At 42.1% G+C, this 144,179-nt stretch overlaps 1 long non-coding RNA gene across 2 annotated transcripts; it reads left to right on the forward strand.

Moving 5' to 3' along the window:
• The first annotated feature begins 16,326 nt into the window (after positions 1 to 16,326).
• On the forward strand, positions 16,327 to 111,290 carry LOC148001695 (uncharacterized). 2 transcript variants are annotated; one of them, XR_015636035.1, is made up of 4 exons: positions 33,809 to 33,915; positions 47,659 to 47,780; positions 59,542 to 59,632; positions 110,727 to 111,290. It is a non-coding gene; the product is annotated as an uncharacterized LOC148001695 (long non-coding RNA). The 2 variants fall into 2 exon arrangements; XR_015636036.1 differs by lacking the exons at positions 33,809 to 33,915; positions 59,542 to 59,632; positions 110,727 to 111,290 and adding exons at positions 16,327 to 16,524; positions 32,606 to 32,680.
• The last annotated feature ends 32,889 nt before the right edge of the window (positions 111,291 to 144,179 follow it).

Here is a 144,179-nt window from a genome sequence, read left to right on the forward strand (position 1 = left end):
ATTCCTTCAACTGTTTGATTGTGTTTTCCTGGAATTCTTTCAGGGATTTTTGCGATTCCTCTCTGTAGGCTTTTACTTGTTTATTAATGTTTTCCTGTGCTTCCCTAAGTGTGTTCAGGTCTTTCCTGAAGTCCTCCAGCATCATGATCAAATATGATTTTGAAACTAGATCTTGCTTTTCTGGTGTGTTTGGATATTCCATGTTTGTTTTGGTGGGAGAATTGGGCTCCGATGATGGCATGTAGTCTTGGTTTCTGTTGCTTGGGTTCCTGCGCTTGCCTCTCGCCATCAGATTATCTCTAGTGTTACTTTGTTCTGCTATTTCTGACAGTGGCTAGACTGTCCTATAAGCCTGTGTGTCAGGAGTGCTGTAGACCTGTTTTCCTCTCTTTCAGTCAGTTATGGGGACAGAGTGTTCTGCTTTCGGGCGTGTAGTTTTTCCTCTCTACAGGTCTTCAGCTGTTCCTGTGGGCCTGTGTCTTGAGTTCACCAGGCAGGTTTCTTGCAGCAGAAAATTTGGTCTTACCTGTGATCCCGAGGCTCAAGTTCGCTCGTGGGGTGCTGCCCAGGGGCTCTCTGCAGCGGCAGCAACCAGGAAGACCTGTGCCGCCCCTTCCGGGAGCTTCAGTGCACCAGGGTTCCAGATGGTCTTTGGCTTTTTCCTCTGGCGTCCGAGATGTGTGTGCAGGGAGCAGTCTCTTCTGGTTTCCCAGGCCTGTCTGCCTCTCTGAAGATTTAGCTCTCCCTCCCACGGGATTTGGGTGCAGAGAACTGTTTATCCGGTCTGTTTCCTTCAGGGTCCGGCGGTGTCTGTGGCAGGGGTCCTGCCGCTCCTGGGCCCTCCCCCACGGGAGCCCAGAGGCCTTATACAGTTTCCTCTTGGGCCAGGGATGTGGGCAGGGGTGAGCAGTGTTGGTGGTCTCTTCCGCTCTGCAGCCTCAGGAGTGCCCACCTGACCAGGCGGTTGGGTCTCTCTCTCACCGGGTCTGGGAGCAGAGAGCTGCTGCGGGCCGGGATCCGCGGGTGTGGGACTTCCGGTAAACACAGAACGTGCCCGGTTCTAGAGAAATTCTGCTTCCGTGTGTCCCAAGCTCACCAGGCAGCTTTCTTGCAGCAGAAAATTTGGTCTTACCTGTGATCCCGAGGCTCAAGTTCGCTCGTGGGGTGCTGCCCAGGGGCTCTCTGCAGCGGCAGCAACCAGGAAGACCTGTGCCGCCCCTTCCGGGAGCTTCAGTGCACCAGGGTTCCAGATGGTCTTTGGCTTTTTCCTCTGGCGTCCGAGATGTGTGTGCAGGGAGCAGTCTCTTCTGGTTTCCCAGGCCTGTCTGCCTCTCTGAAGGTTTAGCTCTCCCTCCCACGGGATTTGGGTGCAGAGACTGTTTATCCGGTCTGTTTCCTTCAGGGTCCGGCGGTGTCTGTGGCAGGGGTCCTGCCGCTCCTGGGCCCTCCCCCACGGGAGCCCAGAGGCCTTATACAGTTTCCTCTTGGGCCAGGGATGTGGGCAGGGGTGAGCAGTGTTGGTGGTCTCTTCCGCTCTGCAGCCTCAGGAGTGCCCACCTGACCAGGCGGTTGGGTCTCTCTCTCACCGGGTCTGGGAGCAGAGAGCTGCTGCGGGCCGGGATCCGCGGGTGTGGGACTTCCGGTAAACACAGAATGTGCCCGGTTCTAGAGAAATTCTGCTTCCGTGTGTCCCAAGCTCACCAGGCAGCTTTCTTGCAGCAGAAAATTTGGTCTTACCTGTGATCCCGAGGCTCAAGTTCGCTCGTGGGGTGCTGCCCAGGGGCTCTCTCGGCATTTTCTTTTAATCGAGGTTCCCTGTTCTCAGATGACTTTAACTTAAGTCAAGCTGACATAAAACTGGCCATTACAACTGACCCCTTGTCAATTCAACACACAAACACATTGCTTTTCAGTTAGAACCTTTCCTTTCTCACTTGTCCCCAAGGTGGCACACTGATATTAATATCACAATATAAAATGTAAGTAGCTAGAAGTCCCACAGTATTTACAAATTAAAAATCCCATGACTTTAAGATATCCAATATTTTTTAAAAATTATGAGATCAGTCTTTCAGTTGGGTACTCCTGTAAAAAAAATTACATTAAATACTTTCTTCAAGAGGCAAGAACAAAGGTATGTCACAATCCGAACAGAGCAAATCCAAACTCCAACAGTGTAAATAACTCAATGACCAATGGTCTGGGACTCACTCATGATCTTCTGGACTCCTTTAAGGGACTTGTAACCCTTCTCTACCTCTGCCCTCTGCAGCACACATAGCTTGTCTTTCCAGGCTCTGACTGGCTCCACTCTTCTGCTGCTGCCGTTAATGGTCATCCACTGGGGTATTGGCATCTCCCAAACTGTCGGGGTTTCTGACTGCAACTGGGCTGCACTTTCACCCATAACCTCTCCTGGGCTCTCCTCAGAGACAGTTCAAAACCATCACCACCTTGGTGACTCAGACTATCAAATTCAGCTACCAAGACAGGGTATAATCTTAGCCTGGAACACAGCTCCAGTGTATTGCCTCTCATGAAACCCTTTCCAGAAGATTTCACCTCAACACTGTCAGATTTGACATTTTTTTTTAGATTTATTTATTTTATGTATGTGAGTACACTGTAGCTGTGTTCAGACACACCAGAAGAGGGCATTGGATCCCATTACCCATGGTTGTTAGCCACCATGTGGTTGCTGGGAATTGAACTCAGGACCTCTGGAAGGGCAGTCAGTGCTCTTAACCACTGAGACATCTCTCCAGCCCCATCATATTCTTCTTAGTCATGGCTAATTCTCAGTTCCAGCTAAACTGCATTGAATATCACAACAAAGATTTTACTTTAGTAGTTCTGGTATCTTGTTGTTAAAACTGATTAAGACCCAGATAACCAGAACCACAGATTCCACTCACCGTCCCCCCATCCCGCCCCCCCCCCACCAAAAAAAACCCAAACTGGGTGTCATTGTTTCCTTCTGAAACCTCTGTTGTTTGCACTGCCCTCAACACTCTTATCTTCCAAGCTCCTTCCAAGAACACCGAGCCTCAACGCTTATGGCTTTTCCAGCCCAAGGTTCCAAAGTCCTTCCCAATCCTCCCCAAAGCAACAGGGTCAGGTCAATATCCCATTAACCAGTTTGTCTCGGTTAAGGTTTCTCTTGCTATCATGAAACACCATGACCAAAGCAACTCAGGGAGGAAAGGGTTTATTTCACCCCAGTTCACACACAGCAATTCATTATCCAAAGCAGTGAGGGCAGGAATTCAACTAACCAGGGGCAGAAGCTGATGTAGAGGCCATGGAGGGGGTGCTGTTTACTGGCTTGTTCCCCACAGCCTGCTCAGTCTGCTGCCTTAAAGAACCCAGGGCCACCAGCCCAGGGATGGCACCACCTATAATGAGCTAGCCTTCCTCCGCATCAATCACTAAGTAAGAAAATGCCCTGTAGATTTGCCTACAGCCCAATCTTAGGGAGGCAATTTCTAAATTGAGGTTCCCCATTCTCCGATGACTTAGCTTATGTCAAGTGACCAGTACAATCATACTTATTTTTATATTATTTTAATGTGAATTCATATATAATGACACAGTAAATGTAAAAATGAAATAGAGATAAATTTATAAATATAAATGAAATATATACGTACATATATCCTTGTGTTTTGTTCTCTCTCCCTTGGCTCTCCTTCCCCTTCGTCTAGTTATTCCTTACTCCCCATCTCTTGTTATGCGTGTTCCATTTTCTTATCTATTTACAGCCTCCTTTAATACCTCTTCCTCCCATCTCAGCATCACCTTTCTAGTTTCATGACCTACAAACACACGCACACACATAAACCTGCATATATACATGTTTACAATTTTAAATCTGGGCTCCGAATGTAAGAGACAATACGGGGGTATTTGTCTTTCTGGATTTGGCTTACTTTAATTAGCATAATAACGTCAAGTTGCACATCTATTTTTTTCTACAAATGGCTGTGGATTCCATTGCACGCATGCGCACATGGTCTTTATCCTTCCGTCTACTGGGGACACATAGGCTGTTTTTGCTTCCTGACTACTGTAAGAAGTGCAGAAATAATCATGGATGTGCAAGCACAGTGTGTTAATTTAGTCTTTAGAGTTCGTACCCAAGAGTGATATGGTCAGACTGTATGGTAACGCTGGTTTCCGCTTTGAGGAATCTCCATACTGACTGCACTGGTTCGCACTTCCGCCGCCGTCACAGTACGAAGCCTTCTCTCTCAAAACTCTCTTAGTAGCATTTGTTGTTGTTTGCTTTCTTGGTGGTAGCCATTCTGACAAGGGCGAGACAGACTCTCAAAGAACTTTAATTTTGCATTTGTCTGGGAGCTGGGGTTGTTGTATACGTCTCAAGTACTGATTGACAATGTGCGTTCTTCTGAGAACTGTCAGGTCAGTTTTCCCACCGGAACGCATCGACTGGATGATTTTTGGATGTTTAACTTGAAATTACGTATATGTCCTGATATTGGCCTCCTATCTGGTTTGTGGTTGGCAGACTTTTCCTCATTCTGCTATTTCTTTCCTTTGCTGTAAGAACGTGTTATTTTCAGTTGTCAGTTCTTGGGACTATTTCTTATTCTATTAAGAGTCCTAGTCAGAAAAGACTCATCTAGGTCTTTAAGTGGCTTTTCCTATGTTTCCCTCTAGCAGGTTTGCAGTTTCTTATACATTAAGGCCTTATTAAAGAGATAGTCTTTTCTCCAACGTATGTTCTTGATAGCTTTGTCCAAAATTAGGTGGCTGTGACTGTGTGGTTTACTTTTGGGGCCTCTATGCTAATCCACCGGTCTCCATGTCTGTTTTATACCAGTGTCATACAGTTCTGTCACAGTGAATCTGTGGTTTAGTTTGAGGTTGGTGGTTGCTGTGACACAGCCAGTATGGCCTTTCCCTTTCCAGGCCATGTCTTTTCTTTTTCAAATTAACTTCTTTGAATTTACAAGGTCTTTTTAGTTTTTCTAGTTTTTCTCTGGACTCATTTTCCAGAGAGAGAGAGAGAGAGAGAGAGAGAGAGAGAGAGAGAGAGAGAGAGAGAGAGAGAGAGAGAACTTTCCTTCTACTCATGCATGTATCAATTGTAATCCTTACAAGCAGAAAGTTGTTAGCCTGAGGATTTCTCCATAAGGTGCTTTCCTGTGCAGTAAAGTGCAACAGAACAGTATATGGGCAAATTTAGCTCATTTTTTTTCAAAATATAGTGATTGTGAACATACTGGTGTAACTAAGCCCTATAGAGAGAAAGAAAATGTCACCACCATCCAGCAAATTCCCTTTCTGTCTCTTCCTGGTTATCATTTTACTACAAAGAGTAAACCTATCCTCGCTTCTTTTGAAAAACATTTTAATTAAGTTTTGGGAATTTCATACATGTCTATAATGCATTTTCATCATATACACCCCCAACTCTTCCAGGATCTGCTCCCTGTCCCCCGCTCTAGCTCCTCCCAACTTTCTGTCTCTGTCTCTGTCACTCTCTCTTTCTCTCTCATCTTAGAAATAGCTCACTGATTCCAATTTGTGCTGTCCATGTGCTTGTGGACGTAGGCACGTCACTGGAACATGGAACCTCCCAGGGGTCATAATCTTAGGACATATTTTAAGAACAAATAGCTGGGCTTTGGCAGTCACTAAAAGTCAGTCTTGGATCATAAGCACTTAAGTGATCAGAACACACCAAAACAATCCAAGGTCCTCAGTGTGCCCAATCAGAAGGTTTCTCTATTTTGCTTCCATGTCCAGCCTGCAAACGGTCTCTGCTCCAACACTAGATGAAGTGCTCTGAGGTATCTTCTGGTACCATTGCCTGATTAATCAGTGTTTGCTCAAATAAACTCTGCTAATTTTAATTTGTCTAAGGTTTTCTTTTTAATGGAACTATTATTAAAATGAGGCTTTTTTATTATTAAATTGCTGCTTTTGGGGACCATAATCACAGAAATAGTTAACAATAGATTTTCAATAACTTCCTAGAGCAGTGGCTCTCAACATTTCTAATGCTGTGAGACTGTAGTACAGTTCCTCATGTTGTGGTGACTCCTGTCTTACTTAGGGTTTCATTGCTGTGAAGAGACACCATGACCAAGGCAACTCTTATAAGGAAGACATTTCATTGGGTCTGGCTTACAATTTCAGAGGTTTAGTCCATTATCATTATGGTGGGAAGCGTGACAGCTGAGAAAGACTTGAGAGTTCTACATCTTGATTTTCAGGCACTAGAAGGAGACAGTATGGTACACTGGATATAACTTGAGCAGATATGAGACCTCAAAGCCCACTTCTACAGTGACCCACTTCCTCCAACAAGGCTACAAACCTACTCCAAAAAGTCACACCTAGAAAACCTTCCTGCTCCAAGCGACCTGCCTGGTGAACTCAGGACACACAGAGGCAAAATTCCTCTAGGACCGGGCACTTCCTGTGTTTACCGGGAGCCCCAAACCTGCAGATCCCTGCCCACAGCAGCTCTCTGCTCCCAGACCCCATGGGAGAGAGACCACCAACACTGCCCACCCCTGCCCACATCCCTGGCCCAAGAGGAAACTATATATGGCCTCTGGGTTCCCGTAGAGGAGGGCCCAGGAGCAGCAGGTCCACTGCGTCTGAGACACCTCCGGAATCTGAAGGGACCGAATGGATAAACAGTTCTCTGCACCCAAATCTTGTGGGAGGGAGAGCTAAACCTTCAGAGAGGCAGACACGCCTGGGAAACCAGAAGAGACTGCACTCTGCACACATTACTGATTCCAGAGGAAAACACCAAACGCCATCTGGAACCCTGGTGCACGGAAGCTCCCAGAAAGGGCGGCGCTGATCTTCCTGGTTGCTGCCCCCACGGAGAGCTCGTAAGCAACACCCCACGAGCAAACTGATCAAAATGTGAATGCTTCACTCCTTCTTTAAAAGGGGAACAAGAATACCCTTGGCAGGGAATAGAGAGGCAAAGATTAAAACAGAGACTGAAGGAACACCCATTCAGAGCCTGCCCCACATGTGGCCCATACATATACAGCCACCCAATTAGACAAGATGGATAAAGCAAAGAAGTGCAGGCCGACAGGAGCCGGATGTAGATCGCTCCTGAGAGACACAGCCAGAATACAGCAAATACAGAGGCGAATGCCAGCAGCAAACCACTGAACTGAGAACAGGACCCCCGTTGAAGGAATCAGAGAAAGAACTGGAAAGCTTGAAGGGGCTCAAGACCCCATATGAACAACAATGCCAAGCAACCAGAGCTTCCAGGGACTAAGCCACTACCTAAAGACTATACATGGACTGACCCTGGACTCTGACCTCATAGGTAGCAATGAATAGCCTAGTAAGATCACCAGTGTAAGGGGAAGCCCTGGGTCCTGCTAAGACTGAACCCCCAGTGAACTAGATTGTTGGGGGGAGGGCGGCAATGGGGGGAGGATGGGGAGGGGAACACCCATAAAGAAGGGGACGGGGAGGGATTAGGGCGATGTTGGCCCGTAAACCGGGAAGGGGAATAACACTCGAAATGTAAATAAGAAATACTCAAGTTAATAAAAAAAATAAAATAAAATAAAAAAAAATATGTAGCTTGGTTTTAGAAGCGGTAAAAGCTAGGTGGCATTAGAACACTTTCCATAATAACATAAAAGAATAAATTTCAAAAATTCAAGACAAGGAAAAAAAAAGTCACACCTATTAATAGTGCTACTCCCTATGATCCAAGCATTCAAACACACGAGTCCAAGGGCAAACCACCACATTCCACTCCTGGCTCTCACAGGCTTGTAGCCATAACGTAATGCAAAATGCATTTAGTCCAACTTCAAAAGTCCCCATAGTCTATCACAGTCTCAACAATGTTCAAAAGCCCAAAGTTCACAGTTTCTTCTGAGATCCATGCAAACTCTTAACTGTAATCCCCTAAAATATCAAAAATCAAAAACATATCACATACTTCCAACATACAATGGCACAGGATATACATTACCACTCCAAAACAGGGACAGGAACATAGTGAGGAAATACTGGACCAAGCAAGAACCCAAACCAGTTGGGCACACTCTCCCTCCTATCTCCATGTCTGATGTCAAAGCGTTCTTTGAATCTCCAACTCCTTTTAGCTTTGTTGACTGCACCATACTTCTCTCTCTTGGATTGGTTCCATCCCCTGTTAGCAGCTTTCCTTGGCAGGTACCTGAGGTCACCACTCCCTTTATTCCATTCAATATCTTAATCTGTTTATCTCCTTGAAGATCACGCACTCTCTTAACTGTAATCTCCAAATAAAAAAGCGGATCACATACAATGTACAATGGCACAGGATATACATTACATTTGGCTCTATTCTACTTCCCAGTGCCCCATTTCTCCTTGAACCATAATTTTGTGTTTTTCCTTGCTTAGCTTGCTCCTTTCCATCAAAACACTCTTCCTAAGAATCAGCAGTGGTTACCACACAACAGTCTACACCAGGTTGTCTTGGGATTTCCTGTGTTCATGCATTACCTAAAGCTTTTCACTTCAGCTTCAGGGAGACTCTTTGGGCAGGGACAAAATGCAGCCATATTCTTTATCAAAATACCACAAGAACAATCTGTAAGCAATATCCCCACACTTTGACTCACTATCAATCTATTAGTTTTCTATGCTTCTACTAGGACGGCCCATTAAGCAGTGCTTAAAGTATTCCTCTGCTTCCCTAAGCTAAAGTCTCAAAATCCACATACCTCCAAACAAAGAAATGGTCAGGCCCATCACAGCAATCCCCCAGTCCCTGATGCTATCTTCTGTCTTGGTTAGGGTTTCATTGCTGTGAAAAGATACCATGTCCAAGGCAACTCTTATAAGGAAAACATTTAATTGAGGCTAACTTTACAGTTTCAGAGTTTCAGTCCATAACCACCATGGCAGCATCCAGGCAGGCATGGTGCTGGAGAAGGATTTGAGAACTCTATATCTTGATCTGCAGGCAGCAGAAGGGATAGACCACACTGGATAGACATTGAGCATATATAAGACCTCAAAGCCCACGCCCATAGCGACACACTTCCTTCAACAAGGCCACACCTCCCAATAATGACATTCTCTATGAGCCAAGCATTCAAGCACATGAGTCTATGGCAGGGCATACATATTCAAACCAGGACAACACCCAATTGAATAATTATTGTGTTGCTACTTTATAATTGTAATTTTGTTACTATTATGAAATTGTACTGTAGCTTTCTGAGAAGCACCGTTCTAAAGCCTCACCTTGAGGGATAAACAGATACCTGGTTGGGTAAAAAGTACTTGATTCCATATGACAATCATAAGGACTTGAGTTTGGATCCCAGCACTTATATAATAAGCCATTCATAGTCTCATCTATACTTATAATACCAACTCTATAGGATGAGGCAGAGACAGGAGGATTGCTGGGGTTTACTGGCCACCAACTTAGCTAAATCATTACAGCTTCCAGTTTGGGAGAGACCTTACCTCAAAGAAGATATGACGAGTATATATAAAAAGTATATATATTATATATAGTTTATCATAACTATTAACTTAACCTAAAATACTATTTTCTCTAGAGATTAAGAAATAAAGACTAGCAAGAGAGGAATGCTAGCATTTTATACCTTAATTTTAAATAATACTAAACTAATATCATTGTCAATTTGAAAAGCAGCATTTATTAACTTTAGCATGGATTTTGTCAATATTTTCCCAACAGAAAAGTTTCAGTAATACATACTCAGATATCTCCATCCATTTCCACCAGACGCCCTTAGCTCGTGCCAAGACCATATGTGTTTCCCAAGACTCTTAAAGGTGCTCTACAGAGTAACCTTATTTCATTTACTTACTTTCCCAATTTAATGATTTGTCTTTTTCACTTAAAAATAAATTTACATATATGAGCATTTTGCCTGCATGTATGGTTGTGCACCACCTAGTTCCTAGTGCCTGTGGAGGTCAGAGGAAGGTGTTATATCTGTGGGAACTGGAGTTACAGACAAATTGTCAGCCACCAAGTCAGTGCTGGGAATTGAAGTCAAGTTCTCTGGCTGACACTGAGCCTTCTCTCCAGTCTTGTGATGGTTGTTTTTCTCCACTTAACAGGATTTGGAATCAGCCAGGAGATAGATTAGTGAGTGTTCATCTGAGTGTGTTTAAGGAAAGATCTACCTTGAATGTGGGCAGCAGTATCTTTATGACCTGGAGGCTAGGACAGAATTAAAAGGGGAAACTGAGGATTCCAGCTGAGTACCACCATCCTTTCCTCTCTGTCTCCTGATTGCAGATGTAATGTGTTTGGCCACTTCACAGCCCCACCACCATGCCTCCCTGTCATGGGGGACTGTATCCCCTCAACCCAATAGCAAAAGAGACCCTCCTTAAGTTGCTTTTGTACAGAAGTGTATCCTCACACAAGCAACCTAATATACCAACTATTCATATGGTCATTGCTCCCCTCCACCTGTTGTGTAAGTATTCCCTCCTGTCCCCTTTCCATCTGTATGTGTATCTGTCCATCAAGCCAACACTTACAGAATGCTCATGGCAACTGAGATAAGACATTGCTTTATTCATTTGATGTAGAAATGAGTAAACTCACTGTATAGAAAGTTCCAGCGAAGCATCACAGAGTCTGCCCTCAGAGAAGGTATTGGACTTTTCTAGGGTAATGATCTAATGTTGGAATTTTGGAGGACAACAAGTACCACCAGGGAGATGAAGGCATAAAATATAGAAAAGCACAGAGCTGTGATATATCAAGATGTGAGGAGACAGTAGCTTGGCGAGCATAGCAATCAGCTCACTGAAGAGGTAGACAAAGAGGAGCTGGCAAATGGCTTTTTCTTTAGCTCTGGTTTCTCCTCACCTACTTGTTTAATTATTTTAATCAATTTTTTTCCTCAAAGGAATACTTTATTTCTTCTTCTTTCTCTAACTTTCAGTGGAGCATGTGGAAGCCCTTCACCACAGATTTATTCTATAAGCCTTTGAAACAGAAACCTAAGTAAGTAATTAGTTATCCAGGGCAAGAAGAGGTAGGCATAGTTGGTTACTTCAAGGAAATAAGATACTAAGTAACTCTTCAGACACTTGACTCCAGGTCTTCCTTTCAACCCATTTACTCCTATACACCATGGGTTGGTTATTAGCAGTAGCGGTGCCTCTGGAACGGAAACACTTAAAGTCTCTACTTAGAACTATTTACGAGGAAGTGACAAGTTTCCGTGGGTAATATGGCATCCAAGATGCTGTTGTTTCTGTCCTCGAAGTCATTCAAGATGGCTAACCTTACAGCTCAGGCGGGATGAGGGAAAAGAGTAAGATTTCTAGGTAAATAAGAAGTCTTGGCTGTTGAAAGGATTTGTTCTCTGTGTGTCCCAGCCAATGCTCTCCAGTGAATTGCTCGTCTGGGCACCTGCCACCAGGTCTGGTAGGGAACCTAATGAAACTTAAAGATTATGTAGGAAAAACAGCAATTGTGTGCTTTTGCCCTTGTTTCATCCCCTGCTCCTGCTTGTTCCTCTCAAACAGGTGTCCGGAGGTGACCTCACTGAGGGCTGTGCCTTCGGTGTGGAAGGATAGAGGCGGAGCATAGCCCACCAGTGGAGGGTGCTGCCTGCTAAGGCTTAGCGTCACCAGTCATTAGGCTCAGCGTTGCCGGGCAACAGGCTTATTCAATGTGCTCATCCCCAAGGTCTCTCCAGCCCTTGCTGCGTGGATCTGGCTCCTAGACACCCAGGCTAGGAATCCTTCTCTACACCCTACTCTACCCCAGCACTGGTGTTCTTTGGGGAGTATGAGGATCTGTCCCCGCCCCTCTTCAGAGGAAAGGGTGTTCCAGGCGAGTAATCCGTCCATTCACCCGCTCACAGATGCACATATGGATGCAAGACACTAAGTCACACGTCTTAACAGAGTGACAAGCTGGTGCCTGCTCACCCCAACTTCAGCACATAAGAAGGGACAAATAAACAAGAGAGTATGCTATGTTAGGCAAATATAGGAGACGGAGTTTATTACTACTTAGTAATAAACCAGATCCCAGGGAAAGGTACCTAGGAGAAATTGTCTTTTAGCTTGTGTCTTGAAGAATGTGGGTGTTAACTATAGAAAATGAGGTGGGAGTTGGTGAGGGGGGCAGCACCTCAGAGCTCCAGGAGAGAATACAACCCTGGGAAAGGTCTTTGGGCGACTGATGGACACCGTTGCGGGAGGTTAAGGAACCTTTGGGAGGTGGAGCTTAATTGAAAGAGGTAGTCACTAGGGGTGCGCCTTTGATGGCTAGCCCACCCCCTGAATCCAGCAATCTGCTTCCTGGACTAACTCCACTATGTGCTCCTGCTGCCCAGGGCTGAGGGGCCCCAGTGTACCTTCCCTGGTGTGATAGGCTGAAACCGAGAGCGGAAATAAGCCTTCTCTCCTGAAAGTTGTTTCTAACAGAATTTTATCACAGAGTCACAAGGGTAACACATCCCACAAACCAGTCCAAAAGTAAGAAGCTCAAGGTCAGGATAGTCATAGCCACAACCACACTTGTCTGTTATCTGTGGACTTTGTTAATTAATTTTGTGTATCTGTGACTAAAATTCCTGAGAGAACAACTTCAAAGAGCTTAAAGAACAATGTAAAGAAAAACAATTTTACTTTGGTTCACTGTTTCTGAGTATTTTTGGCCCCATACATTGGGGTAGGACCTTGTAGTAGCAAGAACATATGGGGGTGGGAGGTGGGAGGGATTTTCTTTACCTCGTAATGTATAGAAAGCAAGGGGAAAAGAAATGCATGGTGTAAAAATTTGCCATGTGTTTAATTAACTATATTAATTAATTATATTCAAAGGATGATATTAATCAAATGAGAAATGGATGAAATTTAAAAAGCAGTGCCATACCATGACCTTGATATTAATTTCTTAAATACTTTGTGCTACATTGGTTTTTGTGGTTGCTATAAACTTAAAAGGAACAAACATGGTTGTATGACAGTATAGTATGATGTGACTGATTTCTGGAAAACCGATGTGCAATCAAAGGTTGAAAGTCCTCTTCACAATATTTGTTCTTATGCTAAAAGAAATTACTATTTATGCTCTTCCATTTAATACTTTAGATATATATGACCACTTATATATTATCATAGCCTTATGAATAGGTATAAGCTTGTGAGGTGGACAAAATTTGGAAAACATAATACACGCATATACCCTTTGACCTAAAAGTTTAATTCTTAGAAAATTCAACTATTTTAAAGAAGTAATATAAGCAATGGGAAAGCATGTATCTATCTATCTATCTATATCTATCTATACATCTTCAGATAGCTTACATTTACATCATATTTATAGTTTTTAAAGGAAAAGAAACCACTCCAGTGCCCATGGAAGTAAATTATAGTTCAATTGTATGTGGCTGCTAAATTTATAGTTGGGAAAATTATCGTGAGACATATTGAGTGCATTTGATAGAATGTTCAATCATACAGCGCAGGGGGAATCTAGATAGACTATCATTGCAATTATGTAGGAGAAAATAGCTAAAGTAAATTTGGCAACCTAATAACAATAGTTGTATTTAGATGGGGGAAACTGTGGATTATTATTTTTCTTCTAATTATCTGTGTATCATAGATTGATAATTTTTATCTTCCCAGCAACCTCCCCTTTTTCTAGTAAAAACATCCCCTCAACCTTCCAAGAGAGTACTCATGTCTTCTGAGTTCATATGGTTTCAGTGAGATTCATTTTACTCCTTATATCCCACAAATCAAATGGTCACAGGTGAACAGATCCAGTCCTATAACATTTGTGGAACTTTGGAAAAGATACACTTTCTGCTGTGGATGGGGAGGAGGGTAGAACACTAATCTTGGATGGGGAGGAGGTAGAACATTAGCCCTGTGTGGGGAGGTACCCACAGCACTAGCCTTGGATGGGGAGGAGGGTAGAACATTAGCCATGTTTTGGGAGGAGGGTAGAACATTAGCCATGTTTTGGGAGGAGGGTAGAACATTAGCCATGTGTGGGGAGGAGGGTAGAACATTAGCCATGTGTGGGGAGGAGGGTAGAACATTAGCCATGTGTGGGGAGGAGGGTAGAACATTAGCCATGTGTGGGGAGGGGGTTAGAACATTAGCCATGTGTGGGGAGGAGAGTAGAACATTAGCCATGTGTGGGGAGGAGAGTAGAACATTAGCCATGTGTGGGGAGGAGAGTAGAACATTAGCCATGTGTGGGGAGGAGGGTAGAACATTAGCCATGTGTGGGGAGGAGGGTAGAACATTAGCCATGTGTGGGGAGGAGGGTAGAACATTAGCCATGTGTGGGGAGGAGGGTAGAACATTAGCCATGTGTGGGGAGGAGGGTAGAACATTAGCCACAGGCAGTATTAGTCCAAGGAGGGCAGAGAGAAAGGATGGGGAATGTATCAGGGGAACATGACTTAACTGTGGTGTCTTCTGTCTGCTTGGACTATCCCTAGAGTGTTTTTTCCTAGATTCATTTTTTAGTTACATGGGCCTGTTTTTAACCCAAGATAGTCTAGTTTTGTTTGTTTGTTTGTTTGTTTGTTGGCTCTTAATTTACAACATAAAGACCCTTTGATTAATTGAATAATCAGACGGTGTTACTTTTCTGTAGAGAAACAAATGCGCACCTGTAAGTGTTCTGAAGCCACCTGAGCATCCTACCTTTTGCGTTCATTTCTTGAATATAATTCTCCTGTGCTAGAAGGATAAAGGAAATATTAACGTTAACTTCAGAGTTCAAAAATTCAGAAATCTTGACTCAGCCAAGACATTGTGTTCTTGTCTTGATCTTTGGGTGGAGGGGACAAGGGAACACAAAGGGTTTGTGACTCGATGCTTCGTCTTCCTAGCTCCCCTCCCTTCTGCTAACTGCAGCCTCTGCTTTTGTTTAGGGCCAGGTCCCTTTCCTAACTCTGACACAGGTGAGCAAATTAAATATTCGTTCATTCAGTACCCTTCGGAGACATTGCAAAAGACATTAAGTAAAGAAACTCTTATGTGAGACTGAAAGGTGCTGGTGCCTGTAAAGCCAGCCTTATGGAGGATGCTGGTTTGAGAGAGGGACTGGGTTTTTTCACCTGCACCTGCTAGTCCCAATTGAGTGACATGTCTAGCATCTCTAGTGTGGCACCCGAGGGAGCCTTGTGTGCAGGAGTGTGCAGCCTAATCTAAAAGTCTTGCTGTTCCTGTTCTTTCTTGAACTTCCACTGGGGTCTCGCCCCCTTTCAGTCACGAGGGCCAGGCCAGTGTGCTTTATTCAGTGCATGGTGGAAGAAGACAGAAGTCGTGGAGAGATGGAGGAGGGAGAGGAAACGTTTAAGACACTCCTTTCGGGGCTGGGGATTTAGCGCAGTGGTAGAGTGCTTACCTAGGAAGCGCAAGGCCCTGGGTTCGGTCCCCAGCTCCGAAAAAAAGAACCAAAAAAAAAAAAAAAAAAAAAAAAGACACTCCTTTCTTCTCTGACAGTTTTAACACCCATGTCAGTGGGTTTTAGCAGGTTTTCACCCTACTAACCTTCCATCGCCCCTCTCTCCCAACGAAACCCTTATTCTCCCACCACGTTCTCCCTTTGCTTTCATGCCTTTTACTTTCTTTGTTTGTTTTTATGACACACTGTTTGCAGGAACATGGATGGATGGTGTGTGTTTGTGTGTGTGGGGTTGTGTACTGGTTGTATATGAATAGAGGCAGTTTACCAGAGGCCACAGCACTAACAAAACCGATATATCCTCCCCAGGCAAACTTAAACTGCCATTAGTCTCTTAGAGAGTGGTGAGCCCCTCCCCTTTCCAAAGTGAATGCTGATTGGCCCAACCCTGTGCCCATGCTTGGAGTCATCACTGTTGCAGCAAGCTCATGAGTAGAACTGCTGGGCCAAGTCCAGAGAGCATCTTGCTGTAGCCTCCGTAGTCTCTGTACTCCAGCCCTTATATTCTTCCCACCCTCACTTCCAAATGTTCCTTGAGCCTAATTCAGGATGATAGAGATGTCCCATTTAAGGCTGAGCACTCAACAGTTACTTGTTTCCAGTTTTTGAGCAGCTAAGAATCTGCACAATGCAAAATGAAACCTCTCTGGTAAAAGCTGGGAACAGCACTGCCTGTGGGCATAAGTGTGAATATTTAGAAACCAGTTCTACACCGCATTTACTTAGCAAAACAGTGGATTGTCCCTCCGCCTCCTGACGACCTATGACCTGCCGAGACAGGTAAACTCAACCAGGTTTAAAGTACTAGGCCAGTTTCCTTTTCTGGACAGGCTTTAAGCCAGTCGAAACAGTTGGTTTTCCCCACTGTTGTTATGCCACCATCTTACCAGTAGGCACATTTCACCTAGCTGGTCACTATTAGAGCTCCCAAGTTCAAAGCCATGCAAGACTGTTGAAGACTTTTCTCCCTTAGCGGCCAGCATAGCATCTTCCAGCCCTGGGGAAGGTTCTATCTCCTCTCAGTTCCAGCTTGCTTTCTCTCTGTATGGAAACTAATGAAGGTAATGTATGTGGGGTTGAAGAGAGAAATTGTAAATCAATATACTCATTTAGATAGGAATGGGGGGGCAGAGAGAGAAGTAGACAGAAACAGACACATACACACAGAGAGAGACAGAGACACAGTCACACACAGAGACAGAGACAGACAGACACACACAGAGACAGAGGCACAAAGAGAGAGACAGAGACAGACACAGAGAGAGAGACAGACAGACACACACAGAGAAAGACACACACACATATGGGGGAGGGGGAGAATGAACTAGCTTAACTATCACTGGAAAAAAAAGAAACAGAAGAGAATAGAAGAGAAGAAAGGAAGAAAGAAAGAAAAGAGAAAGAAAGAAAAAGGAAAGAAAAGAGAGAGAAAGAAAAAAGAAAGAAAGGAAAAAGAAAGAAAGAAAGGAGAAAGAAAGAAAAAGAGAAAGGAAGAAAGAAAAAGACAGACAGACAGACAGATAGATAACTGATCTAGGGCTGCAGACAGCTAATTCCCTCTCCATCTGTAGGACACCGAGAAGAACAGCCACCATGGTCTATGTTCCAGTCAGTGACTCGGAACCTAGCTGGGTAAACAATTCCTTCTCCTTTGGCAAAAGAAGTGAGCAAACAGGGCAAGGCTCGCTTGCCTGCAACCCTAGCTCTTGGGAGACCTGGGCAGGAAGATTTCTTCTCCAAGGCCAGGGTAGGCTAGAGATTCAACCATCCTCTCTTGAGCTCTCTCGGTTATTTGGTTTCTATGGGCTGTAATTATAGCGTGGTTATCCTATACTTTATGGCTAATATCACTTATAAGTGAATACATACCATGCATGTCCTTTTGGGTCTGGGTTACCTCACTCAGGATGATGTTCTCCAGTTCCATCCATTTGCCTGCAAAAGTCATGATGTCTTTGTTTTTTTAAAGGCTCTGTAGCAGCCATTGTGTAAATGAACATTTTCTTTATCCATTCTTCAGTTGAGGGACATCGAGTTTGTTTCCAGCTTTTGGCTCTTAGAAATAAAAAAAAAGTAGGAGAGGAGATTGGGAAAAGAGAGGATGCGGCAAAGATTACCTTCTTTCTAGTCTAACATGGTAGATAAGCGCTTGCAGTGCAGATAGTATGATTGAAAAACTATACTTTTATTTGATTACTTTCAACTTCAAAGCTGTAGCAGTGTTTCCTCTGCTAGCCACAGCTTCATTGACTTGGTAGGATCATATTTCATTTAGCCACCACATCCTCTCAATGACTGTGCATTATAGCTAGTATCCAGAATGTACATGGCTTTAGCATCACACATTGCTGGAGCATTTGGTGATGACTTACTAATTGAAGGAACTCCGGCCAGCTTGGATGTAGCAAGCTCCCTAAAGCTAGCCTCCAAGGTCTGTTCCCTTATTTGCCCAATCCCTCATTTGATGACTACCAAGGTCCAGCTATCAAAGTATTGAGGTCCAGGAATCAAAAGCCCCCTTTGTCTCACCTAATTAATATACCCAATTAAAATAGAAAATCTCCTCGTAACACGGGGTCTCCCGTTTTCCTATGTGCCACATCTATTTCCTCTCTATCCAGAGGCTGACCTTTGTCCCACTCTGGGGCAAATATACCTTCCCTAGCTTGCTTGACCTTCTTCCTCCCCTCTCCCTTGTTCCTGTCCCCTTTTCTCTCTTCTTATATTTCCTGTCTTTGTCTTAACCTTGCCCTCTGTCCCTCTGGGGTAAATACATTTCCTTTGCGCTGAGAACTTGGTCTTGGGGGGTCCTGATCTGATCATTTCTCCCTTCATTAATTCAGTTAGATGGCCGTTTTACTAAAACACTGACTGAATTTATTGGAATACGCTAGCAGTGTGAGGCGATGTTTATGTAAACTATAATCAGCAACTAAGCTGGAAGGCATATGATAACGCAATTAAATTATTTCTAGAAAACAGTAAGTATAAATAGATTTTAAAATCTGAAACGAAGGCATAATATTTATGCACAGTAAAATAAAGATGCAGGAGAAGTGCTGTGATCAGAAGAGGAAAGACAGAAGTACAGACCATCAGTAAAGACAATGAATTGGAACTTGCTGAAAAAAAAAGAGAAAGAAACAGCCCTGTTTGTTATGTAATAGTTATTTGAGATACTAATATAGGGGCTGGGGAGATAATTCAAACAGCAAAGCATTGCCTCACAGACCTGAATCCAGATCCCCAAACCCATGTAAAAGCCACACATGGTGGCATGTCCTTGTAAACTCAATGATCATGAGATGCAGGCAAAGGCAGGCTGATCCCTGGACACTCGAAGTCAGCTGGTCTAGCCTACTTGGTGAAGTTCTAGATCGAAAAAAAAAAAGACTCCATCTCAGAGGACGGAAGGCTTCTGAGGCATGGCACCCATGGCTATCCTCTGACTTTCATACACATGGGCACCCGCATGCACAGGCAAGCCTGCACATACGTGTGCACCCCACTCCACACCCAAGCACCGCGCATACTCATCCCTAAGAAGCAAATAGTAAATCTGCCTCGTCATTAAAAAAAGAAAGCAATTGAATTAACTGTTTTAAATCAGAATTAAGGACGCAAAACTGTCTTCTAAATGATTTATAGCAACAGGCTGAGCCTGTTACATTAGCCAGTTATAAAATAGCTTGGAATTTGGTCCAGTTAAAACTTTGAAGTGTACTTGGGACACTTTTAGTATGCAAATGTGTTTTTGCCACTATAGCCTTTTTTTTTTTAAGTGAAAACAGGGTCTCATTCTGTACACTGGCCATACACACACACACACACACACACACACACACACACACACACACACACACACAGAGAGAGAGACAGAGACAGAGACAGAGACAGAGACAGAGACAGAGAGATAAAGTATGTTATTTGTTATGGAAATTTTGCTAAGATATTTTGAGGAAAAGACTATAATGAATTTTACAAAATGTGAAACATCATTTTGGTTTGGCCACAAAACATTTTCTCACTGTTTTATATCCATTCCCCCCTCTGTAATAGCATCAAAGATCCAGAGACTGAAAAATGTGAAAAATCGCTAAATTCAAACATTTACTTGCTTTGTTCCTCTGTCTTATATGTATTTAAAATTTATTCCCAGTTTTCAAAAGCAGACTCTTTGAAAAGTGTTACAGATACAGTTAGAGATTTTATAGCCTATATGTACGAATGGGTGTGAGTCACTGCTGGTTTACCAAGCTTGCTGCGAAGTGAGGAGACAATAAACTCGATGGTCTTATGTGCTTTGCCAGTGCGTGCCTGTTGAGTAATGGGAGAGTTGTCCAACGATCGACTATACCATCGCTCCAATATTTAAAAACAAAAGGAATGCTTGCCAAATACCCAATCATCAAAGAAAATGCCAGTATGTTATTTACAAGTTTCATGATACGACACTTCTCATCTGAGCAATGCAATTTGAAACTGAGGGAAAAAGAAAATCTTGTGGAAGACTTAGTCAGTTTTGGTTTTTGTTGTTGTTTATTTTCCGTGTTTTTGTTTTTGCTGAAGTCGAATATGTCAGGATAAAAATGTCGACAGCTTTTCCACTTTCTGTAGTGTGGACCAAGATGTGCAAGGTTTTCGGTTCTTGGATTTCAGCAGGAATGGCGGAAGGGTACACAGGCCTCTCTAACTGAGGAGTTGATGGCTGCTGGGAGGAGAGTCATTATTCTTCAGGGTTATGACTCCTGGTAGGTTGCCTGTGCTCCAGTGGATGGACCCAAACTCATGAACAGGTGGCCAGAATGAGGTTTAATAACCTCATTAATAGTTTAATAAAAGGGACATGAAGTTGGGAGGAGGACACGTTTGGCCACTTCCAGGATGGTTTGGGATAGTAGATATAAGCAAAATTCATTGTATACATTTATAAAATTCTCAAAGAATAAATAAAGATATAACTTTTTGGATTACCCAAAGTATGTTACAATTAGTTGTAATGCTATATAAATTAGTCGCAAAACTAAAGAAAAATTGAAAGTGGATCGCTAATGTTTTATATACACTTGGAGTTTCTTCTTTCTACTGCTTATTTCTGATGTAGTAAAATCACAAGTACACACACTTTTAAAGAGACAAGGGAGGTCAGAGGAAACTGTTTCTGTTTCTTCAGCCGTGAATAACTCTGGTAGAGAACCACTTTTCGGGTCAAGTCCTTTAGTTTCTGTTTGGAGGCAGGGCTGGTAGAGTGGTGGGTGGCGCACCAGACTGTATCATGTCACGTGACCTTCTAGCACCCTCCTTAAGGAAGCACAGTGAGCAAACAATTACCAAAGAGATTCCTTTCCTACTTCCTTGACAGAAAGTAGCGATCTAGGATGCCCCTTGGGAATTCTGAGCAGAGTGTGACGCATGCTTAGCTGCAGGGCGAGCAGTGGGTGCCCATGCACAGGAAGTTAGAGCAGTTGACCCAAAAGCATTTTGCCAATAGTTTAATTGTACTCATTTAAAACTGTCGACTGGAACGAATGCCTCACTGAGTTTATAACCTTTTAATTCCAGGTTTCTCGTTTTCCTTACTGTTTGAGAAACCCTGGTTCCCACAGTTACCACAGTCAGATCAGGGAAAGCACAAAAGCAAATGGCGCGAGAACTGTCTGTGTATGGAGAAGGCCCTGATGCCCGTGGAACGTCTCTGGCTGGGTTACTACTTCCTTAGTCATTTTTTTCCATTTTACCATACTGCCATCTTTCCTTCATGAGGATGTAGGAAGAGTGGGAAGAATGGCACGGTCCAGGCGACTTACTGATTATCCTACGTCACTATACTGAATCCTCACAAGGAGGCATGGCCACCTTCACTTCAAGAGGAAGGGTCAGAAAGCAAGGAAATCCCTGTATATTGCAGAGCGGTGAGTCTGGTCCCATGCTTTTGTCCAGGATGCACTCCCTACACTGTCCTAGCTCAGCACGAGAGCTAAGAAGCAAGGTTTGGGAGGAGTGACTTCCTGAGATGCTATTTTAGCCTTTTTCTATTACCTACCGCTGCGTTTATGAAACACCTTTGGAATTAGCAGTCCCACATTGGAAAACAAATGACGGATATGGCAAGTGTCCATGTAGGATGCTGAGACGGCTCTGTGGGTAAGGTGCTCGTTGTACAAGCACGAGGGCCTGAGTTTGCATCCCTAGCACACATGTGAAAGCTGAGTGTGGTGAGATGTAATCTCAGTGGTGAGAGAGGGAGACAGGAGAATCGCCAGGGCTCACTAGACACTCGGTCTATCCAAGCAGTAAGATATCAGCTTCAGGTTCAGTCATGCGCGCGCGCATGCGCGCGCACACACACACACATACCACAAGGGAATGAGAGTATATGAATGAAGTAAACCATTTTTTTTTTTAAAGAAAAGGGGGCCGGGTTGCTCAGTGACTGAGCAAGCATTAAGACCTAAACTTAGATACTAGCAGCCACATAAAAAGTTAAATACAGCGACACTGTCTCTTGACACCAGAGACAAACTGCACTTTTAGCATGCTTCAGTTTGTAAGGTGAGCCCAGGTTCCAGCCTGAGCTCGGGGGAACTCACCGTCCTTCGTTTTTTCTGACCTTTCCACATGTGAATTTGTGCCCAACTCCCAACTTAATAACCACAATCTTAATTTTAGTTCTTAAATCCCGGAGGCATACATGCTAATTGGCCATTAGGTCCTTTGGTTGTGTTTAAGCCTCCAATCCAATCTTTTGGCTTCCAATTTTGCCTTTTGCCTCCCAGGAAAACGTCCCACTCTGGGTTCAGTCTTCAGATTCTAATTTAGCCATTTGGTTACATGGCCAGAAGGAGCTGGAGTAGGAAGGCTGATGTGTCTAAAGTCTGGCAGTGAGGGACCCTAACAAAATCTGTGGCATGTGAATTCAGCAACTGGTGTGTTCCGCTTGGAGTTTATGAGAAATGGGAGCTGAGAGTTTTGTGCTAACAGCTCTTATGGCGACTTGAAATAAACTAGCGTCATGTAAGAGAAGGAAATCTCAACTGAGAAAATAGCTCCATAAGATGGGGCTGTAGGCAAATCTGCCGCGCGTTTTCTTAATTAGTAATTGATGTGGGAGGGCCCAGTCCACTGCCATGGTGCCACTCCTGGGTTGGAGGTCCTGGGTACTATAAGAAAAGCAGGCTGAGCAAGTCATGTTGAGGAAGCCAGTACACAGTTCCTCCATGGCCTCTGCATCGGCTCCTGCTTCCAGGTTCTTGCCTTGCTTGAATTTCTGCCTTGGATATCCTCATAGGACTTCAGCTCAGGGTATGTAAGCCAAACATCTCTTTCCTCCCCAAGTTGCTTTTGGTGATGGTGTTTATTGCAGCCATAGTAACTATGTAACTATGACAGACAGGATACTCCAGAGATGCTGTACCAATGAGAGAGAGGCCTAGAAAACTCTAGTGCCTACCCACTTAATTCCTTATAACTAAGAGCCCCCTATAAGTAATTAACCTGTTAGGTCTAGGGAGCTGTGAGGCTTCCTATCTGCAGTTGGTTAGCTGTGTCTCAGGAGAGCTGGTGGTGCAGGCTGAGACATACAGACAGCAGCTAGCTTCAGAACTCAAAATCGAAATTCTTACACTCCGCTGCCAGGAGTGTAAACAGGTAGCACCCCATGGGAAAGCCAGAGCATGCTCTGTAATTATGCCAGGTGTACCATATCTAGCAATTCTGCCGCTATGTATAACCGAAAATAATGTGCACATCTGTGGGTGGAAATGTTCCTATCACATTGTTCATCATAGCCTCAAATTAGAAGCTGTAAATGTCATCGGTAGACTGCACAAACAAATGAGCTCAAAATGCACACGAAAAAGGTGTGCTCGCATGGTGGAGAGCTGTCACACAGTGGCCACCGGTGAATGGCACTGAAAAGAAAACTTCATATTGACTCGGATCTTTGCAGTCTACGACCTCATATAAACGAGACATGAAAAAGCGAGGCTAAACAAGTCAGTTGGACTTAAACTAAATTCAGAGTTAGCTCATGAACACGCTTCCCGTGAGACAGCTTTTAGGCTGTGACTAGACCTGTAAGGACCATGCTCCCACCCCATCTTTAAAACCTAGTCCTCCAGAGGATGGCTGCGGCGAACCGGAAGAACTTCAGATGGCAGCAGTGGAGGCAAAGTCATCCCGCCCAAAGCAGCTCACCGGATAGAGGCTGCGTGAGGAATCCTGCAGCACAGGGAGGATGGAGTCCGCAGCCACGTCACCTGGTCCAGTTTCCGCTCCGCAGCGTGCTTGCTGTGAGGTCTGAGGAGTGATACTCGCCAGCCGCTGTGGGCTGAATGTATGTGGGAACCCAATCACAAACGTGACAGAATTAAATATGGGTGCTAGGGCTTCCAGGAGCTGCTCAAAGGACAGAGACCTCACGAAACGGAGAGTGGCTATGAAATCTAAGGGAGCTAATTTGTCTCTTCCCATCATGCACAGCTAGCAGTGCATCTTTGAAGCAGAAAATTAGCCACTGTCAAGTGCTGAATCCGATCACGCCTTGATTTTGGACTCTCTAGCTTCTAAATCATGACAATGAATTTTTGGTATTTATAAGCTAAAAGAAAACCACAACGGCCAAGAACAAAGCACACACAGTATGAATGAATCTCGCAAGCATGATGGCGAGCAAGAGAACCATTCACAAAGGGCTACATAATGCATGACTCAAGTTACCCAAAACTAAAACGGCCAGAGCTGATCTCTGTTGTATAGAGCATAAGGGGTGGCTTTGGGACGGGAATAAACATTGGGCGGAGTGTCAAAGATAGCTTCTAAGCAGAGAATAATAGTTTTGTTTAGAGAGTTAAGTGCTGTTTGTTTATTCGATTTTAAACAAAGTTTCAATTTAGTTACACAGTAGATTAATTGTTTTTCGAACCGCGGGCTGATTTGATAACATTAGGAAACATTCTTTTTTTTTTTTAAGATTTATTTATTTATTTCATGTATGTGAGTACACTGTCACTGACTTCAGACATGCCCTTTACAGATGGTTGTGAGCCACCATGTGGTTGCTGGGATTTGAACTCAGGACCTTTGGAAGAGCAGTCAGTGCTCTTAACCACTGAGCCATCTCTCCAGCCCAGGAAACATTCTTAAATTGGTATTCTATCCACAAAGGTGCATTGAAGAATGGATTTCTTTTTTATTATTGGTTATTTTACTTATTTACATTTCAAATCTTATCCTCCTTTCCAGTTTTCCCTCCAAATGTCCCCTATCCCCTCTCCCCTTCCTCCTTCTTCTATGAGCGTACTCCCTCCCCCCATTCACCCACTACTGCCTCAGCACCCTAGCATTCCCCTATCCTGGGTCATCCAGCCTCCACAAGACCAAGGGCTCCTCCCATTGATGCCTGATAATGCCATCCATCCTCTGCTACATATGTGGCTGGAGCCAGGGGTCGCTCCATGTGCATTCTTTGGTTGGTGGTTTAGTCCCTGGCAGCTCTGAGGGGTCTGGTTGGTTGATATTGCTGTTCTTCCAGTGGGGTTGCAAACTGGTTTAGCTCCTTCAGTCCTTCCCCTAACTCCTGCATTGGGGTCTCCGTGCTCAGTCCGATGGTTGGTTGCAAGCTTAAGTACCTATAATTTTCCTCCAAATTTTATTTGCATAAGATTTACATACTTTTGAGAGTGTGTAAAACTATAGAGATAAAAAATTGTGCAAATGTTAGAGAGGCTTCTGTAAGCATAAAAGTTCCATACAGAAAGCATAAAGGTGAGGCTGTGCAGGTCAAGTTCAGGAGGGGTCTGCAGTCACATCACCTGCTCCAGGATGGAGGGAAAGGTGGCTGTAGAGAGAAACTGGGGCACCCGTGGAAGGTTTGGAGGGTTAGGGACTGTTCTTCATCTCAGAGACTGCAGAAAGTCGGGAAGGGTTTTGGGCAGTGACATTCCTTTCCCCAGTTCTTTGTATTTCCAAAACTATGAATTGTAAAAATGATTTTTCCCTGTCACAAAATCCAAAGTGGTGGGTTAGGAAGTTGATACCTAAAATGGCTAAGTAGTTTATCCCAAGTCAGTAAAAGTGAGCTTTTACCAACTACTTATTTACAAGTGTGTGTTCTTGCTTGAGTTTTTGTTATCGTTTGCATGCAGGAACCCACAGCGGCCAGGAGAGGGCGCCAGATCTCTAGAATTGGAATTCTACACAGTTGTGTACCTTGACATGGGTTTTGAAAACCAAACCTGGGTCCTCTGCAAGATCAGCAAGTACTCTTAACTCCTGAGCCATCTAGTCAGTCCTCAGTTCTGCCTTCTTTTTTTTATTCTTTTTTTTTTTTCGGAGCTGGGGACCGAACCCAGGGCCTTGTGCTTCCTAGGCAAGCACTCTACCACTGAGCTAAATCCCCAACCCGTTGCCTTCTTTTAAAGAACGGTTCCCCCTCCCCCCCAAACCAGAGCATTGGAAGGATTCTAAAAATAGTTTTATTTCTTGGTGACGGGAAGCACTGGGTTGGTAGAGAATGCAAGGAAAAACCCAGTGGCATTATGAGCGGCCATCATCCAGGATGAAGGGCTAGCATGGTTCCCATAGCAATAAAAATCTTAGCTACAGAACTTTGTCTTTCCTAGGCCAGAGAGTATGATCTGATGATCTTGTCCAAGCTATGAAGTCAGAGGCACTCAGGTCTGTGTGAGCTCAGGGCTGTGCCTCTAGAAAAATATCTTTTTAAAATTTTAGAAAGCTGTAATTAATGGTTCTTCCTTCTTGTCTCAGGAATATTCTGCTGCTCGGTGATGCACGTTATGAATTATCTTTTTGAAATTTTCCATTTCTTCCACAGCCTTTGGATTTGGCGGAGAGAATTAGGAAGGTTGAGATTTCTCTTTACCCATACTGAAATCTGTATCAGTGCTGGAGATCTGAACGACTAATGCTGTGAAATATGCATTCCCGCCTTCCTGCCCAGCCACACCCTTGATTTTACGTGGGAGTCTGGGTTCAGCTTCCAGGTCCAACCCTTCTCAGTCTGTGACTTAAAGCAGCTTACCAGGGCTCCTGGCCTCTTGGCCTCTCTAACTACTTTATGGGATACAAACCTAGTACTTGCTTCACTAATGTGTGCAAAGTGCTAAACACATAGCCAGAAAGTTTATTATTGTTCTATTAAGACAGGTTTTCTGGACTTTCTGCAATTTAATGGATATGTTCTTAGCAATTTTCAGCACTGATTATCTAAGGAGCCAGGCAACGTAGTGCTTAAATAGAATATTTTCAACAATTCAACCGATTCGCTCCCCGCATTTCCCCTCTCTACAAAATATGAAATAAAAACGAGAAGGATTAAGACTCACATTAAGTGCATTTGAGAGGTATTACTATTATAAAGCACTTAAAATCCAAGATGGACTCTGATTGGCTAATTTCAAGTCCTTGTCGTTAGCCTCCAAGGGTATGAATAGAAATAGATTCTCCGTGCTACTTTACAAAAGTGTAAATACAGCTGTTCGTGTTTTTACAGATATATTGGCTCACTATACCTGAAAAACCTGGGCCCTCACTCTGCAACTGTGAAGAACTCAAACTATTAGCTTCCCTGGCCCTTTAAAGGGAGGTGAGCATTGCACTCCTCTCACTGAGTTGTTGTGAGTTTTAAAGCAGTCAATATAAAGGAGCTTAGCAAGTAATCCAAACTCATTAAATGAGGGCATAAAAAGGCATCACCTGGGCCACCTGGCGCTTCATTACAAGTTAGCATGGCCTGGCTTCTGCCTGCTGTTTGTGCTGCCTGACAGCACCCACAGCTGCCTCTCCACCAGAACCCAGCACTCAGCCCAAAGAAGCTACTGGCTCAAGAGGGAACGGCCTTATCTTCAAGGGCAAACCCCAGCCGGCAGCAGAACAAAAGACTGCCTCTCTGCTCAAGGTGGCTTATTTTGTGGTGTATCTTCTGATTCCTTGTGGAACGAAGCAAAACTAGTTTTCAGCTATGCACACCCTCCGGTTTGAGGTTTTAACTTGTGTAAGACTCTTACTACTGTGAGAATACTGTTTTAAGTTATTTATAAGCACCTTCATTTCCATCCTGGCTCATGAGGAATCCAATTAAAGATCACTGCCATTGGAAGCGATCCCAGGAAGATGACTGACCTATGACAGGATCCTCTGGATCTCAAGATATTACTGGCCGACACTGCCACTACTGTGCCCTATAAAATACATTCATTTGTGAATACTAAAACCAACAGCAGGCGATAAAAACGAGGCCAAGTCATTGTAGCAAACCAGTCTAACACTGTAAAGATAGAGAAAGGGTGTAGACAGCTGGTTGGTTTATAAAAGACAGCCATGACAAGGGTAACGCCCATGCCTTTATTTATTCTGCTTATTAGTTGGTTTTATGGCCTTTTAGTCTTTCATCATCGATCTTGTTATATACAGCACAATCAAGACAGTGGTAAGAACCTAAAACAGCCAAGGTTTTACTAATGCAACATCCAAGTACATACCACAAACTTCACCAATGTAAATGCAGAACGCCACCAAATTCCACATTGAGATATCCATGTTAGGACCTCCACTTGGCATGAAGTCAGTCCCAACAACACTTCAGTATCTTAAAAAGGACTTGGAAAAGCTGATTTTATTAAGAAGTATGGGGACACTAGCCATGAGAACCAGGGAGAAATATCTATTCACAAATATTAAAACATAAGCTATGACAACTAGAACAGTATGGCATTGCTATGAAAGAAATGGTAGACATAGTTCAGGATGAAGTGTATCGTCACCAACAGGTTTGTGAAGTATGAGGGATCAATGGTAAAAACACCATTCTGCTCAGTGTGAGTGTATCAGAGGTGGGGTAAGGGTCTGTTGGGAGCCCCTGGTCCAGATGGTACTGTTAGAGGCTGCCTGTGAGATCTCTGGTTCATCTTGTTCCTCCATTTCCTGAGACAGAGAAGGCATTCTTTAAACCTGGACTGATTTTTTTCTGACACTTTGTATATGAAAATTTTAATCATAGTTTAAAAAAACTGGAAATGTATGCTTAGAATTAATCATGAAAGAAATAAGTGATTTAATTACAGGACTTTGAAGAGACAGGGTTATATTAAAAAGCAAGGTAAGAGTCAAGTAAGTGACAGACAAAAGATTAATGTGGAGAAATCCCTGAAAGTAATAAGAAAATCATAAAGTATACTGTATTAGGGGCGTTTCATATAAAAGACTGTTCATTAAAGTGAGATTGTTACAAGTAAATATATACAGGAAAGTATATTACTGTTAGGTTAGCAGAATAATTCCCCCAGTAACAACCCGATTGACTGGGAGCTACTCAACCCCAGTGAGAGCATGGTTGAGCATGAATGTGCAGGTGTGCCTTGCTGTCTCAGGAGATGGCCGAATGGCTGTACAAGTCAAGCCCTGTAAAACCTCCAGAGGGTTATATATGGAAAGGTTTCTTCCTTCTCTATATTCTAAAGATACTCACCCTCCTCAGGAAATGACCTAAAATTTCAAATTAAAATTAAGTCACAATTTAAGATAAAGTAAAAAAAAGTTAAATTTAAGTCAAAAATTAAGATATTCACAATAGTATGCTTAGAACATATACGATATGACACATACATATACATGTATAAAACACATATATAGAAGATACTGTGTGTATGCATGTCATACTATTGTGTCTCGCTATAATAGTAGAAGGGTGACGTCAAATGTCTGTCTGTTTCCACGGACTATTTGTAGCTAGGAAGCATAATAGCTGTAAAGGCTGTCCAGTCCACATCTGATCACTGCATGTTAATTGGTGACATGTGACATCACTGGACAATAAGCAGTAGCGACAATGGTTCTGCCAATCACATGGCCTCTTTCCACTAGGTCTGTGGCAGGCCAATCCTGGCACTGGTTTTTAAGTATAGATTGTTAGGCATTATTATGTGACCTGATTCTTAGCCAGTGTTTTATTCCATAATAAAATGACTGCTTGACTCAGTGGGCGCCTTAACTTGGAAACTTGTTTCGATTCCATTTGTGGATGGTTTCTACTATAACGTTATAGGAAATTCTCCCATGCTCTTTTTGTTTGTTTTTGACAGGATTCCTGATTGCTGGATGGATAATAAGCCTTTCTCCATCTTTAAGAAAGCAGATCTCCTTACAGATTTGATTTTCCATATGAACTTTGTCATTTCTGAGAACAGTCTCTGCCTCTCTGATAGCCCTGTGGTGGACATAACAGCTTCAACGGAGACTAACACCTCACATTTCTCTACCTTTCTCGGCCCCAGCAGTCAGTGAGGAGAAGTAACCTTTAACCTTCCTGATGCCGAGACCCTTTAATACAGTTCCTTATTCAAGTCACGGTGATCCCCCAACCACAAATTTGTTGCCACTTCATAACTGTGAATTTGCTACTGTTATGAATCATAACGTAAATATCTTTTTTCTGATGGTCTTTGGTGACCCCTGGGTCATTTGACCCCTGTATGGGATTGTGACTCACAGGTTGAGAATTATTGTTCTACAGGTGTCACTAAAAACTGTGCCCAAGCCCATCGCTCTTACTGCCTGTGTCCTTTTGAGCCATGTTCAAAGATGCTGCTGCTGTAAACTGAAGGGACCCTACGTCTAAGTCATTAGCCCAGAGTTCATTATATTTTAAATAACGCTCCTTCTGCTTTTCTCATGCTTCTCTATCTTGGTTCCTGAGTGGTGTATTTTTCTCCTCTTCAAATACAGAATGGTTCTTCCCTTGGCAATCTTTGATTTTAATTCATTCCCCCTCCCCAACAAATTGCTTTTCCTTTTAATATTAGCTTCTCCTTTGAACTGTTTTGTGATTTCCTGACTACTTAATTTTGAAATACAGCACTGAGATTTCAGCACAGGGCTAAGTCTGTAGCCCAGTTCTACGGTAGAGTGCTTTCTAGCATCAAAAGCTCTGGGTTTGATCCCAGTACTGCATAAGCCACATACAGTGGTACATGCCTATGGTTTCAGTTCTCAAAAAGTAGAGGCAGGGGCATTGGAAGGGGCTCGAGAGCAGCTTCGGCTATGTAGGAAGTTTGAAGACAGCCTAAACTTAGTGACAGATCCTGTTCCCAAATAAAACAGAACAAAATTTTTAAGTAAGGGAATGAATGGCTCTTATAGATTGTCATTGATCTTACTGTATTATGTGTGGAGCCCAACTGTTCTTTGAGCAAACCACATACTTTAGTATATAAAAATCCTTTACTTAACTTTCCAGACAGAACAATGCTACTGTAGTAACTCCCCTGAAGAAGATACGACACACCTATCTGACTGTTCTGGGAGCAAGGTGTAGAATGAGCTCATTGTTGAAACTCACAGTTTTCACTGGATTCTGTCTGTAGCACCCACGGTGCCAACATCTGGAATCCTTCTTAGTCATTTGCACCGAAGGATCAACTTTGGTTCTTTTGCAGGGGTTGGTCATTTGCCTGGGTCATTTTGGACAGGTGTCTGAAGGGACCTAAGTAGTTCTTACAGGGGTTTTGGCCCAGGCTCCCATTATCAGTACATGGCAGCCCCCTTGGAATGCTAAGCCTTTCCAGGAAGTCACCAGCTAATTAACACATCTTCTGAAGATGTTTGGACTTTGCCTTCCCCCCTTTCCCCAAAGCAGCTACTATGCCTCCATGTTGTGCAGGACTTGGTATAAATGAGAATTTTCAAAATCACTAAATTTTATTCTTATCAATGACTTCCATCTACATGTATCTTGTATATATATACATATATATATATATATATACTTTTATTTATTCATTGGAAATTTGCTACATTTGAGGACAGGGAAGAAATGTTTTAAAAACAATAAATGGTGGATCATGTTATTTAACAGTATAGGTTGCTTTCATAATGGAAACATCAAAATAAAATCATCACAGGACAGGCACTACCACATCTAACAGACGTCTGGGCAAACACATTAACAAAGGGGCCAGCGCACACGGTTCACTTGACCTTCCACCCAGTCCCCTTCTCCCAAGAGGTTATCAAGGGTTTCATGGAACTATGTGCTTGTTTGTGCAATTCTTGGAATAGTAAAGAAGTCCAGTTCCTCAATCTCACAAAGACTTGTTCAGAAGACTCACGTTGTTAAAATCCCCCTTGAGAATTATTTTCTGTGAATTTGTACAAATAGCATGAACAGAAATGAATATTTCACCCTTTACTGCTCGGCTCTTGGGTTCCTTCTCTGAGCACACCTATAAGCACGAGAACTTGCTTACAAGGGATGGGCAGGGAAGTATCGTTTGGAATCATTGAGCGCTAGTACTCGAGTTCATTCCTGAACCTTGTCCATTTTCTTACTGAACCTCAGTTCGATTAAAGTTCCAAAGGCTGTTCATTCTCTTCTCCCTTTACTCCACAATCATGGAAAGAAACTTTTCTATATCATCATATTCTTGGAGAATCTCTCCTGAGGAAACAATCCAAGATTAAAAATATTCAGATTAACACTTTAATCCCGGCATTTGGGAGGTCAAGACAGGCAGATCTCTGTATTTACGGCTATCCTGGTTTATATAGGGAGTTCCAGGACAGCCAGCACTGTATAGTGAGAGTCTGTCTCAAAAACGAAACAAAACAAAACAACAAATGAACAAAAATTCCCCAAAAATTGGATTATAAAATTTACACAGCATTCACATTAGAATAGCTGGAGGTTTGTTTATCTGCTTGCTTGCTTATTTATTATTTATTTATTTATTTATTTATTTATTTATTTATTTATTATTTAGCATGGGTGTTTTGCCTGCATACATGTCTACACACCACATGAGCACCTGCTGCCTGTGGAAGTCAGAAAAAGGCATTGGATCCCTTGGGACTACAGTACAGACGACTGTGAGCCACCATGTGGGCTCTGGGAGTTGAGCTCAGGTCCTCTGGAAGATCATCCAGTGTTCTTAGCTGCTGGGTCATCTCTCCAGTCCTTCTGTGTGGTGGTTTATGCACTCTTATATTCGAATGCTTAGGGCGTGGCACTATTCGAAAGGATAAGGAGGTGTGGCCTTCTTGGAGTCATTGTCACTGGGGGGGAGGTGGACTTCAAGGTTTCAAAAGTCCAAGCTAGGCTCACTGTCTCTCCCTTTCTGCTACCTGCAGATGCAGATGTGGATCTCAGCTATCCTGTGCTGCCATGCTCTCCACCATAAGGATAATGGGCTAAACCTCTGAAATGTAAGCCAGCCCCAATTAAATGCTTTCCTTTATAAAAGTTGCCTTGGTCAGGGTGTCTCTTCACAGCAACAGAACACCGACTAAGACATAGACACACTTTCTCTTATACACACATATGCAAACAGTTATATGTGTGTGTGTGTGGACACATACACCCCCCTCAACTTATCCCTGCTAGGTATTCTTAATTGCACAAGGGAGGGAAAGGATCCGCTATAGAGAGGAGCATACCGTTCATCTTTAGTAACCGGAGGAAGGCAGAGTATATGGATACAGATGGTTGGAGGTGGGTAGATGAGGTTGTGGGAGTTTGTGGAAGTTCTCTTCTGATTGCTCCAATTTTGCCAAAGAAAGTAAGAAGCGAGGTCGTCTGCTGAGAGTGAGAATGGGGGCAGAGGTGCTGGATGTGTGAAGAGAAAGGGAAAGGTGTGACATACTCTAGTAGTGGGGGTGGGGATGAGCTACAAGGAAATGCAGCATGGATGCTGGCAGCCTTCTGGGTCCTCCTGAGGATGGGAAGGTTAATATAAAGTGAAGCAAGACAAGACGGTATGGGTTTGTGAGAGTTCTTGGCCACTTTCAATTATCATACGTTTGTAGGCCAGAGCAGCAAACAATGGGAGGTTAGATAAATAAATGGGATGAAACAAAATGTGTATGTGCAGTGGGAATTTCTGCTTGGGAACTGTCTGTCCTACTGGAGGTGGAGGAGAAGGGGTTAGGCTTGAGGTTACATAAAGCCATCTGGGCATGAGAAGGTGAGAGAATGGAGTTAGTCCTGCAATCTTGTATGACACAAGGTTTGGGACCCTAGTAAAGGTGATTCCAGAACTCAAGGCAGACGTGAATGAGAGAAAGTCTTACAGTGTTGCTCTGTGAGCATTTGGGATGTGGAGGCTGATCCCAGGACCTGCTTTGAGAGAACCTGCTCATACCACCTGTGCAGCACTCACTCTGGACCCCTTCTAGGGAGGAACTGTACAGTTACCAGTTGCTACCATGTACCTCAAGCTGGTTAAACCTAAATACCTTTGTAGAATCTTACTTATTCTGTTTCTCAGAGAAGAGAGTTGGCCATGCCTCGGGGAAGTTGCACAACTTGCTTCAAGCCACAGGGTTAGTGAGGTCAGAGTTAAGATTCCGATTACAAAGCTGTCTCTGTATGAGATCCTACTCTGTCTTTTTTATTGCTAAACTGGACTACCTTCTCTTCAGATGAGACTGAAATGAGACAGGTATGTGGAGTGAGGGCAACGAAATTTGTATTTGAAGTTCTCTCTCTCTGTTCTCTCTCTCTCTCTCTTTCTCTCTCTCTCTCTCTCTCTCTCTGTGTGTGTGTGAAATATTCATTTGCTGGTGTTCTTTAATTTCTTCAAAATGAGACAATAGTGCCTCCCTTAATTTCAACACTTTACAAGCCATGATGATTTCCCCATATTTCTAGGTTTCCAAGGTTTATACTTTGTTATTTTAAGGATTTATTTTTTAATTAAGTGTATGAGTCTGTGCAATTGGGCACAGATGCCTGTAGAACCCAGAGGTGTTGAATCTTGTGGGGCTGCAGTTACAGGTGGTTGTGAGCCACCTGATGTGGGTTCTACAAACCAGGCTTGGTGTCTCAGTGTTTCTACTGCCGAGATAAAACACCATGATCAAAAGCAGCTTGGGGAGAAAACAGTTGATCTCATCTTATAGCTAATAATCCAGGAAGTCAGGACAGGAATTCAAGGCTGGAACCTGGAAGTCGGAACTGAAACAAAGGCCATGGAATGATGTTTACAAGCTTGCTCTTTGTGGTTTGCTCAACTGTATAGTGCCTAGTACAGGAGTGGCACTGCACTCAATGAGCTGGGCTCTCCCACATCAATCACCAATCAAGAAAATGTACTACAGGCTTGTCCACAGGTCAGTTTGATGGGGGAATTTTCTGAGTTTCCCTCTTCCAAAATGACTGTAGCTTGTGACAAGAGGACATAGAACTAGCCACACAATGGTTAAGAGCAGAAAGGGCTCGTAACCACTGAGCCAAACTCCCAGCTCACGGTTTTCATTGTCACAGATTTCTGTAGGTCTCGATCATGATTGCTATGGATTGTGTCATTTAAGAGGGCCTCTCTGATCTTGTGGGAATTTTGATATCTCTATTTAATTGAGCCAGATAGATAGAGAATTGCTCTTCCTTCAAATTCTACAAAATGGGATGCTCACAAAGTTTTCGTTGTGGATTTTATAAATGCATTTGATAAGGAGTGAAAAGGGACATTACCCTAGCCACACAGTGGTATCCCATTGAATACAATTCACTCTTTTTCTTAATAACTATTTAGGTTTTCCCTATGCCTGTCTACTCTGGTCAGTTTTCTGAGTCCTCCATTTTTCTCTTCTTACATTTTTTCCCTTTGTTTACTCCTTCTTCTTATTTGTTATTCTTGAAAATGCCCCCCCCCTTTTAAATTGTGACTTGTCAAGCAACTTGTCCTTACTCTCTTATGCAAGGTTCAACCTTTCTTTGGAGATAAAAGTTCTTTTAAGTTCTGTGGTGATTAAAAGTGCTGTTCATGCAACGAGACCCAGCTGTTTGGTTTAGTTTTATATTGCCTGTGTGTAGAAAAGAAAAGCCATCTATTAAGGTAGGAGTTGTAGAAGGAAGGGCAAGAGTAAGAAAGGGCTGAAGAAAGGTGGGGAAACGCCAAGTCTTCTGTAGGGAAGTGGAAACAGTACCAAAGGGAACCAGGATCCGGAATGTGGGAGAACTCAGAACTCAGCCATGCAAATGAACAGAAAGGAAGGAAGGAAAAAAGGAAGGAAGGAAGGAAGGAAGGAAAGAAGGAAGGAAGGAAGGAAACTTAAAATTGGTGTGTCTGAGGTCAGAAGCCTTCATGGTTGATTACCGAGCAAGACAAAAAGGTAAAGTACTCTCAAAAGACAACAACTGCTCACGCCCTGGACTACAGTCCCATTGTGACAATGAGAAAGTGACCACAGGGGAAGGACAAAGAAGATGGGGGCGGTGTTGATTGCCCAACTAAACAAGAAAGGGCCATGTGAGAGAGAAATATAGAGGAGATGCGGTTCAAAAGGAATTAAGACCCAATATCTTCAGGGCTTCCTGGCACCCTGGGGCCCAAATCCCTAGGAGACCCCAATATCCAGTGGTCCCCAAGGAAAGAAACTGGTCCTACCTCATGGCTCTCCTCCTATTTTATCCCCAGATTCCAGACTGCCAAAGGTTCAGTGGTTGAGGCAGCCCACCTTACTTACGCTTTCCAAAAGTCAGATGAAAACAGCCATTGGGAATTCAGAAGTCCCTCCCAGGAGGGTGCGGCCTGGCTGCCTGCAGTGCCCGCTTTCAAGTGGTCAGCTCCTGTAGGAAAATGTAGTCATGTAATAGCTTGTCTCTCCTCCACTTCTCTTCCTAACATCCCACTCTCTTTTTAGGGAACAATGTTCTCTCTTGCCTGCTGCTATACATATGGGGGCTGGGAGAGTGGGCATTTCATTTCCCTAGACTTGAAACTGAGTGCCTTTCTACTTTGAAATTGTCTCAGTCTACATGTGCTCCACTTCAGCATCCTTTGGTCCTGTTGCTCGTCTATTGCCTTCTCCCTGCTCCGGTCCCACATCTCCCTTTTAATGTTTTGGATCTTCATTTGCTGTTCTTCCAGTCAAATGTCTGGGGAGAAGAGCAGGGAAGCAGAGTCTTCCTCAATAGAGTGGGTCGTTTCTTCAAAGGCCTTCAGCATGTCGTGGGTGATCTACTTGTCACCTCCTGAAACCTCGTCATTTCTGCCAGTTCTTCCCCTCTGCTGCTCCTGCCTCCAGATCAGGTCTCTGGTAGCTTGAGATGATGTGCCCATGGCACAATTAGGGGTCATTTGAAAACTGTAACAAATGTCCCTAGTCATAGGTCCAAAAGGAGTCTTGGTGGGTGGTACCATTAGCTGTAAAGCTTGAAGCAGATTGCAACTGTCTTGCTCAGAAGAGAGAATCCCAAATCAGAGAAGCTTTTTTTTTTTTTTTGATAAAATATTCCGGACCAGATTTCAAGCTGCTCTGGCATCAAACAAGAGTCTTCCTGTTCTCGATGCAATGCTTCCCTCCCGCCCTCCGAAACGACTTCAGACTTGCCAGTCACAGGCAGAAGCTCCTGACACTTATTTGCAGGATCCTTGACAACCATTGTCTTATCCCATAATAGCCCTCTTCATTATAGTCCTCCCCAGAACCAGAATAGAGCTCCCTCGGTTCAGTATGTAGGGGATTTGTTGCAAAAACAAATGACAGTTTCCTTTCAATATTTCATCATCTAGTCGCACATTTTCGATACGTGGTATTTCTAAGTCAACAACCGAGGACAGCAGATGATCTCTTGGTGGGGCGGTGAACCAGAAGCAATCACCAATCTTTGGAGCTTCCCCTCTGCATTTATGGGCTCACAGGACCACCTGGTTCCTCATCACAGAGATCAAATGGACCATGATTGGGAAGAGCTGGAAGGCAGGGTTCTTATTCTTCTTCACAGCACCTGCAAGATGTAAGCTCTCTTGTGGCGGAGCTGAGCCGAATCTGCAGTTTGCTAGCAGCTCACACGGCTGTTCACACAGACATCTAGTTCAGGGGCTCGTTCTCAAACATGAGTTCAGAAAGCCTCAGGATCCAGGGGCATACAGGTTCAAAGGTTATCAGGACAGGGAGACAGACGCAAGCCTGCCTCAGGAGCAATACAGTTGGGAGAACAATGCAATCACCAACACCCTGTGGTTATTATTGTTTTTAATTACAAAAAACATAGTCCTTTAGAATTTTATTTTTTATTTAAAATGCAAAACATTAGCCTTCCTTGTGGCATTTTCCAAAGAAAGCAATGTTAGATATTTATCCTTCTTCCTCCTTCTAGCCATTATCCCTGCTGTACTCTTCCCACCCGTAGGACCCCCTTTCTGTTCTCATATCACTGGTCCCTTTGTCTTACCACCTTCCTCAGTGCCTCTTGTTCCCCCTCCCATGGCCTAGGTTTATACGCTGTGCCTACTCATACCCCCTTGTTTACATAATCCATACAGACACTGAAGGTTAGGATTTACGTATGAAAGATTATGCCTCCCTGACTCAGGATCACCTCACTTACCATCATTTGGAGATGTACCCATTTTTCTGGAACTTCCATAATCTCACTTTCCTTCACATCTGGGTTTAAAAATGCCTCTGAGCCTTCGAGCGAACAGAGGAGACCAGGTTGTGTTGGGTTACCTCAATAGACCTCTGCACATAACTCTGGGATGGACTGATTCACTCCAGACCTCTCAAGTCTTTACATACTTGAAATGAAAGTGTTGAGAAGAAATGGCGTGCTCATTGACATTTGACCTACTGGCTCTTCTAGATTGGGGTCTACCAACTTTGCTGGGCACTCCTGCCTGCAGCTGCCACACAGCCCCCTGCATCCACCCAGCCCCCTGCATCCACACGGCCCCCTGCATCCACATGGCACTGAAACAAACAAACGAATAAGCCAATAGCAGGACTCTGATGTCAAGCGCTTGTTTTCGGTGTGACATTTGGAAGATTGATAACCTGTGACTGCTAAGAATTATGCAGAGACTCCGAAGGCCCTCAGAGAAAACATTTTCCCCTCATGAGCAATGCAGTTCCCAAATTCCAGAGCCACGTGAGGAGTTGTTATGCCCTGCTTTATATTTTATTCATTTTAGTTTAAGCCATCATTTCATTTTTTTTTTAAAAAAGGGCAAATGATTCCTACAGCAAGAACCTTTACAGGCAGATGCAAAACCCTGTGCTGAAACTGGAAAAAAAATTTTTTTAAATGCCAAGAAAAACAGTTAAACGTGTGTGGAGCATTAGCTAGGGAGGTGTGCATGTGTTGGAGTGGGGGTGTCTTCTGAGTCACTTCCCTAAATTTAGCAATGCAGTTTTTTTTTTTAAAAATAAGCCTTTAAGAGCTGTTTCCCAGAGATCCTGTTATTTCTCTGCATGTGCCTTACGTAAGTCTTTGTCACAGGCCTAAAGAACAGGCAGATAGGAAGGGTGTGGCCCCTTCCACAAAGAACCATGAAGTTCAGAAATACTCAAAGACTAAGGAACTCAAGCCTTCCTTTGGAGACTGTCTGCTGGAGATGCTGTAAGCTAAGTGCTTCCCACTTTCATACTGTGGGACGGTTTGATATTTATTCACTTCTCCATGTGGAGTAGGACTGTCACTATTGTTAATCATTCCCAAGAGCATTGGCATAACTCTTACTGGATTCTTCAAGGCATTCATTTTCTTTGCCATCTACCCTCGTTCCTTTGTTCTCTCTCCCTCTCCCTTCCCCCCTCCTCCCTTCCCCCCTTCCCATTTTCTTTTCTGTAGATTCACCTCATGAATAATTTCTAAAAGATGTGGAAATCCATTTCGTCAGAGTTTGTTTCCAGCTTATGACTAGTAATTGCTCACATGGCTCCTCTGAGCTTCCTTTTAGCAATTGGTACATAACGACTGGGATTCAGAAGGTCTGCTAGGCACTTGTGTACTATGTAAGTGATGCTATTGAAAAAAAAATGCCACTTTTAAGTTGGACAAATGACCTTCCCTTCTGTTGTTAGCTCCTCTTTGCTGTCTCTGCCAAGGCTTTTGTGTAGGATCAGTTATCCTGAAGGCAAATGCCCGCTTTTTTCTAGAAGCCCCTTCTGATTTCTGCATCCCCACTCTGGCAGTGTCCCCACCCTACCTATCCATAAACAAACCTCTTGCCAGTCTGCAGTCCTACTCGATCTTTTTCTGTCCTATTATGTTGCTGAAGAGTGACTGCCATGAATCCTAGCCAGATGGACACCTGGACAAAACTGACAACCAATGTCAGCAATTAATAACCAATAATGCATGTATATATTAGCCATCTAAGATAGTAAAAATTGTAACAGAGATTTATTTAGTTCTCACTATTATGGACATATTGCTTCTATTTTGGGCCTTGCCCTAGGCATGAGTTCACACTAGGTCCTCGCTTATATCCTTGAGGTAGAGAGAGAGATCCACAAGAGCACATTTTAAGAAGAGGAGACATATAGGTTGGTAGAGTAGTTTGGTGAGACAAGGTTGCAAAGAAGACTTCATTAAGATGCTGGAGACATCATCTGAGTGGGCAGAAGCAGCAAGATTGATGGAAGAGCATTCCATGCAGGGGAAGAGCAAGCGCCCCTGAGGTGGGGACAACTCAGATATCCACAGATAGAGGGGCGTGTTCCGGCAGTGTGCTGAGGGGAGAGGGAAATGGAGCTGGTAACCCCTGAATTGGCTACCATCAAGCTATGGCACTCTTGGTAACCCATGCTATGAAATGTTGATTTTAGGTAATTACAGCCTGAAGTCGTTTGAAGGTTTTGGAATCATCCAACTTAAGTATCAAGGCACCAAGCATTCCCTTAATATTATGACCTTGAACTTCAAAAACTAAGAACTAACTCAAGCCACACCCAGAAAGGGCTCCAGTCTGTCCTAGATCACAGTCCTAACCTCCCAAAACATCTGACCAACCCACTCTTCAGCTTCTCACATGCAGCAGAACGGCTTGGGTGCTGCCTCCCTCCTTTCTCATACCTCAAAGAGAAAACAATGTTTGTGTAGCCCATCTAAAATCCCAAGGTGTCTCAAGAGACACTCAACACACAAAGGGACTTTCTAGACTAGCTGACACTGTAAGATCCCTCTTGGTTCCCTTATTTGGCTCCCCTAGAGTTTATGACATTTCCTCATGATGCCACAGAAGCAGTGAAATAGACATTTAAATTGAAGCAAGACTAAAAACAGAAAAGTCAGCAATGATTAACAAGGCCTAGTTCACCTTTTAAAGCACTAGACAGCTTAGACAATTAAAGCATCGCTTTTGTGTGCTTTCTCCTGACAACCATAGAGTTTTTTTTTAGACACATTCGGTCTTAGTTACTTGTCTGTTGTTGTGATAAGACACCATAATCAAGGAAACTTATTGAAGGAAGATTGTATTTGGGATTTAAAGTTGCAGAGGGTTAGAATCCATGACAACCATGGCACAGAGCATGGCAATAGGTTGGCAGTCATGTTGCTGGAACAGTAGTTAAGAGTTCAGAGCTTGAGGCAGAGAGAGCTAACTGGGAATGGCACAGGTCTTTTTAAAAACTCAAAGCCCTGGAATAGAATTGAAGACCCAGAAATGAACCCACACACCTATGGTCACTTGATCTTTGACAAAGGAGCCAAAACCATCCAATGAGGGTAAAAAACAGCATTTTCAACAAATGGTGCTGGTTCAACTGGAGGTCAGCATGTGGAAGAATCCAAATCGGCCCATTCTTATCACCCTGTACAAAGCTCAAGTCCAAGTGGATCAAAGATCTCCACATAAAACCAGTTACACTCAAACTAATAGAAGAGAAAATGGGGGAAAGCCTCAAACACATAGGCTCAGGGGAAATTTTCCTGAATAGAACACCAATGCCTTAAGCTCTAAGATCAAAAATCGACAAATGGGATTTCATAAAATTGCAGAGCTTCTGTAAGGCAAAGGACACTGTCATTAGGTCAAAATGGCAACCAATAGATTAGGAAAAGATCTTTACCAATCCTACATCCGATAAAGGGCTACTATCCAATATATACAAAGAACTCAAGAAGTTCGACTCCAGAGAATCAAATAACCCTATTAAAAATGGGGTACAGAGCTAAACAAAGAATTCACAGCTGAGGAATATGGAATGGCTGAGAAGTACCTAAAGAAATGTTCAATATCTTTAGTCATCATGGAAATGTAAATCAAAACAACCCTGAGATTCCACCTCACACCAGTCAGAATGGCTAAGATCAAAAACTAGGTGACAACAGATGCTGGCGAGGATGTGGAGGGAGGAACACTCCTCCATTGTTGGGATTGCAAACTGGTACAACCACTCTGGAAATCAGTCTGGAGGTTCCTCAGAAAATTGGACATTGTACTCCCTGAGGACCCAGCTATACCTCTCCTGGGCATATACCTAAAAGATGCTCCAACATAAAACAAAGACACATGCTCCACTATGTTCATAGCAGCCTTATTTATAATAGCCAGAAGCTGGAAAGAACCCAGATGCCCTTCAACAGAGGAATGGATTAAAAAAATGTGGTACATCTACACAATGGAATACTACTCAGCTATCAAAAACAATGACTTCATGAAATTCATAGGCAAATGGATTGAACTAGAAAATATCCTGAGTGAGGTAACCCAATCACAGAAGAACACACATGATATGCACTCAGTGATAAGTGGATATTAGCCCAAAAGCTAGAATTACCCAACATACAATCCATAGATCACATGAAACTGAAGAAGAAGGATGACCAAAGCACAGGTGCTTCACTCCTTCTTAAAATTATTCATAGTAGGGGATAGGGAGGCAAAGTTTGGAGCAGAGACTGAAGGAATGGCCATTCAGGGCCTGCCCCACATGGGTATACAGTCTCTCTCTCTCTCTCTCTCTCTCTCTCTCTATATATATATATATATATATATATATACACACACACACACACACACACATATATATATATGTATGTATATATATATATATATACAGTCACTGAAACTAAGAAGTGCATGCTGACAGGAACTGGATATAGATGTCTCCTGAGAGGCTCAGCCATAGCATGTCAAATACAGAGGTGAATGCTAGCAGGAAAACATTGAACTGAGAATGGGACCCCCGTTGGAGGAATTAGAGAAAGGATTGAAAGAACTGAAGGGGCTCGCAACCCCATAAGAACAACAATGCCAACCAACCAGAATTCCCAGGGACTAAACCATTATCCAAAGAGTACACATGGAGAGACCCTTGGCTCCAGCTGCACATGTAGCAGAGGATGGCCTTGTTGGGCACCAGTGGAAGGAGAAGGCCTTGGTCCTGCCAAGGCTGGACACCCCCAGTGTAGGGGAATATCAAGGCGGAAGGGAGGAGGACACCCTTATAGAAGAAGGGGAAGAGGATGGAATAGGGGGCTTATGTCCAGGAAACCAGGAAAAGGAATAACATTTGAAGTGTAAATAAAAAAAAATCCAATATAAGAAAAAAGGATGAGGAAAATAATAATAATAATAATAATAATAATAATAATAATAATAATAATAATAAAACTTCAAAACCCATACCTAGTGACACACCTAGTCCAACAAGGCCACATTGCCTAATTCTTCAAAAATATGAGCCCACGCGGGGCATTCTCATTCAAACTACAACACTCCCTTTCTCGGCCACCCTCATCACTTGCCCTCCTGAAGTGGCCTGCCTGGCTCACAGATGGTGGAGCTTTAATCTTCTGTCTTTCTAGTTGGCAAATTTCAATTCAAGCTATGGGCAGAGAGGATGCCACCATAGCTTATAGAGTTGGAGTTTTTTGTTGTTGTTTTTGTTTCTCAGTCCCTTTGCTGATTGCCATGGTACAAAATAAATTTCTTAGGAAAAGTTAGAATCGTGGTGTGAAGGAATACACCATGGAACAATGAGCCGTGTGCCTCAGAGGGTCAAAGGTCACACTGCTACAACAGAAAGCTCCCACTGATCCCATTACTCCCTACTTTACCCGCTCTCAATGACAGCCGTTCACCCAATTCCCCAGCATTGCCACAACTCAAGCAACTGGGCCCTGATGGCCGAAGGGTTAGCCTTATTGTCTTTTCTGGTTAGCTTTAGGCTCGACTTGCCTGTTCTCTTTACTTCCCGTTGTGCTGGGAGACTTTTCAATATTGGGTGGCAATGATTTCCTTCCCTGTAGGGAGGGCTGTTTCTTCAGTCCTCATCTCAAGAATTTGGTAGGACTCCTGAAGGCAAACCTCTTCCCCAGTGTGGAGACCTAGTGTGGACGTGGTCTGAAATGTAAAGCCTCAGGCTAGTCCACACCCAGTCTCCAGTAATCAGTCGGTTATCCTAAGTGTTTCTACCTGACACCTGCAGCAGTAAATGACAATTGCCTGTGCACACCTGTCTCCATTGATCTCCGTTTGCCTTCTCAGACAGATCAAACTTACCATTCAGGGTTTCTTTCTCCCAGGTAGTTTTTTTGTTTGGAGGGCAAGATCTACAACTTCCAAAGTCTTCCATGTGATAGACTGGCTAGCAACTGGGGATTCTTGTCGTTAAAGCTCTTGTGGACAGTGTCTCCATAGCAAACATTCAGGAAATGTTTTCTGAGTCAAAGTCTCAACCAGTGAAAGGGAAGCATTAAATTAGAGGCTCGTCCACAAAGACGCTTCAAGTCTCACTCCATGTCACTTCTGGTTTTGTTTTCTTAGTTTGCTTTTGAGATAGGATATCCCTGTGTAGCCCAGGCTGGCCTCAGACTCACAGCAGTTTCCTTGACTCAGAAAATGTTTACTAAGTACTTGTTCTCTAGACAGTCTATCTACAAAAGGTCTTCAAAGTCTAGAATCCCACAGTCACCAGTCGATTGTGTAGGGAACTTTGGATGCTATAGAGTTTGCGCTCTGAAACAACAAACTGGGAAAAAGAAAATCCCAGTTAGCACTGTAGGCATGAGTTCTGTTTGATGCCCTTTTCAAGGCTTTATAATTTTCCATCACTGAGCTGCAGTGATGCATTTATTAAAATAAATGATAGAAAATGAAGATGGATAGCACACACACAAACACACACACACACACACACACACAAATATGAACAAAAAGAATCACTCCTTAGAGGGGTGAAGAAGCCTCAGAATTTCCCATCTATCCTTTTTTTTTTTTTGGCAATTTTTTTTAATTAACTTGAGTATTTCTTATTTATTTCGAGTGTTATTCCCTTTTGCGGTTTACGGGCCAACATCCCCCTAACCCCTCCCCCTCCCCTTCTTTAGGGGTGTTCCCCTCCCCATCCTACCCCCATTGCCGCCCTCCCCTCAACAGTCTAGTTCACTGGGGGTTCAGTCTTAGAAGGACCCAGGGCTTCCCCTTCCACTGGTGCTCTTACTAGGATATTCATTGCTACCTATGAGGTCAAGTCCAGGGTCAGTCCATGTATAGTCTTTAAGTAGTGGCTTAGTCCCTGGAAGCTCTGGTTGCTTGGCCTTGTTGTTCATATGGGGTCTCGAGCCCCTTCAAGCTTTCCAGTTCTTTCTCTGATTCCTTCAACGGGGGTCCTGTTCTCAGTTCAGTGGTTTGCTGCTGGCATTCGCCTCTGTATTTGCTGTATTCTGGCTGTGTCTCTCAGGAGCGATCTACATCCGGCTCCTGTCGGTCTGCACTTCTTTGCTTCATCCATCTTGTCTAATTGGGTGGCTGTATATGTATGGGCCACATGTGGGGCAGGCTCTGAATGGGTGTTCCTTCTGTCTCTGTTTTAATCTTTGCCTCTCTCTTCCCTGCCAAGGGTATTCTTGTTCCCCTTTTAAAGAAGGAGTGAAACATTCACATTTTGATCATCTGTCTTGAGTTTCATGTGTTCTAGGCATCTAGGGTAATTCAAGCATTTGGGCTAATAGCCACTTATCAATGAGTGCATACCATGTGTGTTTTTCTGTGATTGGGTTACCTCACTCAGGATGATATTTTCCAGTTCCAACCATTTGCCTACGAATTTCATAAAGTCGTTGTTTTTGATAGCTGAGTAATATTCCATTGTGTAGATGTACCACATTTTCTGTATCCATTCCTCTGTTGAAGGGCATCTGGGTTCTTTCCAGCTTCTGGCTATTATAAATAAGGCTGCGATGAACATAGTGGAGCACGTGTCTCTTTTATATGTTGAGGCATCTTTTGGGTATATGCCCAAGAGAGGTATAGCTGGATCCTCAGGCAGTTCAATGTCCAGTTTTCTGAGGAACCTCCAGACTGATTTCCAGAATGGTTGTACCAGTCTGCAATCCCACCAACAATGGAGGAGTGTTCCTCTTTCTCCACATCCTCGCCAGCATCTGTTGTCCCCTGAGTTTTTGATCCTAGCCATTCTCACGGTGTGAGGTGAAATCTCAGGGTTGTTTTGATTTGCATTTCCCTTATGACTAAAGACGTTGAACATTTCTTTAGGTGTTTCTCAGCCATTCGGCATTCCTCAGCTGTGAATTCTTTGTTTAGCTCTGAACCCCATTTTTTAATAGGGTTATTTGTCTCCCTGCGGTCTAACTTCTTGAGTTCTTTGTATATGTTGGATATAAGGCCTCTATCTGTTGTAGGATTGGTAAAGATCTTTTCCCAATCTGTTGGTTGCCGTTTTGTCCTAACCACCGTGTCCTTTGCCTTACAGAAGCTCCCATCTATCTTTAAGAGGAGGCTGTGTTTAGACAGCACTCAGGGACTTCCAGGCCCTTTAATCTGTAGCTTGCTCAGTAAGTTCAACAACAACCAGCGGCAGACACTCCGAACAATTAATGTCTCCCCCCAGAGGAGTGGCCAACACCCAGGGACAGCTGCACCACTCCTGATCCATCTTGCTAGTGCATTACAGCACCGCGGACAAGTTTAACGCTGCCAGTGACATTGGAAGAGCACTTACCTCTGACACCAGGGAGCAGGCATTCTCACGTTCATTTTCTAAGCTCCCCTTCCCCTTCGAGACAGGGTTTCTCCGTCATTTTCTCTCTGCGGATTCCCAGATCTCTGCAGTGTATTCCTTCTTGATTTGCCTCGTTCTCTGAAGAATTGGGGCAGAGAGACCTTCCATGGTGCAAGTGAGCTCTGTAGAATTGGACTTATTACTTAGCATCTCTAAAATCCTACTTCGTTACTGAAAACTGGGGACAACAGTAGCTGCTCCGGAACAACTGTGTCTTTGCAAGGTTAAGTTGAATGACGTAGGTGAGATACGAGACCTCACATCCAACACAAGAGAGTAAGAGAATTGTGGCAATTTTTGGCTGTGTTTATCCATCATTACCACTGTTACTTTCAATTTTCAATAATCCATATTCCTGTTTCTCCCAGGTCCCTTTTCTTTTGCCTACATTAAATCATTAGTTCTGATTTTCCTGTTAGCTTACAACATTCTTTACATAGAGTTTAGAAGTTTATGTTTTTATATGCCAAATATGTTTTCAGTCCATAAGTGAGGGTTTTATGATGCCCTAAGCACTGTGATGCTGAAGCTGACTTGGGCTAGGAGGACCTGGGATGCTCTCCAACTTCTAGTACAATATGTACACAGTGGCTTCCTGTGAAAACTATTACCTGAAGACTGACAGAGGTAACTTAGCTCTACTCCAGTCTCCACAGAGACTTCACTCCAGCTCTCCCACTGTTTAGCTGAGGAAACAACCTCAGAGAAAGCTGTGGGGGTGTGTGTCTCAGTTTCTTTCCAACCTCCACCTTCTTAGCCTCTAGGGGGGTATCATCTGGCTTCTGAGGCTGAGTGCTGAAAGGAGGGATTGAAAACATTCCCCCTAGGCAAGGTTCTCTTCTGGTCCCAGAGGGTGCCTTCTGAAATATGCATGACCTAGTCATTTAGAAACATATCCCATTAAATGAGGCATTTTTTAAAGAATGGGAAATAATTTATAAAGATAAAAATATTTCATCCGTTTCACAAAAGTGCAAAAATAAAATCTGTACCGTCACTGCTGGCTTCCAAGAGGGAGGCCAGGGAGGGAGGAGAGACAGAAAGTCTTGTGGTTGAAGCTAAGGGAGACCAGAAGCTTGATTGACAGGTAAGTGGAGGGAGGATCTTGGACAAAGTAGTGGACAAGAACTGTTCTTCAGTTCTGACCTTATTAAGTCATCCTCAGCCTGACACTTTGTTCCTAGAAGGTGATCCACCACAGGGGTCCGAACTCCACCCAGTCTCCATTCCTCCGCCTCTTCCTCCTCCTTAGCTCCCTTTAATTGGATAGTCTGAAAACAGAAACCAACTTGACCCATTTTGAAGCATGTTAAACTCTGGTGGCTATGTGACTTCTTCTTCTAGCCTTTGCCTCCAAACCTAGCCTTGTTACTTCTTAAAACAGCAGCCACATCTAAACTCTGGCAGTTCTCTCTGTCCCACAGGAAGTTCTGCAGGCCCATGTACTTCAAGCCTCTACTGAAATGCCACCTTCTGGAAGAACCTACTAGGTAGCGCTCGGATCCCAGCCATTCCTTCCTGTCTGCATTCCCTGAGTTTCCCCATCGTAAGTATCACCTTCAAACACACTGTACAACTCATTTTATTCATCCATTGAGAGCAAGAGTTTCCATGTCTCATTCATGAACGAGTCCCCCGTTCCTACTCTTCACATTGCTCGTTACATGATCTGATGCACAGGGTTTATGAAATCCTCAGTCACACCTCCTAATGGTGTAGAATGGTGGTCATCCAAAAAGATTTAAGTGAAAGGGTCTCATCCCGTGCATGGTTTAGCTTGTCATTTTAGTGAGAGCTGACAGGGATCACAGGGTGGCCTCAAGTGAAGTCACCAAGAGCTCCCCAGGCAATCTTTGATGGTACCTGGTGAACACTCCTAAGATTTGTTCATCTCATATTATGGAAACAACAGTTCCCATATTTGTGCTTTTAGGAATCACAAAGAGATCTTCCAGTGGCCTTTCCTCTGCCTGGAGCACAGCTGCATTCTAAGGTATAGGAAGTGGAGACACCTTTTGAATGCTGTGTGCAAAATCTTTTTGTTTTTAATCTTTGTGTTCCTAGCTCGTAATAAACAAGTTGGCGACTATGAGAAATTATACCAATCACAGTTTTATGCAATTGGTGGATAGCTGTAAATACATCTTTACTTTGTACCCTATTGTGAAGAATCCTGTCTAACGTCCAAGACAGGATGTGCTTGCTCTGACTGTTTTCCCTACATCAGTCGAAGAGTTAAGCAGCCTCTGTACCTTTCAGGGAAGGTAGAAAGTATGTACTGACAGCAGGGAACAAGACAAAGAACTCAGGACCCTTTTCAAAGGGAGTAACAAACGAGGCATGGCAGGCAGCACGCTGCTCTGGAACCCAGGTCAGAACATGAGCTCCTTCCTCGTCAGTGCTGTGAGCTTGGGCAAGCAATGAAACATGGTGGAGCTTCATTTTCATCCTCACAAGGACACAGTAGTTTCTCTGGCTATTTCCTAGGATTTAAAGATAGTAACAAAAATGACTGGTGTCGAGTGTTTCTGTGTAACAGATGCTATTAAAAATGTGTGTGTGTGCATATCTACACATACATATTTATATATTTATGTGTGTATGCATGTCTGTATATGTAGTATATAACAAACTGCATAAGTCAAGAGCAGAGCTCAGTGAAATTGTATATATACGTGTATAAGGTTGCTGCCGATATAAAAATGTAAAATAGTGCCAGCATCCTATAAGAAACTTCCTATCACTTCCTGATCTGTAACTCCCAAAGGTAATTGCTGTTTGATCTATATTCCAACAGATTATACTTACTTCTGACCTTTAAGGGCATCCTACAACTTAAAGCCATCATGCATTTTATGGCTCTTTTCATGAAGCCTCCCACCATGAGATCCAACCATACTGCATGTATAAATATGTCCTCATACTCTTATGGCCTATATTTTACCATATGAACTTAATTTCTATTTTTAACTATTTATTTGAAAACCCTTTTATTATTTTTTTTGAGACAGAGTCTTATCCAATAACTGAGGCTAGTTAAAATTTGTTATATAACTCAGGTTGGCCTGAACTTGTAATTATTCTGTTTCAGCCTCCTAAGGGTTGGGATTCTAGGCATGGCTATGAGTATATTTTTCATACAATATGTTATTAATAAAATTCAGATTGACTTTATCCTTTGCTGTTATTTTATATTACATTATAGTGCAAGACTACTCATGGGTATGTTTTATTTCATTTTGCTATAGAACTGTGATGGTTGGAAGACATTAGATCTACAAACTGTGGCTTTACCATTAGTATCAACAACACTGGCTTTCTAGCATGTCCCTACCAACTTATCTTCCCACTAGCAAAAATACAGGAAAGTTCCAGGTATCTACTCTTACCAGTGCCCAGCATTGCTAAGTTTTAGAAACATCAGTCACCCCAATAGAGGTATTTGCTTGATAACTTGCACTGCTGATTAGATTTCCATGTGTCAATCACCCATTGCATCATACCTTTTGGAAGTCCAGACCTCTGTTGCTTGGCTTTGAGGCAAGTTATACTTTTATTGACTCTTTTAGAATTTATTATATTCTGGATGTGAATATATTGTCGGGCTTCTATTTTACAGATATCTCTTCTTTTACTTCTGCACTGTTTGCTCTATCAATACACATCCATAAAGACTGCTTCTGGTGTGAGGACTATATTTTATTCATTTCTGTAGTGTCCCCACTGTCTTGGTTAGGGTTTTATTGCTGTGAATAGATACCATGACCAAGGCAACTCTTATAAGAACAACATTTAATTGGGGCTGGCTTACATGTTCAGAGGTTCATTTCATTATCAAGGTGGGAGAATGGTAGCATCCAGGCAGGCATGGTGCAGGAGGAGCGTAGAATTCTACATCTTGTTCCAAAAACAAACAGAAGACTGGCTTCCAGGGAGCTAGGATGAGTGTTCAAAGCTCACACCCACAATGACTCATTTCCTCCAACAAGGCCATACCTACTCCAATAAGGCCAACTCTCCTAATAGTGTCACTCCCTGGGCCAAGCACATACAAACCACCACACCTGCCCTCATTTGATGTCTTATTTATACAATTAGCAGTGGACTTTTGCTAAAACACTACTACCATTTCTTGTCCTTCAGTCTTTCTTAAAATAGTTTCCTTGACTGGGCACAAGGATGCATATTTTTTTTCACGCTTCCATACTTTATTTTTTTATTCTAACACATGCACAGAAAAGAGGTAGTATTTATGTTGCGATTCACTAATTGTGACATAACTCTCTACTGTTAGAGCTAAGAAATTGTGTTAATCACTTCAGTGGTATTTCCTCCACATTGAAATGTTGTCCTTGAGTTTACCTTGTTTTATACTTTGGAATTTTATTTTCATTTTTTTTATTAACTTGAGTATTTCATATATACATTTCGAGTGTTATTCCCTTTCCCAGTATCCGGGCAAACATCCCCCTCCCCCCTCCCCTTCCTTATGGGTGTTCCCCTCCCAACCCTCCCCCCATTGCCGCCCTCCCCCCAACAGTCTAGTTCACTGGGGGTTCAGTCTTAGCAGGACCCAGGGCTTCCCCTTCCACTGGTGCTCTTACTAGGAAATGCATTGCTACCTATGAGGTCAGAGTCCAGGGTCAGTCCATGTATAGTCTTTGGGTAGGGGCTTAGTCCCTGGAAGCTCTGGTTGCTTGGCATTGTTGTACATATGGAGTCTCGAGCCCCTTCAAGCTCTTCCAGTTCTTTCTCTGATTCCTTCAACGGGGGTCCTATTCTCAGTTCAGTGGTTTGCTGCTGGCATTCGCCTCTGTATTTGCTGTATTCTGGCTGTGTCTCTCAGGAGCGATCTACATCCGGCTCCTGTCGGTCTGCACTTCTTTGCTTCATCCATCTTGTCTAATTGGGTGGCTATATATGTATGGGCCACATGTGGGGCAGACTCTGAATGGGTGTTCCTTCAGTCTCTGTTTTAATCTTTGCCTCTCTCTTCCCTGCCAAGGGTATTCTTGTTCCCCTTTTAAAGAAGGAGTGAAGCATTCACATTTTGATCATCCGTCTTGAGTTTCATTTGCTCTAGGCATCTAGGGTAATTCAAGCATTTGGGCTAATAGCCACTTATCAATGAGTGCATACCATGTATGTCTTTCTGTGATTGGGTTAGCTCACTCAGGATGATGTTTTCCAGTTCCAACCATTTGCCTACGAATTTCATAAAGTCGTTGTTTTTGATAGCTGAGTAATATTCCATTGTGTAGATGTACCACATTTTCTGTATCCATTCCTCTGTTGAAGGGCATCTGGGTTCTTTCCAGCTTCTGGCTATTATAAATAAGGCTGCAATGAACATAGTGGAGCACGTGTCTTTTTTATATGTTGGGGCATCTTTTGGGTATATGCCCAAGAGAGGTATAGCTGGATCCTCAGGCAGTTCAATGTCCAATTTTCTGAGGAACCTCCAGACTGATTTCCAGAATGGTTGTACCAGTTTGCAATCCCACCAACAATGGAGGAGTGTTCCTCTTCCTCCACATCCTCGCCAGCATCTGTTGTCCCCTGAGTTTTTGATCTTAGCCATTCTCACTGGTGTGAGGTGAAATCTCAGGGTTGTTTTGATTTGCATTTCCCTTATGACTAAAGATGTTGAACATTTCTTTAGGTGTTTCTCAGCCATTCGGCATTCCTCAGCTGTGAATTCTTTGTTTAGCTCTGAACCCCATTTTTTAATAGGGTTATTTGTTTCCCTGCGGTCTAACTTCTTGAGTTCTTTGTATATTTTGGATATAAGGCCTCTATCTGTTGTAGGATTGGTAAAGATCTTTTCCCAATCTGTTGGTTGCCGTTTTGTCCTAACCACAGTGTCCTTTGCCTTACAGAAGCTTTGCAGTTTTATGAGATCCCATTTGTCGATTCTTGATCTTAGAGCGTAAGCCATTGGTGTTTTGTTTAGGAAATTTTTTCCAGTGCCCATGTGTTCCAGATGCTTCCCTAGTTTTTCTTCTATTAGTTTGAGTGTGTCTGGTTTGATGTGGAGGTCCTTGATCTACTTGGACTTAAGCTTTGTACAGGGTGATAAGCATGGATCGATCTGCATTCTTCTACATGTTGACCTCCAGTTGAACCAGCACCATTTGCTGAAAATGCTATCTTTTTTCCATTTGATGGTTTTGGCTCCTTTGTCAAAAATCAAGTGACCATAGGTGTGTGGGTTCATTTCTGGGTCTTCAATTCTATTCCATTGGTCTATCTGTCTGTCTCTGTACCAATACCATGCAGTTTTTATCACTATTGCTCTGTAATACTGCTTGAGTTCAGGGATAGTGATTCCCCCTGAAGTCCTTTTATTGTTGAGGATAGCTTTAGCTATCCTGGGTTTTTTGTTATTCCAGATGAATTTGCAAATTGTTCTGTCTAACTCTTTGAAGAATTGGATTGGTATTTTGATGGGGATTGCATTGAATCTGTAGATTGCTTTTGGTAAAATGGCCATTTTTACTATATTAATCCTGCCAATCCATGAGCATGGGAGATCTTTCCATCTTCTGATGTCTTCTTCAATTTCCTTCTTCAGTGTCTTGTAGTTCTTATTGTACAGATCTTTTACTTGCTTGGTTAAAGTCACACCGAGGTACTTTATATTATTTGGGTCTATTATGAAGGGTGTCGTTTCCCTAATTTCTTTCTCGGCTTGTTTCTCTTTGTGTAGAGGAAGGCTACTGATTTATTTGAGTTAATTTTATACCCAGCCACTTTGCTGAAGTTGTTTATCAGCTTTAGTAGTTCTCTGGTGGAACTTTTGGGATCACTTAAATACACTATCATATCATCTGCAAACAGTGATATTTTGACTTCTTCTTTCCCGATCTGTATCCCCTTGACCTCCTTTTGTTGTCTGATTGCTCTGGCTAGAACTTCAAGAACTATATTGAATAAGTAGGGAGAGAGTGGGCAGCCTTGTCTAGTCCCTGATTTTAGTGGGATTGCTTCGAGTTTCTCTCCATTTAGTTTAATGTTAGCAACTGGTTTGCTGTATATGGCTTTTACTATGTTCAGGTATGGGCCTTGAATTCCTATTCTTTCCAGGACTTTTATCATGAAGGGGTGTTGAATTTTGTCAAATGCTTTCTCAGCGTCTAATGAAATGATCATGTGGTTTTGTTCTTTCAGTTTGTTTATATAATGGATCACGTTGATGGTTTTCCGTATATTAAACCATCCCTGCATGCCTGGGATGAAGCCTACTTGGTCATGGTGGATGATTGTTTTGATGTGCTCTTGGATTCGGTTTGCCAGAATTTTGTTGAGTATTTTTGCATCGATATTCATAAGGGAAATTGGTCTGAAGTTCTCTTTCTTTGTTGTGTCTTTGTGTGGTTTAGGTATAAGAGTAATTGTGGCTTCGTAGAAGGTATTCGGTAGTGATCCATCTGTTTCAATTTTGTGGAATAGTTTGGATAATATTGGTATGAGGTCTTCTCTGAAGGTTTGGTAGAATTCTGCACTAAACCCGTCTGGACCTGGGCTCTTTTTGGTTGGGAGACCTTTAATGACTGCTTCTATTTCCTTAGGAGTTATGGGGTTGTTTAACTGGTTTATCTGTTCCTGATTTAACTTCGGTACCTGGTATCTGTCTAGGAAATTATCCATTTCCTGAAGATTTTCAAGTTTTGTTGAATATAGGTTTTTATAGTAAGATCTGATGATTTTTTGAATTTCCTCTGAATCTGTTGTTATGTCTCCCTTTTCATTTCTGATTTTGTTAATTTGGACGCACTCTCTGTGTCCTCTCATTAGTCTGGCTAAGGGTTTATCTATCTTGTTGATTTTCTCAAAGAACCAACTTTTGGTTCTGTTGATTCTTTCTATGGTCCTTTTTGTTTCTACTTGGTTGATTTCCGCTCTGAGTTTGATTATTTCCTGCCTTCTACTCCTCCTGGGTGTATGTGCTTCTTTTTGTTCTAGAGCTTTTAGGTGTGCTGTCAAGCTGCTGACATATGCTCTTTCCTGTTTCTTTCTGCAGGCACTCAGCGATATGAGTTTTCCTCTTAGCACAGCTTTCATTGTGTCCCATAAGTTTGGGTATGTTGTACCTTCATTTTCATTAAATTCTAAAAAGTTTTTAATTTCTTTCTTTATTTCTTCCTTGACCAGGTTATCATTGAGTAGAGCATTGTTCAATTTCCATGTATATGTGGGCATTCTTCCTTGATTTTTATTGAAGACCAGTTTTAGGCCGTGGTGGTCCGATAGCACGCATGGGATTATATCTATCTTTCTGTACCTGTTGAGGCCCATTTTTTGACCAATTATATGGTCAATTTTGGAGAAAGTGCCATGAGGAGCTGAGAAGAAGGTATATCCTTTTGCTTTAGGATAGAATGTTCTATAAATATCCGTTAAGTCCATTTGGCTCATGACTTCTCTTAGTCTGTCTACATCTCTGTTCAATTTCTGTTTCCATGATCTGTCCATTGATGAGAGTGGGGTGTTGAAATCTCCCACTATTATTGTGTGAGGTGCAATGTGTGTTTTGAGCTTTAGTAAGGTTTCTTTTACGTATGTAGGTGCCCTTGTATTTGGGGCATAGATATTTAGGATTGAGAGTTCATCTTGGTGGATTTTTCCTTTGATGAATATGAAGTGTCCTTCCTTATCTTTTTTGATGACTTTTAATTGAAAATTGATTTTATTTGATATTAGAATGGCTACTCCAGCTTGCTTCTTCTGACCATTTGCTTGGAAAATTGTTTTCCAGCCTTTCACTCTGAGGTAATAGACATCTTTGTCTCTGAGGTGTGTTTCCTGTAGGCAGCAGAATGCAGGGTCCTCGTTGCGTATCCAGTTTGTTAATCTATGTCTTTTTATTGGGGAGTTGAGGCCATTGATGTTGAGAGATATTAAGGAATAGTGATTATTGTTTCCCGTTATATTCATATTTGGATGTGAGGTTATGTTTGTGTGCTTTCATTCTCTTTGTTTTGTTGCCAAGACGATTAGTTTCTTGCTTCTTCTAGGTTATAGCTTGCCTCCTTATGTTGGGCTTTACCATTTATTATCCTTTGTAGTGCTGGATTTGTAGAAAGATATTGTGTAAATTTGGTTTTGTCATGGAATATCTTGGTTTCTCCATCTATGTTAATTGAGAGTTTGCAGGATACAGTAACCTGGGCTGGCATTTGTGTTCTCTTAGGGTCTGTATGACATCAGTCCAGGATCTTCTGGCCTTCATAGTTTCTGGCGAGAAGTCTGGTGTGATTCTGATAGGTCTGCCTTTATATGTTACTTGACCTTTTTCCCTTACTGCTTTTAATATTCTTTCTTTATTTTGTGCGCTTGGTGTTTTGACTATTATGTGACGGGAGGTGTTTCTTATCTGGTCCAATCTATTTGAAGTTCTGTAGGCTTCTTGTATGCCTATGGGTATCTCTTTTTTTAGGTAAGGGAAGTTTTCTTCTATGATTTTGTTGAAGATATTTACTGGTCCTTTGAGCTGGGAGTCTTCACTCTCTTCTATACCTATTATCCTTAGGTTTGATCTTCTCATTGAGTCCTGGATTTCCTGTATGTTTTGGACCAGTAGCTTTTTCCGCTTTACATTATCTTTGACAGTTGAGTCAATGATTTCTATGGAATCTTCTGCTCCTGATATTCTCTCTTCCATTTCTTGTATTCTGTTGGCGAAGCTTGTATCTACAGCTCCTTGTCTCTTCTTTTGGTTTTCTATATCCAGGATTGTTTCCATGTGTTCTTTTTTGATTGCTTCTATTTCCATTTTTAATTCCTTCAACTGTTTGATTGTGTTTTCCTGGAATTCTTTCAGGGATTTTTGCGATTCCTCTCTGTAGGCTTCTACTTGTTTATTAATGTTTTCCTGTGTTTCCCTATGGGAGTTCTTCACATCTTTCTTGAAGTCCTCCAGCATCATGATCAAATATGATTTTGAAACTAGATCTTGCTTTTCTGGTGTGTTTGGATATTCCATGTTTGTTTTTGTGGGAGAATTGGGCTCCGATGATGCCAAGTAGTCTTGGTTTCTGTTGCTTGGGTTCCTGCGCTTGCCTCTCGCCATCAGATTATCTCTAGTGTTACTTTGTTCTGCTACTTCTGACAGTGGCTAGACTGTCCTATAAGCCTGTGTGTCAGGAGTGCTGTAGACCTGTTTTCCTCTCTTTCAGTCAGTTATGGGGACAGAGTGTTCTGCTTTCGGGAGTGTAGTTTTTCCTCTCTACAGGTCTTCAGCTGTTCCTGTGGGCCTGTGTCTTGAGTTCACCAGGCAGGTCACTTGCAGCAGAAAAGTTGGTCTTACCTGTGGTCCCGAGGCTCAAGTTCGCTCGTGGGGTGCTGCCCACGGGCTCTCTGCAGCGGCAGCAACCAGGAATACCTGTGCCGCTTCTTCCGGGAGCTCCAGTGCACCAGGGTTCCAGATGGCCTTTGGTGTTTTCCTCTGGCATCCGAGATGTATGTACAGAGATCAGTCTCTTCTGGTTTCCCAGGCTTGTCTGCCTCTCTGAAGGTTTAGCTCTCCCTCCCATGGGATTTGGGTGCAGAGAACTGTTTATCTGGTCTGTTTCCTTCAGGGTCCGGTGGTGTCTCTGGCAGGGGTCCTGCAGCTCCTGGGCCCTCCCCCACGGGAGCCCAGAGGCCTTATACAGTTTCCTCTTGGGCCAGGGATGTGCGCAGGGGTGAGCAGTGTTGTTGGTCTCTTCAGCTCTGCAGCCTCAGGAGTGCCCACCTGACCAGGCGGTTGGGTCTCTCTCTCACAGGGTCTGGGAGCAGAGAGCTGCTGCGGGCCGGGATCCGAGGGTGTGGGACTTCCGGTAAACACAGAACGTGCCCGGTCCTAGAGAAATTCTGCTTCCGTGTGTCCCAAGCTCACCAGGCAGCTTTCTTGCAGCAGAAAAGTTGGTCTTACCTGTGGTCCCGAGGCTCAAGTTCGCTCGTGGGGTGCTGCCCACGGGCTCTCTGCGGCGGCAGCAACCAGGAAGCAAGGATGCATATTTTTAATCCTGTCACTCAGAAGGCAAAGACAGGTTAAGTACATCTCTCTGAGTTCAAGACCAGCCTGGTTCACATAGTGAGTTTCACACTGACTGGAGCTACACAGTGAAGCCCTGTCTCCAAAAAGAAAATTCATTTTTATTTGTGAAACTGGCCCAGTGGAAACTTGGAGACCAATCACAGATGCTCTCCTAAATAAGGTAAGTTTTCTACCTGTATTTAGAGAGAAATACAGTCAAAGGCTCCTGAAGGAAGAATTCCTGCATCCGTGAAGATGCTTATTCTCTGGTTTTGAGTTCCTATGACTCTGTTCCTGTATTGTGATTACTCTCTAATGAGTAAGCCTGCAGTGTAGTCAACATCAGATAATATAGTGCAGAGAAAATTGTTTCAGGTCTTTGAACTAAAGACTGTTTTTTATGTTAAAATGTCCAAAACATACAATTATGGAAGATAATTTGCTTCAGAAAAAAAGGAAAGAAAAGAAAAGAAAGAATGCTAAAATCCAGTGCCAGTGGCTCGTGGGAAGTGTTCTTTGTGTGTTGTTTCAAGAGGGTAGATAGGTTAGGCTTTTAAAATTAAAATGAAAAATTTCCATTACTAAAGAAGCGAATGTGCAGAGTCCAAGGCACAGGGTCGCCTCCTGTCTGGTCGAATTTATATCACATAAGCAGGGGGGATGTGCATGAGTGGATCTGCCCGGTTGTTATGATCTCTGTTGCACATTATCCGTTATAAAGCTTAGAGGAACTGTCTAAATAGCAAGGGAATGGCTCGTCTATTCCGTGTGTGTGTGTGTGTGTGTGTGTGTGTGTGTGTGTGTGTGTATGTGTGTGTGTCTGTGTGTGTGTGTCTGTGTGTGTGTGTCTGTGTGTGTGTCTGTGTGTGTGTCTGTGTGTGTGTCTGTGTGTGTGTGTCTGTGTGTGTGTGTCTGTGTGTGTATGTGTGTGTGTATGTGTGTGTGTTTGTGTGTGTGTCTGTGTGTGTGTATGTGTGTGTGTATGTGTGTGTGTCTGTGTGTGTGTGTCTGTGTGTGTGTATGTGTGTGTGTATGTGTGTGTGTGTGTCTGTGTTTCTGACTCTAGCCTCTTGCCAAGAGAATCCCCAAAAACTCGAGCTGTAATTACTACATGTATTCTCAAGTCACAATCATGGGATTTGATGCTTACTAAATCAGACACAATAACATCTAACGAGGAGGGTAGCTTAGAAACCAAAGGAAAGTAGAAAAAAAAACATTTATATAATTAAAAAGACAGCAAGATCACATATATACATAAGAACAGAAGTTCCATTAATTTGATAATTTTGTGCCTGTGCAAACTGTCCTGAGTATCATATATCAGCTTTGAGTATAAGCTATGTGCAGATGACGTATCAATCCTAATAGGTTCCTTGCTGGACTTTTCACAGGCCCTCTGAAGTTAATAGACTATTGACCCAGAGAAGCACAGAAGAAAAAAAAAACCCAATTACTGTGACTGTAACAATATTGATAATTCACCTAGAATTTATACAAGAGTTTTTTCTTATATTCAGTGCATATTTCCTCTTGTTTTACATTACTGCACTCATAAAATGGACGCAATTTGGAGGCTGGAACAATTAGTGTTTCTACAGATGGCACTAAATTCAATTGAATCATTGGGCTTGAAATTGAATGTTGAGTTTGTGGATGAAATAGGAGAGAGAAGTCCTGACTCTCTCCTCATGCCTCTTTCAAAGAGGTTCTCCCTGCCTCCATGGTAGACGAGGTCATTTTCCCTGCCAACGCACCTTCCTTCTCTGAAATGGGTGAGAACAATTAGCCCAATGTCCTCTCATTATTTCTTTTTGGTGATTATGTTGATAGTAATTGAAGCTAAACTGTGTTCCGATACTTAAGCTAGTTTTTTTTTAATGCTCCAGTTTTTAAAATGTGTTTTAAATACTTTCTGTCACTATACAGAGCTACAGGGGCCTTTTTCCATGCAAGTGTATCATGTACTTTGAGCCCATAGCCCCATGCTCTACGATCCATTCCCTCTGAGCCCGGTCCCTTCCCACTAGTCCTCTGTGTTTCCTAGATAGCCTCACATCTGCACTCACATCGCCAACACATCTGTGATTCTATTTTGGAATCCACACGTGAGAGGAATGATAGAGTCCAACATTTGTCTTTTGGGGACTGACAATTTCTTTAATATGACCATCTCCAGTTGCATTCATTTTTCCTGCAAACAGCCTAACTTTAATTACTCCTCATGGCTGAAAAAAGTGATTATGCGTATAAAACACATTTTCTCCTTTGGTTCTTTTGTTGACAGATACCTAAGTATCTACATTGGTGCCATAGATTCGCTACCATGGATGGTGATGGGCAAGCATCTCTGCGAAGTGTTAACTTCAGTCTTCTGGGTAAATACTGAGAAGTGGTATAATTGGGTCATAGAGAAGCTTTCAGGGAGCCTCCACTCGGACTTCTACAGTGGTTGGATTGGTTTACATTTCCACCAGCAGTTTATAAGGATTCCACTGTTCACCATTGTTAATGGTTGATGATAGTCTTTCGGAATGATGTTAGATGGAATCTCATTGCAGGGGTGTGTGTGTGTGTGTGTGTGTGTGTGTGTGTGTGTGTGTGTGTGTTTATTTCTCTTTATCTTAGTTCTCCCTGTCTTCTGTTAGATGTATAGCTGCCCAAGATTTTCCCCCATCGCGAAGGCTATCTCTTAGCTCAATTAATTGTGTCCTAGGCTATATAGAAGACTTTTTATTTCAGGAGGTCCTGTTTTTCAATTTTTGGCCTTATTTCTTGAGTTACCCAGGTTCATGTAAGAAACTCCTTGCCTATACTAGTGTATTGGAGCATTTCCTCCTACTTTTTCCTTATAAGTTTTGGAGCTTCAAGTCTAATATTAGGGCCTTTGGTCCATTTGGAATTGACTTTCATGCGAAGTTATGAGGTGGGGATTAGTTACACTCTGCTACATGTGGATATCTGATTTCCCCTGCAGCATTGTTGAAGAGGCTGTCTGTCCTTTCTCTTATGTGTTGTTTTGTCAGCTTTGTCAAAAATTGTGTGACTGTACCCATGCGTCATTTTTACGTGGACTCTCTGATCTGTTGCACTGTTCTGCACTTCTTACCTGTGCCATTGACACATTCCTTTGTATACCGTGTCTAGCTTTGTACTATAACTGAAAATGAGGTATTATGGTACCGCTGGCTTCCCCAGCCCCTCCCCAGCCCCAGCCCCAACCCCAGCCCCACCTCATCCATGTTCTCTCAGGATTGCTTTGGTATACTAAGCTCTTCTGCGTTTCCCAGTGAATTTTAAGAGTTCTGTCCCCCTCCCCCATTTCTATGAGGAAAATCATTGGAATATTTATAGGAATCGCATTGAAGTTTGTAGACTGATTTTGGCCGTGTGGTCATTTTCATGGAAGTAATTTTCCATCCCCAGAGTCATGGATCATTCCATCATATAGCAAAGTTTTCGTTTCTTTAGTTATGTTTATTACAAGGAAATGTTCTGAACATGAAGGAGGTTGTTTTTCTGATTTCTTTCACAGCATATTTGTGGTTGGAACATAGGGAGGATTTTGGTTTTGCTATGTTAATTTTTGTTCTGCTACTTTTTGCTGAAAGTTTTTATTAGAGTTTTCTAATGGAGTCTTTAGGGTCTCTGCCCTTCTTTTGAAGGAAAAGAAGTTTCTTGGTTTCGGCCATGCATTCTACAAATAAGGATACTTTTCTTTTCTTTTTTTTTTTTTTTCCGGAGCTGGGGACCGAACCCAGGGCCTTGTGCTTCCTAGGCAAGCGCTCTACCACTGAGCTAAATCCCCAACCCCATACTTTTATTTTCTTAATGGTTTCAATTATTACATCCATTTAAGAAAATTAAAATGCAGCTTTGCAGGTGAGTTCCAAGTTTCCCTTTAGAGACATCGACTCTAAATTATGATGGTGATCTGAGAGATAGTTATAAGTTGAAGACCTAAGCATATTCATTTGTGGTGCATATACATTTCAAAGTAGTTGCCCCAACTGAAAGATACCCATAGACAAATGACAAGTGGATACAAAGGACAGATGCCTACAGCATCCAGAGCCAGTAACTCAATGTACCTGTTAGGATGATCTGTGCTGGGACGGGGAATATTCAAGATGCCCGTCAAAAGCCTTAAGCAGTTGAAAGCTATGAGGCTCACATATTAAGAGGAAACAGGTAAAAAGAAAGTCTAAATTGACATGAAATATGTTTTAAAAGATTTAAATAAAATGTGAAAAAGTAAGTAAATTGCAACAGAAATATTACACATTAAAATTTACCCTGACTGATAGTAAAAGCAGAATCAAAACCAAAAGGAATCGGTAGACAAAATTGGTCAAGTCTCAGAAGTCAGATTAAAGAAAAGTACCGACTGGGAAGGTCTGTGTGTGTGGATGATATTCTGGATGAATATCCAGGGGAAATGGAGCCAATACAATTGTCCAAGAAATAAGGAAAGAACAATTATCTGGGTGGGGGGCAGAGACATTTGCATTTACATGGAAGCTTTAGTTAAAATTAGTAACTTTGAGTCCACCAGGAGGTAGTTTGATAAGTGTTTTTTTTTTTTTTAAATCTCAAGTCTTATATACATCAAAACATACTAAAAGGCTGGGATTTCATCTAAGTAATGCTAGATTAAGAGCTTTTCTCAGTGAGAACAGGAAAATCCAGAATGCTCTGTTTGGAAACATTGAAAAGCTCTCAAATCCTCAAGAACTTCTAAGACTAATGTCTGGGAGAAAGCACAAAGGGAGGAGTGAAGTATTTCATGTATCTTTCTCCCCTTCAGCTTCCTCAATCCTCACCTCTCTTCCACAAGACTTCCACAAAGCTCTGACTATTGTTTGGCTGTGGATCTCTACATCTGTTTCCATCAGTAGCTAGACGAAGTTTCTCAGAAGACAGTTATGCTAGGCTTCTGTCTGCAAGCACAGCAGAATATCATTGATAGGATCAGGGTTCTCTCCCATGGGATGGGTCTCAAGTTGGGCCAGTCATTGGTTGGCCATTCCCTCAATCTCCACTTCCTCTTTATCCCTGCACATTTCATAGGAAGGACAACTGTGGGATCAATGGTTTTGTGGGTTGGTTGGTGTCACCCTCCCTCCACTGAAAGTCTTGTCTGGCTACAGGAAGTGACTACTTTGGGCTCCATATACCCCACTGCTACAAGCCCTATAGGTTGCTGGGAGTCTCTCCCATCCCAGGTCTCTGGCTCATTCCAGAGATGCCTCCCCCAATTTCTGTTCTCTCTCTCAGAACCCTCACTCTCCCTACCCTAGTTCCCCCTACCCCTGTCCCCTCTCCCACCCAGTTCCCTCCCTCTATCCACTGCCAATGTCTGTTTTATTTCCTCTTCTACATGAGATTCAAGCCTCCTCTCTTAGACCTCCTGTTATTTAGTGTAGTTATCCCGAACTTTATGGAAGACCTACAGAGTAAACTAACCTGGTCCCATGGGTGCTCAGAGACACTGGTCCACCAACTAAAGAGCATGCATGAGTGGACCTAGGCTCTCTTCATATATGTAGCAGATGGCAGTTTGTTCTCCATGTGGGTCTCCTAACAATTGAAACTGGGACTGTCTCAGACTCTGCTGCCTGCCATTGACCCTCTTTCCCTAGCTGGGCTGCCTTGTCTGGCCTCAGTGAAAGAGTATATGCTTAGTCCTGCTGTGACTTGCCAAGGCAGGTTAGTACACAGGTGTGTGTGTGTGTGTGTGTGTGTGTGTGTGTGTGTGTGTGTGTGGTTCCCCTTCTCTGAAGAGAAAGGGAGGAGGAATGGGAGGGGTTCAAGAGTGGAATTTTGAGAAGGGGAATGTAAAGTGAATAAATATATTAATTAATTAATTAGAAAAACAAAAATAATTCCATATACTTTGTTTCTCAGGAAGTTCTCAACCACAGAAGGCCTTGTCTGAGAAAAAAACTGTACTTCAGACCTTTGGACTTTGAGTAGGGACTCAAACATTAGAGCTAAAGCTTAACCACATGGAAGGAAATCTGCTTGTAGGTGGCGCTTTGGAGGTTTCTTCTTTGTGTCAGTTAGTACTGGCTCCCATAGAGATGTAATGCAAGCTTTGATCCCTTCGAGAACCTGATCACAGCAAGAGATCTGGGGATGCCAGTGTTCCTATCCTAGAAGCTCATGAGAAGTAAGCTAACTGCTTCTGAAGGAAGATAATATCATATAGTGCCTCAATGTTCAATGTCTAGCACTTAGCCAGCTATAACTGGACACACCTAAAACAAGAGAAAATAAAAGCAGACAGGAAAAAGGCCCATGATGAATTCAGATAAAGGAATTCAGCACATGCATAATAGACTTTAAAGTAGCTATGATTATTCTGTTGAGGGAATTAAAAAGCAAGGGACAGTGGGAAAGAACTAAGATAATACAACATAGCAGTATTTTATGCTTAAATGAGATTAAGTGAATTGAACACTAGAGAAGACAACTATCAAAGGTAGAGTCAAGTGATAATGATGAAACCATAGAAAACGAGGAGTCACATAGTCCTGGTGGAGGTCTAAGAAGGATGTAACTGCAGTCCAGAAAGGAAATGGGATTGGTTGCAGAAGAGGTAGTTGATATTTGACTGATCCTTTCTCCAAAGCCACAGAAAGACCTTGAGCCACACATTGAGGGATTAATATGAACTTAAGGTACCCGAAAAGCTGCAGACAGGAACCTCCAGATAATTTTGCCAAAAGAAAATAATAAGAATCTTGAAAGAAAGTAGTGTGGACAAACTATCAAGGAAGGAAAGGATTGCAGGGGAACATTAACTTTCGTGACAAAAGCATGAGCAAGATCTAAAGCGAAATGGGGTGTTTGAAATAGGTGTTAACACGTGAGAGATGGGCATCCTTCACAGATAAACACCCACACCAGATTACCTTCTTGATGGAATGCAGGGGACTCACAACATCATTCAAACTCACTAGACTACAAAATGCAATTTAGCACCACTCTATCTCATTTCATCTATTAGACTCATGACACAAAAATGTTAAATAATTTCGGTAAGGACAGGAGAATAGGATTTCTTATTTCTGGCCAACAGTGAAAACTCAGACAAATCTAGATGGTGCTTGGGCAATATGCCTCGAAATCTCTAAGTATTTCTTTAACTTTCCTTGATCATCTTTTCATGTGTCTAGTCAAAGGAAATGCTAAGATACATCTAAAAAGATAAACACAAAAATCTTATTTTTTTATTTTATTAACTTGAGTATTTCTTATTTACAATTTGAGTGTTATTCCCTTTCCCAGTTTACGGGCAAACATCCCCCTAATCCCTCCCCATCCCCTTCTTTATGGGTGTTCCCCTCCCCATCCTCCCCCCATTGCCGCCTTCTCCCCAACAATCATGTTCACTGGGGGTTCAGTCTTAGCAGGACCCAGGGCTTCCCCTTACACTGATGCTCTTACTAGGATATTCAATGCTACCTATGAGGTCAGAGTCCAGGGTCAGTCCATGTATAGTCTTTAGGTAGTGGCTTAGTCCCTGGCAGCTCTGGTTGCTTGGCATTGTTGTTCATAAGGGGTCTCGAGCCCCTTCGAGCTCTTCCAGTTCTTTCTCTGATTCCTTCAACGGGGGTCCTATTCTCAGTTCAGTGGTTTGCTGCTGGCATTCACCTCTGTATTTGCTGTATTCTGGCTGTGTCTCTCAGGAGCGATCTACATCCGGCTCCTGTCGGCCTGCACTTCTTTGCTTCATCCATCTTGTCTAAATGGATGGCTGTATATGTATGGGCCACATGTGGGGCAGGCTCTGAATGGGTGTTCCTTCTGTGTCTGTTTTAATCTTTGCCTCTCTATTCCCTGCCAAGGGTATTCTTGTTCCCCTTTTAAAGAAGGAGTGAAGCATTCACATTTTGATCATCCGTCTTGAGTTTCATGTGTTCTAGGCATCTAGGGTAATTCAAGCATTTGGGCTAATAGCCACTTATCAATAAGTGTATACCATGTGTGTTTTTCTGTGATTGGGTTACCTCACTCAGGATGATATTTTCCAGTTCCAACCATTTGCCTACGAATTTCATAAAGTCATTGTTTTTGATAGCTGAGTAATATTCCATTGAAACACAAAAATCTTAAATGACACATCAGAGAAATGATAGCCAAAGTTATAAACAGTATCAACATCTAGTTTGGGTACATTTTCAAAATTTTAAGACAATTGTTTTTTTGCCAATTAAATGTATGTTGCAACTGATAGGAACTGTCAGCTGTGTTGTAGTCCCCCCCCCCCACCCGGGGGAGAATAGTAACAGTGTTGTTGTCATTACTTTTGTATGTGTGAGCTTCACTGTGTGTTGTAATTTTGTAATCTTACATCTTACTGAATTGTTTGTATTGACACTAACATTGTATTTTAACTTAATAGAAAATACTTGTTCATCACACAAAATGTCTCCCAAAGATGTCCATACGGTAATTGAAGGCAAAACCTTTCTGGTAAGTGGAAGATCATATATCATACACACAGGATGCAAAGCAGTTAGAGCTGGTAGGTGTTGCTGGACTCTGTGCTAAGTGGGGCACTAAAAAGTAAAAAGGGGGGTTGGGGATTTAGCTCAGTGGTAGAGCGCTTGCCTAGCAAGCTCAAGGCCCTGGGTTCGGTCCTCAGCTCCAAAAAAAAAAAAAAAAAAAAAAAAAGAAAAGAAAAGAAAAGAAAAAGAAAAGTAAAAAGGTCCGCATGGCCAGCTGAAATGCCTGAACTGCTATCCCTCAGGCCTGTCAAATCATATGATTTAAACATCACGAACATTTCCAACTGGGAGATATAGACAAATCCTGGCATTCTAGGATGGGTTTTGAAATTATGCTATCAATCTTAAAGGCACCAAATAGCAATATTATAAATATGGCTTGAGAAAGAACAAAAAACATTATATATGATGTATGACAGTTACAGTGTTGCATAATGATTAAGCATTTTTAATGGAAATATGACTTATATTACAAGTTTAATTTTCCTTAACAGAGTGTAATTATAAAGAGAAGTGTGCTTTATTGTCTGTCACTAAAACCAAACAAAATGTTTGTGTACACTAGTGTATCTTTTCCCCCCAAAACTGTATTAAGTCAGTGGTACATATCACAGTTAACATCTTACAATCAGAAAAGATAGTGTGAGAATGACTGATACGTAATTATCATAGGAACAATATGAAATTGTATCAAGACATTATTTTTTTTTCTGGAGTATATCTGATTACTACGAAGATACCAGTCCTGGGTGACTTACATTGGTAGCCAAGGGGAGAGCTGAGCAAAGTGTCCTCAAATAGAGGGGATTCCCTTTCAAAGAAAATGGATGCCTTTGAAGTCACTGGAGACCAATAGCCTATCTGGGGACTCCTTACACATGTTACAAATGTAAGTCACATACAGGTCGTTATTAAGAGCTAGAAAACAAATGACAATAAAATGTTTTTTTAAAATATAGAATGTCACAGAGCCTGATGCTATGAAATCAAATCAATGTCCTAGACACGCTTCTCATTGAAAGACAAAGATTCAGATGTCATTATCTTAGAAAGCCAACATACATGTTATCTATTAGAGTGGGGAAAAAGTGAGAATAAAATCCTAAATGAACATTTAACAGAAGAGTTTGTACAGATGCAACTTATGGGCAAGTGAATAACAGCCACACCAGAAAAAATAATTTAATGCAAAGATTTTATTTACACAGAGAAAACCTCTTTCATTAGCAAGGGTGTGGTTCATGATGCTACAGAAACTGCCACAAACCTTTATGCGCCAGGTAACATCTCAGTTCATAGACAAGGAGCAGAAAATTACAACAGTGATAAAAGATTTGGCTATTTCAAATTTTAATGAACAGTATAAGGAAGGAATAATTGACTAATAAAATTTTAAATTAAAATAAATAATACAGACTTAAAATATGTACACTAGGTATCGGTCAGGGCTCTTCCTTGGTTATCTTTTTATAAAATAACAAAGATTTTCTGATTTCCAATTTAAAGAATCTTTGATTGATCACATAGTAAGTCCCAGGGATGTAGCAAAACACTGAAATTTGTCCATAAACTCAAGGTGCTTAGCATTATTGGCCTTTATAAATGTTGTTCACAACAGAAAGTCTTTTATAATGAACCAGGACAATATAATTATATATATACATATATATATATGTGAGTGTGTGTGTGTGTGTGTATTTATATATAGGTTAGGATGTAGAACAATGATTGGTTAATCGAGCATTGCTGCTGCTCCTGGGAGCACACTTAGGAAGTTTCTCTTAGAATTAGCACACAACAGCAATTCTAGTGATACTCTATATAATCAAGGAGAAAGGGAAAATGTATATTTACAGAAAAACTTATCGATAAGCAATTTATCAAGATTCATGGCAGTACACATAACAACAGCTATGCATTGACACGTGAATGTGACCAACCTACATACTGCTGTGATATTCTGACAATATTTGACAACAAGGATAAGCCTGAAGGAGTCTTTGCAAAGTGGGTGAAACCAGACAGACAGACAGACACGTACACACAATACACCCCCATGATATTTTATAATGTATTTCTTCATGGGAAGATTTGAAGTCTGATTGCACAGACAAAACATTACTGCATTTATATGAGATGCCCCGACCAGGAGAGTCTATAGGGACAGAGAATAGAGGTTGCTATGCCTGGAGGGTCTGGCCTGAGGGCGTGAAGAAAAGAGGCTATCTTTTAGAACTGAGTAAAAAGTTCTTCAATTAAATAATAATGACTCTTATGCAAGTAGAAATAAATTCAAAAGAATGAAATGATATACTTAAAGGAATGAATGTTGTGGCCGGTGAACTGTCAGTAAGACTGTAGTGAAATTGTAATAGAAATATAAATTAATAATGAAATGTTTTTGAAAAGTTACAAGAAAAAAATTGAAAGTTATTTCTCAAACAATTTTTGAATAGTAGGGAAAAACTGCACCCACGGGCTTTGAGTTTTCATAAAAATAGAACATTAGATACATAAAAATTGAAGGACTATAACCCATCCTGCACTAAAATGAAAAATTCACAGTGTCGAATCACTAAGGATCCAAAAATGAAGAAACAATAAGACATAAAATATATAGCTCTGGCACATCCATCCGATTGGAAAGACAGGGATTTTTAATTTTAGGTGAGTCTCTTCTTCAAGATATCGAGCATAATTGTCTTCTACTAGCTCACGATTGAACTAACTATGCTTTCTTAAGGACAGAAATAGTGTAAGTTACCCTATAGATGGTGGTTTCCTTAATGGGAAACAATGAAGGTAAAAATTCATCTGATTTTTCATAATTAGGACAGAGGAGAAACAGAGAGATTAGCTATATGTGCTCCTTATCTATCATCTATCTGTCTGTCCGTCCATCCATCCCTCCATCCATCTATCATCCATCTATCATCTATCTATCTATCTATCTATCTATCTATCTATCTATCTATCTACTATTATCTATCTATCATCTATCTATCTATCTATCTATCTATCTATCTATCTATCTATCTATCATCTATCTATCTATCTATCATCTATCTATCTACTATTATCTATCTATCTATCTATCTATCATCCATCTATCATCTATCTATCTATCTATCTATCTATCTATCTATCTATCTATCTACCTATCTACTATTATCTATCTATCTATCATCTATCTATCTATCTATCTATCTATCTATCTATCTATCTATCATCTATTTATCTATTTCTGTCTCTCTCTATAGCCAACGCTGCTCTCAAATTCACGATCTCTCGTCTTGCACCTCCTGGATGCCTAGATTAGAAGTACCTGACTCCATGCCCAGTTCCTGTTTCTCTCAGACTAATTTGGCGACCCATATTAGTCACACCCAGGAGGGGATGGAAATGAGGTATCTCTGAGGTTTGTATGCCAGTTTATGTTTCCAGCCGTGGTAGGGATAGACAATGTTTCATGATGAGAACCCGACCCACATTCCTCTGCACTCCACCCATGTGGTTCGGGGTGTCCCCCATGTACAGAAATGATACTAGCAGAATGCTTTGCCTCTCTGGGGCCAAGAGGCAGCTATTCTTAAGTTGCCTAGTCTCAGGACCTATCACACTCTCCACTCTTACAGTCTATAGAGGACCCGGAGGGCTTTCTCTCTCAGTCCTCATTACTGTAAAAAAAAAAGTATTTATATTTTAAACATATAAATTTAAAAATATCTCTCAGTTCATTTAAAATAACGACCTAGTTAATATAAGTAAAATAGTCTTCTTAAAATAATTATCTCTCAAAGTAAAAGATTGTAATGGATGACATTTAAAAATTTTTGTCAGACACTGGTATTTTGGCTAACAGAAGGCAGCTTGATTTGTATATGTACGTCTGTCTCAGTGTCTCTTTATCATAGTTCATAGACTCTCTGGAAAACTCCAGTATATACTCGTCTAAGAGTAAGAATTGAAAGTTGAAAATATTCTCCCATAAAACCAATTTTAGGGATCCCCTCTAGAAAGACCATGGACCACATTTTGAATCCTATTGGAACCGCACACAGCACCAAGCTTTCAAACGCTTACCAGAAGAAGGAAAGGGGATGCGCTAGGGAAAGGAAGGACTGCAGGCAGGCAGTGCAGGAAGACTCCAAGAAAGCAGGTCTGTACGATAGGAAAAATACTGGTGCAGGACAAGGGTGGAGCTGCTGCAGATGCGTGACATAGCCATTGGATGGCACTGCTGTTCCACTCACACGCCACCCGAGTCCCTGCTTCAGGAATGGCCCCTGACTCCTGGAAGCCCACACTCCCAGCAAAGTTGGAGGATCTACAAAGCAATCTATCTTTTTCTTTTCGTATTTTTAAGAAAAGTCGTGAGTACAGGGCGTCATAGAGGGCAACATAAGTTCGTTTCTTCTCACGCCAAGGTGGCGCACGGGTGCGGGTACGTGCTGCGGGGCGTTCGTTCAGATTATTAAGAGTGAGAATCTGAGAACCTGATTCAGAGTGTGGAGCTAAAGACCCTGAAGACATTCTTGGCCACTGTCCCCAGGTCTTATAGATGCTGATTCGGAGTTCAAAGTCATAATTAGTCTATATACTCCAGTCGAAACTGGGTGGGGAGAGTTAGAAAAGGGCCCAGCAGTTCCAAGGAAAAAGAGGTCTCTCTAGGTAGGTGTTTTTAGCTCTGCAAGAAGTCATTCAAAGGAAGCCCCCGATGGGAGTGTGGAGGTCATATGACCTGACCTATAATGAGGTGTCCACATGAGGAACTTGTTATGACTTCAGTTCTGCTTACTCTTCCGAGCTGATTTGCTATGAATGTCTAGGACCGACCATCGGAGGGAACAGAATGCTATGATGCTAAAAGTCTAGAGGAAGCCAGTGGCCACACCGAAAGCTCGCTTTGCAGGGTCAGAGCCAGGACTCTGAGGAGTATTGAGAGGGGAGTAGGCTGGTGAGGTGGACAGTCAGGTAATAAGGAACTGTGGGCAGTTGGAAGAATTGGGGCTTTTCCTGGGGATGGTAGAGAAACTGGGGTGCTATAAGCAGGTGTACTTATACTTGCTATATAGTAAAAAATAATTTTAATACAATACAAAGATGAAATGACGGGGTGGTTGTTGACCAAATGACAATTATCTCAAAGCAATTTATGGCTCTGGTTATTGATATGGAGTCATTTAATCCTATTATCCTACTTATGAGCTAGGAAAAGGTTACCACCCTTCTCTTTAAATGATACTGAGGTGTAGAACAGCTAAAAACTTAGCCACCATCACACAGCCTTGTCTACGAAAGCTGGTCTCCATCAGACTATCTGAACACAGTCTCCCTCAGTTAACTTGCTAACTTTGTTATATTTCTTGATCAATGAAAGAAGAGATGTCACTAAACTGCTATATACTACTTTAACACACATTAACTGGGGCCAGTGGGAACCCAGTGGGTGGGTGTTAAATTCTGATGGGACTGGGGAACCAGGGTGGTTACAGTGAGAAGTTAAAGCTGACGGATGAGTCTGTGTTGGGTAAGCACATGGAGGTGGGGGAGAAGAGGGTGAAGGGGACTTCACACAAGAAGCAGGGAAGCCAGACATTGAAGTCCAGAAGAGACCAACCCAGAATCTAAGGGAATAGACCGATGACCAATGGTAGTGGGCCAGGTCGAGGAATATACTCTGGTTTCTACTTAGCTTAGATTGCTAGGTTCAACACATTCATTTCTTCCACGGTAAGATCACTTAGGAAGCCACCCTTCCAATCCCAACTATCAGCCAAATTTCTCAGGTTCTGACCCGTGGAAGCTGGATTAAAATGTCACCATCCTATTCTTAGTCCCACTACCTTGGGACAGAAATCAGCTAAGATTGAACCCTTGAGCTAACCACATATCACTCTATATGGCTAGTCAGTCAAACAGTTACCGAATCCTGTCGACAAGGTCCCAAGTCTTTGTCTTGTTCACAAGAAGAAGAGCAGAAAGAAAACACATGAACCCCGAGACCCCTGTGCTCAGCTTTCTCTTGCTTATATAACCCCACTTCAGAAGGAAGACAGTTGTTTTGGTGCGACTGCCCCCTGAACCATGGACCCTTGTTGATTTCTCGTGGTTAATATTTTCTCCGCTAAAACCATAGGAAGTACATTCTAGCTTGACCAACAAGCCTCTATTCTGTGCTACCAGGCTCACTCTTCTTCTGACAACCAGCCTATTTAAAGGGCTTCATGGCTCACACAGAGGTGTATCCCTGCATCCTAGAAGTGATCGCTGGTTCATGGTGTGCAGAGCCCTCAGGGGTGGATGCTGCTCACCTCTCCATGCCACACTCTTGGGCTCCAGGGAAACTCCCACTGCCTACCACTCAGCACCAAGCATTGGGTAATTATATGCAGTGTTTCCTCTGTCCCGGAGGTACCTGCTGCTATTCCCCATCCACAGAATTGTGGCTCTATGTTTCAGTTTGTTTTTCATATTCTAAAAAGCCAAGCCTTGCCATAAAAACGAAAACATCTGTAACCTGCCTGCTTCTTCCTCTGCCGTTCTCCCCTTCGCTACTCTGCACATTCGCTTTCATTCTGCAAGGTAACTTCCACATCAACCCTTTCATTCTCCACTCTTGGAAATTCTCTATTAAGTTCTCACTATGAGAGAAGAAGATTTCTCTCTCCTTAGCACCTCCTTTCCCCGCCTCCACCATTTTCCTCTCTCCAACCTCCCAGAAGACTTATATCATCGTTTTTTTGGTTAGATCTGTGTTCAGTGTTTACATAATTACGACTGTATTCACAGCACGCCCTTGTAGTAATAGCACCATTACATTTCCTTTCTTGTGCAACTTTTAATTTTCCCTGGAGTTAATAATTGTCTCAGTTCTTCATTTGTGTACATCCCTGTTCACTTGGCATCGATTTTTACCTACACGTTTTTCCACGTATGTAAATTTCTTCTCAATGTATTATGCACCTCACATTAATCCCATCGTTCTAACCTTGGAACAATCTAGATGCCTTCCTTCTCTCTTCTCCAGTCTGTGCTGTTTGCGCCACAGACCTGCCAAGCACCTGTCTGTTTCAGTTTTCATCACCATCCCAGAATCTTCTCTTCCCCTTGCTTGTGTTGGATCATTTCTTCTTGTTGTCTCGTATTATCATTTTTCCCTCTCTTTGCCAGACCATGCCCTAGAGGAACATATATAAGGGACATTAAATATTGAAAAATTCAGAGCCTGAAAGTGGACTTATTCTACCCTGACATTTGATTGACAGTTTACCCATATATAGACTCCTGAATTCGAAGGGTTTTTTTTTTCTTATAATTTTAAAGTCAGCGTCTCATGTCTTCTAGTTTCTGTTGTCATTGCCAGTGGACCAGTGGTCAGGGAAGAAAAGACAATGAGGCAAGCCTGGGACATTGTTGCATCTCGACCCTCTGTGTATGACTTGGCTGAAAGCAGGAAGGAGCTTCTTTCTGTGGAGTTGTGAAGTTTTTACAGTGATATCCTTTGATGTGAGGTTTTGCTCTTCCTTGGTGCTGCCCACCTCATGCACCTGTGGCAAGCCACAGGGTCATTTCCTGGAGACCTGGGAAAGGGGGACCCATTCTGACTTTGCTGTTCTCCCTCTGGGAATTTTTTAGTATTTGAAGCTGTTTTCCTAATTTCCTATTATTCATTTCCCATACTCTTTGTGTGTTTTTATTCTGTGAGGAATTTCTTCAAGGTTATCTGCCAAGTGTATATTCATGCTTTCAAAGTTTTCACTTCAGAGAGAGCTTTAATATTTGATTTTTGAATGATGTTCCCTCATTTTAAAATAGAACACTACATTTGTTTCAACAATAAAACTCTTGAAAAAATATTGATTCTCTCTGTAAACACACACCCCCTACACACACACGGGGGGGGGGGGGAGAGAGAGAGAGAGAGAGAGAACGAGAGAATATATATGTCTTTGATTTGAAAGTCTTTTAAAATACCTGCATAGGTTTTCTTCCTTTTCTTTTCTTTTTTTTAATTTATTTATTATATTTAAGTACACTGTAGCTGACTTCAGACACACCAGAAGAGGGCATCGGGTCTCTTTACAGATGGTTGTGAGTCACCATGTAGTTGCTGGGAATTGAACTCAGGACCTCTGGAAGAGCAGTCGGGTACTCTTAACCTCTGAGCCATCTCTCCAGCCCCTTCCTTTTCTTTTCTACACAGTCCACAGTGGGGCAGCCTAGCCAGGTCTCCTAACAATGAAACTATTTATAGTTGACAGTTCCCATTCATCAGCAAGGAGCTTCTCGGTGCCTGCTTTCCATCTGGAAAGGACAGACCAGAACTTCCAGATGTTTGAGAAAAGACTCTCTCATATGCAAACCTTACTAGCCCACAACATTTTTTAAGAAAAGAAAAGGAAGAGGCTGCCCCACTGTGGACTGTGTGATGTTATGAGAGCAGGGAGGGTCTAGGTAGTAATGCTCTGGCTACTGATGCAGAAGCCTCTTAAATCCTGCCTGAGATCACATGCATCCCTGTTGTTAGGACAGCATCTCTGGCCTTCCTGTCCCCTGTCCCCATCCCAGCAACCCTCTAGTCCACTCCATGTTGTCCTCTGCTATGGAAGGGAAGCCTTGGACGTGTGTAAGGTAGGGAGTAAGAAGAAGATGCTACTGGGTGCTTTCTGCCTCGTAAACCAACTGTCAGCCATTTCTCCTACATCCATCTTTATTTTCACTCTCATTGTTGGACGCCTCTTGTGTTTTCCTGGGCTCTGCCGTGGAGTTGCTTCTACTGCTGGCTAAAAGCTCAGCCTTCAGAGCTCTGTGGAGTCTGTTAGCAAGTGTCCGTCTGCTTTCCTTCTTTGTTTGATATTGTTTCCTTTTCTTTTCTTTGTGTCCCCAACGATGTATTCCTTTTGAAAAAGTTCCCTGTGTTGTTGCTGGTAAGGTTTCCAGAGACAGAGGGGGGTTCGTCTGTTCAGCCCACCAGTTTTCAGAAAGCACACAACTCTTTTGGATTGCTGTGGGGCAGAATCTCCTACCGGGATGCTTGCTGGAGCCTTCTGCATCTGCAGGACCAGCGCCTTCCTTCTTGACAGTGCTTCTGTGTCTGAACCTTGTACAGAGCACTGTACTTGCATATATAACATGATTACATAAGACGTTTGGATCTTCTCACTGGATTATAAACTGCTTGAGTAAAGAAGTCCTGTTAGCTATTTTTACATCCCTAAGATCTAGCACACAACCAGGCACCTGCGTGCCCAAGGAAGGCATGTTGAAGTGAGCAGAAACTGCAGGCTGTTTTCTGTGAGTGAACTCGATTTATATAAAGAGAAGTCTAGTTATCTGATGGCAGGACACCCCCAAATTAATAGGATTTTCCCCAGATCCTTTATCCCTGTTCATGAGGTGATGAGTAGTGGGGTGATTTTAGATTATACTTTGCCTAAGAAACTGCCCTTTAAATCTAGGACATGCAGAAGGATGGGTTACTCACCCCAAGAACTATTGTGGTCATGAATCAAAGAAATAACGGGGTGATTTTTGTTAGTGGGTTATTCAGGTATCCTGGTTGTAGAGAGGTGCATATTTATGATTACCGTCTCTTGTATATGATATCAAAGTGTGATTAGGAATGAGTGCTCTATACTCTCAAGTTCCTTTATGGCCCCAGAGCATACTTAGCCTAGCATGTCCTAGTGAAGGGCTTTATCTCCACAGGCAAAGTTGCCCAAAATTAGGTGTAGATGAAGAGTTTTAGAAACCTGTGGGACCAATCATCATGTAAAGAGGATCTTGGGCTCAAGTCTCCCTATTGGGAATCTAGCTAAAAGTAGCGTTTGGGATACCAACTGGGTTGACCATTAACACCGTCTCTTCCGCTAAAGTCAAGTCATCAAACAATACAACTCTTTCTGGTGACTAAGAAGCCATCCGGCAGCTTCTTCAACAACTGGAACTGGATCCTTCAGTTGCAGAATCTAGACTTTGGAAAACTGACTTGGGTTAGGCAACTACATCTGGAAGGTCCATCGAGTTATGGAAGTCTTTGAAAGTCAGGGGAGCCCAGTCTGGTCAGGATGGACAGGGCAGTAGACTATGAAGCGGCAGCAGGGGGACGAGAAGCCAGATCACACCTCCAGGTTCACAGTGGACATCTACTCTGACGGCTGAGCTGAAGAGGCAGTGATATACACTTAAATGAGCAAGTCCAACCCAAGTGCCTAAGTCTTAGCACGATTTTCCTTTGCTTAAGGATGTGGACTTCAGAAATACTCTTTCTTTAAGATCCCACGTTCCCATTCGCAGCTAGGACTGCATCCCGCAGTATGTCACTTCACTTTAGATGGCAGCTTACCACTCACTGTGGTGACAGTGCTTAGCTAGAACAGGATAAGAAGCACGGAAGAGAGCAAGTGAAGGAACTGAAGATGCTCTCCATCTGTCTGGGGAAACACACCTGTCAGGAATCTGTTGGTCTACTTAGGTCATTGCCATGACATTGCATGCACTTATAAAATCCAGGTGGCTCTGTGAGCCAGGATGATTGACCAGGTTCACACACACACACACACACACACACACACACACACACACACACCATATATATATGTGTGTATATATATATATACATACATACATACATACATACATACATACATACATACATACATGCTAGAAACTAGACTTCCAGAGCTAGAACGGCCACACCATGGAGGGCAACTGCAATTCTGGAATGGACAGGCATGATTCAGCCTTTCCAGTCTCCTTTTGTTTATTTTTCCTCTCTTTATAATCAGTTTAACCAATAAATGAAATTTAGGCATAGATCTGAATGTCACCAAATTGCAAATACAGCCTTGCCCTCAGAAAACTCAGAGACTCTTGAGGAAAAGGCCAAATGGGGATACAAATTTTCCAAGTGGCTGATCAGATTACCCAAACTGTGGCCTCTCCTGGGTGACTCTTGAACAGACCACCCAAGCTGTGGCCTCCTCTACTGGGTGGTTCTTCTCTGTTGAGATCATGGGTGAGAACAGGGGCAGGCAAATAAGTAATATGGCCCCTTGTTAGATGTGATCCTCAGCAGTGAATTAACTCCTGGAAACCTTCGTTTCCATACTTGGTAAGAGAGGAAGAAAGACCATTATGTCATAGGCCCACTCTGTATGCTACTGAGGATGCAGGCATGGCAAATCACACAGAGCTTGGCAACTGCTTGTCCAGAGAATGCTGGGAAGATAATGAGGATTTCTTCAGTTCCCTCTTAAGGCTTTCTATTTTGTGATCAGGAAGTGTAGGGCCTCCCTCAGTTATTCTGAAGTTATTTTTCTGTGGTGAAAGAAGTCTCTCGAAGACAGTGAGGGGATACAAAGTCTCTCATCTTTTCCAAGGAAGGAGAGCCAAGGGAGAGTTTCATGAGCACCAATACTGGTGCTCGGTACCACTCCCCTGGAAGCTATCCAGTGGCTACCCAGTGGGGACTGCAGAGGCTACAAGTTCTTCTTCACTTTGGATAAGTCGGACTCTCTGAGATGCTGGGAAGTCCCCATCTGCTGAAATTGCTCTTCCCTTGCAAGTTATGAGAATTAAAGAAGGCCAGATAATCTGAAAATGCCTGGCACCCTGCACATAGAAGGCATTCATGATGAATGTCAGTTTCTTCCCCTCCCGTGGCTCTTCCTTTATGGCCTGCTCATGAATTTCTAATGCATAATTCACAATCCAGATGCCAGTTCAGACAAAAACATCGAGAGATGGCAGAATCACGATTAAATAACATCTTAATAGCCCAGAAAAATTGGGGCTAGAGAAATATGAGATAAAGTTCAATAAGGCTAGATGTGAGACTGGCATTCTGTTTCCATATCCACTTAGTGCTCAAGTGCATGATGGATTTGTGAGTGTGGGTGCATTTGAGCATAGCTCACAGCTCGGGCTTCAATGACAGAAGTATCAGATCTCATTTCCTGGAGTTCATGGGTCTGCTGTGGTCACCACAGGGCAGACGCTCCCTAGAGCATTCTGAGAGCCATGGCTTTTAGAAAGAAACCCTGATGTGCCACAGCCTCTCCAGGGATGTGGGCAGTGTGGTGACTGTTGTGAGGGATGACTAAAAGAATCGAGGAATGTTATTAACATAGGAAACAGAAGACTATGGCAAAACTTACCATCTATCTCTTTATTTAAAAGATTAGTTCATGAAAGAGGGGCCAGATAGGTGGCGTGTTTTATGGGAAACCAATGTGAAGTTGGAAGCTTCAAGAAGAAATATTTAACTCTAAAAATCCTTTTTCATTTCTATGCTTATAAAGACATCTCACAAGCATTGTTTAAATCAAGTATGCATTTGAAATTTGACATGGTGGTCAATAGACAGTGATATGCCACTAAATGTTTAACAATTATCTCTTTGGAGGATAGAAAAGAGAAAGTTGTGATTTATAGAATTTGCCACACTCTATGGTAAAAATTGACTTGAGGAGAGACATGGCCAATTGGCACACTTCTGCCTACTGGGGGTTCAGACTTAAGGTCATAGGCATTATGAGCTACCATTTAGTAAGATAAACTATTCTGATCAGGGTGTGACCTAGGTTTTTGGACCTGAGAGGAGAGGAATTGGGCAGTGGCTAAGAATAGGGTATGGGAGGGCAATCCAGGAAGAAGAGAAAGCAAGTGTAAACATGTGACTCTGAGAGGAGATGGTAAGTCTAGGCTACTGCAAGTTGTTGCTTTGGGTGGGGCTTGAAAAATGGAGTTGATTAGGGAATGCCAGCCAGCACTGGAGATGTATTCGTCAAAACATGTTATTAAATTTAATTCTTATTCCAAAGGCAGGAAGAGATTAGATTAAAGGTTTTCAAGGAGGATGGGGTCATAAGTTTGATGTTAGGAAATTCAATCTGAGAGGAAGATGGAAAAGTGGAGTGCGTTAGGTCAAGACTGGAAGCGCAGATTCTGATTAGGAATTACCACTGGGGAGTCAAAAAGAAGATGCACATTGAAGTGACATCAGAAACACTAGAGCCAATGGTTCAAGGTGAGGAGAGAACAGGACATGGTGCTTAGCATGGGGCACAAGTGAGGAAGGCTGTGCAGGCTAGCATGAGTAACGTCCATCTTATTAGAAAAGAGTTTTTACAAGAACCAGCTTGGAGGTCTTAAAACATCAGCTCCTTGGGCCGATTTTAGTTTGGTAGTGTTGGGCCTCTGAATCTGCTTTTTAAAAGTAGCCCAGTAGAGTATCTTACAGAACCTCGAGATGGTGTTTTCACTCACACCCTTGGCCAATATTTACTACACTCACGCATCATTGTATCTGTCCTGGGGAGGAATGGTAAATGAGACAGCATTTCTGCCAGGACAGTTCCTGTTCTTTACGTGGGGAGGGGGGGTCATATAAGCTAAATATGCACACTGATATTTATACTGAGATGCACACTGCGCGATACCAGGAAAGGGGATGGAGATTACTGCAAGGTGGGGATAGGCCTGCTGTTTTAGGTCAGGCAGTTGGAGAGCCCCTGAAGGGTAATACTGTAAATAGTGAAAATAGAAACATCGAGGTACAGGAGGTTGCAGAAGGGCTGGCGAGATGACTCAATAGATGTACGCATTGCTGGGCAAGCCCAGTGACCAGAATTCGATGCCCGGAACTCACAAAAATCCACATATGATGGCTTGTATTTATAACCCCTGCACTTTTATGACAAGGTGGGAGCAGAGGCAGAAGAGTCCCCTGAAGCCTGGGGCACAAAGAAGAAACAAATGAGATCATTATGTCAATAAGGGAGAAAGAGATCAACTCCCTCAAGTGTCCTCCGACCTCCACATCCATGCTGTGTATACTGTGCGTGTGTGCACAGGTGCATATGCTCACACATTCTCATATACATACACATGCACAAATAAGTTAAATGAAAGAAATAATAAATGGAAGTTCTTACAGAATGTCATATAGAAAGAGCAGATTCTGAAGGCATCACATTTGGGTTTTGGCATGAAGTATAGCTCCCATAAGAGGTAAAGTCTGAGGCCAATTAAGAGAGCACAGAGCCAGGGGCTGAGGATATGGCTCAGTGGTTAAGAGTGTACAGTGTTCTTGCAGTAGACCTAAGCTCAATTCCTAGCACTCATAGCTGGTGGCTCAATTGTGCTTGTAAGCCCAGGAATCTGATGCCTTTCGCCTCCACTGGCACGGGCATCCATACACATAAATACACACACATAATTAAAAATAATTTTAAAATATAAGAAAAACATGAAAAAGAGATCACAAAACAGATCTGGGAACAGGATGGAGATTTGGTGCTCTCAGGAGAGTGGACTATGCTAATGTGGATGGAGACAAGGAGCTGAGATTGGACCTCACAAGTAAGGTAAAGAGAGTCCCTGGGAGGCAGGGAGAAATATCAGTCAGGGACAGGAAGAGGACCAGCAGATAATGTCACTGGTCCAGAAGACAGTTCAAGGAGGACAATGCAGACAAGGTCAAGAACTACTTTGGAGCCAAATGAGATGAACGTGTTGATGACATTTGGGACTGAAGGCCATGTTTTACTGTTATGACCACAGGTTTAAAACGAGGAGGGGGTGCGAGAACAGAACGGACTGATGCATCAGTGGAGAACAGGAAGTAGATATAGTGGAATGAAACTGCTTATTCAAAACATTGAAGGGAAGAAAAGTCTAGAACGGTAAAAGGGAGGATCTGGATTGAAGGAGAATCCTTCAGACACAGAGCCCCAGCATGTGTCTATGATGAGGAAACAGGCAGCAACAGTGAGAGGAGAGACACGGTTAAGCCATTGCTGAAGGAGGATGTGGATGGCAGGAAGAAGTATGGATGTTCCTACAGATACAGTCCTAGTTAAGAGCGCAGCCCAACTTACTGGGGACCTTTAGTTTACAGTGAAGCAGAGTTCAAAGCTATTTGCAAAGGGAAAGGTGGGCAGAGTGCCCAGCAGAACTGAAGACAGTATTAAAGGCCTGAAAACTTGTTCTTGGAAACAGACTTGAGAAACTTCTAGAACCATGCCATGTTGTCAACCTGGTCACTACCGTGCTGTCCTAGAGGCTACTCCTCTTCTCAAGTATGTGTGGCATTCCACACTGTCAAAAGGTGAGGAGTCAGGCAGGATGCTGTTGGGTCTTTGTGCCCTGGAGTTTCACAGAAGGTTGATGTCATTAGGTACTATCATGAGTGGCCGGCGGTGCCTCTAGAAGGAAAGCCTCTCATCATGTGTTGGCCGTTTAGGCCAATTTCCTCTTGAGCAGTGTCTGGGCTGGTTTGAAGATAACCTGCCCTGGAACTATTCTCACACTTACGACATTACCACGAGTGAGCTCTGATGGCCAGAGTCCCAGGACTCACATTTTCATGAGCTTCCTAGAGGAGTCTAATGTCCACAAAAATGTAAAAGCCACTTCCCCATCAACCTAAAATCTGCTTGGTCAGCATCCCAATTGATTCCCCAGCCTCATCAGAATCCTTCAAAATGGAACACTGTTGGCTACAGTAATGCCTTTGAGGACAAATTCCATGGGGAGCCTGCTCAGACCCATGTAAATAGCCATGATTCTATCTGATTTACATCAATAGGGAACATCTCAACATCTTGCTGAGAATGCTTCAGAATCAACATGATCTCTGTCACCCTCCTTGCTGGTTCCTCTTCTTGCTGGGCAGAAAACAGCACCCTTGCAAAGCTGTAAGCCCCTCTCACAGGTCCCCTGAACAGTAAAATAGCTACTTTCCTGCAAGAGACCCTTCCTGATCACACCTTGTTGCCACTGGCTCTGACACTCCTTCAGCTGGCTCTCCAGTGGATCTCACTGCCCAGCAACCCTAGACTATCCTCTCCCAGACTGGAGAAAGGGGAATTTAACAGCCAGAATTAATTAGGCAAATGTCATGCAGGCATGAGTCACCACAGCCCTGAGTATTTTAGTCCATTACAAATGGAAGTGCTCACAGCAAGAGGGAGCCTGCAGCACCATCAGCCACCCCCTCAGGCACTAGTTCCCCAAGCAGCACTAGAGAGAGGGATCTTTTCATCTGACCCACTAGCTCTGGTCAGGACTCTGCAGGAGAGGGTATGTGGTGTGGGACCCCTGCAGGAATAATCCATGCTAGTCCGTTCATATAACTGGATATTGAAGTAAGCAGTTAGGCCGAACCAGAGATTTGTGTAGGCCATAACATAGGAAGCATTCTTGTTGACTGAAAAGCTAGCTGACTAGAAATCTCAGAGACTTCAAGGGAACCATCTACCTGTCAATCAGGTTCTCACTCTAGAGATAGGGGAGGAGCTTGCCGGCCCTGCAATTTTCTCAAAGGACTCTATGGTTTACAGGAAAGGTAGTGTCCTATCCTGCAGATGCCTGCCTTGCCTCCCCTCCCCCAAGCTTATCCCCTACCTGACTGCCAATGACAGGAAGGTAGGAGGAAGCTTCAAGATCAAGTTTTCATTTATTAATACTTTACCTCGATTTTTCATTTGGAAAATTTATTGACTATGTAGTATCAATGGGCTCTACGAGTCTGCCATGAGTACTGTCCTTGACAATTTTAAACTGTGAGGGGAACTAGAATGTACTCATCCTCAGCTATATACAAGGTAGAGAGGGATGTAAGTAAACTGTACAGGGGGAACCAGTGAGGTTTAGACTGAATACATAATTGATCACAAGGAGTCTCTGTTTTATTAGATTGCTCAAGGATGAGTATGTTGATCTTCTATGTGTGCAGTGGAATGCATGTGTAAAACTAAATCTGCACATGGATGGCTTTCTTGATCACTCTCCACCTTGGCTTGTTTGTTTGTTTACTTATTTATTATTTATCTGTTGAGACAGTTTCTTATTGAACCTCGAGCTAGCTTATCAATTCTGCTAGACCGGCTGGTTAACAAATCCCAGGGTTCCCTCTGTTTCTGCCTCTCAAGCTTTGCTGCTATGCCTGGCCTTTTTTTTTTTTTTTTTTTTTTTTGCGAATCCAAGCTCATAACGACAAGCATTTCATTAACTGAGCCGTCCTCCAGCCTTGGTTGAGAATGTTTTGAAGATTCGATATACTGAATAGCGACTGTAGTTAATAATGGGTTCCGTATCTGAAGTTCGCTAAGACCGTTGAGCTCAAATGTTCTCGTCACAGTTAGTAGCCGTGAGGCAATGGATGCATCGACTACCTTGATATGGTCATATTTTCATAGCATGCACCAAAACGTCACACCACGTTCTGTATAGCAGATATGCATAATTTTTATTTGCCAGTAGCATCTCAGTAAAGCCAGAGATGAGCCTCAGGAAATCCCATTGGAAAGCTTCCAGGGAGAGGCAGCACCTGGGCTTGCAAGTTCGGTTCCTCACTCAAAGGCTGGATCTCTGTTTCAGCCTCAGAGTCAGCGAGCAGCCGACTAGGATAAAGGTGAAGACTTGGTTGTCTTGACTCTCACTTCAGCAGACCGAAGCATTAGATGGGAGTTCCCCTTCAGTGAGCAGCTACATCTAAGAAAATCCATCAAGCAGTACAGACACAGTACCAAGCATCTTCCTGCCAAGAACCGACATCAGTGACGAGACTCCCAGAGCGGGCAAACCTTCTCGCTGTTTACTATTCCGATAACAGTACCACCTTCTCCTGGTCCCACGAGTGAGCTCATCTCTCCCTTCCCTTCTACGTCGAACTGATAGTCTATATCCATATCTCATAGATTTGGTCTCTTTCTGATGTTTCAAATTTCCTGCATATTATGTTTATGAATGTCTTTAAAACGTGCTTTTGTCTTTGATTTAATGGCCCAGTTCCTCTGCTTAATCTTTAGGCCCTGATATGCTGTCTTCTATGTAATCCATTTTGTTGGCAAAGCTTTCTACTGAGGGTTTTTAAGTGCTCTTATTTGGTCTCAGCCCCAGTATAATGTTTTTGTTTCCACAAAATTTGTCATGAGTTGTCGATTCACAGCGCACCTTTTATGAGAAGTATTGGCGTCTCACCTTGACTATGCCCAGTTAATTCATCCCCATATACTTCTTTTAGATACTTAAAGAAAGCAGGAACAAGGCATTATAGATGGGAAAGACTCCATGGATCCAGCCAAAACATATATATATATATATATATATATACATATATATATATATATATTCATATGAATTAAGTCATAAGATTTCTGAATCAAGATCCTAGAAGAGTTAATCAAGTCATCCTAGCACTCACATGTAGAGTTCACTGGACACTCTCCTCCCTCCTCTCTTCATAGATATCTTCAGGATTCTTGAGTCTTATAGGCATAGAACAAGCTGAGTCATATTGGTACCCATAGAACAAGTTGCCTTGAGTGAATGAGTGACTGATGCTCATCTAGGTAACTGGACTGCTAGGAGCTAGCCAAAACATAGAAAATTCACAAAGTGCTGGCATTCTAGACCCAAGTCAGATGCCCCAGTTCCTCCTGACATAGTGTTTAGACCTCATCACAAGCGAGGCATGTCTCATGACTGGAAGGTCAGTCTCAAATTCCCACAAGAATGGCAAAGTGAAGAATATAGCTTCTGAGATCTGTCAGGGTGACCACCAATCTTGTTTTCACAGAGTAATGGGAGTAAAGGATATTCTTTAGGTACACCAGGGCAGTTATCCACACAGTAAGGGAGAAAGAAAGACACTGGAAGCAACAGACACCAAGCACTTCAGTCCAAGCTCTTTTAGGATAAGAACACAGTGTCCTAAAACCAAGATGATTTCAGATTTTACAGCATTTTACAGCATTTTACAGCATTTTAATTTACGTCAACCATTTTGGTTTTCTAACCCACTACTTTACTGGCCCACTGTCAGGTTGTTTAATAATTCAGTTAGTATAATGGGTCTCAGTCTTGCATGAACATTAGGATCACATGAAAGAAAATTGAAAAATATTGCAACCTAAACCACATCTTTGACAAATGATTTAATTGACCCACACCAGGGTCTGGACGTCAGTAGACTTTAAAAACTTCCCAGAAGATTTAATCTGCACCTGGCGTTTGAGAGTACTGACTTAAAGAACACTTGGCCTTAACAGTATTGCTTGACTATTAGATGACAGGTGACATCAGGCTGCAGATAGGCTTGATTGACTTCCTAGTAAAAGCCACATCACTGTGGAGCCAACCAGCTAGTCATATGTGAGTTAGGGATCTGTAACCCCGTTTCCAGAAATTTAGCAAGACATAAAGAGTCTTCTTCGAAAGCGGAAGTTTTGTTTGATCCAGGGAAGTCAGCCTCACATGCAAAGATGTGTGAATTCCAAACGCATTGCTGAATTTGGATATTTTAATTTTTAGATGCAAATCAGAGAAAAATGGAGTGTTTCGAGGATGAGTCAGAGTACTTTAGTCTGTTAAAAGACGCTTAAGGCAGGACCTTGGAGAGAGGCATGCTTCCTGAGCATGGCATTCAAGCAGCTCCCTTCTGTGCCAAGCATGGTTTTTTCTTGATTTCTGTCTAGTGTTTTAACATCTCGAACCTTGCTGATTCTACAGGGACTGTTGTTCCCCGAACCAGCCAACACCCAGAGACAGTAAAGGGCATGCCTACAAGCTTGCTTTGCGTATACTAGCTAACGAACCCAAAATCCAGTATTGTTCCAACTACCTCCTATGTGGAGTTCTCCTACCTAGATCCCACCCCATTATCCCATGACCTGATATTAGATGTTGATATTCTTAGAGCCCAGAGGAATTAGTCAAGCTAACTTAGGCTAAATCTGACTATTTCGTTTTCCTGCCACCAAAAGGCTTTTTGCCCACTTTTCCTTCCTCTCTGCCTCTGGCTGCCCCTGGTGCTTCTGGTGTGACGGTCAGATCACAGCCTGTTCACACTGTTGGAAACTGTTTATGTAGCAGGCATCCTCTCATTGATTGCTTGCCCCTGATCTACTGTCCTGGCCACATCTGAGGAATAACAAAACTTACTTTAGAACACTCTCCTGTCTCTGGTGAAAGAAGAAAACTGGGAGTAAAGCCAAAGGCAACTGAGAAGAAGCTGAAACCCTTGTCTCTATCTGAGGGGGGGGGGAGGAGGTGTTGAGAATTGCCTTGGAGATTCCTAAGTGTTAAACCCGGGAAATGATGGTAGTCAGAAGCTGGTCCTTTGGTGCCCGTTTACCAGAACGTGGCCCTCCCTGGCGGAACCTTGCTTTCTTTCTTTCAAGTGGAAGACTGTTAGTGATGCAGTCCATATGTCAAAGAACCAGCAATAGATTTGTTTTAGTCATATGAAAGGGCTGGACAACAATGTGTACAAAAGCCATCATCCATCGTATTGGCGCAACAGAGAGGTGAGCAGGTCTTTGGGAAGTCTGGTTGTCCTATCCAGGGGAAAGGTTGAGAGGGCCTGGAAGTACGAATACCCAGCTTGCAGCTCCTTAGTGTGGAAGAAGAATCCCATTACATTGCTATTGTTCTTGCTTTCTCTTGAGGATCAAAGGCTGGTGGGTGGGTTTGAAGTTCTCATAAGACAAAACACTGCAGTCTCTGTGCCATGTGGAGACGCTGTTCTCTTTCGCTCGCTATCTGTCTAAGTCGTTGTCTCTAGTGCCCACTAACTGGACTAGTAGTAGTATATACAGAAACACGATGAAATGAAGATCTTTTACTTTGGCTCAGGGGTCTGACTCAAACAATTCACTCCTATATGTAGCACCATAGGAAGGTACATCAACAGCTTTCGTCAGCTTAGCACACCCAACGCTGAGCACAAGTGTGGCCACAGGACCCGCAGTCATGCCATGTAGATGCGATTTCTCAGGGCCTCGTTTTCTGCATCCGGTACATCGAAAGGTGCTAAGAGGTCCCACACTAGATCTTGTAAGAGGAGAGATTGGTTTTGGAGCAGAGTGACTAGGGATCTTCATCTTAGCTTTGGAGATGCTAAGGATTCGGCCATAGCTTTCAGAACCTGCGGGTCACCTTGGGATCTACCATTTGGGATACAAGCCACAATTCAGTCATTTCAGTTCGTTTCCCAGATGCCCAGAGAGGACCTGGCACCTGACAAGGACCAGCAGGAAGCGTAGAATTCTCTTGGCTTGAAACCACAGATGTTAATGGAGAAGACCAGGACTCATAGTCACATAGGGCTGGACTCTGATCCAATACAATCTCACAGTTCTTCTAGGGAGCTCTTTGTCCTACCTTCTTTGCCTGGCGAACTCCTTTGCAACCAGAGCCTGGCTCAAGTTCATGTCCTAAAAATGTCATCTATAACTGGCCCAGGACAAATTTACTGTCTTTTCTCTAGCCTTACTCTGGTTATAGCAGTGCACTGTCTCTCAGATTGAAAGACGCCACTGACAAATAAAACACTATATCACGGAGCACTATCCAGTCATCTTTTGGCTGATGTATGTATCTCTATAAATTAGGCTGATTAGATGACATCTTCAAAGCTGAGGGCTTTGTCTCCTTTCTCTTTGCATCCCCAGTGGCTGTCAGTGCTGAAACATAAAAGTGACTCCATAAATGTTAGGATAGGTGAAAGAATTCAGAAAACTCCTCAGAGCATTAGTTTAACAATGGGAGAAAGGGTAGGAGAGGACGTCTGCTTCTCGAAGTGTAATTGGACGCCATCGCTGAGATGCGGTGTGCAACTGTGTGCTCTGAATAGAGTAAAAATCAAAGCTCAGATGCAACACAGCGATTGTTTAGTGGCAGAAATTGGCCCTTGACCCATCCTTCTTGGGGCTCTTTCTTGGGGATGGCATCATTAGGGCGGTCTCTATGTGTGTCTCGGGGATGATGTCATGGGGGGGGGTCTCTATGTGTGTTTACCAGGGCACCTCGGGAAGTCTGCTCCTCTGTGGCCTGAGTCTGACCAGGTACGTTTTCCACAGTTGACAAAGATTTGCCATCTTCAGCCTCAAGCTCAGTAGCCTCACTTTCCCCAAATTTTTATCTGGGACTTCATATCTTGTGGATTGTGGCAGGGGTTTTTAGTTTTCTTTAACATTTAAAAGATTTTTTTTATTCGTATGTGTATGTGGATGTCTTCATGAGTGCAGATGACCACAGAGTTCAGAGGTATCTGAGTTCCTGGATCAGAAGTCACAGGTGGTTGTGACCTGTCTGACCTGGGATCTGGGAGTGTCCTCTGCCAGCAGGGTCTGTGCTCTAACCACTGAGTCATCTCTAGCCTAGGGGTAACGATCTTCTTAGGGCTTAGAGTATAGTCTTTCAGAAGAGCCGAGTGCCCCCTTCTCATCAAATTCAGCCAAATATTTTGGCAGGAGTCTCAGAGCTCAGGGGAAGCTTGCCAGCTAGAGCACAACCTGCATAGCACAGTTTTAGGTTCCAAGGCTATTTATGGATAGAAAAAGCAAGCTCTTTGCTTCCACAATAGAGCACGCTGCAACACTGCAGTTATTTTAGTCAAGAATATGGATTTTATTTCTCTCCTTCACACTCCTTCCAAATAATTCCCACAATATATCCAACCTGGTCACTTGTAATCCAGTAAGACAGAGGTGGCTGCAGGCCCCGGCCAGTCAGACTTCCACTGTGATAAGGATAAGAGGTCAAGGATGTTCTAGAAAACAATGACTGGAACTGCACCCCCAGGTATTTTCAGACAGTTTTGCACATTGCACATCACTCTAGAATAGACCATACCCTTTCTGTAGTCTAATGTAAATATTCCAGCTCACTCTAGAATAGACCATACCCTTTCTGTGGTCTAATGTAAATATTCCAGCTCACTCGGAATAGGCCACACCCTTTCTGTGGTCTAATGTACATATTTCTGATACACCACAGCCTTTGGTAAAATCTCAAGCCTTAGCCCTACAGAGATACACAGTTACAGAGCACCGGCCTCTGTGTGTTTCCATATGCACGGCACCGTACCAGCACGCTACGGATGTCATTGCTGACTTGCAGCTACACCACAGATAGGAAGCTGCAATGTGGCCCTAGGTGTTGTGAGATGCTGTGTGTGCTCTGAACTTTCAAGCTTGCTTCAGGGCCCCAGAGGCAGCCAGGAGTGATTGATTGTAACACAGCGAGGCAGCTGGTAGACCAGCCAGGCATCCTGAGTCCAGGTTTCTGCCTGATGGTTTTATAATCATGAGTCAGAGGAAAACATAGCTCAGTGAATCTGTGTTGTGGTACAGGACTCTTCTCTTGAGCCCTGGTTGTACCATCAAGCGAATATGAAGTTACATATGTGCCAAGACCATATCTTGGTGCATCAGACAAGGGTCACCAGGCAACAGAACATCTGTTCTGCCAATACTAGACACTAATAACACAACCCATCCTGTCACTGCCCAGTGTGCACTGGGCTTCTCGGCTCATTGCTGACATTATCCAAGTTCATCTTATCCAAATGCTTATAGGAATGTCAAAAGGCCGTGTTCGAGACATTTATATTCTTCTTAATATTTCTGTCAAGAGGAAAGTGAAGGAGCCGACTTTAAAAAGTAATAGCAATAAAGACAATTGGCTGTGAGAACACTAACCAGAAGTGATGTTTGAAAATGTTTTCACCTGTTTGGAAAGTTCTGGGACCCTGTGTGTGTGTGTTAACATACACATCACAGAATAGAGCTGTCATCACAATCTTTAGCACAAGGTTTTCTAGCTGCAGCTGAATCATTAGCTAATTGGAGGGGATCCTTTTCCCTCCTTATCTCTAGCTCCTCTCCATCCCCTCTAGTATCCCACTTTAGGTCATGGATTTTCTTTTTCTAAGAACAATCAGTACGCATTGACGGTACATGTGCTTCGATGTTGTCATACATACAAATAGCTTGCACTGATAAAGATCCAGCCTCGTCTTTCCCAGCTGTCCCCAACACACAGACTTCCTGTCTTTGGAATCATGTTTCTCCTTTCAAGTCGTTGCTTTTAGCTTCCACATAGGAGAGAGAACGTGCGGCCTTTATATATCAGGCATATTCACTCTGATTCCACCCGTTCTGCCGCAAATGCCAGGACTTCATCCCATTTTACCCTTGAATAATGCTTCATTGTGTAGATATCCCACATTTTTTTGATATTCATTCTTCTGTTATTAGGCTATTATGCTGGCTGATTTAGCACTGGGCTTATTGTGAACAACAGTGTGGTAAACACGGGTGTGCAGGGCTTATTTTGTTACTGATTTCATCCCCTTTGGATATTCAGGAGCAGGGTGACTAGGTCGTGTGATGGATTTATTTTTTATTGATTTTAATAGCCTATGTATTATGTGTGTGCATGTGTGTGTACCTCCATGCATGTGCACATGCATGTCTGCCACTGTTACACATGGAGCTTAGTCAGTTTTCTCCTTTTTATCACATGGGTCTCAGGGATCTGATTTCGGTCCTCAAGCTTGGCAGCAAGCACCTTTGCACACTGAGAATTCTTGCAGGCTCTATTTATATATTTTTTTTGAAGAAAGTCCAAACTGCTTTTCATAATGGCTGCACTAATTTAAAATCCCACTAGCAGCATATAAGAATTGAATTTCTCGCTTCCTGGTTGCTGCCGCTGCAGAGAGCCCCTGGGCAGCACCCCACGAGCGAACCTGAGCCTCGGGACCACAGGTAAGACCAAATTTTCTGCTGCAAGAAAGCTGCCTGGTGAGCTTGGGACACACGGAAGCAGAATTTCTCTAGGACCGGGCACGTTCTGTGTTTACCGGAAGTCCCACACCCTCGGATCCCGGCCCGCAGCAGCTCTCTGCTCCCAGACCCGTGAGAGAGAGACCCAACCGCCTGGTCAGGTGGGCACTCCTGAGGCTGCAGAGCGGAAGAGACCACCAACACTGCTCACCCCTGCCCACATCCCTGGCCCAAGAGGAAACTGTATAAGGCCTCTGGGCTCCCGTGGGGGAGGGCCCAGGAGCGGCAGGACCCCTGCCTGAGACACCGCCGGAACCTGAAAGAAACAGACCGGATAAACAGTTCTCTGCACCCAAATCCCGTGGGAGGGAGAGCTAATCTTCAGAGAGGCAGACAAGCCTGGGAAAACAGAAGAGAATGCTCTCTGCGCACACATCTCGGACGCCAGAGGAAAAAGCCAAAGACCATCTGGAACCCTGGTGCACTGAAGCTCCCAGAAGGGGCGGCACAGGTCTTCCTGGTTGCTGCCGCTGCAGAGAGCCCGTGGGCAGCACCCCACGAGCAAACTTGAGCCTCAGGACCACAGGTAAGACCAAATTTTCTGCTGCAAGAAAGCTGCCTGGTGAACTCAAGACACAGGCCCACAGGAACAGCTGAAGACCTGTAGAGAGGAAAAACTACACGCCCGAAAGCAGAACACTCTGTCCCCATAACTGACTGAAAGAGAGGAAAACAGGTCTACAGCACTCCTGACACACAGGCTTATAGGACAGTCTAGCCACTGTCAGAAATAGCAGAACAAAGTAACACTAGAGATAATCTGATGGTGAGAGGCAAGCGCAGGAACCCAAGCAACAGAAACCAAGACTACATGGCATCATCGGAGCCCAATTCTCCCATCAAAACAAACATGGAATATCCAAACACACCAGAAAAGCAAGATCTAGTTTCAAAATCATATTTGATCATGATGCTGGAGGACTTCAAGAAAGACATGAAGAACTCCCTTAGAGAACAAGTAGAAGCCTACAGAGAGGAATCGCAAAAATGCCTGAAAGAATCGCAAAAATCCCTGAAAGAATTCCAGGAAAACATAAATAAACAAGTAGAAGCCCATAGAGAGGAGACACAAAAATCCCTGAAAGAATTCCAGGAAAACACAATCAAACAGTTGAAGGAATTAAAAATGGAAATAGAAGCAATCAAGAAAGAACACATGGAAACAACCCTGGATATAGAAAACCAAAAGAAGAGACAAGGAGCTGTAGATACAAGCTTCACCAACAGAATACAAGAGATGGAAGAGAGAATCTCAGGAGCAGAAGATTCCATAGAAATCATTGACTCAACTGTCAAAGATAATGTAAAGCGGAAAAAGCTACTGGTCCAAAACATACAGGAAATCCAGGACTCAATGAGAAGATCAAACCTAAGGATAATAGGTATAGAAGAGAGTGAAGACTCCCAGCTCAAAGGACCAGTAAATATCTTCAACAAAATCATAGAAGAAAACTTCCCTAACCTAAAAAAAGAGATACCCATAGACATACAAGAAGCCTACAGAACTCCAAATAGATTGGACCAGAAAAGAAACACCTCCCGTCACATAATTGTCAAAACACCAAACGCACAAAATAAAGAAAGAATATTAAAAGCAGTAAGGGAAAAAGGTCAAGTAACATATAAAGGGAGACCTATCAGAATCACACCAGACTTCTCACCAGAAACTATGAAGGCCAGAAGATCCTGGACTGATGTCATACAGACCCTAAGAGAACACAAATGCCAGCCCAGGTTACTGTATCCAGCAAAACTCTCAATTAACATTGATGGAGAAACCAAGATATTCCATGACAAAACCAAATTTACACAATATCTTTCTACAAATCCAGCACTACAAAGGATAATAAATGGTAAAGCCCAACATAAGGAGGCAAGCTATACCCTAGAAGAAGCAAGAAACTAATTGTCTTGGCAACAAAACAAAGAGAATGAAAGCACACAAACATAACCTCACATCCAAATATGAATATAAAGGGAAACAATAATCACTATTCCTTAATATCTCTCAATATCAATGGCCTCAACTCCCCAATAAAAAGACATAGATTAACAAACTGGATACGCAACGAGGACCCTGCATTCTGCTGCCTACAGGAAACACACCTCAGAGACAAAGACAGACACTACCTCAGAGTGAAAGGCTGGAAAACAACTTTCCAAGCAAATGGTCAGAAGAAGCAAGCTGGAGTAGCCATTCTAATATCAAATAAAATCAATTTCCAACTAAAAGTCATCAAAAAAGATAAGGAAGGACACTTCATATTCATCAAAGGAAAAATCCACCAAGATGAACTCTCAATCCTAAATATCTATGCCCCAAATACAAGGGCACCTACATACGTAAAAGAAACCTTACTAAAGCTCAAAACACACATTGCACCTCACACAATAATAGTGGGAGATTTCAACACCCCACTCTCATCAATGGACAGATCATGGAAACAGAAATTAAACAGTGATGTCGACAGACTAAGAGAAGTCATGAGCCAAATGAACTTAACGGATATTGATAGAACATTCTATCCTAAAGCAAAAGGATATACCTTCTTCTCAGCTCCTCATGGTACTTTCTCCAAAATTGACCATATAATTGGTCAAAAAACGGGCCTCAACAGGTACAGAAAGATAGAAATAATCCCATGCGTGCTATCGGACCACCACGGCCTAAAACTGGTCTTCAATAACAATAAGGGAAGAATGCCCACATATACGTGGAAATTGAACAATGCTCTACTCAATGATAACCTGGTCAAGGAAGAAATAAAGAAAGAAATTAAAAACTTTTTAGAATTTAATGAAAATGAAGATACAACATACTCAAAATTATGGGACACAATGAAAGCTGTGCTAAGAGGAAAACTCATAGCGCTGAGTGCCTGCAGAAAGAAACAGGAAAGAGCATATGTCAGCAGCTTGACAGCACACCTAAAAGCTCTAGAACAAAAAGAAGCAAATACACCCAGGAGGAGTAGAAGGCAGGAAATAATCAAACTCAGAGCTGAAATCAACCAAGTAGAAACAAAAAGGACCATAGAAAGAATCAACAGAACCAAAAGTTGGTTCTTTGAGAAAATCAACAAGATAGATAAACCCTTAGCCAGACTAACGAGAGGACACAGAGAGTGCGTCCAAATTAACAAAATCAGAAATGAAAAGGGAGACATAACTACAGATTCAGAGGAAATTCAAAAAATCATCAGATCTTACTATAAAAACCTATATTCAACAAAACTTGAAAATCTTCAGGAAATGGACAATTTCCTAGACAGATACCAGGTATCGAAGTTAAATCAGGAACAGATAAACCAGTTAAACAACCCCATAACTCCTAAGGAAATAGAAGCAGTCATTAAAGGTCTCCCAACCAAAAAGAGCCCAGGTCCAGATGGGTTTAGTGCAGAATTCTATCAAACCTTCATAGAAGACCTCATACCAATATTATCCAAACTATTCCACAAAATTGAAACAGATGGAGCCCTACCGAATTCCTTCTACAAAGCCACAATTACTCTTATACCTAAACCACACAAAGACACAACAAAGAAAGAGAACTTCAGACCAATTTCCCTTAAGAATATCAACGCAAAAATACTCAATAAAATTCTGGCAAACCGAATTCAAGAGCACATCAAAACAATCATGCACCATGATCAAGTAGGCTTCATCCCAGGCATGCAGGGATGGTTTAATATACGGAAAACCATCAACATGATCCATTATATAAACAAACTGAAAGAACAGAACCACATGATCATTTCATTAGATGCTGAGAAAGCATTTGACAAAATTCAACACCCCTTCATGATAAAAGTCCTGGAAAGAATAGGAATTCAAGGCCCATACCTAAACATAGTAAAAGCCATATACAGCAAACCAGTTGCTAACATTAAACTAAATGGAGAGAAACTTGAAGCAATCCCACTAAAATCAGGGACTAGACAAGGCTGCCCACTCTCTCCCTACTTATTCAATATAGTTCTTGAAGTTCTAGCCAGAGCAATCAGACAACAAAAGGAGATCAAGGGGATACAGATCAGAAAAGAAGAGGTCAAAATATCACTATTTGCAGATGACATGATAGTATATTTAAGTGATCCCAAAAGTTCCACCAGAGAACTACTAAAGCTGATAAACAACTTCAGCAAAGTGGCTGGGTATAAAATTAACTCAAATAAATCAGTTGCCTTCCTCTATACAAAAGAGAAACAAGCCGAGAAAGAAATTAGGGAAACGACACCCTTCATAATAGACCCAAATAATATAAAGTACCTCGGTGTGACTTTAACCAAGCAAGTAAAAGATCTGTACAATAAGAACTTCAAGACACTGAGGAAAGAAATTGAAGAAGACCTCAGAAGATGGAAAGATCTCCCATGCTCATGGATTGGCAGGATTAATATAGTAAAAATGGCCATTTTACCAAAAGCAATCTACAGATTCAATGCAATCCCCATCAAAATACCAATCCAATTCTTCAAAGAGTTAGACAGAACAATTTGCAAATTCATCTGGAATAACAAAAAACCCAGGATGGCTAAAGCTATCCTCAATAATAAAAGGATTTCAGGGGGAATCACTATCCCTGAACTCAAGCAGTATTACAGAGCAATAGTGATAAAAACTGCATGGTATTGGTACAGAGAAAGACAGATAGACCAATGGAATAGAATTGAAGACGCAGAAATGAACCCACACACCTATGGTCACTTGATTTTTGACAAAGGAGCCAAAACCATCCAATGGAAAAAAGATAGCATTTTCAGCAAATGGTGCTGGTTCAACTGGAGGGCAACATGTAGAAGAATGCAAATCGATCCATGCTTATCACCCTGTACAAAGCTTAAGTCCAAGTGGATCAAGGACCTCCACATCAAACCAGACACACTCAAACTAATAGAAGAAAAACTAGGGAAGCATCTGGAACACATGGGCACTGGAAAAAATTTCCTGAACAAAACACCAATGGCTTATGCTCTAAGATCAAGAATCGACAAATGGGATCTCATAAAACTGCAAAGCTTCTGTAAGGCAAAGGACACTATGGTTAGGACAAAACGGCAACCAACAGATTGGGAAAAAATCTTTACCAATCCTACAACACATAGAGGCCTTATATCCAAAATATACAAAGAACTCAAGAAGTTAGACCGCAGGGAAACAAATAACCCTATTAAAAAATGGGGTTCAGAACTAAACAAAGAATTCACAGCTGAGGAATGCCGAATGGCTGAGAAACACCTAAAGAAATGTTCAACATCTTTAGTCATAAGGGAAATGCAAATCAAAACAACCCTGAGATTTCACCTCACACCAGTGCGATTGGCTAAGATCAAAAACTCAGGTGACAGCAGATGCTGGCGAGGATGTGGAGAAAGAGGAACACTCCTCCATTGTTGGTGGGATTGCAGACTGGTAAAACCATTCTGGAAATCAGTCTGGAGGTTCCTCAGAAAATTGGACATTGAACTGCCTGAGGATCCAGCTATACCTCTCTTGGGCATATACCCAAAAGATGCCTCAACATATAAAAGAGACACGTGCTCCACTATGTTCATCGCAGCCTTATTTATAATAGCCAGAAAATGGAAAGAACCCAGATGCCCTTCAACAGAGGAATGGATACAGAAAATGTGGTACATTTACACAATGGAATATTACTCAGCTATCAAAAACAACGAGTTTATGAAATTCGTAGGCAAATGGTTGGAACTGGAAAATATCATCCTGAGTGAGCTAACCCAATCACAGAAAGACATACATGGTATGCACTCATTGATAAGTGGCTATTAGCCCAAATGCTTGAATTACCCTAGATGCCTAGAACACATGAAACTCAAGACGGATGATCAAAATGTGAATGCTTCACTCCTTCTTCAAATGAGGAAAAAGAATACCCTTGGCAGGGAAGGGAGAGGCAAAGATTAAAACAGAGACAGAAGGAACACCCATTCAGAGCCTGCCCCACATGTGGCCCATACATATACAGCCACCCAATTAGACAAGATGGATGAAGCAAAGAAGTGCAGACCGACAGGAGCCAGATGTAGATCGCTCCTGAGAGACACAGCCAGAATACAGCAAATACAGAGGCGAATGCCAGCAGCAAACCACTGAACTGAGAATAGGTCCCCTATTGAAGGAATCAGAGAAAGAACTGGAAGAGCTTGAAGGGGCTCGAGACCCCAAAAGTACAACAATGCCAAGCAACCAGAGCTTCCAGCGACTAAGCCACTACCTAAAGACTATACATGGACTGACCCTGGACTCTGACCCCATAGGTAGCAATGAATATCCTAGTAAGAGCACCAGTGGAAGGGGAAGCCCTGGGTCCTGCTAAGACTGAACCCCCAGTGAACTGGTCTATGGGGGGAGGGCGGCAATGGGGGGAGGGTTGGGAGGGGAACACCCATAAGGAAGGGGAGGGGGGAGGGGGATGTTTGCCCGGAAACCGGGAAAGGGAATAACACTCGAAATGTATATAAGAAATACTCAAGTTAATAAAAAAAAGAAATGTAAATGAATAAAACGATGTATGTAAAAAAGAAAGTCTTAAACTAGTTAATAAACTTGTTACAGAGCTGGAAAAAAAAAGAATTGAATTTCTCTAAATTCTCAATAGTATTTGTTACTTATTTTTTGAAATAACAGATCCTCTCAGAAACTTTTCAGTTTCATGAGGTCCTTTTATTAATTTTTGATCTTAGTGCCTGAGTATTCGTGCTCTGTTCAGGAATTTGTCTCCTGGACCAATATGTTCAGGGCAGTTTCCCCACTCTCTTCTATTACATTCACTGTGTCCATTTTTATGTTGAGGTCTTTGATCCACTTGGACTTGAGTTTTGTGCAAGGTGATAAATATGGGTCAATTGCATCAACCCACCCGTAAAACCTTTGGCTCAAAATTTGTCCTGCCTATGAGATGCACAGGGATAATGATGGAGCGGAGACTGAGGGAACAGCCAATCAATGAGTGTCCTAACTTGAGCCCTATCCAATGGGAGAGAACAAAACCCTGATGCTTTTAATGATACTCTGCTATGCTTGCAGACAGGAGCCTATTATAACTGTCTCCTGACGGACTTCATCTAGCAGTAGATGGAAACAGATGCAGAGACCCACAGGCAAACATCAGGCAGAGCTCTGGGAGTCTTGTAGAAGAGTGGGGAATAGGATTCAGCAAGTCAGAGGGGTCAAGGACAGCACAAGAAGTCTACAGAGTCAAAGAATCTGGGCCCATTCGGTCTTACAGAGACTGAACCACAAACCAAAGAGCATGCAGGGGCTGGACCTAGGCTGCCTATGCATTTGTAGCAGATGTGCAGATTGGTCTGCATATGGTCCCCTAACAATTGGAGTGGGGGCTGTATCTGACTCTGTTGTTGCCTCTGGATCTCCTTCCCTTAGCTGGACTTCCTGGTTGGGCCTCAGTTGGAGAGGATACATTTAGTCCTGCTCTGACTTGATGTCCCAAAGTGGGGTGGTACCCAAGGGAGGGTGCTTCTCTGAGTGGAAGAGGAGGGGTAATGGGGGAAGGGAGTTATGACGATGAGACTGGGAGGAGAGGAGGGAGTGGGGCTGTGGCCAGGATGTAAAGTGAATAATAAATTAATTAATAAGAAAATCATAGACACTCTCACTGTAGTGAGATGGCATCCATTCTGTTTTGATATGCATTTCCCCGATGGCTGATGATACTGAACATCTTTCATCTATTACCTGGATGTTTGTATTTTTTTTTCAAGAACTATGTTCAGATTGCTTTTTTCCTTTTTAAATTAAATTATTTTATTAATTTACATTCCAAATGTTGCCCCTCTTCCCACTTCCTCTCCCAGAGTTCTTCACCCTATCCTCCCCCTTTGCCTCTGAGAGTGTGTTTCCCCATCCACGTACCCACCCCCTCACCCCTCACTCTTCCACCTCATGTCCCCCCAGCATTCCCCTTCCCTGGGGCATTAGGTTTCTACAGGGTTAGGCACATCCTTTCCCACTGAGGCCAGACAAGGACCAGACTAAGGGTGGGGGCGCCTCAGACCAGCACATGAATGCTTTTCGGTTGGTGGCTTAGTTTCTGGGAGCTCCTAGGGGTCTGGGTTAGTTGATACTGTTGGTCTCCTGTGGGGTTGCCATCCCCTTCAGCTCCTTCAATCCTTCCTCTAACTCTTCGATAGGGGTCCTGAGCCTCAGTTCAGTGGTTGTCTGTAAGTATCAGCATCTCTTTCAGTCAGCTTCTGGTAGAGCCTCTCAGAGGACAACCATGCCAGATTCCTCCTGTCTGTAAGTACAACATAGCATCAGTAATAGTATCAGGATTTGGTGCCTGCTTATGGGATGAATCTCATTGGATCGCTAAGTTCTGTGATTCTTTCTGCATTGTAGGCTTAGATTTTTCTAAATCTATTTTATTTAGGGGTCTAGAATGCTTCAACTGTCCTTCTAGCCCTCTTACTAGAGGTAGGGAAAAGAAAGTTTATAGGAAAAGGGGGTTGTGGACCTGTTTAGAAGTAGTTTATTGGGGGCGATTTCACTCTTTATTATCAGGATACCAGAAGTCCAGTCCAATAGCAAACACTAAACACACATTAGTAGCAGTGGCTGGATCCAGCAGAAACAGTAAGACTCTGCAGAATCAAATTAGCATGAGTCAGCAGAAATGCCAAGAATCAGTCAGAATACCACAAAACGTTCTTTGGTGCATGACTCTCTACAAAGTGAAGAGTAATGAAGCATTGCAAGGTGTAGCAATTCAAGAGCATCCTTTCACCCTTTGTGGGGTTCTACTAATGCTCTTTCCAAATATCACACACCCTCTCAAGCACTGTTCCAGCAAAATATCACATGCCCTCTCATGTGTCTACTTCAGCAAAACATCCTCTCACAACACAGCTTCCAGGAAAAATCACATGATACAACTGAGTTTCCAAAGAAACCAGAAATTTCCACTTCATTGCATCCTGCATATTAACCCTTTGCTAGAAGAACAGTGACAGATGCTTTTGTTCTGTAGCCTGGATCTTCATTCTTCTGGTTATCTTCTTTCCTGCTTTTCAACAGTCAATTCTTGCTTTTGCTTACTGTACTATGGGGCTTTGGAAAACCAGTACCCAAGCCAATGCTTTAAAATGTTTCTCCTGAATTTTCTTCTAAGTGACTCCATGTACTTTCAAGTCTTTGTTCTAGTCTGAGTTGAGTTTTGTATAGGACAGCGGCAAGAAGTCAAGCTTAATTTGCACATAGAGATCTAATTTTCCCCAGCTCCGTTTTTGGAAGGCTGTCCTTTCTCTAATGTATCTCAAAAGGCTTTGTCTATATTCAGTTGACTGTTGATGTATATGTTTATTTCTGTGCTCTTTATTCTATTCTATTGGTCCATGTACCTTGTTTGTTTGTTTGTTTGTTTTGTTTTGCTTTCTGTCAACACCTTTCTATCATCTTTGTTAAGAACACTATTGCTACGATGAAACACTATGACCAAAAGCAACTTGGGGAGGAGAGACTTTATTTCACTCACACTTCCATATAAACAGTTCATCATCGAAAGCAACGAGAGCAGGAACTCAAACAGGTCAAGAACCTGGATGCAGGACCAAAGGCCATGGAGGGGTGCTGCTTACTGGCTTGACCCTCATGGTTTCACAAACCTGCTTTTTTAAATAGAATTCAGGTCCACCAGTCCAGGATGGTACCACCCCTAATGGGCTGGGCCCTTCCCCATCAATCACTAATTAAGCAAATGCCTTACAGGTCTGCGAACAACCTTATCTTATGGTGACATATGGTCATATGGTTAACTGAGATTCCCTCCTCTCTGATGACTTTAGCTTGTGTCAGGTTGACATAAAACTATCTAGCACACCTGCTACAGTTAGTGTGTCTCTGGGGGATGCCCTGAGATTAGATACTGTGAAACTTCTGGCTCCATCCTTCTTGCTCCAGATTTCTTTAGCTATTTGGTGTTTTTTATATGTCCATATAAACTTTGTGATTATCCTTTTTAATTCTGTAAAGACCATTTTCTGTTTTTTTTTTTTTTTTTTTTTTTGGTTCTTTTTTTCGGAGCTGGGGACCGAACCCAGGGCCTTGTGCTTCCTAGGTAAGCGCTCTACCACTGAGCTAAATCCCCAGCCCCCCATTTTCTGTTTTTTAAATAAATAAACCCCTCTATGATGTTTAAGAAAAAAGAGGTGATCTGAAATAACTTGATGTTAACCAACAGTTATTTCTCTTATTCTGTCTCTTGTCATCCCCCCGTAGGGCAAGTTACTTTGAAATAACCAATTCAAGTCATTTTTGTTCTGCTTTCTCTAGCCTTTCTGTATCTATAAACCATTTTTGTTTGTTTGTCTTCAACATCCTGACAATAAATTTTCCTTCTTCCACTTCTCCAAGTCCCTACCTCTCTCTCCTCCAGATCTATTCCTCTTCCCTTCAGAAAACAGCAAAAACAAACACACAAAAAACAGGCCTCCCAGGGATATTTACCAAACATGGCATGACGAGATACAATATGACTAGACATAACCCTCACATCAAAGCAGGACAAGGAACTGAGAAGGAGAAAAAAGGTCCCAAGAACAGGCCAAAAGTCAGAGATACCACAAAACCATACACAACCATAACATACATGCAGAGTACCCAGCACAGACCCATACAGGCTCCATGATTGTAGCTTTTGTTTCTGTGAGCCCCTGTGAGCCTTGCTTAGTTGATTTTGTGGGTTTTCTTGTGGTGTCCTTGATCCCTCTGGATCCTACAATCCTTCTCCTCTTCTACAGGGTTCCTGAGCTTCCCTGGGAGGGACTTGATAGAAATCTCTAATTTGGGCTTTCTCTCTGCCTATTGTTTGTCTCTGCATCTGCTCCCACCAGCTGCTGGTAGAGGCCTCTCTGATGACAATTGGGCCAGACAACAATCTAATATCATCTGTTTTCTGACAGAGACTGTAGACAATTAGCTCCACTTCACAACTATGGGAGTCTCTCCATCTCTCTTTTTTTTTTCTGTTTACTTTCATTTACTAGTGCTTTGTTGTAGAAGTCTTTGCTTTCCCTGGTCAACTTTTGGGGGAATTATAATAAAACAAGATTCCTTTATATGAGGGTCAACCATATAAATTATTGGTGTGGGTAAAAGCTATGGTGTTTCATTTCCGGATGTTTGGATTGGCTGGCATTTGTAAATGATTGTCTGCATCTGTCTTCATCAATAGTATTCAGTTTCAGTAGTGCCCTTATCCAATGTTGCTAATATGATAATCTTGGCACCATGGAATAATTATTAATAATAATTCTTGTGTGTGTGTGTGTGTGTGTGTGTGTGTGTGTGTGCGCACACGCGCGCTCACCTTTGCATATTTGCCACAGTGACAATCGTGGAGATCAGAGGACCACTTGGATTCTACTTTTCCTTGTATTTCTTTTCTTTTCTTTTTTTTTTTTTTTCGGAGCTGGGGACGAACCCAGGGCCTTGCGCTTGCTAGGCAAGCGCTCTACCACTGAGCTAAATCCCCAACCCCTTTTCCTTGTATTATGTCTTCTAGTGACAACCTCAAGTCATCAGACTTAGGGACAAGTGCCCTTACTTGCTAAGCTCTTTTTTAGCTGCTACTGTCATCTGGGATATAGGCTCACTGGCAATAGGTTATCTGGCCATCAAGCCTCAAGGAAGTCTTGTTTCTGCCAATCCAGTGCCAGGATTGCAGTAATGCCCTACCCTCACCCTTTTACATGGGTTCTGGACATCAAACTTAGGTCCTCATCCTATGCAGTTGTCTCCCCAGCCCTGGGACTTTCATTATAATTATTATTGTTCTTAGTATTGAATCAACCTCTTTTCTGTTATTGGTTATTTATATATTTAAAATGTTCTTATGGTTCTTATGGTTCGATTGTAGTAGGCCATATGTATACATAAATTCGTGTAGTTTATAGGCTTTCTAATTTATTAGCATATATACATACATATATATGTCATATGTAGCACACACATATGCAAACACATACATATTTCATAATGCCTGCTGAACTTTTTTTATAAACTGAAGAAGCAAATCTGGGTCCAGCTTATCCAATGGTAACCTACTGATTTGAGATCACAGAAGTGGTGGTGGTTTGTCATTTCATAACTGCCAAAAGTCATATAGCCTTCTTAAAAGTTGTTTGTATTTCCTGGGTCAAGGGTATAGCTTCTCCCTTAAGGAGGATGGCTATTCTTGGTAGGAGATGAAGCTAGTTGCCTGTTTCTCATACTAGATCCTACAAGTCTGTCCAAAAGTCATGTCTTACTCATGGAACCAGTATCTCCACCTCTCTTTAGAACTTTTTATTTATTTATTTTTGGTCTGGGTCGTGTGAAGTCATAAAGAATTTCCATATGTTCACACAACTTACCTCCATGGTCTCTAGTGATTGCTTTTTAAAGATTTGCTTGTTTATCTTACGTATGTGAGTACACTGTCGCTGTCCTCAGACACACCAGAAGAGGGCATCGGATCTCATTACAGATGGTTGTGAGCCACCATGGGGTTGCTGGGAATTGAACTCAGGACCTCTGAATGAGCAGTTGGTGCTCTTAACCACTGAGCCATCTCTCCAGCCCAGTGACTGCTTTTTAAATTGTATGATAGCTAAAGTCAAGTGCATCAGGGCACTGCCCTGACATACATTAAATTTACATTCAGCTCATAGATTTATCATTTTCTGAAAATGTAAGTAAGTACCTATGGGCTCTGGGCATTATCGATGATATGTACGCTGCCATATGAAAGCTGAGCTCATAGTGAGAAAGAATATAGAGAAAAGTGTGGGGGAGGGAACCCTACCTGACAGAGGTACAGGCTCTGCTCTCTGCCTGAAACACCCTTGTCCCTATGTCCCAGCCAGTGTCTTGAGAGATGAACATACCTCACATAGAGATCACAATTCAAAGTCACAGGGCAGTGTTTACTGAACATATATCAGTGTCTATCAAAAATCGAACATCATTGGTTGACCCATCTTGAGCCAGAGACTCTGTGTAGATAACAAGTTATTCTAAAATGGTACTCTCTATTTTTTATATTTTACCGGTAGCAGAGCTAGTAACAATGTTACTCAGGACTCAAGTCAAATCTGCTAGCCCTAAATTTGCCTACATTCATTTTACTATATATATATTACCTTCCACAAACAGGCTTCCAGAAGCAAATCTTCCTCGTTTTGACATTCTCAGCAACATGCAAACTTCTTGTCAGTTCATGGCTACCTTATATGTTGAATAAATGGAGTTACACTTAATTGGAAATTGTCCTGAACACAAAGAGCTGGGCGAGGACCAGGCAAGATTTGGCAGCCTCTGCAAATAAGGCAGTTTACATAATTGATGTATTATTTAAATGAATCTAAAATTAAAATTTCCTGAACCAGTAATTCTTTAAGTACAGAGAGAAATTTTCTCCCAGAAGGAACCTATGATAAATTCCTTCAAACAATAATCAGACCCCCCCACTTTAGCTTTTGAATAAATCTAGATTTTTTTTCCCAATATATATTTATTAAAGTAGGACTTGCATGGTAGCTTTGGGATAAATTTGGACTTAAATATTGAGATAATTGTCAACATTTACAAGTAGAAATTTTTACAGGAAACTTTGGAGTTTCTGTTTGCTTTTTACTGGGGTTCCATGGTAATAATGCGGTGAGATGTGGGGCCTGGATGCTCCCGTGGCAGCATGTGGCAACAATCAGCTGAATAAAAGTTTGAGTGTGACCATGGAGCCTCAGTCCCCACCTGATTCTCCATTTGTATCCACAGGAACACTGCAGGGGAAGGGTGTATTGTTTCTGTGTTATACAGAGACTGAGAAGAGCATGCTCATATAACGGGAGGAGCTCTCTCTGCCTCCCTAAAGGATCTTCAATGAAGAGTCTGGCAAAAGCATTTTTCAAAAGTCAGCATTTGCTAAGTGCCAGTCAGTACGGATTTCCTGGGGAAATAGCAAGCTTAGGAGTCTCATGGGTAGGTCTACCACCAATGGACTCATCCCCAGAATTTCTGTCCAGGAATCTTCTCTATTGACCTTGAAATGCAAATTACAGTTAATGTAAAGCAAGAGGTTGAAACCCTGGTAATTAGCAAACCCATTTGTTGACTCCATAAAGGAAAAAAGAAAATCTGATGTAGAGGAGAAAATTAGCTTTTTCCCTTCACGGTTTTGAATAGTTCTTGCAATGTCTTATTTTGGTTTGGGCTTCTTGTGATGTAATGCTACTGGGTTAGCAAAGGAGATAAGAACTAATATTTCTTTAAATCATCTCTCCATGAATTTTTTCTTTAGGCCATGTTCTATTCCCATACATTACATACAGCAAAGCATAGATGTTCCTCATTGGAGCCAGAGCCGGAATAATCAATCTCTCATTGACTAGCACACAATTTTTTTCTTTCTGGTTTGTTTCCGTGTTTACTTTTTGTGGCTCGGCCTTTTTGTGAGAAAGCTCTGATATCAGACTGCCTAAATCTATCACCGTTCATATAATTTTTGAGCCAGTAATAAACTCCTCTCAACCCATCTTCTCAAGTTTTCTGCAAGAATGATTGCTACCTCAGTGGATTTCTGTATTTCTCATATAAATTTTAAAAATGTATATTCATAATTCTTGAATATATAATATGCAGTTTATCGAAGACTTGTCTCTTTAATCAGGAAGATTTAGCCAGGAAGATACTAAAACTGGTATAAAAGTGGCAATAAGAGACTTGGAAAGCAGAACAAAATGTTGGAATGAAATTGTAACATTTGATATGAAACTTATTAATGACCTACAAATGTGTAAATCATGATCTTTGAGCTTCTCTTTTCCAAAAGACAAAAATAGTTTCTAAGTAACTTCAGCAGCATATAAACTTCCTAACAAAAAATAATTGATCAGATCCTGGGGCCTGATCAATAATAATTGAATTTATCTCACCCAGAGAATCACAGGATTCATAAATACAGCTTTATTGTTATTATTACTTAAGTCTTTGAATGGCTGTGTGATTTAGTCTTTTTGTCGTACCTCCATGTTTGGTTAATTTTTTTTTTTTTTATTAACTTGAGTATTTCTTATATACATTTCGAGTGTTATTCCCTTTCCCGGTTTCCGGGCAAACATCACCCTCCCCCCTCCCCTTCCTTATGGGTGTTCCCCTCCCAACCCTCCCCCCATTGCCGCCCTCCCCCCACCAGTCTAGTTCACTGGGGGTTCAGTCTTAGCAGGACCCAGGGCTTCCCCTTCCACTGGTGCTCTTACTAGGATATTCATTGCTACCTATGAGGTCAGAGTCCAGGGTCAGTCCATGTATAGTCTTTAGGTAGTGGCTTAGTCCCTGGAAGCTCTGGTTGCTTGGCATTGTTGTACATATGGGGTCTCGAGCCCCTTCAAGCTGGTTAATTTTTTTTTAAGGTATTATATGCAGTGATCTCCTTTAACCCTTAGAATGATGCTGTTACTCAATCAATGTCATTGCTTTTAAGTGGGAAAAACTAAGGCATTTAAAAACAAGCCCCCACGTCTGCTATGGTAAGTTATAGAACTTACAATGCCTGGCATTCAGAAAGCACTCACTAAAAGCCATTTGTGGTTGTTACTTGTGAGGGTTTAGAAACCATGCCACAAACTGTATAAAAGCATAAGGAATCATTGACGGAGAATTCACACAGGATACAAATTTTGAATTTTGACATTACTAACCTCAAAAGAATGCCCTAAATTTAAGTAGTTTCAGTATGAATGACGTATATTCTTATGCATGGTCATAATTTTCTTTTCTCGATTTATACCAGAAATGTTTTAACACTCGAGGAGAGTCCTTTCAGATTAATCAGCCTGTCAATCGATTGGAAATTCAGGGAGCTCTATCAAACTGGCTTTCATGTTCTTGTTTAATTTTCTTCTTATGGTTCAGAGGAACAAACACATTTTATACTCTTTATTTCAGTATTGGGGAGGGTACCCACATCCAAGTTTACCATGCATTAGGCAGGATGGATGGATGGGTGGATGGATGGATGGGTGGATGGATGGATGGGTGGATGGATGGATGGATGGATGGATGGGTGGATGGGTGGGTGGATGGGTGGATGGATGGATGGGTGGATGGGTGGGTGGATGGGTGGATGGGTGGATGGGTGGATGGGTGGATGGGTGGATGACTTCAAAATAGCTTAGGAACAAGAGTCCTCCATCCATTCTTTTCTGACCTCCTCCAGTGAGATACTAAAGACCTATAAAGCATTCTGAGGAGAAATGGAGTACCCACAATTAAAGAGTGAAACAGCTAATATCTAGAGAGGGCTCCTAATAATGGCCTTTAGAAGCAAGCTAGTTCTTTTTCATTCATTTTCAAATATAATTGAGCAGCCAACTACTCCATGTTACCCCATCTAGAATCTTCATTTACAATGAGAGCAGAGACCATTCTCGGCAAAAACCGTTTTCACACTCGGCGTAGCCATGGTTTGGCCTACTCGTTTTGTACACAGACCCATTCTAGAAGCACTTGGAAGCTTGAGAGTGGAAAGGAAGGAAGTAGGCCACAGGAGTAGCTTTGAACAGCTTTACATAAGCTCGTTATAGCTTGTAAGGACCATAAAGCTTGGAATCACACATGTGTTTAGGGAGCTTAGAAGGTATTTAAGCACCCTTGCATCTAATGAGCTTTCTCAGAGAAAGGCAGAGAAAGGCAGAAAAAAAAAACAAATTGCTCAACTTGGAAACTCCTCCAATGTTTTGGCATGGGATTCCAAGGACTTGAAAGAAAATAAGAAACCAACCCTTAAATATATACAAATTGTATGTATACGCAAGTATATGTATATACGTATATATATATATGTGTGTGTATATATATTACATGACATTAACAGGAGTAAAAAGAAAATATTTTTTAAAATAATTACCACCTTAGTTGCTATGGCCCCTGACCTGTCAACAAGTATATTTGGGCCCCATCACTTTCCCTTACTTTTGTAAATATAGTGTACCTGAGATTAGGATTCAGGAGAATCTTAATATAGAAACTCAAAATGAGAAAGAGTTGCCTTCATTTGGAGGTAGTGTTTTTTTTGTTTTTGTTTTGTTTTTATTTTTTGAGTTGAAAATGGATTCTTTTCTCATACAATATATCCCGACCACAGTTTCCCCTCACTCCACTCCTCTCAGCTCCTCCTTATTCACTCCTATTCTGTCTTCCTTTAGAAAGGAGGAGGTCTCCAAGAGACAACACACACACACACACACACACACACACACACACACACGCACACAAACATACACACACACACACACACACACACGCCACAGTAAGACAAGGCAAAAGTCCTCACACCAAGGCTGGACAAGGCAACCCAGCAGGAGGAAGAATCCAGTCTTCTGCAGGATTCTCTGAGCTCTCAGGGGAGAGACCCAAGGGAAACCTCTGATTTAGGCTCTGAACTAAATTTCTGGCTATGAGTCCAATATCTTTTCCCATGGGCTGAAGGCAGTGGTCTTTGTGTCCAGTCCTTAATTTTCCTCACTTCATGTGTTTGGAGGAGGAAAGAGATCTCTTCCCCGCCCCCACCCTCACCCCCACCCCAACACCAGGTTCAGCTCCTGGAGGCAGTAAATTAAACTAACAAAAAAAGATTAATAAGAGGAAAAAATACTGTTTTTTAAAATAATGTTATGCATTATAGAAGTGTTCACAGAATTGAAAGCCCAAAGAAGCTGTTAGACTTAGAAACACATATCCCATTTTACCAAAGGTTAATAAATGTGAAGCCATGACTAGACATAGGGGAAAGGACTTGGGCTAGAGACAACAATGTGCTCAAAATGGCTAGGAAATATATGGGTCAAACTGCGGGTTTATAAGCATTGTTTTTAGTGAGGTTTATCTCTACAGATTCGTTTCAGGAGATCGACTTTCTGTCTCCAGCGATAAGAATGCTTTCCTCTTCCTGGCACAGGGAGGGCACCTTTCTCACAGGAAATTTATATTCTGCTTCAGAAGAAATGGGAAAGGCCAAGAGCCCTTCCTGTATATGCTGTTTTTCAAAAGCCTTCAACTCAAAATAACCAGTATGGAAGAGTGCCATATTTTGGGTTGAAAGAGTCTTTTTGTTCAGATGTTTTCAAATCCGTCTCATTTTAGTCACTCTCTCCCGACCTAATGCAACTTCACCACAACAAAAGTCAGATACAGAAGCAACCGCAATACCCCAGGGTGTTATAACCAACTCAGAGTGTGGAAAATCCATCATTTCCTTCCTTCTGATACCATGATTCTTTTTTTTTTTTTTTTTTTTTTTCGGAGCTGGGGACCGAACCCAGGGCCTTGCACTTGCTAGGCAAGTGCTCTACCGCTGAGCTAAATCCCCAACCCCTGATACCATGGTTCTTGTCAGTGCTCTCAGAGTTGGAGCAGAGATTCTGATGCCACAGCTCAGAGTTCTGACTTATCCTCAGCTCCTCACAGGCCTCTTACAAGTCACTGTCACCTTTGTTATTGCTACATGCTGTACCCATGCTTGATTATTAGAAATGCTTTTGTGTGTGGGGGGGGAGTGGGCATGCAAAGAACCAATGTTAATGCTTTAATGGGTGTTTTTAGGTGTTCATTCAAGCAAGTTGTATAAGCTTCCATTATCTGCAAACATTCTAAAAAAGCGCAATCCAAAGATAAATTAACGTGATACTTACATGCTGAGGAATGATGTTAGGGAAATAGTAAAAGACCCCTTCCTCTTTTTAAAAGTAAACGATTAAACTTCTGTAAGATTATAAAACTGGGCATGTACAGTAAAAGTGCTGTAACTTAGCACGCAATAGTGTTAAGTATGCGTGGAGGTGTACGTGTGTCGTCATGTTGGGTGGAGTGTGCCTGTTATTTGTTTAGAACCAAGGCTGCTGCAAAGGTACACACTGCAACGAGGCTAAGCATTGCCAGAAATGTCTCCATTACCCATTTAATTTTTAAAATGAATTTTTGATTGTGCATTCAGAAAACTTGACTCTTGTCAACTTTCTCATAATCCTCATGTGTAGCTATGTGACCCACTCTCTAAGAGGCTGGGCTCTAGTGGGCAAGTGAGCAAGACAGAGAGTAGGAGTAATACCTAGATCTGTCTCAGAATGGGGGCAGATACCACCTACCACCCACCCATCCAGCTATCCATTCACCCACCCACCAAGCTATCCATCCACCTACCCACCCACCCAGCTATCCATCCACCTACCCATCCATCCAGCTATCCATCCACCCACCCACCCATCCAGCTATCCATTCACCCACCCACTCATCTAGATATCCATTCACCCACCCACCCATCTAGCTATCCATTCACCCACCCACCCATCCAGCTATCCATCCATCTACCCACCCACCCTTCCAGCTATCCATCCACCCACCCACCCATCCAGCTATCCATCCATCTACCCACCCACCCATCCAGCTATCCATTCACCCACCCACCCATCTAGCTATCCATTCACCCACCCACCCATCCAGCTATCCATTCACCCACCCACCCACCCATCCAGCTATCCATTCACCCACCCACCAAGCTATCCATCCACCTACCCACCCACCCATCCAGCTATCCATTCACCCACCCACTCATCCATCCATCCAATCACTGAGAGGACAGAGGCAGAGGAGCAGGAAGGGCCTTCTCCTGGTTTTGCTGTTGGTTTGCTTGGGCAAAAAGTGAGTAATCAATTCCTGTGCTGAACACAATAAATTTGGGCTCACAATGAGATCTCAGAGCTTCCACTAACTATGTACATGAGCCCATGAGCACATAGAAGCTAAGGTTAGGGAATTGGAAAATCATTAATATGTAGATAGGAATTTAGGAACAAGACCCAAGGTCCAGAAGCAAAAAGAAGATGTAAGAAATTCTACTATTTAGATCCCAGAAGAGACGAGGGCTCTGAAATGACCCAGTAAGGAATACGAGTTTCTGGTTGACAATCCCCAGGAAAATCTGAAGAAAGAAAATTCCAGTTGGGTCAAATGCTCCCTAGAGCATCCAATGTATTTCTTTCATTATAATTCTTTCACCAGTAAAATTGCCAGTATAGTCATTTGTTTATTCAAACAAGTATGTTTAAGCCCTTGCTATTTGCCTGGCACCCTTCTAGCACAAGTAATAAAACAAAGACTGTGAATAAGACAGGCTAAAATGTTCATCAAGACTATGAGGAATCCTGTGTTGTGATTTATTAGTTAGAATAGTTGGGTTTCAGCTGTTGTGTTTCAACTATTCTAATGACATTTGGCTTGTACCTTGTGTTCTTTCCCAGAGGGACATCATGGAAGAATTTGTCACCATGCGTCATTCTCATGTGTTCTGATCTTCTGGGGTCACAGTAGCTGCCATTGATTTTTCCCACTTCCCAAGATCATGGACCGTGAGGAATGGAAGTCTTCAGATGCTTGGACTTTGGTAAGGCTCTCGGGTTTCTGCTGAAGATCTGCCTTGTGCCAGTGCTGTTGCAGGGACTTGAGCTACCCCAGCATACAACGTGATAATGACTCCAACTGTCGTTGAGTCGTTACTGTAGAGAATGGATAGGTACTACTGATGCTGCACTTGCTAATAAGTCATTTCATCTCTCTGCTCCAATTTCATTGCCAGTCAGGAATTGGTTTGATCATCTCCACAATGAGGGTGACAAGCAAGCTATCCCATAGTTGTTAAAAGATACGATTTACAAAAGGTAAAATTATACAGGTCTAGGATTTTGCTTAAATCATAAATGAGGAAAGCTAGAGATATCACAAGTCAGAGAATAGAAAATATGAAATCCTCTCATAAGAATAGATGCTGAAATAAAATTTCAATAAATGCAAAACCAGCCAACATTATCAGAGTGGTCGTTTATTGGGTTTGGTAAATAGCACCTGAGTCAGGTAGGGATTACCTAAAGAATAGTCAGGGAGCGGGTATAGGGAGGAGAATGTGAGTCTGAAAGCAATAGGAAATTAAGAAAACCTGGGATACCGAATGTCACTTAGCCTGCTGCTCTGTAGATTAAATGGGAGGGTGCGATGATGGGAGAAATTGTATGCTCCGAAAGACCCATATGTAGCCTGTCTGGATTTTCAGAACAAGAAAAGGCTATTGAAAAATCTGACACAGAGCAAGAACGAATTCATATTTTAATGAGGTTTCATGGCAAAGAGCTGTGTGGAAAGGAAATAGAATGAAAGATGACGACCTGGGTCTCCCTGTCTCTCATTTGTAACAATCCAGCTTAGCAATGGTGAAACTAGGGATTGCGAGTCATCACAGATTAAAACTTGACTCAAGATAGTAAAGTCGGCTGGATGTCCTGAGCGATGGATTGTGGAGGCAAAGGATGGATACAAACCAAACTATCGTCCATGTTTCTAACCTGGACACCTGGGGCGATGGTAAAGCCTTTGACCGAGCAATTAACATAGAGTCAAGCTTTGGAGGGGTTAATGGTCAGCGCTTCTCAACCTGTGGGTTGTGACCACTTTGGCCACCTCTATCTCCCAAAATAGTTACACTACAACTCAGAACAGTAACAAAATTGTAGTTATGAAGTAGCAATAAAAATAATGTTATGGTCTCCACAACATGAGGAATTATATTAAAGGGTCGCAGCATTAGAAAGCTTGAGACCCACAGGTCTAGATTGTTAACTTGTTTAGATCTCGAATCAGCTGAGGTCACACAGACCCAGGGGTTTCTAGGGTGTTTCTAGAAAGGATTAACCGAGGGAAGATCCTCTGCCCCAGAGGGAGCAGTGCCTTCTGAGAGCAGCCTTGCTGCGAAGAGGTCTAAGGCAAAAGCACGCCCTTGCTTCCTGCCGGGGAGTGCGTCTGTCCTGCTGTTGTTGCCATCTTTCATTGCCATCACGGCTCAGCTCTGCTACCTTCTCATCTAAACCAAAGTCCATTGGCTCCTCAGGAATCCTTCTGCCCTTCAGCGCCATGTTTGAACTGCTGAGACGACTCATTTCGGGGAATGAGAAGCTAGCAAGTTCTCAGCCTGTGTAGTGTGTAGAGAAAAAGAAGCTCCCAAGCAGGTAAAAGGTGATCAGCTAGGAAGGCAGAAAACTAGGGGAGTGTCAAACGGCAGAAAGGAGGTCAGAAGGTGTGATCAAACATTACAATGGCCAACGGCACTCACCGTGTGCCCATCAATGCTCTGTAAGAGCCACATTCATAGAGCTTATCACCTTTCCTATGACTCCACAGGTAAGTACTCTTCTAATTATCCTTATAAGGAAGGAAGCCAAGACAAGGAAAGGTACACGACTTGCTCAAAGATCTTATAGGGAGGAGTTGGGATATCCATCCAGGTTTTAAGATGACCTGGTTCATGTTTCCCATGACTCAGCTATATTACAGCATCATATTTATTATACAGAGGTATGATGTGGAGAAGTACATTCCGGGAGGGGAGTAGATTGGAAACAGTTGTGCTATTGTTGTTGTTTCACCGTTTAATTGTAAAGGGGAGAGAGGCTAATACCTGGGTTGAATAAATCGTACTGTTTTGGATATGTTGTTTCTATGCTAAGGTGGAAGGTTGGAGATGACATTGTGAGCCTGGAAACCTAACAGGAGATGCAAAACACTGAGGTCCCATTGTAGGTGATGACTCAGATCACAGAAAGCCCAGCTCACACCCACCACAGCACAGATGCCGGTGTTGGCAACTCATCAGGGTTTACAGTACCCAAAGCCTCTGCAGGTCCTCTTTGCCAAAGAGCTGCGCAAGCGCCCAGATTACGTCTCTACATTGTTTTGGTTGTTGCAATCATTCATGCAGCCATGAGTCGCATGAATGGGATGCTGCTAGAATTTGATGGGTCTCAGCAGGGTTCTTATCATACCTGAGCAGACTCCGCAAAGACAGACGATGTCTCCTGCAACATCCTTTCGTGGGGGCATTTTTTGGAATGCAAATATTAGTGTATCTTCCAAAGAAATAAACCATTTCCTTCTGCAGAAACCATGAGTGAGGTTTGGGGGGAAAGGAGCATATGTCTGTATTGTGTTTCTATGCAATAGCCCCACAAAACGAAACCAAAACAAACCACCTGATGTTCCACTATTCTATTTGTATTTCAAATTGTTACAGTAAGGTATGTGTATAGGACAAAGGACAGTTGGATAGATATACGAGCGAGTGGTCTTTGAAAGACTAAAATTGACAAGATATAAATGGGACCATAGGAAACATGCAAGTGGGGCTGGAGAGATGGCTCAGCAGTTAAAAGCACTGACTGCTCTTCCAGAGGTCCTGAGTTCAATTCCCAGCAACTACATGGTGGCTCACAACCATCTGTAATGGGATCTGATGCTCTCTTCTGTGTGTCTGAAGATAGCTATAGTGTACATAGATAGATAGATAGATAGATAAATAAATAAATAAATAAATCTTTTTAAAAAAGAAACATGCAAGTGGGATGTTAATTTACCTCATATAGCCCAGCAGTGTTGTCAGCATCTCTTGGCTAGCACGCATTTGAATACCAGAGCAGAGTGAGAGACCGGGCCTTGAGGTCTATGAAGGCTGTTGAGGGAAGAAGTACGCATTCAGCCCTCAGTAGGAGAGCCAGTGCTTCTTCTCTCCAGCCCTCCATTTGAAGTCAGTGGTTCTCTCTTCAACATTTATAGAACGTCTTTAGCAAATACATTTACCCAGAGGCCTATCACTGAGATTCTCTTACAATGCTAGTAACGTTCATCTGACACACAGTGAGCTGAACTTCTCTGAAACACAGTGTCGTAAATTTTGGTTTGCACAGTTGAGATCATTGTCACGATCAAAACAATGGACACAGCTACCACCTACCACCTAGGAGCGTCCTCTTGCCTGTTGTAACTCTACCATCCCAGTACTCTACTCCCATCCCTCCACAGCCACCAACACAGTTTCTATTACAACATGATGATCAGTGCTTCCTAAAGTTTTATGTAAATCAACACTTTACATTTTTCTTCAGTTACAATAATTCTGGGGTCCAAATAGGTAGTTGAACCCATAGTTCATTCACTTTTGATGAGTATTAATAAAATATTATTAATATTATTAATAGTAATAATAAACATATTGTATAGTATATAAACATATGACAGGTTAGCATTCAGCTATTGATGGATATTTGGGTTATTTCAAATTTAGGACAGTTTTCAATCACTCCTCCCTGAATGTCCATGGAAAAGTTACAATATGGGGACATTCCTATGTCTCTTTGGAAGAAATATTTGTGGTAGAATAACTGGGTAATATCATAGGTGCATGCCACTTTAGTAGGCGGTCAAGTGGTTCTTAGTAGTGCTTGTGGAGTTTTATTCTCTTATTGGCAACATATAAGAATTTCAGTTCCTCCACATCCTTATCAAGCTGTATCTGATTGCTCTTTTTTAATAAGAAAGACACCCGAAGGCTATGATATCTCATAGCAAATTAGGCTTCCATTTCCCAGTGACTGATGACGTGCATATGCGTGTGTGCTCTGCTCTGTCTTTAATTATGTAATATGCAGGATTTTCCCCAGCATCCTTTCTGCTCTCTTAAAATGCCTCTCAAAGAAAACCTTTGAGTTTTCCAGATTTTTTCATTTATTTGTGTGTATGGATGTTGGGGGGTGCATTTACTGCAGTGTGTATGTGAAGGTCAGGGGACAAATTATAGGAGTCCGCTCTCTTGTTCTACTACGTGGACATTAGAGATCAAGCTTAGGACCTTGGGCTTCACAGCAAGTGCCTCTTACTGCCGAGCCACCTCTCTGGCCCAGTTTTTAAAACCCTGACATTGTTTTGTTTCTTGAGAAATGGTTCTTTTGATGTTGTATCTTAAAAAAAGAAAAAAAAAGAACTTTCCCTAAGCCCTATCTAAAGATACCATGAGTTTTACACATGTATTATCTTAGATAGTATGCATTTTGTATTTGCATCCAGTTGGGAAAGAACAAAATTTGTGGAGATGACTACCATTTGTTTATTAAAGTGCCTCTGTGCCTTGTCAAATGTCATCGCTTTTCCTGTGTATTGGTCTATTTCCGTGCTGAGTCCTGGGTAATACTGGTATGCTCATCTCTCTCAAGACCAAAGCAATGCTGCCTGTTCTCATTCACCGTGGTTTCATAGTGTCATGAAATGAGGAGGCATCAGTATTTCAGTTATTCTTTTATGCCAGAAGCATATGTATTTAGATTCTTTGTATTTTTATAAATTATGAAATCCATTTGTCAGTGTCTCAGAGGAGCTTGCTAAGAGTTTTTATTTATAAAAACAAGTTACATCTAATTGTAAAACAAACACAAAAAACCAGGCAGAATTGATACCTAACTGAGAATCTCCAAATTTTTCCTTTCATTATGATTTCTAATTTCCCTTGGTAATGTTCTGCGTCTTTCAATGTATAGACATGCACATATTTTGCAACTTTTATCCCTAAAGATTCTATCTCTTTTGTACTAATATATTTGTTTTATTAAGTTATGATTTCTAATGAGTGGGGACTGCAGACAGAAATACAATTGATTCTTACATGTTAATATTTTCTTTTTAAAAAGATCTATGTTTAGTGGTGTGTGTATGTGTGTGTGTGTGTGGTGTGTGTGTATGTGTATGTGTGTGTGGTGTGTGTGTGTGGCATGTATGTGTATATGGTGTGTGTGTGTGTGTGTGTGTGTGTGTGTATGTGTGTGTGGTGTGTGTGGTGTGTGTGTGCGTGTACGAGCCTGTAGGTATACATGGAGACCAAACATATTGATTGCCAGCCACTGGATGTGAATGCTACAAACTGAAGTTGAATCTTCTGCAAGGACAATATGTGATCTTGACCATGGTGCCATCTCTCCAACCCCTATATTTAATTTTCTAATCCAACACCTTGCTAAGCTCAGTCAATAGTTTAGTAGGATTTCCATGAAGAGCTTTCTACATAGATTAGAGCATTGTCTGTGGACAAGAATTTTACTCTTCCTTTCCCACTTGAGTAGCTTTTGTTTGTTTTTCTTACCTTTCTGCACTGGTTTGAACCTCCAGGGCAATGTTGAATACCAATGACAGGCACCATTGCCTTATTTATTAAGAGAAGGCTTTTGTTGTTGTTTGTTTGTTTGTATTTATAGCCTTGAAATTTAAAAAAAGTTGAAAATATAATTGCATTAATTTGAAATAGTTAATTTTATTAAAATGTTTTATCATTTCCCATCCTTTTTCTCTTTCAAACCCCTACCATGAAACTCCCTATGTTCTTTCTTAAATCCATGGCCTCTGAACTCTTTTCTCTAATTGTTATTTTTCTATATATGCATGCAGATGTATATAGATGTACATATGTTTACATAATAATATAGGTCCCTATTTATGCAAACATACTCTGTTTAGTCTCTACTCTCAGCATTCTTTAGTTGCCATTAGTTCTTTGTCTAGGATTGTGATCCCAGGAGAGAACTTAACAAGTGAACACACTTCCCCAATTCTTTAAGGTTCACAGTAGAAAATTTTAACTTCCTCTGAAGGGACTCATCAGTCAATGGATTAGGAAGAGACATTATTCTCAGTAGCACTGGAGTAAAAGAACCATTAGGAGTTACTGAGGAGCCGAATACTAACCAGACGCACTTGACAGATACTGAGAGTTGATACAGGCGAGAAGCATTTTGATGGGTGGGTGGATTACAGTTTTGGCACTGTCCAGGCATGGTCTAGAAGACAGGAGCTGGTAGATGGAATCATTCTAAACCTTAAGTGGTAAGATCTTCACCTGAAGGACTGGAGGAGTCCAACAGATTTGGAATAAATAGATATGTAGAGGACAGGGTTTTTGCTTCATCAGGTAGCAGTTCTTCTCCCTTTACTCTATATCACAGAACACGTACAACTGGAATTACCCGGAGAGGGACCTTTCAGTGTCTTTTCAAGTGGGACTAGTAATCAGTGTTAATCTTCACACAGTGAGGGACAGTTTCAGGGCAATGACAGACACTGGCTGTTTCTTTTGTTAGGGAGAAAGAGAGATGATTTTTTACCTTGTAGCAAATATTAATCCGATGGAAGAAAAAATAAAAATAAGTCAAAACAATTACTATTTCCTTATGTAAGGCCTGCCATCCTTGACACATTGCCAGTGACTTGGTTAACCTCAATGTACTCACAATTGTAAAAGAAAAAAAGGCACACCCTTTTTACATTCCATTTCAGACAATCTCAGTCATGATGAAGTTGGTTAATGGTCATGTTAAAGAATCAGTGGGAAAAAAATAGAATTTTTCTCAGTTGACAAAAGAGGGACACAAGGTAGACCTCTATAGTAGACACTTGGGAAGGGACATCAGATTTCTCACTGTGAATGTTAAATAAAATGACACAATTACTTTTATTCACACCCAATCTTGTGGTCTGAAAGCAAAGCAGTCTTTGGGTGTGGAAAGCTCGACACTGTGAGAGAGGAGTCTAACTGCCAAGCCCACTGGCCACCAGGCTTCAACCCTCACTGACGCCCAGGCAGTCTGCTTTTGACTGCTTACATACCTCCTAAGGAGGGAAAAACAGATGAAGATCTTGTCATCCTTATTTGTTTCATCTTTCAAATTAAGAGAAATACGTCTTTGAAAATTGGCTTTAGCTCAACCCAGCTAGCTTACAGCTCTTGGATTTCATCCTGCTGGTAAAGATAATACTTGGCCATTTCGTTCTTCCTTCTTAGTTTGCTTATTCCAGATCAGGACAGGAAGGTGGCTGTGGAGAGTCCCTAGAGCTGACCTACCAGTTAAAAAGCACACAACAGCAATAGGCTGGTAGAGATGCTGGCCATGCCACTGAGGACACATGGGTTTTGATGCTTCGTAAGGTTGATCTACTGAATTAGGCTACTAACGGGAGTAAACTCTTAACCTATTTCGAAGGTGGTCATGTTCTTTCAAAAGTAGCTCAGTTGCCCTGTTGTTTAGTCCAGAACCACTTTTATACAACTCCAGATGGTTCAGACCGAATCCGTGTGAATATTTGTGCTACTGCCATACGTCTTTGGCTTTATAGAATTTATATATATATATAAAATCTTGCAACATATGTTTATGTGCTGCAAAGGATACACTGGTGCTGCATTGGGGGTACCTGCCCTGCTGGTGAATGTTACCATTACACCTATAAGTGTTGCCAAAGCTGCCAATCTCTCAGTGCCTTTGTCTCAAGCATTCAGTCTTAGCTTGATCCATTTACAGCAGGCCTTGTGTCAGAATGTGATTGTCTCGTCTTCCCTTATGGCAGCTGCTGTGATATAACATGTTCACAGTTTGCCAATGGAAACCTTTCTTGCCAGAGGTCTTCCCAGCAGCCACGACTCACTGGTGCCATCTTTGTAGCTCAGTGTCACTTAGGAGTAGTCAGTCATCTTTAAACATGTGCTTTGAACAAGAACAACCATCTCGTAGTTGCCATTTCCATCCCTCTTAAATAGATGCAGACTTTCATCTGAAGGACTTCCTTTAACATTTATTATGCTAAAGATTTGCTGTCAAAATGCCTTTTCAGTATTCGAGTGTGAGAAGTTATTTGCCTTCATTTTTTTGAAAGGCATTTGCAATGGTTATACAATTCTAGGTTAAGGCAATATGGCTGGTTTTAAGTGCTTTAAAGTGCAGCTCCACCATATCCGCCCATGTGTTCTCTCCAGTTTCACTTGTGCTCTCTCCATCCCTCAGTCTGCTTTCCTCCCTATTTCGGTTCTGCTCATGATGCTTCACTCTTCTGACTCTCTTCAGCATGGCTTTTTGAACCATTTTATTATGATGTGTCCTTATATGGATGGTGTTAAAAGTTGTTTGAATTCTTTGGCTATTTGTTTTTATTATCTTCAAAAAAATTAGGATGCTTTCAGATCTAGTTCTTTAGATATTCTTCCCTGACACTTTTGCTCGCCACTCACCACCATCCACAGGCACATCTTAGGTATTGTAGTTAAATACATAGGCTGCTGGGAAATAGCCCACAGAGTGATACAGGTCTGTGTGTGTATTCTTAAGTCCTTTCTCTATTTTGTTTTGAATAGCTTGTACTGTTACATCTTCTTATTCCTGGGCACATCCAGAATGTAGCTGAGTTCCTTGGAAACAGTCTTAATTCTCCTTGTTTGCTTGGTTGAGAGATCTGTTAGCCAGAACTGGGACAGTTACCAGCACAGGACTAATTATTTCCCTCCGCTGATGCAAAATCCTATTCGATCTTTGAATGTTGGGAGGCACTATTGGCCCCATTAGTTTAGTCACCATTACTTGTTCTAAGATGTCTCTTTCCCCCCTCTTAGATAGCGCTCTCTCTCTCTCTCTCTCTCTCTCTCTCTCTCTCTCTCTCTGTGTGTGTGTGTGCGCCCATACTTTACCAGCAACTCAAAGGTAGCTCTGTAGCCATTCAGTTTGCTCATGATCTTATAAGCCATACATACGGCTTATGTATGCCTCTCCCCTCAGTCTGTTGCTCACTTCTTTTTTTTTCCTTTGAGCTTTTGTCTTGAGAACCCTACCAATTAAACACCACAAAGCTCTCGGGCTTCTTGTTTAGCTTAAACAGTCCACTGAACTTCAGTTTGCACTAGCGACTGTAAACTTTTCTGGGATGTAAGGTAGGATGACTATAATTCGTATCTATCCACGTCCCACCCACATCCCACCCATATCCTAAGACCACTGTCCTTAGTTCTTTTTATTTCCAGTGTTATGTAAACCAAGACTTCATATATTTTGTCCATTTGTGACCCTATTGTATTTTTTTTTTTTGGTTCTTTTTTTTTCGGAGCTGGGGACCGAACCCAGCCTATTGTATTTTTTAAAGATTAAAAACAAGTGATATGCTTGAGTGTTCACTTATATGAATGTGTACCATAGGCATGTCTAGTGTCTATGAAGAAGACAGCATTTGATCTCCACCCCTTGGCTCACCACCTACTGAGAACTACTGGGTATTGCAAATGCAATGGTAAAACATGGTTTCTGTTATCAAGCTTGGCCATACGTAGACTCTCCAGAGGTTAGTACTTTGTAATTAGTCAATGCAGCCAAACCAATGACCTTAGAGAATAACCAAACATGACAGATACTGTTGTAGACTAAGGGACAACCTTAAGGAAACATCTTCGTTCTTCATAGTCAAGAAGTGATACATTGTAAGGATCTTCATGGTATTATTTGTTAATCCAAATCTAGAAACTATTTCTTTTTGCTGCTGTGGTCTTCTATGAGACCAAAATCACTGTTACCTGACTTCGTCTATTCAATCTTAGGATTCCAGGAGTGCTTCCTGTCAGTCTCCACTAGGCCCTCCTTCCATCACATGTAATTACTGGGCAAAGCCCACCACTGTTTGAGAAAGATAATGTTGATTACGCAAATGCTGCTCTATTTTGCAGACTGACCAACTGAGGCCACAGGGTGAATGAATGGTACCAGGTCCTCAATTCCCACCAAAGGCAGAAACAACAAGGAAATCTCTGGGTTCCCTGGGGAGTCCATATATTTTAGCAGAAGGATTCCAGCTCTTAGCAGAGGGCCTGATGTGGTTAGAGTACAGCCTAAGTCCTGGAAACAAGCATCCTTTGTAATTTTGCCCAGGTGAACACTGCTGCAAAAGCCATCCTTATCCTCAGGGCTCTGGTCTTAGATGAAAGCCCAGCAGTTTGCCCAACTGGCTCACTACTCAATCTGTCAATTCTGTCTGGAATTCTGGCGAGATAAGTTTTCCTTTTTGACTTTTGCCTTCACTGAAGTTGTGGATAAAAGGGGTACCCTCAAGATAATGTTAAATTGTTTCATATTGTCTCAGGTTCCAGGGAATCCAGTAGTGAAGAAGTACCTCCCTGGGGTAAACATAAGGAGCATATTAGAATATTTTTTTAATAAGTGAAGGAGTTGAGACCTTGGCGAATTTTACAGCTAAAAGCTTGTTTTGAAGATAGTTCTGTTAAATAGGATGGAGTGCTTAGGGCTTTAAATATGCAAAGCTTTTCTTTTTTTTATTTCCCATGGCTTCATACCGGACTCCCACAAAGGTAAAATAAAAGTACTGTTACTGGGCACTTCAGGCAGTTCCCTGTAAGACTGCTACAGCATTGTCAAACTCTACACCTTTATACAGGAGACTCACGAAGCTCAGCGGCTGGGACAGTTACGTTTAGCCAAATGGAAATTAGCAGAATTTAGAGTAAGTGCCAGTCATGGAGTACTTGGTGTGTTGTTATTTTCAGGTCACTGAAACTTTTGTAACTGAAGAACACTTAGTTATCATGTATGTATCATGTATGTACACACACACACACACATTTGAGAAAAATGAAGCATTTAGTGTGTGAGTCTACAAAGCAAGCCTATGTTCATCACAATATAAGAAAAGACTTGGGGGAAATCTTGAATCAAGGTCTATGGAAACACAAAGGATAAAAAGTCTTCAGAAGAACGACCTGTTTCCCGTATGCTTTTTTTTTTTAAATGAGGTTGGTTACCTCAGGTTACCCCTAATCATATGTGCAAAAGTGGAAACCCAATTATAAGAGTTCTGGTCACTAAATTCAGTGGCTTCCCAAATCCACATAGAATGACTTAGCGATGGAAGAGAAGACTGAACTTTTCTCTGGTCCTCACTCATCTCCTTGACTTCTTCACCCTTTTTCTTCTCCAGTCACCATCCTGCCATCTCCCTGATCTTGTTCTGTCTGAATGCTGCTGCTGTACGAATGCTTGCCTTCAGGCTTGCACACAACCATTTTCTTCTGCTGAGCGGCCTTTTCCTAGTCTTAACATGGTGGGCACTTTGCTCTCTATGTCCCTTCCCTCTTATTTTCCCTTCCTGTTACCACTTTGTGCCGGTCTTTATCTGTCTTCACAAAAGGGCAAGCTCTTCATAATGACATGTGTACAGACCCGGTACCCTTGCACCATGCCAAGGAGTTTGCATAGAAGCGTTTTGCCTCCTCACGTCATGAGATTAGTTCACTGTGGATTGCTTTCACTACAGATGCTGTTGCTGAGGTGATCTGTATAGGTGAGAGGAAGACTTAGCTTATTAGTATGTAGCTGAGAAGGACTTTGTCTCTTGAGTCTTAGCTCTTTATCTACTCCTTATGGAGAGCTGGTGGTTAGCTGGGGCCCTTTAGATGTAGACATCAAGGCAGTTTATGCTTCTAAGATATTCATTTGGATAAATGTCAGGAAAAGAATCTAGGAAGGAACAATTTGGGAAGACAGGATGTCTCAAAGACAAAGCCACGAAGCAGGGGGAATAATCCATCTTCCAGAGTCTGACTATGCAGAGTGTGTGTGTGTGTGTGTGTGTGTGTGTGTGTGTGTGTGTCTGTGAGAATGAGGGCCTGCTTGAGACCAGAAGAAGGTGTCGAATCTCCTGAAAATGAAATAATAGGCTATCTAATGTGGATGCCAGGAACCAAATTTAGGTCCTCTGGAAGAGCAGCAAGTGTTCTTCATCACAGAGACATTGCTCCAGCCCTAATGGGGACATTTTCAACCCAGTGGTTGTTGTATCAACAGCCTTTTCTATCTGTAACAAAATAATCTGATGTTGTATCCGTTCGTCTGAGACTGAAGCATTCCGCCCTGCAGGGACGCTCGTTAAGCCAGAAGGTAAACAACTCGAAACAGCGTCAGGAGATCTCCCAAACTGACCAGATTCTGTAGCCTTTCTTTTCCCAACAGTAAACAAATGAAGCTGCTGAGCTGCACGGCAGACAAGCCAAGCTGCACAGAAGACTGACACCAGACCTGCAGCCTGGAAGAAGCATGATGATTTGGAAGAGGCTTAGACAGACTGCGTCACTGAGATGGGACCCTCTCCAGCCTGTTGAGCTGCCCGCAGGCTGTGCAGAGTGCTCTAGGCACCCAGCTTCTATGCGCTGTCACCAGTGCTCTATGGGCTTTGCTGGTCATTTTAGCTTCTGTAACTAACCCCTCATTCAAATTCCTGTAAATAACCCCATTGCAGCTCATCAAGTTGGATGTTGGTGGTATCGGTACTTGGATAGGCTATCTAGTTTTGGTCAGCAGACATGGGTGAAGCTTCTCCCCAGAAGAAGTCGTGCAGCATTGGACAAGAAGCAATTTAAAGGAGGAAGGACTTATTTCTTCTTAGAAGTCAAGGGGACCACTCCATGCCAGAGAGAACATCACAACAAGCAGAGAAGGAACGATGGTGGGGACCCAGCTGGTTCCACTGCATGTACAGCAGAAAGCAAGAGTAAATAGGGAGTATGGCCAGGCTATTAAATCTCAAGGCTTACCCCAGTGACCTATTTTCTCTAGCAAGGCTCTGGTCCCTAAAGGTTCTACAGCCTTTCCACTTGAAGACCAAGAGGTCAAATATGTGAGCTTAGGAGGGACTTTTCACATTAAAACCACAGCTGGAGCTGTAGGAATACTATCTGGTTCGTGGCAATATGTTCAACGTGTAGAAAAGTGGCTGGTATGTGAGAAATAAATGTCTATGAGTTGAATGAAGTATCCATTGGGATATACAAGGCACTTAATAAGTATGAGCAAACATGTGGGTAAGTACACATAGAAAACAACAATTCTCCTACACTTTTTTGGCTATTTTCCCATCACTGCCTCTGCTCTGCTGAAAGTCAATAATGAAGTGGATTAGGATCTCAGAAGTCGAAGTCTGCCTGCTTCCTCTTTCCTTGCAGTAACTCTCCAGTTAGGCGGTGATTTACAAGGACAGATATATTCCCCCAGGGAAAAGAATGAGACTTGGCTGTTGTCTGGGCAGGTGCATTTACAGACACTTCAGACCTGTCCATTTCAAGCACTTAATCCACATGAAATAGTGACAGTTCACACGCCTGAAACTATTCCAAGCTAGCAAGATGTATAGCAGTAATATATACCCCAGAAGTTTACAGCAGGGGCTCTAGGGCTCATGAGTTCCCCTTTCCTTATTTATTTGGCTTAAAACAGTAAAGATCACTCTTTCCTAGTCCTGGACATCTGAAATCAAGGTTCCAGCAAGGCCAGGCTCTCCCTGAAGGCTGCAGGGGAATCCTGTCTCATCTTCTGGGTGCTGGCACTCGTTGGCACTGCATTCTTTCAGCCTGCTTCATCATTGTCTATTGTCATAGGACATTGTCCTTGTGCATCTTCTGTCTCTGCATCCAAAGTTCCCCGTGTGTACATCAAGTTTCCTTTCTGTTTTAATTGTAAAGCACATATCCTGAACTTTTCCATTTCGGCTTTTTAAAGTATACATGCTGTGGAGTCAAGCACATTCACGCTACTGCCCAACCAGTCCTCACCAACTCTTCTCCTTCTGTAAAACTGAAATTCTGTACACATGAACAAATACGTTCTCCTGTTCCTTCACTTTCCTGGCCTCTTTGTAGATTTGTATGAGTTACTTTAGGTGTTTCCTAGGAGTAGATTAATACCAATTCAGTTACATGTGTCTTCTTCTATTGCTCTCTACCATGTATGTATGTATGTATGTATATATATGAACACATGTATGAATGTATATATGTATGAATGTATTTATGTATGTATATATATGAACACATGTATGAATGTATATATGTATGAATGTATTTATGTATGTATATATATGAACACATGTATGAATGTATATATGCATGCATGTATGTATATATATGAACACATGTATGAATGTATATATGTATGAATGTATTTATGTATATATATGAACACATGTATGAATGTATATATGCATGCATGTATGTATATATATGAACACATGTATGAATGTATATATGTATGAATGTATGTATGTATGTATATATATGAACACATGTATGAATGTATATATGTATGAATGTATGTATATATATATGAACACATGTATGAATGTATATATGTATGAATGTATGTATGTATGTATATACATGTATGAACACATGTATGAATGTATATATGTATGAATGTATGTATGAGCATATGTATGAATGAATGTATGTATGTATGAATGTATGCATGTATGTATGAATGTATATATGAACATGTGTATGAATGTATGTATGTATATATGAACACATGTATGAATGTATATATGTATGAATGTATATATGAGCACATGTATGAATGAATATAAGTATGAATGTATGCATGTATATATGAATGTATATATGAACATGTGTATGAATGTATGTATGAATGAATGTATGTATGTATGTGTGAATGAATGTATGCATGTATGTATGAATGTGTATATGAACACATATATGAATGTATGTATGTATGTATGTGTGAATGAATGTATGCATGAATGCATGTAGGGTCTCTCACTAAACCTAGAGCTCACTGATTATCCAGAGATTTGCTTACTTCTGCCTTTCCAGTACTGGGATTACAGAGAGGTGCATAGCACCAAACTGACTTTCTCCTTGGGGTCTGTATCTTATAAAACAGTAGATTTCCATCATCCCACTCCTTTCTCTTCCTCCTCCTCACTAAAGTCTAAATCCCCATGTTAAAGACCTAACCTTCCAATGCTTCAGAATGTGAAGATAGTTTTGAAAAGGGGTAATCGGGCTGGGTGTGGTGACGCACTCCTCTAATCCGTCAGCACGTGAGTTTGCGGTCAGCCTCGTCTACATAGTGGATTCCAGGAGAGCCCATGGCACATAGCGAGGGGACCCTGTCTCAAATGAACAAGCAACAAAAAGAAGTAACTAAGCACAAGGCGGGGAAATTTAATGTTTAATTAGGCACAAGGCGGGGAAATTTAATGTTTAATTAGGCACAAGGGGCGGGGAAATTTAATGTTTAATCGCTTCTTTTGGAGACCATCTTCAAATAGTCACATTCCGAAACACTGCAAGATTAAGTCCTTAATGTAAGAAGTTGAGAAGCACCTCATACAGCCGGTCACCACAGTTCAGTTACTGCACTCAGAAAGTTAGCACTGATGCAGTTCTCGTACGCCTTTGATAGACACTGTCCACATTTTTTAATTGTTTCTCTGCCATTTTTCCGACCCACAATTAATACCGCTTGAGTCCAGTGGTCTCATCTCTCTTTAGTCTCCTTTAATGTGGAACCGTTCCTTCATCTTTTGTTCTTCACAATCTTATTTTGAAGTGGGCTGTTCAGTCATTTTGTTCAAGATCTCTTAATTTGCATGATGATTCCTCATGATTAAATTTAGGCTAGCATTGTTTTAAGAATATCACAGAAGTTATCTGGTGTCCTTCTCGGGATGTCACGTTGGGAAGCTGTTGCGTGGGTAGGGGCATTTAGAGACACTTCAGACCTGCGCACTCCGACCACTTAATACAGGAAACAGCACTAGTTCACTTTCCTGAATCCGTTCCAAGCTGGCAGGCTTCAGTGTTCATTTGTCCCATTGCTGGCAATGTTATCTTTAACCGTTTGGTGTAGATGCTGTCTGCCAAGCTTCATATATATATCCTTTATAACAAATAAGTGTCACATGGAAAGATACTGTAAAAACTCTCTTTTTAAAAAGATTTTTAAAAAATTATTCTTGGGGTGTGGTATGTGCGCATGAATGCAGGAATACTATTCAGCCATTAAAAGCAAAAACATCATGGATTTTGCAGGCAAATGGAGGGAACCTGAGAATATCCTGAGTGAGGAAACCCAGTTTCCGAAAGACATGCATGGTAGGTATGCACTCACATGTAAGTAGATATTAGCCATAAAGTACAGACACCACACTGCACTACACTGACCCATAGAAGCTAAACAAGAAGGAAGGCCCAAGGGAGGAAGCTTGAATCTCACTCAGAAGGGGGAATAGTCATAAGAGGCAGATGGAGGGAGGGAACCAGGAGAGAGGGGGAATAGGGAGGAGAATCGGAGATTCAGGATCAGGTGTGGGGAAGGACAGGAGAAATGGCTAGATGGCCATGAAAATGACTAGAAATCTGCAACTGATGGGGGTGAGGAGGTCAGGGTCATCTCCGGAATGAGACAGACACCTGGGATAAGGGATCAATGGGAGTGAACTTACTTGTGACTCACTACACTGGGGATATGAAACCTGAAGAAGTCACCTCCTGTAGCCAGGCAGGAACCCCAATAGAGACAATAGAGACACCAACCCACCCAGAAAACTTTCAACCCCAAATTTATCCTGTCTACAAGAAATGCAGGCACGGGGGATAGAGCCGAGACTTAGAGAATGGCCAACCAAAAACTGGTCCAACTTGAGACCCATCCCATGGGTAAGCACCAATCCCTGACACTATTAATGATACTCTGTTATGCTTGCAGGCAGAAGTGTGTTCTCTGAGAGGCTCCACTCAGCAGTAGACTCAGACTGATACAGACACCCATAGCCAAAAGGTGGATAGAGCATTGGGGCTCTAATGGAAGAGTAAGAGGAAGGATTGCAGACACCAAAGGAGATAGAAACTCCACGGGAAGACCAACAGAGCCCCTGGACCCTTGGAGCTCTCAGAGTCTGAACCACCAACCAAAGAACATACATAGGCTGGACCTAGGGCTCCCTGCATATATGTAGCAGATGTGCAGCTTGGTCTTCAAGTGAGTCCTGAACAACTGAAGAGGGGGCTATCCCAAAAGCTGCTGCCTGTGAGATATGTTGTTCTATCTGGGCCGCCTGGTCTGGCAGAGGATTTGCCTAGCCCTGCAGGGTCTTGATGTGCCAGGGTAGGGGGATACTCAGGGGGATATCTACTGTCTCAGAGGAGAAGGGGAGGGGCATAGGGGAAGGATTGTGAAGGAGTGACCATGAGAGAGGCAGTGAGCAGAATGTAAAATGAATAAATAAAAAAATTTGAATTAAAAAATTGTTTTGGGGAAGGGGTATGTACAAGTGCTCACAGGAGCCAGAGGTGCCCAGTAGTCCTGGAGCTGGTCCTTCTTCAAGAGCAGTTCGTACTTTTAACTCCTGAGCTATCTCTTCATCCCCTGAAAAATCTCTTCACATACTTACTTACTTCTGTGTATTAATTTTAGGTTCTACTGATGATTTTTGCTTGAGCAACTGTCAGCGCAGTTTGTTGGGTAGTACGACACTATTCCTAGCATCCCTTCTACACGTAACCAACTGGAGCTGACAAAGTAAAACCCCTTTTCTCCACCATATTTCATCTTAGAGAACTTACTGAATTTACTTTATTCTGTTGGTGATAATCCAGCACGATTCATATGTACGGTTCTCAGGGCTGGACCACTGGGAATCCATTCAACTGGCTTTGGCATCATTTTGTTGCAGCCTTACTGTAAACATTTTCCAATCTCTGACCAAGATATTCCATATCACCTTTTTGTTTCCCTCTCCCAGCCTGGAGTGTATCTTTTTAAGGGTCCTGGTTCATTTTACTGACAAGTGGCACTTTATTAAAACAGTTTTCATTTCTAGACAATGAACACTAAGCTGGCTTACTGCTATGGCATTGCAATTACTTCTTGACCATCTCCAAAGGTAAGGAAGTGAAATATATGTGCACATATATACACAGCTCTCAGAGCTCCTTCCTAGATGCAGTTTTATGTACCCTTAGACCTTGTATTACAGCAATGTTTCCAACTCCAAACCAGCCTCTGGGAAGCTATTCTAGCCTTCCTGGTTTCCTTATTAACGACCCCTCTCATTGACGAGCAACAAACTATTATCCATGTTTCCCCTTTAGTCACAGTATACCTTCCAGTTCATAGAACACACATGGCAGTTTCAAGAAAGCTGAGCTGACTTTCCTGAAACACACCTATTAACTCCAGAACTCACGTGCAGTTTTTCTTTTTCTTTAGACTCAGAACACAGTCAGGCTGCTGTTTTCAAAAGCTGCTGCCATGCGTAACCATCCTGACACCCTTTAGTATGGTTTATTACCTGTCTTAGAAGTTGATTTGTCCTTTTTTTAAAAGTCATATTCCATTTGGATCTTCTTCCTCACCCTCTTAGCTTTAATTATTTATTCTCTCCATCTGAGAAATGTTAACACAACCCTAAAAATCACAACCATACAAGTCTTGTTTTACTTAAGAACTGTCACTCCCCCGGTCCCTTCTCCCACACTCCCATTCCCTTCCCCACCCTGCTTCTGTTCACCATCTGTAGATAAACACCCTGAAAGCTTTAACTTTATTCTTTCTCATTTATTTCCCAATATCCAACAAATTCATGTGTATCTTCTCATCTCTTTTTCCTCACACTCAAAGTTAACTCTTACATGGGGCTTCTGCTCACCCAACATCATATCCTGAAAAGCACTCTGCATTCATTCGTAAGTTACTCCTGCATTCTTTCGTCCTGCATTTGGACATACCTTTCTATTCAACCACATTTCTATGTTTTATAAGCATACATTTTTCTCCACCTTCTTTAATAAGGGTTCAACCTCCCCTCTAGCCCACTACCCACTAGAGGTAGTGAAAAAGAAAGGTTATTAGGATAAGGGGGAAGTGGACCTGTTTAGAAATAGTTCTTTGGGGTGAGTCCAATCTTTATTGTTGTTAGAATATCAAGAGTCCAGTCCTTTAGCAAAACACTAACAGGAATTAGCAGCTGTAGACTAGTCTACTCAGCAGAACACCACAAAGGAACCAGCAAAGGGCAATTTAATCTAGATGAAACTACAAGGCTCACTGGCCTGAGTCCACCCTGGAAGCAGCAAGAAGACTCAGGAACGTCTTGAGAAGTTCACTGTTGGCTTTTTCTCTATCAACTCACCACCTATGAAGCTCAGCAAAGCAATGTCAGCAAACCAACACATGAGTGTCGTCAGTGAAGAATAGTGAGGCAGAGCAAAGCAAACCAGTTCTCTAGCTCCCACTGTCTGTGGGGTCATATTTATATTCTTTCTGAATATCATGCCTCCTTTCATGTGTCTGTTGTAGCAAAACATCATTTGACATAACTGACTTTCCAAGGAAACCAGAAGTTTCCACTTCAACATGTTATGTTTTCCATACTGCTAAATGACCACAATTAATGAATAATTTGTATATGTGTGTTTTCATGTTTTCGAAAGTATGTTCTTAGAGTAAACTCCTAGAACAACTTCTAGCAATTGTTTCTACTCTTCTGCTGGGTCAGGAAGTAACCTCATAGTTTTTTTTAAATTATATATTGCCAATTCTTCTTCAAAAGAACTGCCTTATTTTATACCCCTACACAAGCATCTGTTTCCATCTAGTATCACTGAGAAAATGTTCTCACAATGTTTTAGCTCATATCTTCTTCATAAACAAAAAATATACTTCAGTGTCATCAACATTACACCAGATTAATTTGTATAAAATTTAGTTATGAGGGGGATTGACCATCTTTTATATATTTGAGATTGACTCCTATATATTGTAAAGCCATATATATTATAAAGCATAAATTTAATGTTTTGACCTTGTTTTAGTCAGGCCTTTGTCTCTCTTTCTCTCAATTTTTACATACTACAGCTATCATTTCTGATACATATTTAAAGTATTTTCTCCCACTTTTCCAAATGTCTTCTGATTTTCTTTATGGAGGGTTTGCTATGCAGATTCTCCTTTGTCATGAGGATGACAAAGTTTCAAAACTGCATCCCATAATGATGATTGAAATAATTTCTAGAGGAGTTTGAAGTGGCTCCGGCAATAGGTTTCCTCATCTAGTTCTGCTGGGATCTATAGCAGTGACAGTGGCCTTTACTGTAAGGAGGTGACTCCAAGCCTGGGACTGAGGTTTCCATTTGAAAACCCATGGATTCTGGGGCAACTTTTCTTCTAAGTGTATTTTCTCTTCTTTTTTGTGCCCTCACTGGTCTCGCTAACTGTTCCCATGGTGCTTTGCCTCTAAGTCTTTGCAAAGTTTTTCCCCCTGGCAGGACTGCTTTGTCTTCATCTCTTCCTGAATAATTCTCATCTAAGTTTCTGACCTCCGCTTCCTCCACAGAGTGAGAAATGTCTCCTCCCTTTCATTCTCACAGGGCTCTCATGAGTTCTGGAAATTCTCATCACAGATAGAACAACATGTTTAATGCCTGTGTGGCCCCAATAAATTAGAAAGCTGTTGTTGCTGGATATAAAATTAACTCAAACAAATCAGTAGCCTTCCTTTACTCAAAGGATAAACAGGGTGAGAAAGAAATGAGGGAAATGACATTCTTCACAATAGCCACAAATAATATAAAATACATTGGTGTGAATCTAACCAAGCAAGTGAAAGATCTGTATGACAAGAACTTCAAGTCTCTGAAGAAAGAAATTGAAGATCTCAGAAGATGGAAAGATCTCCCATGCTCATGGATTGGTAAGATTAATATTGTAAAAATGGCCATCATGTCAAAAGCAATCAACAGACTCATGTAATCCCCATCAAAATTCCAACTCAATTCTTCACAGAGTTAGAAAGAGCAATTTGCAAATTCATTTGGAGTACTAAAAAACCCAGGATAGCAAAAATTATTATCAACAATAAAAAAACTTCTAGAAGCATCACCATCTCTGACCTTAAGCTGTATAACAGAGCAATTGTGATAAAAAACTGCATGGTATTGGTACAGATACAGGCAGGTGGATCAATGGAATATAATTGAAGAGCCAGAAATGAACCCACACAGCTATGGTCTCTTGATCTTTGACAAAGGAGCTAAAACTATCCAATGGGGCAGGGGAGCACAGCCTTTTCAACAAATGTTGCTGGTTCAACTGTAGGTTAGCATGTAAAAGAATGCAAATTGATCCATTCTTATCTCCTTGTACAAAGCTCAAGTTCAAGTGGATCAAGGACCTCCACATCAAACCAGATACACTCAAACTAATAGAAGAGGAAGTGGAGAAGAGCCTCAAACACATGGACACAGGGGAAAATTTCTTGAACAGAACATCAATGGCTTAAGCTCTAAGATAAAAAATTGACAAATGGGACTTCATAGAATTGCAAAGCTTCTGTAAGGCAAAGGACACTGTCATTAGAACAAAATGGCAACCAACAGATTGGGAAAGATCTTTACCAATCCTACATCTGATAGAGGGCTAATATCCAATTTATACAAAGAACTCAAGAAGTTCGACTCCAGAGAATCAAATAACCCTATTAAAAATGGGGTACAGAGCTAAACAAAGAATTCTCAACTGAGGAATATGGAATGGCTGAGAAGCACCTAAAGAAATGTTCAACATCCTTAGTCATCAGGGGAATGCAAATCAAAACAACACTGAGATACCATTCACACCAGTCAGAATGGCTAAGATCAAAAACTCAGGTGACAACAGATGCTGGTGAGGATGTGGAGAAAGAGGAACATTCCTCCATTGTTAGTAGGATTACAAACTGGTACAACCACTCTGGAAATCAGTCTGGCAGTTCATCAGAAAATTGAACATAGTACTACCTGAGGACCCAGCTATATCATTCCTGGGCATATACCCAATAGATACTCTAACATATAACAAGGACACATGTTTCACTATGTTCATAGCAGCCTTTTTTATAATAACCAGAAATTGGAAAGAACCCAGATGTCCTTCAACAGAAGAATGGATACAGAAAATGTGGTACATCTACACAATGGAGTACTACTCACCTATTAAAAACAATGACTATATGAAATTCTTAGGCAAATGGAATGAACTAGAAAATAACATCCTGAGTGAGGTAACCCAGTGTAGAGCGGCGAGACGAAGTAAAGATGGTGCCGACAGACAGCCCCGTCTGAATGTAAACAACTTACCTCGCATGCGCAGGCTTGGCCCCTCGTCAGGGCAGCTGTATGATCCGGCGCCCTCCTGTGGTGAACAATAGTACTGCGCATGCGTGGGGTTTTGCACCTGGCATCAGTCTGGCTGGGGCAGTACTATGCTAATGGGAGGTTCATGCCTAGCTAATCTCTGGAGGACAAGTAGCTGGGATGATAGTGGGGTGATAGTGGGGTGACTTGTGCCCCACCAATCCCTGAAAGAATATTAGCATACTGTTGTGTATATAAGGCAAGCGCTTTTCCTGCTCACGTCCCCGTGTCAACAATGAAGGTGTCCTGCAGTAAAGGCTGTTGAGAAGAATCCAACCGTGTTGCGTCTTCCTTGCCAGCCAAGGTGGGCACGACAACCCAGTCACAAAAGAACACACATGGTAGGCACTCACTGATAGGTAGATATTAGTCCAAAAACTTGGAATATCTAAGAAAAAATTCACAGATAATCTGAAGCTCAAGAAGAAGAAATAACAAAATGTGGATGCTTCATTCCTTCTTGGAAGGGAGAACAAAATACTCACAGGAGAAAATACAGGGACAAAGAGTGGTTCAGGGACTAAAGGAAAAGTCATGCAGAGACTACCCCACCTGGGGATCCATCCCATATGCACCCACCAAACCCAGTCACTATTGCTGATGCCAAGAAGTTCTTGCTGACAGGACCCAGATATGGGTGTCTCCTGAAATGCTCTGCCAGAACCTTACTGATACAGATGAGAATGCTTGCAGCTAATCATTGGACTGAACAAGGGACCACAATGGAGGAGTTAGAGAAAAGACTGAAGGGGTTTGCAACCCCATAGGAAGAACCACAATAGCAACCAAACAGACCCCACCAGAGCTCCCAGAGACTAAACCACCAACCAAAGAGTACACATGGACAGACCCATGGTTCCAGCCATATATGTGGCAGAGGATGGCATTGTCCAGCATCAACAGGAGGAAAAGCCCTTGGTTCTGTGAAGGCTCCTTTCCTCGATGTAGGGGAATGCCAGAGTGTTGGGGTAGGAGTGGTTGGGTTGGAGTGGGAGGATCCTCACAGAAGCAGGGGGAGGGCTTATGGGAGGGGGGAAGGGATAACACTTGAAATGTAAATACATAAAATATCTAAGAAAAATAAAATTAAAAATAAAGCTATTGTTGTCTTATTAAATTGTGTAGTTATAGAACCTGGCTCAATTTCTTTGCATAGTGATTATGCAATAAATCTTTTGTAGGTTGACTGCAAACTATGATTCAGATTTGGTTTGTCTGGATCCTGTGTGATATTATTTCAGTCCTGGTTTTCTGAACATGCTTTTCCCAGGATGCAAGTGGATATTGAAAAGGATCAACTGTTTTCTCTGAAGATCATAAAGTTGGTAGTTGTGCTTTAAGATTACCTAATCAAGAAAAAGTATTTGGTAGATTGGAGTGTGTCCAAGATCCATGGATGTGGTCTCACTTGAGATAATTTGTATTTATTTATTGTTATATTATATTTTTATGGTTTAAATGTAAATATATTTTGATCCTTCCAGGTCTTGTTTCCCTCCCTACCCATCCAACTTTAAGTTCTTTCTCAGGAAACAAGCAAAAACCCAATAAAACAACAACTCTTACTCCCCCTCCTCCCCATAATGTGAAGAGACAGTATGATGAAGGTAACTCTTATAAAGAACAATATTTAATTGGGGCTGACTTACAGTTTCAGAGGTTCAGTCCATTGCTATCATGGTGGGAAGCCTGACATCATCCAGGCGAACGTTTTGCTAGAGAAGGAATGGAGAGTTCTACATCTTGATCCAAAGGCAGCCAGGAAGAGACTCTCTTCTGCAGGCAGCCAGAAGGGGACTATCTTCTGTATTGGGTGGAGCTTGAGCACTAGGAGATCTCAAAGTCTGCCTACACAGTGATACCCATCCTCCAACAAGGCCACACCTATTCCAAACAAGGCCATGCCTCCTAATAGTGCCACTTCACATGGGCCAAGGATATTCAAATCACCACACACCCCCTAAATCAAGAAAACAAAATAAAACATGCCCCCTTGCAAATATCCAAACTGTTACTAAATAAAAACATACACACAAAAACCTGTTGAATCCCTTACATGTTGGTCAACTACTCCTGAATATGAGGCCTGTCCTGGGTGGTTCATATACCCAGGACCACTCTACTGAAGAAGAATGATTTATAGAGCAAGAGTACATGTTTGGACTAGCCAAACCCTGGATTATAGTAAATGTTTTCCAGAATTGTCTAGATAGGAGGAATCAGTCCACCCAGTTGGCACTCAGTAGTGATAATGTCCCTTCACATCCATGGGCTTTTGTGAATATGAGAATGCTTGGAAGAGCTCAAACAGCCTAAGTTGTTTTGGAATACTAAGGAACGAGTCAAATGCTTCTGTTTAAGATAAATGGACAATGAGAGTTTAAATAGCATATTTCTTAGTGTATTTTCTATTAGGTTTTCATTTACATATGTTTTGAATAACAAATAATCTTAGATTATTTAGTTTTACAGTTAATTAGTTTAGTTATATATATGTATATATGTACATATATTACTATATGCATACATACACAATGGATTATTTCACTGAAGAGTCCTGACATATGTGCCAAAGTCGGTGATATTATAATTAAGTGAAATTAGCCAAACTCAGATAAACATGTATCACGTGATTTCTATTGTGTATGGAATATAGAAAAAAAAAGGATAGAACTAAAAGGGACACTACTAGAGAATAGGGAGACAGTGGAAATAGGGTTAAAGAGGGAAAGAGGTAAAGTTTGTTATATACATGTATGAAGGTCATGGTGAATCTATTCTGTGGTGCCAACTCATGCTAATAAGATGTCAGAGTCACTCCAAACTGTCCTCACATGAAAACAGCCATGACGATGAGGTTGGTTATAGCAACCACAGGATCATGAGACTGCAAATGATTTTGTAGTAGAAAATTCTGAACTCAATACACCCTGTGTGGATTTTCCATTTCACCTCCTTCACCCACAGGGGGCAGGTACACACCCTACCATCACTTATGATTATGGAAAGAGACATGGCTTTCTCGTTACATTTGTGTCAGGGCAGGGGACAGAAAGGCATGAACTCGGCCTTGGGTCCAGGTAATTAGCTCTGTTCATAGGGCAGCATCAGTATGTTGGCAGGACAAATCTCATCAGGTCAGTGAGGAAAGAAGATCTTACTCTTCTCATAGCTACTTCCTCTGTGTCTCTATGTTATCTTTCTCAGTATAGAGCATGTCCAAATTTGTCTTTTTTCTTAGGAATGTAGCCATATTGGATTAGACTCACAAACATATCTTTAAAAATACTTTATTTTCTTTAAATTTAATTTTTCTAGACATACTTATTATTTTATGTGTGTGAGTGCTTTACCTACATGCATGTGCATACTATGTGTGCCTGGTGCCCATAGATGTCAGAAGAGCTTGTTAGATTCCCTAGAATTGGAGTTATGGATGGTTGTGGGCCACCACATGGGTACTGAACCTGGGTCTTTCCTAAAAATAGTAAAGTAAGTGCTCTTAAGTTCTGAATCATTTCTCTAATCCCAAAGACCTCATTTTCTTAAAAAATTAGTTTATATACTAATGGAGTCCAGAAATGTTTCCTGGCAAACATTTAACATGGATTGATTACATCCAGTAAACATTTCCCATCTTTCCAAACCTTTTACATCCCCCACAGACCACTGGTAATCACTCTTTTATTTATTTTTAGACCAGCATTTGTGTGTTTCCTTCCATACATGAGAATACATGCTACTTATTTTCCTATGACTGGTTTATTTTATTTAACATAATATCATTCCTGTCCATCATTTTTACCACAACTGCCAGGATGTCATTCTTTCTTAGGACTGACTGATAGTCCATCATGAACTCACTTTATCCATTGATAGGTACCATGGCTAATTTGTATATTTTAACTATTGTAAATACTGTCACAATAAACCCTGGCCTGCAGGTTATTTATTTGATATGCTGATTCTCTTTTCTTTGGATGTGTGCCCAGAAGTGGGGTATTGAGATCATAATACAGTTCTATTTTGAGTTTGTTGAGGAGTCTTCAAATTGTTTTCCACATGGCTATGCTAATTGACATTCCCTAAACAGGACATGTATTCCCTTTCTCCACAACCAATATTTATCCTTTGTTTTGTTTTTGTATGAGCCATTCTGAATGGAGTGAGACGGCATGTTTCTTTCTCATTGCTGTGGTCAGAAGATAAAGGACAAGAAGCAACTTATTTATTTTGGCTCATTGCTTAAAGAGGGTGTGCTGTCTAGTTTTATGTCAATTTGACACAAGACTTGTCAACTTGACACCAGAGAGGAGAGAACCTCGACTGAGAAAATGCCTCCATAAGACTGTGCTATTTGTAAGTCTGTAAGGCATTTCCTTAATTGACGATTGACAGGGGATGGTCCAGTCCATTAGAGGAGGTGACACTCCTGGGCTGGGTGATATAAGAGAGCCTGCTGAGCAAGCCACAGTGAGTGAGCCAATAACTAACACTGCTCTTGACCTCTGTGTCAGCTCCTGCCTCCAGGTTCCTGCCTGGACTTACCTCGGTGATGGGTTGTTACTTGGAAGTGTAAGAGAAAAAATCCACTTTCTTCCTCAAGCTGCTTTTGGCTATGTTTCCTTGTTTGTTTTTCTTTTCATCTCAGCAATAGAAGACAGAAATTAGCAACAGGTCTGTTGGGTATTGCTATTACAGACTTGACTATGTCTTTTTGTGGGAAGGATTGTGGAAGGACCGTGGAACGTAAGGGCTGGAAAAGCCATTGTGTGTTCAGAGCTCAGTTGGCTGCTTTGTTGGAATCTAGAAGACAATGCTGGGCAGTGCAGATAATGGTTTATGAAGTTTCAGAGGGAAGAAAAGACTTGACTGGGTCTGCTTGATATTTTGAATTAAGAACCTGTGGCTCTGGTAAGAAAAGGAGTTAAAAAAAATCTGCTGTGATTAACAAGATTTACCATGGAAGTAAAACCTTTTCTTTACTGGGATAATTGATGTTGGTGAACTGGAGCTGAGAAATTGCAGTGATTCATTGAGGGCCACAAATCTAGAGGAATTTCCTCAGGGTCAGTACATAGAAACGGTGATCCAGGTATGGCTGAGAATGCATCTGATGCTGCCAGCTGAACTTGATAGTATAAGAGTCATCCATGTGGTACTTGTTTTGAAGGCATGAAGGAGTCATGGAGAGCATCTGAGGCTTGGCACTGTGAGAGGCCAGGAGAGGCCATCAGTGAAGATGCAGCCTCAGTTACAGTTTAAGCTCCATGATTGAAGGTCAGAAAGAAGCTAAGTCTTGGCTTCATGAAAAGAGCCTAGGAGAGGCTGTTGGTGAAAATGCCGCCCACTTACAGGACACACAGGATTTTGGAGATGCCAGTACCATGGGATGATCACAAAGGACAGCAGCAGGTGTGGAGAGGAGTGGCTTTGAGCCTGGGAAACAAGCTATATATGCTACAGAGGGCAGAACCAGAAAAGTGATCCAACCCCTTCAGAGGAGACCAGAGATGGTGAGTGAATCCTAGACCCTGGACATGGAGTTATTTTACATTTTTGCTTTGTTCAGATTGTCACTCTGCCCTAGCTCTTCCCACAAGAGAAAAAAAATTTAACTGATTTTACAGAAGCCCGCAGTTGAGAGACTTTAAACTTTTAAAGAACTTTTAGAATGTTACAGAGTCTTTGGGCTAGAGACAAAAATTTTAAAATATTTGTAAAGACTATAGGACTGTTATTGATATTATTGTTATTATTATTACTATTATTATTGATATACTGTGTATTATTAACATGCCATTTTTGGGACAAATGAGAAAGCAAAGGTTGTAGTTATAAAGTGATGATTGTGTGTCAATTTGTGGTGGCTCTTTTTTGTTTGTCATCTTGACACAAGATAGTGTTATGTGAGGGGAGGAAACCTCAACTGAGCCCTCTATTAGATCGGGCTCTAGCCAAGCCTATAGGGCATTTCCTTAGTGATTGATGTGGGAGGGTCCAGCCCACTATAGGTGATGTCGTCCCTGGATTGGTGGTAGTGTGTGTAATAAGGAGCCAAATGGGCAATCCAGTAAGCAGTGCTCTTCCATGGTCTCTGCATCAGCTCCTGCCTTCAAGTTCATAACCTGACTTCCCTCATTGATGGACTGTTAGCTGGAATTTGTTGTTGTTCTTTTTTTTTTTTTTTTCGAAGCTGGGGACAGAACCCAGGGCCTTGCGCTTCCTAGGCAAGCGATCTACCACTGAGCTAAATCCCCAACCCCGTTAGCTGGAATTTGTAAGTGAAATAACTTTCCTCCCCAGACTGCTTTTGGTCATGGTGTTTCATTACAGCAATAGAATCCTTAAGACAAAGGGATATAATCCATCATGGTGGGAAATGTAGAGGAATTTTAATCAAGCAACATGGCTGCTCTGGTAAGGGGTCACATCCAAAGACCTTCTAGATCTGGCTGAAATACAGACACATCCTTACCACACATCTTTAGTCCAAAACAATTAAGGTAAAGTTAGTTTGTAGAAGAAAGCAGCCATGTTTGAAAGTGACATATAATTGAGGGGTGAATGAAGTGACAAGTCAGAGAAAGATTTGACAGAATGAACCGGAGATAGGATATAACCAATTCTCAAGAGAACAGCTTGGGAAAGAGAGGTGACTTAAGAGAGAGCTCAGAGAGGGGGAAAGGCAGCGAGTAGAGTTCAGTGCAATTTGGAGCAATTCAGTTGAGTTTATGCAATTCTGTTCAGTTCTGTTCAGTATGTACAGTCAATGTAGTCAATGCAATTCAGTTCATGGAGTCCAGAGGCAGTTTTTCCAAGCAGAGCAATTCAGTGAGAAGCCAAGAGAAGCCAGTTTGAACCAGCTAGCTAGAGGTCAGAAAGAGCTAGAAAGTGTGATTTTATTCAGCAGTAAGCCTCAGAAGTGACAATAAGATCTGGCAAATATAAACTCCTTTCATAGGGGAAGGCATGGCAGCAGGATGCTGAGGCAGCTGGCCACATTGTATCTAGAGTCAAGAAGTAGAATGTATAGAGGGAGTGAAGCCAGGTTTGCCTCTAGTGATCAGCTTCTTCCAGCAAGTTTCTACCTCCTATCCAAAGTAACATCACCTGCTGCAGGCCAAGTGTTCAAATACAACAAATAAATAGTCTATGAGGCATATTTCACCTGCAAACAGCAACAGATAGTATATTAATATAGTGATTTTCATTTGCTTGATAACTAAAAATATGGAGCGTTTTTCATATATTTGCTGGCCCTTTTTGATTCTTTGAAAAAAGGGATCTATGCAGACTATTTACACATTTTTAGTAGGATTATTTAAGTTCAGTTGGTTCCTTACATATTTTGTATATTAGTCCTCTGTCTGATGAGCAGCTAGGAAATACACTCTACCATTCTATGTATGTGTTGTCTCTTTGTGCTCTCTCTCTCTCTCTCTCTCTCTCTCTCTCTTAAATTTTCTTTTTAATTAGAATCTTTTACCTTTTTTATAACGTTGTCAATTTTTGTTTTTTTTTTCTTCTGTACTTTAAGGATCCTGTTCAGAAGATCCTTGCCTGACCAATGTCTTAATGTGTCCTCCTTTGTTTGCCTCTCATATCTTCAGAATTTAAGATCTTATACTCAAGACTTTGATCCACATTGAATCATCTGTGTGTGTGTGTGTGTGTGTGTGTGTGTGTGTGTGTGTGTGTGTTTGTACAGACTAAGAACGGGGTCATATTTCACTCCTCTATATGTAGATATCCCACTTTCCTAGCACCATTTGTTGAAGAGGCTGTTCCTTCTCCAGTTCAAGTGTTTGGAGACCTAGTCACAAATCGCGTGGTTGCAGAAGTTTGTGTTTATTCCTATACAAGCTCTGTCCTATTCATCTTTGTGTCTAACTGTGCTTTTATGATGGGTGCAGAACAAGAGCTGAGATCAGGTACTGTGCTGTTCTCCCAGCTTTGTTCTTTGCTGGACTTTGCTTTGGACTTTTAGGGGTGCCCTGTGGTTCATTTCATATGAACTTGGGATTCTTCCTTCTAGTCCCCTGAAGAATGCATTGTTGCTATTTTGATAGGAACTACATGAAACCTGTAGAGGGATTTGTGTAATGTGTGTATTTTTAATTATTCTACCCTTTTCATGAGGTCTTTCCTTTTTCTGTCTTTTTCAATGTCTTATATCAGTATGTGTAATTTTTATTATAGAGATCTTTCACTTCTTAGATAATTATAGTCCACCCATAGCTGGGGGGCAGTGGGGCTAATGGCACTTGATGATTACTAGGGAAGGGAGAGTCATTTTTCTTCATCAATGTGGTCCCTGGTAGATTGTTCATGATCTAGTGGATGGGCACACACTCTAGGGCACTAGATTCAGCAGGTAATGTTATGATAAAGAAAGAGAGAAAGAAAGAGAAAAAGAGAGAAAGAAAGAAAGAAAGGAAGGAAGAAAGAAAGGAAGGAAGAAAGAAAGGAAGAAAGAAAAGAAAAATCAAATAGGACATAAGATAGAGGAGTATGAAGGGGATGGGCCCAGGAGGAGGAGCAGGAAGAGTACATGATGGATGTGATTAAAACACACTGTGTGCCTGTATAAAATTCTCAAAGAGTAAAGAATAAAAGGGACTTGGAATTTTCTTTGTTGAGAGACATTTTTAGTTTATTTCCCCTGCCTACTTTTTTAAACAAAAGGCTCTTAGTCCGCAGCCCAGGTTGGGCTAAGCTTGTTGCAATCGTCCAGTTGGGAGAATTTATTGCTAATTGTACTGCATAGTTTTCTGTTAATTTGACAGGAGCTGGAGCTAGAATCATCAGAGAGGAAGGCGCCTCTAATGAGAAAGTACCTCAGTAAGGCTGGACCTAGGCAAACCTGTAGGACGTTTTCATAATTAGTGATTGATGAGGGAGGGCCCAGTCTATTGTGGGTGGTACTACCCTTGGGCTGATAGCCTTGAGTGCTATAAGAAAGCCAACAGTATAAGCCACAGAGAGAAAGCCAGTAAACAGTATCCCCCCTTACCCCAACCTCTGTATCAGCCTCCAGGTTTCTGCCCAGACTTCCTTCAATGATGAGTCATTACCTGGACGTGTAAGTAAACTATCTTCCCTCCCCAAAGCTGCATTTGTGGATGGTGTTTTATCATAGCAATAGCAACCCTAACCATGACACTGAGTCTGTCTTAGTGTTTGTTATTAGTCTCTTCAGTTTGTCCATAACTCCATAATCTACTCTGGGTGTCTAGAGATTTGTCCTTTCTTACAAGCTTTTACATTTATTATTCTGGAGAGTTTTTGTTGTTGTTGTTTGGGATTTTTTAAAAATCTCTGATGTGCCTTTGCAGATCTTGGTATAAACTGTCTCTTAGTGTCTAATTTTACTGGGGAAGAAGAATGTCTCATTTTGTTTTGTTTGGTTAGTCTAGCTCAGTGGTCCTCAACCTTCCCAATGACGTGACCCTTCCATACGGTTCTTCATGTTGTGGTGACCCCCAACTATAAAGTTATTCTGTTGCTACTTCATAGCTGTAACTTTAATATTGTTCTAACCTTAATGGGGTTGTGACCCACAGGTTGAGAGCTTCTGCTGTAGTTAAAGGTGTTTCCAATTTTGCTTATTTTTGAAGACAAGTCAGTTTCCTTGGCTTTGGGCTGTTTCTAGTCCCTCGAATTTGTGCTTTGATCTTTATTATGTCTGTCCTTCAGATTTTACATTTAGTTTGTTCTGGTTTTTCTAAATATTGGAAATACATCATGATATTATTTATTTGAAATCTATTTTTACATAAAGGTATTCATTTCAAATTTTTCAATTATGCTTACATTTGCTGCATCTAACAGGTTTTGGTAGGCTCTATTGTCACATTTATTTCAGAGTTGTTTACTTTTTATTAAAAATGGATTTTTCTCACATATTATATCCTGATTATGGTTTTCCCTTCCTCCTTTCAGTTCCTCCCATCCATATCCAATCCCTTTCTGTTTCTCATTAGAAAACAAACAGGCTTCTAAATGGTAATAATAAAATAAAATATAATAAGATAAAAAAAAACTACCACGTTGAAGTTGGATGAAACAAACAAAAGGAAAAGAGCCCAAGACAAGACACCAGAAACAGACCCACTCATTTGTACACTCAGGAATCCCATAGAAACACTAAACTGGAAACCATAATACAGACATAGAGGCCCTGGTACTGACCACTGCAGGCACTGAGCATGCTGTCTCAGTTTCTGAGAATTCATATAGACTTTGATCATGTTGATTTAGAGAACCTTGTTTTCTTGGTGTGCTTCATCTCCTCTGGCTTTTATACAATTACTGTTCCCTTTTCCTCAGGGTTCTCCAAACTCTAAGGGGAGGGATTTGATGGAGACATCTACTGCAGGAGAGACCTTCTCTCATGATAGCTCGGGAATACAATGCTGTATGAGAATAGCAGAATATCACTAGGAGTCATTTTATTTCTGCTTTTTTAAAAAAGAACAATAGTATTTGGTCTTATCCTAGATTCTTGGGCTAACTAGTCTCAGATTATTTATTGGTTACCCGAGCAGTGTTGGGTCTGGGTTCCATCTCTGAGAGTGGGCCTTATGTCAAATAAGAAATTGGTTGGTTATTCCCACAAGTTTAGTGTCACCATTACCCCAGCATATCTTGCAGGCAGAGTACTGTAGAGCAAAGGGTTTGTGCCTAGCTTGGTGTTTATTGTTTTTTGTTTTTTAGTGGTGCATAGAGCACCCATTGACTTAGTGTTTCCACTACTGTAAAGAGATACCATAGCCAAGGCAACTCTTAGACAGGGCAACATTTAACTGGGGATAGCTTAGTTTCAGAGATTCAGTTCATTATCATCAAGGCAGGAAGAATGGAGGCCTGCAGGGAGACATGGTGCTGGAGGATCCAAGAGTCCTGCATCTTGTTCCAAGGGCAGCCAGAAGAGACATTTTTGCATTGGGCAGAGTTTAAGCACTAGGTGTAGCATGTAGTATTAAAACAAAAACAAACAAACAAAACAAAACAAAACCGTTTACACCATGGCCAGCTGGCT

This window comes from Rattus norvegicus, chromosome 13 (assembly GCF_021556685.1).
Source record: "Rattus norvegicus strain SHRSP/BbbUtx chromosome 13, alternate assembly SHRSP_T2T, whole genome shotgun sequence".
Lineage (NCBI taxonomy): Eukaryota > Metazoa > Chordata > Mammalia > Rodentia > Muridae > Rattus > Rattus norvegicus.